The sequence below is a fragment of the Coturnix japonica genome, chromosome 16 (assembly GCF_054131305.1).
Source record: "Coturnix japonica strain WE chromosome 16, WE-NBRP24, whole genome shotgun sequence".
In the NCBI taxonomy this organism is placed as follows: Eukaryota; Metazoa; Chordata; class Aves; order Galliformes; family Phasianidae; genus Coturnix; species Coturnix japonica.
The window spans coordinates 15,124,763-15,268,941 of record NC_140678.1 but is presented as its reverse complement, the minus strand read 5'-3'; the positions used below and the strand labels follow the sequence as shown (position 1 = coordinate 15,268,941).

The 144,179-nt window shown below is 40.6% G+C and overlaps 1 protein-coding gene and 1 long non-coding RNA gene across 2 annotated transcripts; one reads left to right on the top strand and one right to left on the bottom strand.

Moving 5' to 3' along the window:
- Nucleotides 1-52,538: 52,538 nt before the first annotated feature.
- LOC146758286 (cytosolic carboxypeptidase 4-like) lies at nt 52,539-132,603 on the top strand. The gene is made up of 6 exons (XM_085517303.1): nt 52,539-52,741; nt 86,127-86,256; nt 90,615-90,746; nt 94,574-94,750; nt 130,808-130,974; nt 132,528-132,603. Exons 1-6 carry the CDS (start codon nt 52,539-52,541, stop codon nt 132,601-132,603), a joined length of 885 nt encoding a protein of 294 aa, XP_085373429.1.
- On the bottom strand, nt 126,685-130,697 carry LOC146758287 (uncharacterized). The gene is made up of 3 exons (XR_014934961.1): nt 129,649-130,697; nt 129,387-129,478; nt 126,685-128,236 (listed from the first exon to the last, which is right to left on the bottom strand). It is a non-coding gene; the product is annotated as an uncharacterized LOC146758287 (long non-coding RNA).
- Nucleotides 132,604-144,179: the final 11,576 nt, after the last annotated feature.

The window sequence follows — 144,179 nt, the reverse complement described above, 5'->3', positions numbered from 1 at the left end:
AGGACTCTGTGCATTGAGGATTCTAAGCATTGAGGATTCTAAGCATTGAGGATTCTAAGCAGTGAGGATTCTAAGCATTGAGGTTTCTAAGGTAAGCATTGAGGATTCTAAGCATTGAGGATTCTAAGCATTGTGGTTTCTAAGCTAAGCATTGAGGATGCGAAGCATTGAGAATTCTAACTATTGAGGATGCGAAGCACTGAGGATTCTAACTATTGAGGATTCTAAGCAATGCATGGAGGATGCTAAGCATTGAAGATTCTAAGCATTGAGGATTCTAAGCATTGAGGATTCTAAGCCAAGCATTGAGTTTTCTAATCTTTGAGGTTTCTAAGCATTAAGGCCTCTATGCATTGAGGTTTATAAGCATTTGGGATGCTAAGCAATGAGGTTTCAAACAATAAAATTTCTCAGCATTGAGGTTTGTAAGCATTGAGGATTCTAAGCATTGAGGATTCTAAGCTAAGCATAGGGCATACTAAGGATTGAGGATGCTAAGCATTGAGGTTCCTAAGCATTGAGGATTCTAAGCATTGAGGATTCTAAGCTTTGAGGATTCTAAGCATTGAGGATTCTAAGCATTGAGGATTCTAATCTAGGCATTGAGGATTCTAAGCATCGAGGATTCTAAGCATTGAGGATTCTAAGCATTGAGGTTTCTAAGCTAAGCATGGAGGATTCTAAGCATTGAGGATGCTAAGTATTGAGGATGCTAAGCATTGAGGATGCTAAGCATTGAGGATGCTAAGCATTGAGTATTCTAAGCATTGAGGATTCTAAGCATTGAGGATTCTAAGCATTGAGGATTCTAAGCTAGGCATTGAGGATTCTAAGCATTGAGGATTCTAAGCATTGAGGTTTCTAAGCAAAGCATTGAGGTTTCTAAGCATTGAGGATGCTAAGCATTGAGTATGCTAAGCAATGAGGATGCAAAGCATTGAGGATTCTAAGCATTGAGGATTCTAGGCATTGAGGATGCTAAGCATTGAGGATGCTAAGCATTGAGGATTCTAAGCCAAGCATTGAGTTTTGTAATCTTTGTTGTTTCTAAACATTAAGGCCTCTATGCAATGAGGTTTGTAAGCATTAGGTTTGCTAAGCATTGAGGTTTCAGAGCAATAAAATTTCTAAGCAATGAGGATTCTGCGCATTGAGGTTTCTAAGCAATGCATGGAGGATGCTAAGCATTGAGGTTCCTAAGCAGTGAGGATTCTGAGCTTTGAGGATTCTAAGCTAAGCAATGAGGATGCTAAGCAATGAGGATGCTAAGCATTGAGGATTCTAAGCATTGAGGATTCTAAACATTGAGGATTCTAAGCATTGAGGATTCTAAGCAGTGAGGATTCTAAGCATTGAGGTTTCTAAGGTAAGCATTGAGGATTCTAAGCATTGAGGATTCTAAGCATTGAGGTTTCTAAGCTAAGCATTGAGGATGCGAAGCATTAAGGATTCTAACTATTGAGGATTCTAAGCAATGCATGGAGGATGCTAAGCATTGAGGATTCTAAGCATTGAGGATTCTAAGCTATGCATTGAGGATTCTAAGCATTGAGGATTCTAAGCATTGAGGATTCTAAGTATTGAGGATTCTAATCTAGGCATTGAGGATTCTAAGCACTGAGGATTCTAAGCATTGAGGATTCTAAGCATTGAGGATTCTCAGCATTGAGGTTTCTAAGCTAAGCATGGAGGATTCTAAACATTGAGGATGCTAAGCATTGAGGATGCTAAGCATTGAGGATGCTAAGCATTGAGGATTCTAAGCATTGAGGATTCTAAGCATTGAGGATTCTAAGCTAGGCATTGAGGATTCTAAGCATTGAGGATTCTAAGCATTGAGGTTTCTAAGCAAAGCATTGAGGTTTCTAAGCATTGAGGATGCTAAGCATTGAGGATGCTAAGCATTGAGGATTCTAAGCATTGAGGATGCTAAGCATTGAGGATGGTAAGCATTGAGGATTCTAAGCTTTGAGGACGCTAAGCATTGAGGATGCTAAGCATTGAGGATGCTAAGCATTGAGGATTCTAAGCATTGAGGATTTTAAGCTATGTAATGAGGATGCTAAGCATTGAGGATTCTAAGTATTCAGGTTTCTATGCTAAGCATTGAGGATGGTAAGCATTGAGGATTCTAACTATTGAGGATTCTAAGCAATGCATGGAGGATTCTAAGCATTGAGGATTCTAAGCATTGACGATTCTAAGCAATGAGGATTCTATGCATTGAGGATGCTAAGGATTGAGGATGCTAAGCATTGAGGATGCTAAGCATTGAGGATGGTAAGCATTGAGGATTCTAAGTATTGAGGTTTCTAAGCATAGAGCATACTAAGCATTGAGGATGCTAAGCATTGGGGATGCTAAGCATTGAGGATTCTAAGATTTGAGGATGCTAAGCATTGAGGATTCTAAGCATTGAGGATGCTAAGCATTGAGGATTCTAAGTATTGAGGTTTCTATGCTAAGCATTGAGGATGCTAAGCATTGAGGATTCTAAGTATTGAGGTTTCTATGCTAAGCATTGAGGATGCGAAGCATTGAGGATTCTAACTATTGAGGATTCTAAGCAATGCAAGGAGGATTCTAAGCATTGAGGATTCTAAGCATTGAGGATTCTAAGCATTGAGGATTCTAAGCTATGCATTGAGGATTCTAAACATTGAGGATTTTAAGCACTGAGAATTCTAAGCATTGAGGTTTCTAAGCTAAGCATTGAAGATTCTAAGCATTGAAGGATTCTAAGCATTCAGGTTTCTAAGCAGTGAGGATTCTAAGCTAAGCACTTAGGATGCTAAGTATTGAGGTTTCTAAGCATTAAGGATTCTGTGCATTGAGGTTTCTAAGCATTGAGGATTCTAAGCATTGAGTTTTCTAAGCTAAGCATTGAGGATTCTAAGCATTGAGGATTCTAAGCATTGAGGATTCTAAGCATTGAGGATTCTAAACATTGAGGATTCTAATCTAGGCATTGATGATTCTAAGCATTGAGGATTCAAAGCATTGAGGATTCTAAGCATTGAGGATGCTAAGCATTGAGCATGCTAAGCATTGAGGATTCTAAGCATTGAGGATTCTAAGCCAAGCATTGAGTTTTCTAATCTTTGTTTTTTCTAAACATTAAGGCCTCTATGCAATGAGGTTTCTAAGCATTAGGGTTGCTAAGCATTGAGGTTTCCGAGCAATAAAATTTCTAAGCAATGAGGATTCTGCGCATTGAGGTTTCTAAGCAATGCATGGAGGATGCTAAGCATTGAGGTTCCTAAGCAGTGAGGATTCTAAGCTTTGAGGATTCTAAGCTAAGCAATGAGGATGCTAAGCAATGAGGATGCTAAGCATTGAGGATGCTAAGCATTGAGGATTCTAAGCATTGAGGTTTCTAAGCTAAGCATTGAGGATGCGAAGCATTGAGGATTCTAACTATTGAGGATTCTAAGAAATGCATGGAGATTGCTAAGCATTGAGGATTCTAAGCATTGAGGATTCTAAGCATTGAGGATTCTAAGCTATGCATGGAGGATTCTAAGCATTGAGGATTATAAGCATTGAGGATTTTAAGCCAAGCACTGAGTTTTCTAATCTTTGAGGTTTCTAAGCATTGAGGCCTCTATGCATTGAGGTTTGTAATCATTTGGGATGCTAAGCAATGAGGTTTCAAACAATAAAATTTCTCAGCATTGAGGTTTGTAAGCATTGAGGTTTCTAAGCAGTGAGGATTCTAAGCTAAGCACTGAGGATGCTAAGTATTGAGGTTTCTAAGCATTAAGGACTCTGTGCATTGAGGTTTCTAAGCATTGGGGATCTGTAGCTTTGAGGATTCTAAGCTAAGCATTGAGGATTCTAAGCATTGAGGATTCTAAGCATTGAGGATTCTAAACATTGAGGATTCTAAGCATTGAGGATTCTAAGTATTGAGGTTTCTAAACATTCAGGGTTCAAAGCATTGAGGATGCCAAGCATTGAGGATGCCAAGCATTGAGGATGCTAAGCATTGAGGATGCTAAGCATTGAGGATTCTAAGCATTGAGGATTCTAAGCATTGAGGTTTCTAAGCTTAGCACTGAGGATTCTAATCATTGAGGATTCTAAGCTTTGAGGTTTCTAAGCAGTGAGGATTCTAAGCTAAGCACTGAGGATGCTAAGTATTGAGGTTTCTAAGCATTAAGGACTCTGTGCATTGAGGATTCTAAGCATTGAGGATTCTAAGCAGTGAGGATTCTAAGCATTGAGGTTTCTAAGGTAAGCATTTAGGATTCTAAGCATTGAGGATTCTAAGCATTGAGGTTTCTAAGCTAAGCATTGATGTTGAGAAGCATTGAGGATTCTATTGAGGATTCTAATCAATGTATGGAGGATGCTAAGCATTGAAGATTCTAAGCATTGAGGATTCTAAGCATTGAGGAATCTAAGCATTGAGGATTCTAAGCATTGAGGTTTCTAAGCATTGAGGATTCTAAGCCAAGCATGGAGTTTTCTAATCTTTGAGTTTTCTAAGCATTAAGGCTTCTATGCATTGAGGTTTGTAAGCATTTGGGATGCTAAGCAATGAGGTTTCAAACAATAAAATTTCTCAGCATTGAGGTTTGTAAGCATTGAGGATTCTAAGCATTGAGGATTCTAACCTAAGCATAGAGCATACTAAGGATTGAGGATGCTAAGCATTGAGGTTTCTAAGCATTGGGGATTCTACGCGTTGAGGATGCTAAGCACTGAGGATTCTAAGTATTGAGGTTTCTAAGCATTAAGGACTCTGTGCATTGAGGTTTCTAAGCATTGAGGATCCTGAGCTTTGAGGATTCTAAGCTATGCATTGAGGATGCTAAGCTTTGAGGATGCTAAGCATTGAGGATTCTAAGCATTGAGGATTTTAAGCATTGAGGAAGTTATGCATTGAGGATTCCAAGCATTGAGGTTTCTAAGCTAAGCATTGAGGATTCTAAGCATCGAGGAATCTAAGCATTGAGGATTCTAAGCATTCAGGTTTCTAAGCAGTGAGGATTCTACGCCATGCACTGAGGATGCTAAGTATTGAGGTTTCTAATCATTAAGGACTCTGTGCATGAGGTTTCTAAGCATTGAGGATTCTAAGCATTGAGGATTCTAAGCATTGTGGATTCTAAGCTAGGCATTGAGGATTCTAAGCTAGGCATTGACGATTCTAAGCATTGAGGATTCTAAGCATTGAGGATTCTAAGCATTGAGGATGCTAAGCATTGAGGATTCTAAGCATTGAGGATTCTACGCCAAGCATTGAGTTTTCTAATCTTTGAGGTTTCTAAACATTAAGGCCTCTATGAAATGAGGTTTGTAAGCATTAGGGATGCTAAGAATTGAGGTTTCAGAGCAATAAAATTTCTAACCAATGAGGATTCTACGCATTTAGGTTTCTAAACAATGCATGGAGGATGCTAAGCATTGAGGTTCCTAAGCAGTGAGGATTCTGAGCTTTGAGGATTCGAAGCTCAGCAATGAGGATGCTAAGCAATGAGGATGCTAAGCAATGAGGACTCTAAGCATTGAGGATTCTAAGCTATGCATGGAGGATGCTAAGCATTGAGGATTCTAAGCATTGAGGATGCTAAGCATTGAGGATTCTAAGCAGTGAGGATTCTATGCTAAGCACTGAGAATGCTAAGTATTGAGGTTTCTAAGCATTAAGGACTCTGTGCATTGAGGTTTCTAAGCATTGAGGATCCTGAGCTTTGGGGATTCTAAGCTATGCATTGAGGATGCTAAGCATTGAGGATTCTAAGCATTGAGGATTCTAAGCAGTGAGGATTCTAAGCATTGAGGATGTTAAGCATTGAGGATTCTAAGCATTGAGGTTTCTAAGCTAAGCATTGAGGATTCTAAGCATCGAGGAATCTCAGCATTGAGGATTCTAAGCATTCAGGTTTCTAAGCAGTGAGGATTCTACGCTAAGCACTGAGGTTGCTAAGTATTGTGGTTTCTAAGCATTAAGGACTCTGTGCATTGAGGTTTCTAAGCATTGAGGATTCTAAGCATTGATGATTCTCAGCATTGAGGATTCTAAGCTAGGCATTGTGGATTCTAAGCATTGAGGTTTCTAAGCATTGAGGATGCTAAGCATTGAGGATTCTAAGCATTGAGGATTCTAAGCATTGAGAATTCTAAGCATAGAGGATTCTAAGCATTGAGGTTTCTAAGCATTGAGGATTCTAAGCATTGAGGATGCTAAGCATTGAGGATTCTAACTATTGAGGATTCTAAGCAATGCATGGAGGATGCTAAGCATTGAGGATTCTAAGCATTGGGGATTCTAAGCATTGAGGATTCTAAGCCAAGCTTTGATTTTTCTAATCTTTGAGGTTTCTAAGCATTAAGACATCTATGCATTTAGGTTTGTTAGCATTTGGGATGCTACGCAATGAGGTTTCAAATAATAAAATTTCTCAGCATTGAGGTTTGTATGCATTGAGGATTCTAAGCATTGAGGATTCTAAGCTAAGCATAGAGCATACTAAGGATTGAGGATGCTAAACATTGAGGTTTCTAAGCATTGGTCATTCTACGCGTTGAGGATGCTAAGCACTGAGGATTCTAAGCATTGAGGTTTCTAAGCAAAGGATTCTAAGCTAAGCAATGAGGATGCTAAGTATTGAGGTTTCTAAGCATTAAGGACTCTGTGCATTGAGGTTTCTAAGCATTGAGGATCCTGAGCTTTGAGGATTCTAAGCTATGCATTGAGGATGCTAAGGATTGAGGTTTCTGAGCTTAGCATTGAGGATTCTAATCATTGAGGATTCTAATCACTGAGGATGCTAAGCATTGAGGATTCTAAGCATTGAGGATTCTAAGCATTGAGGATGCCAAGCATTGAGGATGCTAATCACTGAGGATGCTAAGCATTGAGGATTCTAAGCATTGAGGATTCTAAGCATTGAGGATTCTAAGCATTGAGGATTCTAAGCATTGAGGTTTCTAAGCTAAGCATTGAGGATTCTAGGCATTGAGGATTCTAAGCATTCAGGTTTCTAAGCAGTGAGGATTCTAAGCAAAGCACTGAGGATGCTACGTATTGAGGTTTTTAAGCATTAAGGACTCTGTGCATTGAGGTTTCTAAGCATTGAGGATCCTGAGCTTTGAGGATTCTAAGATATGCATTGAGGATGCTAAGCATTGAGGCTGTTAAGCATTGAGGATTCTAAGTATTGAGTTTTCTAAGCTAAGCATTGATGATGCTAAGCATTGAGGATGCTAAGCATTGAGGATTCTAAGCATTGAGGATGCTAAGCATTGAGGATGCTAATCATTGAGGATTCTAAGCATTGAGGATTCTAAGCATTGAGGATTCTAAGCATTGAGGATTCTAAGCATAGAGGATTCTAAGCATTGAGGTTTCTAAGCATTGAGGATTCTAAGCATTGAGGATGCTAAGCATTGAGGATTTTAAGCATTGAGGTTTCTAAGCAAAGCATTGAGGATTCTAAGCATTGAGGATTCTACGCATTGAGGATGCTAAGCATTGAGGATTCTAAGCATTGAGGATGCTAAGCATTGAGGATGCTAAGCATTGAGGATGCTAAGCATTGAGGATTCTAAGCCAAGCATTGAGTTTTCTAATCTTTGTTGTTTCTAAACATTAAGCCCTCTATGCAATGAGGTTTGTAAGCATTAGGGTTGCTAAGCATTGAGGTTTCAGAGCAATAAAATTTCTAAGCAATGAGGATTCTGCGCATTGAGGTTTCTAAGCAATGCATGGAGGATGCTAAGCATTGAGGTTCCTAAGCAGTGAGGATTCTGAGCTTTGAGGATTCTAAGCTAAGCAATGAGGATGCTAAGCAATGAGGATGCTAAGCATTGAGGATGCTAAGCATTGAGGATGCTAAGCATTGAGGATTCTAAGCATTGAGGTTTCTAAACTAAGCATTGAGGATGCGAAGCATTGAGGATTCTAACTATTGAGGATTCTAAGCAATGCATGGAGGATGCTAAGCATTTAGGATTCTAAGCATTGAGGATTCTAAGCTATACATGGAGGATTCTAAGCATTGAGGATTCTAAGCATTGAGGATTCTAAGCCAAGCATTGAGTTTTCTAATCTTTGAGGTTTCTAAGCATTAAGGCCTCTATGCATTGAGGTTTGTAAGCATTTGGGATGCTAAACTATGAGGTTTCAAACAATAAAATTTCTCAGCAATGAGGTTTGTAAGCATTGAGGATTCTAAGCATTGAGGATTCTATGCTAAGCAAAGAGCATACTAAGGATTGAGGATGCTAAGCATTGAGGATTCTAAGCATTGAGGATTCTAAGCTATGCATTGAGGATTCTAAACATTGAGGATGTTAAGCATTGAGGATTCTAAGCATTGAGTTTTCTAAGCTATGCATTGAAGATGCTATGCATTGAGGATGCTATGCATTGAGGATGCTAAGCATTGAGGATTCTAAGCATTGAGGATTCTAAGCACTAAGGATTCTAAGCATTGAGGATTCTAAGCCTTGAGGATTCTAATCTAGGCATTGAGGATTCTAAGCATTGAGGATTCTAAGCATTGAGGATTCTAAGCATTGAGGTTTCTAAGCTAAGCATGGAGGATTCTAAGCATTGAGGATGCTAAGCATTGAGGATGCTAAGCATTGAGGATTATAAGCATTGAGGATTCTAAGTATTGAGGATTCTAAGCTAGGCATTGAGGATTCTAAGCATTGAGGATTCTAAGCATTGAGGTTTCTAAGCAAAGCATTGAGGATGCTAAGCATTGAGGATGCTAAGCATTGAGGATGCTAAGCATTGAGGATGCTAAGCATTGAGGATGGGAAGCATTAAGGATGCTAAGCATTGAGGATGCTATGCATTAAGGATGCTAAGCATTGAGGATTCTAAGCATTGAGGATTCTAAGCATTGAGGGTGCTAAGCATTGAGGATTCTAAGCATTGAGGATTCTAAGCTATGTAATGAGGATGCTAAGCATTGAGGATTCTAAGTATTCAGGTTTATAAGCTAAGCATTGAGGATGCGAAGCATTGAGTATTCTAACTATTGAGGATTCTAAGCTAGGCATTGAGGATTCTAAACATTGAGGATTCTACGCATTGAGGATGCTAAGCATTGAGGATTCTAAGCCAAGCATTGAGTTTTCTAATCTTTGTTGTTTCTAGACATTAAGCCCGCTATGCACTGAGGTTTGTAAGCATTAGGGTTGCTAAGCATTGAGGTTTCAGAGCAGTAAAATTTCTAAGCAATGAGGATTCTGCGCATTGAGGTTTCTAAGCAATGCATGGAGGATGCTAAGCATTGAGGTTCCTAAGCAGTGAGGATTCTGAGCTTTGAGGATTCTAAGCTAAGCAATGAGGATGCTAAGCAATGAGGATACAAAGCATTGAGGATGCTAAGCATTGAGGATTCTAAGCATTGAGGTTTCTAAGCTAAGCATTGAGGATGCGAAGCATTGAGGATTCTAACTATTGTGGATTCTAAGCAATGCATGGAGGATGCTAAGCATTGAAGATTCTAAGCATTGAGGATTCTAAGCATTGAGGATTCTAAGCCAAGCATTGAGTTTTCTAATCTTTGAGGTTTCTAAGCATTAAGGCCTCTATGCATTGAGGTTTGTAAGCATTTGGGATGCGAAGCAATGAGGTTTCAAACAATAAAATTTCTCAGCATTGAGGTTTGTAAGCATTGAGGATTCTAAGCATTGAGGATTCTAAGCTAAGCATAGAGCATACTAAGGATTGAGGATGCTAAGCATTGAGGTTTCTAAGCATTGGGGATTCTACGCGTTGAGGATGGTAAGCACTGAGGATTCTAATTTTGAGGTTTCTCAGCATTATGGACTCTGTGCATTGAGGTTTCTTAGCATTGAGGATCCTGAGCTTTGAGGATTCTAAGATATGCATTGAGGTTGCTAAGGATTGAGGATGCTAAGCATTGAGGATGCTAAGCATTGAGGTTTCTAAGCGTAGCATTGAGGATTCTAAGCATTCAGGTTTCTAAGCAGTGAGGATTCTAAGCTAAGCACTGAGGATGCTAAGTATTGAGGTTTCTAAGCATTAAGGACTCTGAGCATTGAGCTTTCTAAGCATTGAGGATTCTAAGCATTGAGGATTCTAAGGTAGGCATTGAGGATTCTAAGCATTGAGGATTCTAAGCATTGAGGATTCTAAGCATTGAGGTTTCTAAGCATTGAGGATGCTAAGCATTGAGGTTTCTAAGCATTGAGGATGCTAAGCATTGAGGTTTCTAAGCGTAGCATTGAGGATTCTAAGCATTGAGGATTATAAGCATTCAGGTTTCTAAGCAGTGAGGATTCTAAGCTAAGCACTGAGGATGCTAAGTATTGAGGTTTCTAAGCATTAAGGATTCTGTGCATTGCGCATTCTAAGCATTCAGGATTCTAAGCATTGAGGATTCTAAGCTAGGCATTGAGGATTCTAAGCATTGAGGATGCTAAGCATTGAGGATTCTAAGCATTGAGGATTCTAAGCTATGCATGGAGGATGCTAAGCATTGAGGATTCTACGCGTTGAGGATGCTAAGCGCTGAGGATTCCAAGCATTGAGGTTTCTAAGCAGTGAGGATTCTAAGCTAAGCAATGAGGATGCTAAGTATTGAGGTTTCTAAGGATTAAGAACTCTGTGCATTGAGGTTTCTAAGCATTGAGGATCCTGAGCTTTGAGGATTCTAAGATATGCATTGAGGATGCTAAGCATTGAGGCTGTTAAGCATTGAGGATTCTAAGTATTGAGTTTTCTAAGCTAAGCATTGATGATGCTAAGCATTGAGGATGCTAAGCATTGAGGATTCTAAGCATTGAGGATGCTAAGCATTGAGGATGCTAATCATTGAGGATTCTAAGCATTGAGGATTCTAAGCATTGAGGATTCTAAGCATTGAGGATTCTAAGCATAGAGGATTCTAAGCATTGAGGTTTCTAAGCATTGAGGATTCTAAGCATTGAGGATGCTAAGCATTGAGGATTTTAAGCATTGAGGTTTCTAAGCAAAGCATTGAGGATTCTAAGCATTGAGGATTCTACGCATTGAGGATGCTAAGCATTGAGGATTCTAAGCATTGAGGATGCTAAGCATTGAGGATGCTAAGCATTGAGGATGCTAAGCATTGAGGATTCTAAGCCAAGCATTGAGTTTTCTAATCTTTGTTGTTTCTAAACATTAAGCCCTCTATGCAATGAGGTTTGTAAGCATTAGGGTTGCTAAGCATTGAGGTTTCAGAGCAATAAAATTTCTAAGCAATGAGGATTCTGCGCATTGAGGTTTCTAAGCAATGCATGGAGGATGCTAAGCATTGAGGTTCCTAAGCAGTGAGGATTCTGAGCTTTGAGGATTCTAAGCTAAGCAATGAGGATGCTAAGCAATGAGGATGCTAAGCATTGAGGATGCTAAGCATTGAGGATGCTAAGCATTGAGGATTCTAAGCATTGAGGTTTCTAAACTAAGCATTGAGGATGCGAAGCATTGAGGATTCTAACTATTGAGGATTCTAAGCAATGCATGGAGGATGCTAAGCATTTAGGATTCTAAGCATTGAGGATTCTAAGCTATACATGGAGGATTCTAAGCATTGAGGATTCTAAGCATTGAGGATTCTAAGCCAAGCATTGAGTTTTCTAATCTTTGAGGTTTCTAAGCATTAAGGCCTCTATGCATTGAGGTTTGTAAGCATTTGGGATGCTAAACTATGAGGTTTCAAACAATAAAATTTCTCAGCAATGAGGTTTGTAAGCATTGAGGATTCTAAGCATTGAGGATTCTAAGCTAAGCAAAGAGCATACTAAGGATTGAGGATGCTAAGCATTGAGGATTCTAAGCATTGAGGATTCTAAGCTATGCATTGAGGATTCTAAACATTGAGGATGTTAAGCATTGAGGATTCTAAGCATTGAGTTTTCTAAGCTATGCATTGAAGATGCTATGCATTGAGGATGCTATGCATTGAGGATGCTAAGCATTGAGGATTCTAAGCATTGAGGATTCTAAGCACTAAGGATTCTAAGCATTGAGGATTCTAAGCCTTGAGGATTCTAATCTAGGCATTGAGGATTCTAAGCATTGAGGATTCTAAGCATTGAGGATTCTAAGCATTGAGGTTTCTAAGCTAAGCATGGAGGATTCTAAGCATTGAGGATGCTAAGCATTGAGGATGCTAAGCATTGAGGATTCTAAGCATTGAGGATTCTAAGTATTGAGGATTCTAAGCTAGGCATTGAGGATTCTAAGCATTGAGGATTCTAAGCATTGAGGTTTCTAAGCAAAGTATTGAGGATGCTAAGCATTGAGGATGCTAAGCATTGAGGATGCTAAGCATTGAGGATGCTAAGCATTGAGGATGGGAAGCATTGAGGATGCTAAGCATTGAGGATGCTATGCATTAAGGATGCTAAGCATTGAGGATTCTAAGCATTGAGGATTCTAAGCCTTGAGGGTGCTAAGCATTGAGGATTCTAAGCATTGAGGATTCTAAGCTATGTAATGAGGATGCTAAGCATTGAGGATTCTAAGTATTCAGGTTTATAAGCTAAGCATTGAGGATGCGAAGCATTGAGTATTCTAACTATTGAGGATTCTAAGCTAGGCATTGAGGATTCTAAACATTGAGGATTCTACGCATTGAGGATGCTAAGCATTGAGGATTCTAAGCCAAGCATTGAGTTTTCTAATCTTTGTTGTTTCTAGACATTAAGCCCGCTATGCACTGAGGTTTGTAAGCATTAGGGTTGCTAAGCATTGAGGTTTCAGAGCAGTAAAATTTCTAAGCAATGAGGATTCTGCGCATTGAGGTTTCTAAGCAATGCATGGAGGATGCTAAGCATTGAGGTTCCTAAGCAGTGAGGATTCTGAGCTTTGAGGATTCTAAGCTAAGCAATGAGGATGCTAAGCAATGAGGATACAAAGCATTGAGGATGCTAAGCATTGAGGATTCTAAGCATTGAGGTTTCTAAGCTAAGCATTGAGGATGCGAAGCATTGAGGATTCTAACTATTGTGGATTCTAAGCAATGCATGGAGGATGCTAAGCATTGAAGATTCTAAGCATTGAGGATTCTAAGCATTGAGGATTCTAAGCCAAGCATTGAGTTTTCTAATCTTTGAGGTTTCTAAGCATTAAGGCCTCTATGCATTGAGGTTTGTAAGCATTTGGGATGCTAAGCAATGAGGTTTCAAACAATAAAATTTCTCAGCATTGAGGTTTGTAAGCATTGAGGATTCTAAGCATTGAGGATTCTAAGCTAAGCATAGAGCATACTAAGGATTGAGGATGCTAAGCATTGAGGTTTCTAAGCATTGGGGATTCTACGCGTTGAGGATGGTAAGCACTGAGGATTCTAATTTTGAGGTTTCTCAGCATTATGGACTCTGTGCATTGAGGTTTCTTAGCATTGAGGATCCTGAGCTTTGAGGATTCTAAGATATGCATTGAGGTTGCTAAGGATTGAGGATGCTAAGCATTGAGGATGCTAAGCATTGAGGTTTCTAAGCGTAGCATTGAGGATTCTAAGCATTCAGGTTTCTAAGCAGTGAGGATTCTAAGCTAAGCACTGAGGATGCTAAGTATTGAGGTTTCTAAGCATTAAGGACTCTGTGCATTGAGCTTTCTAAGCATTGAGGATTCTAAGCATTGAGGATTCTAAGGTAGGCATTGAGGATTCTAAGCATTGAGGATTCTAAGCATTGAGGATTCTAAGCATTGAGGTTTCTAAGCATTGAGGATGCTAAGCATTGAGGTTTCTAAGCATTGAGGATGCTAAGCATTGAGGTTTCTAAGCGTAGCATTGAGGATTCTAAGCATTGAGGATTCTAAGCATTCAGGTTTCTAAGCAGTGAGGATTCTAAGCTAAGCACTGAGGATGCTAAGTATTGAGGTTTCTAAGCATTAAGGATTCTGTGCATTGCGCATTCTAAGCATTCAGGATTCTAAGCATTGAGGATTCTAAGCTAGGCATTGAGGATTCTAAGCATTGAGGATGCTAAGCATTGAGGATTCTAAGCATTGAGGTTTCTAAGCCAAGCATTGAGGATTCTAAGCATTGAGGATGCTAAGCATTGAGGATGCTAAGCATTGAGGATGCTAAGCTTTGAGGATTCTAAGCATTGAAGATTCTAAGCATTGAGGATTCTAAGCATTGAGGATTCTAAGCATTGAGGATTCTAAGCATTGAGGATTCTAAGCATTGAGGATGCTAAGCATTGAGGATTCTAAGCATTGAGGATTCTAAGCATTGAGGATTCTAAGCCAAGCATTGAGTTTTCTAATCTTTGTTGTTTCTAAACATTAAGGCCTCTATGCAATGAGGTTTGTAAGCATTAGGGTTGCTAAGCATTGAGGTTTCAGAGCAATAAAATTTCTAAGCAATGAGGATTCTGCGCATTGAGGTTTCTAAGCAATGCATGGAGGATGCTAAGCAATGAGGTTACTAAGCAGTAAGGATTCTGAGCTTTGAGGATTCTAAGCTAAGCAATGAGGATGCTAAGCAATGAGGATGCTAAGCAATGAGGTTGCTAAGCATTGAGGATGCTAAGCATTGAGGATTCTAAGCATTGAGGATGCTAAGCATTGAGGATGCTAAGCAATGAGGATTCTAAGCATTGAGGATTCTAAGCCAAGCATTGAGTTTTCTAATCTTTGTTGATTCTAAACATTAAGGCCTCTATGCAATGAGGTTTGTAAGCATTAGGGTTGCTAAGCATTGAGGGTTCAGAGCAATAAAATTTCTAAGCAATGAGGATTCTGCCCATTGAGGTTTCTAAGCGATGCATGGAGGATGCTAAGCATTGAGGTTCCTAAGCAGTGAGGATTCTGAGCTTTGAGGATTCTAAGCTAAGCAATGAGGATGCTAAGCAATGAGGATGCTAAGCAATGAGGATTCTAAGCATTGAGGATTCTAAGCATTGAGGATTCTAAGCATTGAGGATTCTAAGCTATGCATGGAGGATTCTAAGCATTGAGGATTCTAAGCATTGAGGATTCTAAGCCAAGCATTGAGTTTTCTAATCTTTGAGGTTTCTAAGCATTAAGGCCTCTATGCATTGAGGTTTGTAAGCATTTGGGATGCTAAGCAATGAGGTTGCAAACAATAAAATTTCTCAGCATTGAGGTTTGTAAGCATTGAGGATTCTAAGCATTGAGGATTCTAAGCTAAGCATAGAGCATACTAAGGATTGAGGATGCTAAGCATTGAGGTTTCTAAGTATTGGGGATTCTACGCGTTGAGGATGCTAAGCACTGAGGATTCTAAGCATTGAGGTTTCTAAGCAGTGAGGATTCTAAGCTAAGCACTGAGGATGCTAAGTATTGAGGTTTCTAAGCATTAAGGACTCTGTGCATTGAGGTTTCTAAGCATTGAGGATTCTAAGCATTGAGGATTCTAAGCATTGAGGATGTTAAGCATTGAGGATTCTAAGCATTGAGGTTTCTAAGCTAAGCATTGAGGATTCTAAGCATCGAGGAATCTAAGCATTGAGGATTCTAAGCATTCAGGTTTCTAAGCAGTGAGGATTCTACGCATTGAGGAGTCTAAGCTATGCATAGAGGATTCTAAGCATTGAGGATTCTAAGCATTGAGGATTCTAAGCCAAGCATTGACTTTTTTAATCTTTGAGGTTTCTAAGCATTAAGGCCTCTATGCATTGAGGTTTGTAAGCATTTGGGATGCTAAGCAATGAGGTTGCAAACAATAAAATTTCTCAGCATTGAGGTTTGTAAGCATTGAGGATTCTAAGCATTGAGGATTCTAAGCTAAGCATAGAGCATACTAAGGATTGAGGATGCTAAGCATTGAGGATTCTAAGCACTGAGGATTCTAAGCTATGCATTCAGGATTCTAAACATTGAGGATGTTAAGCATTGAGGATTCTAAGCATTGAGTTTTCTAAGCTAAGCATTGAGGATGCTAAGCATTGAGGATTCTAAGCATTGAGGATTCTATGCATTGAGGATGCTAAGTATTGAGGTTTCTAAGCATTAAGGACTCTGTGCATTGAGGTTCCTAAGCATTGAGGATTCTAAGCATTGGGGATTCTAAGCATTGAGGATTCTAAGCTAGGCATTGTGGATGCTAAGCATTGAGGATGCTAAGCATTGAGGATTCTAAGCATTGAGGATTCTAAGCATTGAGGATTCTAAGCTAAGCATAGAGCATACTAAGGATTGAGGTTTCTAAGTATTGGGGATTCTACGTATTCAGGATGCTAAGCATTGAGGATTCTAAGCATTGAGGTTTCTAAGTAGTGAGGATTCTAAGCTAAGCACTAAGGATGCTAAGTATTGAGGTTTCTAAGCATTAAGGACTCTGTGCATTGAGGTTTCTAAGCATTGAGGATTCTCAGCATTGAGGATTCTAAGCTAGGCATTTTGGATTCTAAGCATTGAGGATTCTAAGCGTTGAGGATGCTAAGCGTTGAGGATTCTAAGCATTGAGGATGCTAAGCATTGGGGATGCTAAGTATTGAGGATGCTAAGCATTGAGGATTCTAAGCATTGAGGATTCTAAGCATTGAGGATGCTAAGCGTTGAGGATGCTAAGCGTTGAGGATTCTAAGCATTGAGGATTCTAAGCATTGAGGATGCTAAGCATTGAGGATGCTAAGCATTGAGGATTCTAAGCATTGAGGATTCTAAGCAATGAGGATGCTACGCTAAGCATAGAGCATACTAAGGATTGAGGATGCTAAGCATTGAGGTTTCTAAGCATTGGGGATTCTACGCGTTGAGGATGCTAAGCACTGAGGATTATAAGCATTGAGGTTTCTAAGCAGTGAGGATTCTATGCTAAGCACTGAGAATGCTAAGTATTGAGTTTTCTAAGCATTAAGGACTCTGTGCATTGAGGATTCTAAGCATTGAGGATCCTAAGCATTGAGGATTCTAAGCACTCAGGTTTCTAAGCAATGAGGATTCTAAGCTAAGCACTGAGGATGCTAAGTATTGAGGTTTCTAAGCATTAAGGACTCTGTGCATTGAGGTTTCTAAGCATTGAGGATTCTAAGCATTGAGGATTCTAAGCATTGAGGATGTTAAGCATTGAGGATTCTAAGCATTGAGGTTTCTAAGCTAAGCATTGAGGATTCTAAGCATCGAGGAATCTAAGCATTGAGGATTCTAAGCATTCAGGTTTCTAAGCAGTGAGGATTCTACGCTAAGCACTGAGGATGCTAAGTATTGAGGTTTCTAAGCATTAAGGACTCTGTGCATTGAGGTTTCTAAGCATTGAGGATTCTAAGCATTGAGGATTCTAAGCATTGAGGATTCTCAGCATTGAGGATTCTAAGCTAGGCATTGTGGATTCTAAGCATTGAGGTTTCTAAGCATTGAGGATGCTAAGCATTGAGGATTCTAAGCATTGAGGATTCTAAGCATTGAGGATTCTAAGCATTGAGGATTCTAAGCAATGCATGGAGGATGCTAAGCATTGAGGATTCTAAGCATTGAGGATTCTAAGCATTGGGGATTCTAAGCATTGAGGATTCTAACCCAAGCATTGATTTTTCTAATCTTTGAAGATTCTAAGCATTAAGGCCTCTATGTATTTAGGTTTGTAAGCATTTGGGATGCTAAGGAATGAGGTTTCAAATAATAAAATTTCTCAGCATTGAGGTTTGTAAGCATTGAGGATTCTAAGCACTGAGGATTCTAAGCTAAGCATAGAGCATAGTAAGGATTGAGGATGCTAAACATTGAGGTTTCTAAGCATTGGGCATTCAACGCGTTGAGGATGCTATGCACTGAGGATTCTAAGCATTGAGGTTTCTAAGCAAAGGAGTCTAAGCTAAGCACTGAGGTTGCTAAGTATTGAGGTTTCTAAGCATTAAGGACTCTGTGCATTGAGGTTTCTAAGCATTGAGGATCCTGAGCTTTGAGGATTCTAAGCTATGCATTGAGGATGCTAAGCATTGAGGATTCTAAGCATTGAGGATTCTAAGCATTGAGGATTCTAAGCATTCAGGTTTCTAAGCAGTGAGGATTCTAAGCTAAGCACTGAGGATGCTAAGTATTGAGGTTTCTAAGCATTAAGGATTCTGTGCATTGAGGTTTCTAAGTTTGAGGATTCTAAGCATTGAGGATGCTATGCATTGAGGATTCTAAGCATTGAGGATTCTAAGCATTGAGGATGCTATGCATTGAGGATTCTAAGCTATGTAATGAGGATGCTAAGCATTGAGGATTCTAACTATTGAGGATTCTAAGCAATGCATGGAGGATGCTAAGCATTGAGGATTCTAAGCATTGGGGATTCTAAGCATTGAGGATTCTAACCCAAGCATTGATTTTTGTAATCTTTGAAGATTCTAAGCATTAAGGCCTCTATGCATTTAGGTTTGTAAGCATTTGGGATGCTAAGCAATGAGGTTTCAAATAATAAAATTTCTCAGCATTGAGGTTTGTAAGCATTGAGGATTCTAAGCATTGAGGATTCTAAGCTAAGCATAGAGCATAGTAAGGATTGAGGATGCTAAACATTGAGGTTTCTAAGCATTGGGCATTCAACGCGTTGAGGATGCTATGCACTGAGGATTCTAAGCATTGAGGTTTCTAAGCAAAGGAGTCTAAGCTAAGCACTGAGGATGCTAAGTATTGAGGTTTCTAAGCATTAAGGACTCTGTGCATTGAGGTTTCTAAGCATTGAGGATCCTGAGCTTTGAGGATTCTAAGCTATGCATTGAGGATGCTAAGCATTGAGGATTCTAAGCATTGAGGATTCTAAGCATTGAGGATTCTAAGCATTCAGGTTTCTAAGCAGTGAGGATTCTAAGCTAAGCACTGAGGATGCTAAGTATTGAGGTTTCTAAGCATTAAGGATTCTAAGCATTGAGGATTCTAAGCATTGAGGACTCTGTGCATTGAGGTTTCTAAGCTAAGCATTGAGGATGCTAAGCATTGAGGATTCTAAGCATTAAGGATTCTAAGCATTGAGGATTCTAAGCATTGAGGATTCTAAGCATTGAGGATACAAAGCATTGAGGATGCCAAGCATTGAGGATGCTAAGCATTGAGGATGCTAAGCATTGAGGATTCTAAGCATTGAGGATTCTAAGCATTGAGGATTCTAAGCATTGAGGATTCTAAGCATTGAGGATTCTAAGCTAAGCATTGTGGATTCTAAGCATTGAGGATTCTAAGCATTCAGGTTTCTAAGCATTGAGGATTCTAAGCAATGAGGATGCTACGCTAAGCATAGAGCATACTAAGGATTGAGAATGCTAAGCATTGAGGTTTCTAAGCATTGGGGATTCTACGCGTTGAGGATGCTAAGCACTGAGGATTATAAGCATTGAGGTTTCTAAGCAGTGAGGATTCCATGCTAAGCACTGAGAATGCTAAGTATTGAGTTTTCTAAGCATTAAGGACTCTGTGCATTGAGGTTTCTAAGCATTGAGGATCCTGAGCTTTGGGGATTCTAAGCTATGCATTGAGGATGCTAAGCATTGAGGATTCTAAGCATTGAGGATTCTAAGCATTGAGGATTCTAAGCACTCAGGTTTCTAAGCAGTGAGGATTCTAAGCTAAGCACTGAGGATGCTAAGTATTGAGGTTTCTAAGCATTAAGGACTCTGTGCATTGAGGTTTCTAAGCATTGAGGATTCTAAGCATTGAGGATGCTAAGCATTGAGGATGTTAAGCATTGAGGATTCTAAGCATTGAGTATTCTAAGCATTGAGGTTTCTAAGCTAAGCATTGAGGATTCTAAGCATCGAGGAATCTAAGCATTGAGGATTCTAAGCATTCAGGTTTCTAAGCAGTGAGGATTCTACGCTAAGCACTGAGGATGCTAAGTATTGAGGTTTCTAAGCATTAAGGCCTCTATGCATTGAGGTTTGTAAGCATTTGGGATGCTAAGCAATGAGGTTGCTAATAATAAAGTTTCTCAGCCTTTAGGTTTGTAAGCATTGAGGATTCTAAGCACTGAGGATTCTAAGCTAAGCATAGAGCATAGTAAGGATTGAGGATGCTAAACATTGAGGTTTCTAAGCATTGGGCATTCAACGCGTTGAGGATGCTATGCACTGAGGATTCTAAGCATTGAGGTTTCTAAGCAAAGGAGTCTAAGCTAAGCACTGAGGATGCTAGGTATTGAGGTTTCTAAGCATTAAGGACTCTGTGCATTGAGGTTTCTAAGCATTGAGGATCCTGAGCTTCGAGGATTCTAAGCTATGCATTGAGGATGCTAAGCATTGAGGATTCTAAGCATTGAGGATTCTAAGCATTGAGGATTCTAAGCATTCAGGTTTCTAAGCAGTGAGGATTCTAAGCTAAGCACTGAGGATTCTAAGTATTGAGGTTTCTAAGCATTAAGGACTCTATGCATTGAGGTTTCTAAGCATTAAGGACTCTGTGCACTGAGGTTTCTAAGCTAAGCATTGAGGATTCTAAGCATTAAGGATTCTAAGCACTGAGGATTCTAAGCATTGAGGATTCTAAGCATTGAGGATTCTAAGCATTGAGGATTCTAAGCTAAGCATTGTGGATTCTAAGCATTGAGGATTCTAAGCATTCAGGTTTCTAAGCAGTGAGGATTCTACGCTAAGCACTGAGGATGCTAAGTATTGAGGTTTCTAAGCATTAAGGACTCAGTGCATTGAGGTTTCTAAGCATTGAGGATTCTAAGCATTGAGTATTCTAAGCATTGAGGATTCTAAGCATTGAGGATTCTCAGCATTGAGGATTCTAAGCTAGGCATTGTGGATTCTAAGCATTGAGGTTTCTAAGCATTGAGGATGCTAAGCATTGAGGATTCTAAGCATTGAGGATTCTAAGCATTGAGGATTCTAAGCATTGAGGTTTCTAAGCATTGAGGATTCTAAGCATTGAGGATGCTATGCATTGAGGATTCTAAGCTATGTAATGAGGATGCTAAGCATTGAGGATTCTAACTATTGAGGATTCTAAGCAATGCATGGAGGATGCTAAGCATTGAGGATTCTAAGCATTGGGGATTCTAAGCATTGAGGATTCTAACCCAAGCATTGATTTTTCTAATCTTTGAAGATTCTAAGCATTAAGGCCTCTATGCATTTAGGTTTGTATGCATTTGGGATGCTAAGCAATGAGGTTTCAAATAATAAATTTCTCAGCATTGAGGTTTGTAAGCATTGAGGATTCTAAGCATTGAGGATTCTAAGCTAAGCATAGAGCATAGTAAGGATTGAGGATGCTAAACATTGAGGTTTCTAAGCATTGGGCGTTCAACGCGTTGAGGATGCTATGCACTGAGGATTCTAAGCATTGAGGTTTCTAAGCAAAGGAGTCTAAGCTAAGCACTGAGGATGCTAAGTATTGAGGTTTCTAAGCATTAAGGACTCTGTGCATTGAGGTTTCTAAGCATTGAGGATCCTGAGCTTTGAGGATTCTAAGCTATGCATTGAGGATGCTAAGCATTGAGGATTCTAAGCATTGAGGATTCTAAGCATTGAGGATTCTAAGCATTCAGGTTCCTAAGCAGTGAGGATTCTAAGCTAAGCACTGAGGATGCTAAGTATTGAGGTTTCTAAGCATTAAGGACTCTATGCATTGAGGTTTCTAAGCATTAAGGACTCTGTGCATTGAGGTTTCTAAGCTAAGCATTGAGGATGCTAAGCATTGAGGATTCTAAGCATTAAGGATTCTAAGCATTGAGGATTCTAAGCATTGAGGATTCTAAGCATTGAGGATACAAAGCATTGAGGATGCCAAGCATTGAGGATGCTAAGCATTGAGGATGCTAAGCATTGAGGATTCTAAGCATTGAGGATTCTAAGCATTCAGGTTTCTAAGCATTGAGGATTCTAAGCAATGAGGATGCTACGCTAAGCATAGAGCATACTAAGGATTGAGGATGCTAAGCATTGAGGTTTCTAAGCATTGGGGATTCTACGCGTTGAGGATGCTAAGCACTGAGGATTATAAGCATTGAGGTTTCTAAGCAGTGAGGATTCTATGCTAAGCACTGAGAATGCTAAGTATTGAGTTTTCTAAGCATTAAGGACTCTGTGCATTGAGGTTTCTAAGCATTGAGGATCCTGAGCTTTGGGGATTCTAAGCTATGCATTGAGGATGCTAAGCATTGAGGATTCTAAGCATTGAGGATTCTAAGCATTGAGGATTCTAAGCACTCAGGTTTCTAAGCAGTGAGGATTCTAAGCTAAGTACTGAGGATGCTAAGTATTGAGGTTTCTAAGCATTAAGGACTCTGTGCATTGAGGTTTCTAAGCATTGAGGATTCTAAGCATTGAGGATTCTAAGCATTGAGGATGTTAAGCATTGAGGATTCTAAGCATTGAGGTTTCTAAGCTAAGCATTTAGGATTCTAAGCATCGAGGAATCTAAGCATTGAGGATTCTAAGCATTCAGGTTTCTAAGCAGTGAGGATTCTACGCAAAGCACTGAGGATGCTAAGTATTGAGGTTTCTAAGCATTAAGGCCTCTATGCATTGAGGTTTGTAAGCATTTGGGATGCTAAGCAATGAGGTTGCAAACAATAAAATTTCTCAGCATTGAGGTTTGTAAGCATTGAGGATTCTAAGCATTGAGGATTCTAAGCTAAGCATAGAGCATACTAAGGATTGAGGATGCTAAGCATTGAGGTTTCTAAGTATTGGGGATTCTACGCGTTGGGGATGCTAAGCACTGAGGATTCTAAGTATAGAGGTTTCTAAGCATTAGGGACTCTGTGCATTGAGGTTTCTAAGCATTGAGGATCCTGAGCTTTGAGGATTCTAAGATATGCATTGAGGATGCTAAGGATTGAGGATTCTAAGCATTGAGGATGCTAAGCATTGACGTTTCTAAGCTTAGCATTGAGGATTCTAAGCATTGAGGATTCTAAGCATTCAGGTTTCTAAGCAGTGAGGATTCTAAGCTAAGCACTTAAAATGCTAAGTATTGAGGTTTCTAAGCATTAAGGACTCTGTGCATTGAGCATTCTAAGCATTGAGGATTCTAAGCATTGAGGATTCTAAGCATTGAGGATTCTAAGCATTGAAGATTCTAAGCATTGAGGATGCTAAGCATTGAGGATGCTAAGCATTGAGGATTCTAAGCATTGAGGATTCTAAGCCAAGCATTGAGTTTTCTAATCTTTGTTTTTTCTAAACATTAAGGCCTCTATGCAATGAGGTTTGTAAGCATTAGGGTTGCTAAGCATTGAGTTTTCAGAGCAATAAAATTTCTAAGCAATGAGGATTCTGCGCATTGAGGTTTCTAAGCAATGCATGGAGGATGCTAAGCATTGATGTTCCTAAGCAGTGAGGATTCTGAGCTTTGAGGATGCTAAGCATTGGGGATGCTAAGTATTGAGGATGCTAAGCATTGAGGATTCTATGCATTGAGGATTCTAAGCAGTGAGGATTCTAAGCATTGAGGTTTCTAAGCTAAGCATTGAGGATTCTAAGCATCGAGGAATCTAAGCATTGAGGATTCTAAGCATTGAGGATTCTAAGCCAAGCATTGAGTTTTCTAATCTTTGAGGATTCTAAGCATTGAGGATTCTAAGCATTGAGGTTTGTAAGCATTTGGGATGCTAAGCAATGATGTTTCAAACAATAAAATTTCTCAGCATTGTGGTTTGTTAGCATTGAGGTTTTTAAGCATTGAGGATTCTAAACTAAGCATAGAGCATACTAAGGATTGAGGATGCTAATCATTGAGGTTTCTAAGTATTGGGGATTCTACGCGTTGAGGATGCTAAGCACTGAGGATTCTAAGCATTGAGGTTTCTAAGCAGTGAGGATTCTAAGCTAAGCACTGAGGATGCTAAGTATTGAGGTTTCTAAGCATTAAGGACTCTGTGCATTGAGGTTTCTAAGCATTGAGGATTCTAAGCATTGAGGATTCTAAGCATTGAGGATTCTAAGCATTGAGGATGCTAAGCATTGAGGATGCTAAGCATTGAGGATTCTAAGCATTGAGGATTCTAAGCATTGAGGATTCTAAGCATTGAGGATTCTAAGCCAAGCATTGAGTTTTCTTATCTTTGAGGTTTCTAAACATTAAGGCCTCTATGCACTGAGGTTTGTAAGCATTAGGGATGCTTAGCATTGAGGTTACAGAGCAATAAAATTTCTAAGCAATGAGGATTCTACGCATTGAGGTTTCTAAGCAATGCATTGAGGATGCTAAGCATTGAGGTTCCTAAGCAGTGAGGATTCTGAGCTTTGAGGATTCGAAGCTAAGCAATGAGGATGCTAAGCAATGAGGATGCTAAGCATTGAGGATTCTAAGCATTGAAGATGCTAAGGTAAGCATAGAGCATACTAAGGATTGAGGATGCTAAGCATTGAGGTTTCTAAGCATTGGGGATTCTACGCATTGAGGATGCTAAGCACTGAGGATTATAAGCATTGAGGTTTCTAAGCAGTGAGGATTCTAAGCATTGAAGATTCTAAGCAGTGAGGATTCTAAGCTAAGCACTGAGGATGCTAAGTATTGAGGTTTCTAAGCATTAAGGACTCTGTGCATTGAGGTTTCTAAGCATTGAGGATTCTAAGCATTGAGGATTCTAAGCATTGAGGATTCTAAGCATTGAGGATTCTCAGCATTGAGGATTCTAAGCTAGGCATTGTGGATTCTAAGCATTGAGGTTTCTAAGCATTGAGGATGCTAAGCATTGAGGATTCTAAGCATTGAGGATTCTAAGCATTGAGGTTTCTAAGCATTGAGGATTCTAAGCATTGAGGATGCTATGCATTGAGGATTCTAAGCTATGTAATGAGGATGCTAAGCATTGAGGATTCTAACTATTGAGGATTCTAAGCAATGCATGGAGGATGCTAAGCATTGACGATTCTAAGCATTGAGGATTCTAAGAATTGAGGATTCTAACCCAAGCATTGATTTTTCTAATCTTTGAAGATTCTAAGCATTAAGGCCTCTATGTATTTAGGTTTGTAAGCATTTGGGATGCTAAGCAATGAGGTTTCTAAGCATTGGGGATTCTATGCATTGAGGATGCTAAGCACTGAGGATTCTAAGCATTGATGTTTCTAAGCAGTGAGGATTCTAAGCTAAGCACTGAGGATGCTAAGTATTGAGGTTTCTAATCATTAAGGACTCTGTGCATTGACGTTTCTAAACGTTGAGGATGTTAAGCATTGAGCATTCTAAGCACTGAGGATTTTAAGCATTAAGGATTCTAAGACAAGCATTGAGTTTTCTAATCTTTGTTGTTTCTAAACATTAAGGCCTCTATACAATGAGGTTTGTAAGCATTAGGGTTGCTAAGCATAGAGGTTTCAGAGCAATAAAATTTCTAAGCAATGAGGATTCTGCGCATTGAGGTTTCTAAGCAATGCATGGAGGATGCTAAGCATTGATGTTCCTAAGCAGTGAGGATTCTGAGCTTTGAGGATTCTAAGCTAAGCAATGAGGATGCTAAGCAATGAGGATGCAAAGCATTGAGGATGCTAAGCATTGAGGATGCTAAGCATTGAGGTTTCAAAGCTAAGCATTGAGGATGCGAAGCATTGAGGATTCTAACTATTGAGGATTCTAAGCAATGCATGGAGGATGCTAAGCATTGAGGATTCTAAGCATTGAGGATTCTAAGCATGGAGGATTCTAAGCATGGAGGATTCTAAGCATTGAGGATTCTAAGCCAAGCACTGAGTTTTCTAATTTTGAGTTTTCTAAGTATTAAGGCCTCTATGCATTGAGGTTTGTAAGCATTTGGGATGCTAAGCAATGAGGTTTCAAACAATAAAATTTCTCAGCATTGAGGTTTGTAAGCATTGAGGATTCTAAGCATTGAGGATTCTAAGCTAAGCAGAGAGCATACTAAGGATTGAGGATGCTAACCATTGAGGTTTCGAAGCATTGGGGATTCTACACGTTGAGGATGCTAAGCACTGAGGATTATAAGCATTGAGGTTTCTAAGCAGTGAGGATTCTAAGATAAGCACTGAGGATGCTAAGTATTGATGTTTCTAAGCATTAAGGACTCTGTGCATTGAGGTTTCTAAGCAATTTGGATGCTAAGCATTGAGGATGCTAAGCATTGAGTTTTCTAAGCTAAGCATTGAGGATTCTAAGCATTGAGGATTCTAAGCATTGAGGATTCTAAGCATTGAGGATTCTAAGCATTGTGCATTCTAAGCATTGAGGATTCTAAGCATTGAGGTTTCTAAGCTAAGCATTGAGGATTCTAGGCATTGATGATGGTAAGCATTGAGGATGCTAAGCATTGAGGATTCTAAGCATTGAGGATTCTAAGCATTGAGGATTCTAAGCTAAGCATTGAGGATGCTAAGTATTGAGGTTTCTAAGCATTAAGGACTCTGTGCATTGAGGTTTCTAAGCATTGAGGATTCTAAGCTAAGCATTGAGGATTCTAAGCATTCAGGTTTCTAAGCAGTGAGGATTCTAAGCTAAGCATTGAGGATGCTAAGTATTGAGGTTTCTAAGCATTAAGGACTCATTGCATTGAGGTTTCTAAGCATTGAGGATTCTAAGCATTGAGTTTTCTAAGCTAAGCATTGAGGATGCTAAGCATTGAGGATTCTAAGCATTGAGGATTCTAAGCATTGAGGATTCTAAGCATTGAGGATTCTAAGCATTGAGGATTCTAATCTAGGCATTGAGGATTCTAAGCATTGAGGATTCTAAGCACTGAGGATGCTAAGCATTGAGGATGCTAAGCATTGAGGATTCTAAGCATTGAGGATTCTAAGCATTGAGGTTTCTAAGCAAAGCATTGAGGTTTCTAAGCATTGAGGATGCTAAGCATTGAGGATTCTAAGCATTGAGGATGCTAAGCATTGAGGATGCTAAGCATTGAGGATGCTAAGCTTTGAGGATGCTAAGCATTGAGGATTCTAAGCATTGAGGATGCTAAGCATTGAGGATTCTAAGCATTGAGGATGCTAAGCATTGAGGATGCTAAGCATTGAGGATTCTAAGCATTGAAGATTCTAAGCTATGTAATGAGGATGCTAAGCACTGAGGATTCTAAGTATTGAGGTTTCTAAGCTAAGCATTGAGGACGCGAAGCATTGAGGATTCTAACTATTGAGGATTCTAAGCAATGCATGGAGGATTCTAAGCATTGAGGATTCTAAGCGTTGAGGATTCTAAGCATTGAGGATTCTAAGCATTGAGGATGCTAAGAATTGGGGATGCTAAGCATTGAGGATTCTATGATTTGAGGATGCTAAGCATTGAGGATTCTAAGCATTGAGGATTCTAAGCATTGAGGTTGCTAAGCATTGAGGATTCTAAGCATTGAGGATGCTAAGCTTTGAGGATTCTAAGAATTAAGGATTCTAAGCATTGAGGATTCTAAGCATTGAGGATTCTAAGCCAAGCATTGAGTTTTCTAATCTTTGTTGTTTCTAACTATTAAGGCCTCTATGCAATGAGGTTTGTAAGCATTAGGGTTGCTAAGCATTGAGGATTCAGAGCAATAAATTTTCTAAGCAATGAGGATTCTAAGCATTGAGGTATCTAAGCAATGCATGGAGGATGCTAAGCATTGATGTTCCTAAGCAGTGAGGATTCTGAGCTTTGAGGATTCTAAGCTAAGTAATGAGGATGCTAAGCAATGAGTATGCTAAGCATTGAGGATGCTAAGCATTGAGGATTCTAATCATTGAGGATTCTAAGCATTGAGGTTTCTAAGCAAAGCATTGAGGATGCTATGCATTGAGGATGCTAAGCATTGAGGATGCTAAGCATTGAGGATGCTAAGCATTGAGGATGCTAAGCATTGAGGATTCTAAGCATTGAGTATGCTAAGCATTGAGGATTCTAAGCATTGAGGATTCTAAGCATTGAGGATGGTAAGAATTTAGGATTCTAAGCATTGAGGATTCTAAGCTATGTAATGAGGATGCTAAGCATTGAGGATTCTAAGTATTGAGGTTTCTAAGCAAAGCATTGAGGACACGAAGCATTGAGGATTCTAACTATTGAGGATTCTAAGCAATGCATGGAGGATTCTAAGCATTGAGGATTCTAAGCGTTGAGGATTCTAAGCATTGAGGTTTCTAAACAAAGCATTGAGGATTCTAAGCATTGTGGATTCTAAGCATTGAGGATGCTAAGCATTGAGGATGCAAAGAATTGAGGATTCTAAGATTTGAGGATGCTAAGCATTGAGGATTCTAAGCATTGAGGATGCTAACCATTGAGGATGCTAAGCATTGAGGATGCTAAGCATTGAGGATTCTAAGCATTGAGGATTCTAAGCATTGAGGATTGTAAGCATTGAGGATTCTAAGCATTGAGGTTTCTAAGCTTAGCATTGAGGATTCTAATCATTGAGGATTCTAAGCATTCAGGTTTCTAAGCAGTGAGGATTCTAAGCTAAGCACTGAGGATGCTATGTGTTGAGGTTTCTAAGCATTAAGGACTCTGTGCTTTGAGGATTCTAAGCACTGATGATTCTAAGCATTGAGGATTCTAAGCTATGCATTGAGGATTCTAAACATTGAGGATGTTAAGCATTGAGAATTCTAAGCATTGAGGATTCTAAGCTAAGCATTGATGATTCTAAGCATTTAGGATTCTAAGAATTCAGGTTTCTAAGCAGTGAGGATTCTAAGCTAAGCACTTAGGATGCTAAGTATCGAGGTTTCTAAGCATTAAGGATTCTGTGCATTGAGGTTTCTAAGCATTGAGGATTCTAAGCATTGAGTTTTCTAAGCTAAGCATTGAGGATGCTAAGCATTGAGGATTCTAAGCATTGAGGATTCTAAGCATTGAGGATTCTAAGCATTGAGGATTCTAAAAATTGAGGATTCTAATCTAGGCATTGAGGATTCTAAGCATTGAGGATTCTAAGCATTGAGGATTCTAAGCATTGAGGTTTCTAAGCTAAGCATTGAGGATGCTAAGCTTTGAGGATGCTAAGCATTGAGGATGCTAAGCATTGAGGATTCTAAGCATTGAGGATGCTAAGCATTGAGGATGCTAAGCATAGAGGATGCTAAGCATTGAGGATGCTAAGCTTTGAAAATGCTAAGCATTGAGGATGCTAAGCATTGAGGATTCTAAGCATTGAGGATTCAAAGCTATGTAATGGGGATGCTACGCATTGAGGATTCTAAGTATTGCGGTTTCTAAGCTAAGCATTGAGGATGCGAAGCATTGAGGATTCTAACTATTGAGGATTCTAAGCAATGCATAGAGGATTCTAAGCATTGAGGATTCTAAGCATTGAGGATTCTAAGCAATGAGGTTTCTAAGCTTAGCTTTGAGGATTCTAATCATTGAGGATTCTAAGCATTCAGGTTTCTAAGCAGTGAGGATTCTAAGCTAAGCACTGAGGATGCTAAGTATTGAGGTTTCTAAGCATTGAAAACTCTGTGCATTGAGGATTTTAAGCATTGAGGATTCTAAGCATTGAGGATTCTAAGCAGTGAGGATTCTAAGCATTGAGGTTTCTAAGGTAAGCATTGAGGATTCTAAGCATTGAGGATTCTAAGCATTGAGGTTTCTAAGCAAGGCATTGAGGATGCGAAGCATTGAGGATTCTAACTATTGAGGATTCTAAGCGATGCATGGAGGATGCTAAGCAATGAAGATTCTAAGCATTGAGGATTCTAAGCATTGAGGATTCTAAGCCAAGCATTGAGTTTTCTAATCTTTGTGGTTTCTAAGCATTAAGGCCTCTATGCATTGAGGTTTGTAAGCATTCGGGATGCTAAGCAATGAGGTTTCAAACAATAAAATTTCTCAGCATTGAGGTTTGTAAGCATTGAGGATTCTAAGCATGGAGGATTCTAACCTAAGCATAGAGCATACTAAGGATTGAGGATGCTAAGCATTGAGGTTTCTAAGCATTGGGGATTCTACGCGTTGAGGATGCTAAGCACTGAGGATTCTAAGTATTGAGGTTTCTAAGCATTAAGGACTCTGTGCATTGAGGTTTCTAAGCATTGAGGATCCTGAGCTTTGAGGATTCTAAGATATGCATTGAGGATGCTAAGTATTGAGGATGCTAAGCACTGAGGATGCTAAGCATTGAGGTTTCTAAGCGTAGCATTGAGGATTCTATGCATACAGGTTTCTAAGCAGTGAGGATTCTAAGCTAAGCACTGAGGATGCTAAGTATTGAGGTTTCTAAGCATTAAGGACTCTGTGCATTGAGCTTTCTAAGCATTGAGGATTCTAAGCTAGGCATTGAGGATTCTAAGCATTGAGGATTCTAAGCATTGAGGATTCTAAGCATTGAGGTTTCTAAGCTAAGCATTGAGGATTCTAAGCATTGAGGATGCTAAGCATTGAGGATGCTAAGCGTTGAGGATGCTAAGCTTTGAGGATTCTAAGCATTGAGGATTCTAAGCATTGAGGATTCTAAGCATTGAGGATGCTAAGCATTGAGGATTCTAAGCATTGAGGATTCTAAGCATTGAGGATTCTAAGCCAAGCATTGAGTTTTCTAATCTTTGTTGTTTCTAAAAATTAAGGCCTCTATGCAGTGAGGTTTGTAAGACTTAGGGTTGCTAAGCATTGAGGTTTCAGAGCAATAAAATTTCTAAGCAATGAGGATTCTGCGCATTGAGGTTTCTAAGCAATGCATGGAGGATGCTAAGCATTGAGGTTCCTAAGCAGTGAGGATTCTGAGCTTTGAGGATTCTAAGCTAAGCAATGAGGATGCTAAGCAATGAGGATGCTAAGCAATGAGGATGCTAAGCATTGAGGATGCTAAGCATTGAGGATGCTAAGCATTGAGGATTCTAAGCATTGAGGTTTCTAAGCTAAGCATTGAGGATGCGAAGCATTGAGGATTCTAACTATTGAGGATTCTAAGCAATGTATGGAGGATGCTAAGCATTGAGGATTCTAAGCATTGAGGATTCTAAGCATTGAGGATTCTAAGCATTGAGGATTCTAAGCTATGCATGGAGGATTCTAAGCACTGAGGATTCTAAGCATTGAGAATTCTAAGCCAAGCATTGAGTTTTCTAATCTTTGAGGTTTCTAAGCATTAGGGCCTCTATGCATTGAGGTTTGTAAGCATTTGGGATGCTAAGCAATGAGGTTGCAAACAATAAAATTTCTCAGCATTGAGGTTTGTAAGCATTGAGGATTCTAAGCATTGAGGATTCTAAGCATTGAGGATTCTAAGCATTGAGGATTCTAAGCTAAGCATAGAGCATACTAAGGATTGAGGATGCTAAGCATTGAGGTTTCTAAGTATTGGGGATTCTACGCGTTGAGGATGCTAAGCACTGAGGATTCTAAGCATTGAGGTTTCTAAGCAGTGAGGATTCTAATCTAAGCACTGAGGATGCTAAGTATTGAGGTTTCTAAGCATTATGGACTCTGTGCATTGAGGTTTCTAAGCATTGAGGATTCTAAGCATTGAGGATTCTAAGCATTGAGGATGCTAAGCATTGAGGATGCTAAGCATTGAGTATTCTAAGCATTGAGGATTCTAAGCACTGAGGATTCTAAGCCAAGCATTGAGTTTTCTTATCTTTGAGGTTCCTAAACATTAAGGCCTCTATGCACTGAGGTTTGTAAGCATTCGGGATGCTAAGCATTGAGGTTACAGAGCAATAAAATTTCTAAGCAATGAGGATTCTACGCATTGAGGTTTCTAAGCAATGCACTGAGGATGCTAAGCATTGAGGTTCCTAAGCAGTGAGGATTCTGAGCTTTGAGGATTCGAAGCTAAGGAATGAGGATGCTAAGCAATGAGGATGCTAAGCATTGAGGATTCTAAGCTATGTAATGGGGATGCTAAGCATTGAGGATGCTAAGCATTGAGGATTCTAAGCATTGAGGATTCTAAGCTAAGCATAGAGCATACTAAGGATTGAGGATGCTAAGCATTGAGGTTTCTAAGCATTGGGGATTCTACGCATTGAGGATGCTAAGCACTGAGGATTATAAGCATTGAGGTTTCTAAGCAGTGAGGATTCTAAGCATTGAAGTTTCTAAGCAGTGAGGATTCTAAGCTAAGCACTGAGGATGCTAAGTATTGAGGTTTCTAAGCATTAAGGACTCTGTGCATTGAGGTTCCTAAGCATTGAGGATTCTAAGCATTGAGGATTCTAAGCATTGAGGGTGCTAAGCATTGAGGATTCTAAGCATTGAGGATTCTAAGCTAGGCATTGTGGATGCTAAGCATTGAGGATGCTAAGCATTGAGGATGCTAAGCATTGAGGATTCTAAGCATTGAGGATTCTAAGCTAAGCATAGAGCATACTAAGGATTGAGGTTTCTAAGTATTGGGGATTCTACGCATTGAGGATGCTAAGCATTTTGGATTCTAAGCATTGAGGTTTCTAAGTAGTGAGAATTCTAACCTAAGCACTGAAGATGCTAAGTATTGAGTTTTCTAAGCATTAAGGACTCTGTGCATTGAGGATTCTAAGCATTGAGGATTCTAAGCATTGCGCATTCTATGCATTGAGGATGTTAAGCATTGAGGATTCTAAGCATTGAGGTTTCTAAGCTAAGCATTGAGGATTCTAAGCATCGAGGAATCTAAGCATTGAGGATTCTAAGTATTCAGGTTTCTAAGCAGTGAGGATTCTACGCTAAGCACTGAGGATGCTAAGTATTGAGGTTTCTAAGCATTAAGGACTCTGTGCATTGAGGTTTCTAAGCATTGAGGATTCTAAGCATTGAGGATTCTCAGCATTGAGTATTCTAAGCTAGGCATTGTGGATTCTAAGCATTGAGGATTCTAAGCGTTGAGGATGATAAGCGTTGAGGATTCTAAGCATTGAGGATGCTAAGCATTGGGGATGCTAAGTATTGAGGATGCTAAGCATTGAGGATTCTAAGCATTGAGGATTCTAAGCATTGAGGATGCTAAGCGTTGAGGATGCTAAGCGTTGAGGATTCTAAGCATTGAGGATTCTAAGCATTGAGGATGCTAAGCATTGAGGATGCTAAGTATTGAGGATTCTAAGCATTGAGGATTCTAAGCAATGAGGATGATAAGCTAAGCATAGAGCATACTAAGGATTGAGGATGCTAAGCACTGAGGTTTCTAAGCATTGGGGATTCTACGCGTTGAGGATGCTAAGCACTGAGGATTATAAGCATTGAGGTTTCTAAGCAGTGAGGATTCTATGCTAAGCACTGAGAATGCTAAGTATTGAGTTTTCTAAGCATTAAGGACTCTGTGCATTGAGGTTTCTAAGCATTGAGGATCCTGAGCTTTGGGGATTCTAAGCTATGCATTGAGGATGGTAAGCATTGAGGATTCTAAGCATTGAGGATTCTAAGCATTGAGGATTCTAAGCACTCAGGTTTCTAAGCAGTGAGGATTCTAAGCTAAGCACTGAGGATGCTAAGTATTGAGTTTTCTAAGCATTAAGGACTCTGTGCATTGAGGATTCTAAGCATTGAGGATTCTAAGCATTGAGGATTCTAAGCAATGTAATGAGGATGCTAACCATTGAGGATGCTAAGTATTGAGGTTTCTAAGCATTAAGGACTCTGTGCATTGAGGATTCTAAGCATTGAGGATTCTAAGCATTGAGCATTCTATGCATTGAGGATGTTAAGCACTGAGGATTCTAAGCATTGAGTTTTCTAAGCTAAGCATTGAGGATTCTAAGCATCGAGGAATCTAAGCATTGAGGATTCTAAGAATTCAGGTTTCTAAGAAGTGAGGATTCTACGCTAAGCACTGAGGATGCTAAGTATTGAGGTTTCTAAGCATTAAGGACTCTGTGCATTGAGGTTTCTAAGCATTGAGGATTCTAAGCATTGAGGATTCTCAGCATTGAGGATTCTAAGCTAGGCATTGTGGATTCTAAGCATTGAGGATTCTAAGCGTTGAGGATGCTAAGCGTTGAGGATTCTAAGCATTGAGGATGCTAAGCATTGGGGATGCTAAGTATTGAGGATGCTAAGCATTGAGGATTCTAAGCATTGAGGATTCTAAGCATTGAGGATGCTAAGCGTTGAGGATGCTAAGCGTTGAGGATTCTAAGCATTGAGGATTCTAAGCATTGAGGATGCTAAGCATTGAGGATGCTAAGTATTGAGGATTCTAAGCATTGAGGATTCTAAGCAATGAGGATGATAAGCTAAGCATAGAGCATACTAAGGATTGAGGATGCTAAGCACTGAGGTTTCTAAGCATTGGGGATTCTATGCGTTGAGGATGCTAAGCACTGAGGATTATAAGCATTGAGGTTTCTAAGCAGTGAGGATTCTATGCTAAGCACTGAGAATGCTAAGTATTGAGTTTTCTAAGCATTAAGGACTCTGTGCATTGAGGTTTCTAAGCATTGAGGATCCTGAGCTTTGGGGATTCTAAGCTATGCATTGAGGATGCTAAGCATTGAGGATTCTAAGCATTGAGGATTCTAAGCACTCAGGTTTCTAAGCAGTGAGGATTCTAAGCTAAGCACTGAGGATGCTAAGTATTGAGGTTTCTAAGCATTAAGGACTCTGTGCATTGAGGTTTCTAAGCATTGAGGATTCTAAGCATTGAGGATTCTAAGCATTGAGGATTCTAAGCATTGAGGATGTTAAGCATTGAGGATTCTAAGCATTGAGGTTTCTAAGCTAAGCACTGAGGATTCTAAGCATCGAGGAATCTAAGCATTGAGGATTCTAAGCATTCAGGTTTCTAAGCTGTGAGGATTCTACGCTAAGCACTGAGGATGCTAAGTATTGAGGTTTCTAAGCATTAAGGACTCTGTGCATTTAGGTTTCTAAGCATTGAGGATTCTAAGCATTGAGGATTCTAAGCATTGAGGATTCTAAGCATTGAGGATTCTCAGCATTGAGGATTCTAAGCTAGGCATTGTGGATTCTAAGCATTGAGGTTTCTAAGCATTGAGGATGCTAAGCATTGAGGATTCTAAGCATTGAGGATTCTAAGCATTGAGTTTTCTAAGCATTGAGGATTCTAAGCATTGAGGTTTCTAAGCATTGAGGATTCTAAGCATTGAGGATGCTAAGCATTGAGGATTCTAAGCTATGTAATGAGGATGCTAAGCATTGAGGATTCTAACTATTGAGGATTCTAAGCAATGCATGGAGGATGCTAAGCATTGAGGATGCTAAGCATTGAGGATTCTAAGCATTGAGGACTCTAAGCATTGAGGATTCTAATCTAGGCATTGAGGATTCTAAGCATTGAGGATTCTAAGCATTGAGGATTCTAAGCATTGAGGTTTCTAAGCTAAGCATTGAGGATTCTAAGCATTGAGGATGCTAAACATTGAGGATGCTAAGCATTGAGGATGCTAAGCATTGAGGATTCTAAGCATTGAGGATTCTAAGCATTGAGGTTTCTAAGCAAAGCATTGAGGTTTCTAAGCATTGAGGATGCTAAGCATTGAGGATGCTAAGCATTGAGGATGCTAAGCATTGAGGATGCTAAGCATTGAGGTTGCTAAGCATTGAGGATGCTAAGCATTGAGGATTCTAAGCATTGAGGATTCTAAGCTATGTAATGAGGATGCTAAGCATTGAGGATTCTAAGTATTGAGGTTTCTAAGCTAAGCATTGAGGACGCGAAGCATTGAGGATTCTAACTATTGAGGATTCTAAGCAATGCATGGAGGATTCTAAGCATTGAGGATTCTAAGCGTAGAGGATTCTAAGCATTGAGGTTTCTAAGCAAAGCATTGAGGTTTCTAAGCATTGAGGATTCTAAGCATTGAGGATGCTAAGCATTGAGGATTCTAGGCATTGAGGATGCTAAGCATTGAGGATGCTAAGCATTGATGATGCTAAGCCAAGCATTGAGTTTTCTAATCTTTGTTGTTTCTGAACATTAAGCCCTCTATGCAATGAGGTTTGTAAGCATTAGGGTTGCTAAGCATTGAGGTTTCAGAGCAATAAAATTTCTAAGCAATGAGGATTCTGCGCATTGAGGTTTCTAAGCAATGCATGGAGGATGCTAAGCATTGAGGTTCCTAAGCAGTGAGGATTCTGAGCTTTGAGGATTCTAAGCTAAGCAATGAGGATGCTAAGCAATGAGGATGCTAAGCATTGAGGATGCTAAGCGTTGAGGATGCTAAGCATTGAGGATTCTAAGCATTGAGGATGCTAAGCATTGGGGATGCTAAGTATTGAGGATGCTAAGTATTGAGGATTCTAAGCATTGAGGATTCTAAGCATTGAGGATGCTAAGCGTTGAGGATGCTAAGCGTTGAGGATTCTAAGCATTGAGGATTCTAAGCATTGAGGATGCTAAGCATTGAGGATGCTAAGTATTGAGGATTCTAGGCATTGAGGATTCTAAGCAATGAGGATGATAAGCTAAGCATAGAGCATACTAAGGATTGAGGATGCTAAGCACTGAGGTTTCTAAGCATTGGGGATTCTACGCGTTGAGGATGCTAAGCACTGAGGATTATAAGCATTGAGGTTTCTAAGCAGTGAGGATTCTATGCTAAGCACTGAGAATGCTAAGTATTGAGTTTTCTAAGCATTAAGGACTCTGTGCATTGAGGTTTCTAAGCATTGAGGATCCTGAGCTTTGGGGATTCTAAGCTATGCATTGAGGATGCTAAGCATTGAGGATTCTAAGCATTGAGGATTCTAAGCATTGAGGATTCTAAGCACTCAGGTTTCTAAGCAGTGAGGATTCTAAGCTAAGCACTGAGGATGCTAAGTATTGAGGCTTCTAAGCATTAAGGACTCTGTGCATTGAGGTTTCTAAGCATTGAGGATTCTAAGCATTGAGGATTCTAAGCATTGAGGATTCTAAGCATTGAGGATTCTAAGCATTGAGGATTTTAAGCATTGAGGATTCTAAGCATTGAGGTTTCTAAGCTAAGCACTGAGGATTCTAAGCATCGAGGAATCTAAGCATTGAGGATTCTAAGCATTCAGGTTTCTAAGCAGTGAGGATTCTACGCTAAGCACTGAGGATGCTAAGTATTGAGGTTTCTAAGCATTAAGGACTCTGTGCATTGAGGTTTCTAAGCATTGAGGATTCTAAGCATTGAGGATTCTAAGCATTGAGGATTCTAAGCATTGAGGATTCTCAGCATTGAGGATTCTAAGCTAGGCATTGTGGATTCTAAGCATTGAGGTTTCTAAGCATTGAGGATGCTAAGCATTGAGGATTCTAAGCATTGAGGATTCTAAGCATTGAGTTTTCTAAGCATTGAGGATTCTAAGCATTGAGGTTTCTAAGCATTGAGGATTCTAAGCATTGAGGTTTCTAAGCTAAGCATTGAGGATTCTAAGCATTGAGGATGCTAAACATTGAGGATGCTAAGCATTGAGGATGCTAAGCATTGAGGATTCTAAGCATTGAGGATTCTAAGCATTGAGGTTTCTAAGCAAAGCATTGAGGTTTCTAAGCATTGAGGATGCTAAGCATTGAGGATGCTAAGCATTGAGGATGCTAAGCATTGAGGTTGCTAAGCATTGAGGATGCTAAGCATTGAGGATTCTAAGCATTGAGGATTCTAAGCTATGTAATGAGGATGCTAAGCATTGAGGATTCTAAGTATTGAGGTTTCTAAGCTAAGCATTGAGGACGCGAAGCATTGAGGATTCTAACTATTGAGGATTCTAAGCAATGCATGGAGGATTCTAAGCATTGAGGATTCTAAGCGTTGAGGATTCTAAGCATTGAGGTTTCTAAGCAAAGCATTGAGGATTCTAAGCATTGAGGATTCTAAGCATTGAGGATGCTAAGCATTGAGGATTCTAGGCATTGAGGATGCTAAGCATTGAGGATGGTAAGCATTGATGATGCTAAGCCAAGCATTGAGTTTTCTAATCTTTGTTGTTTCTGAACATTAAGCCCTCTATGCAAAGAGGTTTGTAAGCATTAGGGTTGCTAAGCATTGAGGTTTCAGAGCAATAAAATTTCTAAGCAATGAGGATTCTGCGCATTGAGGTTTCTAAGCAATGCATGGAGGATGCTAAGCATTGAGGTTCCTAAGCAGTGAGGATTCTGAGCTTTGAGGATTCTAAGCTAAGCAATGAGGATGCTAAGCAATGAGGATGCTAAGCATTGAGGATGCTAAGCATTGAGGATTCTAAGCATTGAGGTTTCTAAGCTAAGCATTGAGGATGCGAAGCATTGAGGATTCTAACTATTGAGGATTCTAAGCAATGCATGGAGGATGCTAAGCATTGAGGATTCTAAGCATTGAGGATTCTAAGCATTGAGGATTCTAAGCCAAGCATTGAGTTTTCTAATCTTTGAGGTTTCTAAACATTAAGGCCTCTATGCATTGAGGTTTGTAAGCATTTGGGATGCTAAACAATGAGGTTTCAAACAATAAAATTTCTCAGCATTGAGGTTTGTAAGCATTGAGGATTCTAAGCATTGAGGATTCTAAGCACTGAGGATTCTAAGCATTGAGGATTCTAAGCATTGAGGATTCTAATCTTGGCATTGAGGATTCTAAGCATTGAGGATGCTAAGCATTGAGGATTCTAAGCATTGAGGATTCTAAGCATTGAGGTTTCTAAGCTAAGCATGGAGGATTCTAAGCATTGAGGATGCTAAGCATTGAGGATGCTAAGCATTGAGGATGCTAAGCATTGAGGATTCTAAGCTAAGCATAGAGCATACTAAGGATTGAGGATGCTAAGCATTGAGGTTTCGAAGCATTGGGGATTCTACGCGTTGAGGATGCTAAGCACTGAGGATTCTAAGCATTGAGGTTTCTAAGCAGTGAGGATTCTAAGATAAGCACTGAGGATGCTAAGTATTGAGGTTTCTAAGCATTAAGGACTCTGTGCATTGAGGTTTCTAAGCAATGAGGATGCTAAGCATTGAGGATGCTAAGCATTGAGGATGCTAAGCATTGAGGCTGTTAAGCATTGAGGATGCTAAGCATTGAGGCTGTTAAGCATTGAGGATGCTAAGCATTGAGTTTTCTAAGCGAAGCATTGAGGATGCTAAGCATTGAGGATTCTAAGCATTGAGGATTCTAAGCATTGAGGATTCTAAGCATTGAGGTTTCTAAGCTAAGCATTGAGGATTCTAGGCATTGAGGATGCTAAGCATTGAGGTTGCTAAGCATTGAGGATTCTAAGCATTGAGGATTCTAAGCATTGAGGATTCTAAGCTATGCATTGAGGATTCTAAACATTGAGGATGTTAAGCATTGAGAATTCTAAGCATTGAGGTTTCTAAGCTAAGCATTGAGGATGCTAAGTATTGAGGTTTCTAAGCATTAAGGACCCTGTGCATTGAGGTTTCTAAGCATTGAGGATTCTAAGCATTGAGTTTTCTAAGCTAAGCATTGAGGATGCTAAGCATTGAGGATTCTAAGCATTGAGGATTCTAAGCATTGAGGTTTCTAAGCATTGAGGATGCTAAGCATTGAGGATGCTAAGCATTGAGGATTCTAAGCAATGAGGATGCTAATCATTGAGGATGCTAAGCATTGAGGTTTCTATGCACCGAGGATTCTGAGCTTTGAGGATTCTAAGCTAAGCAATGAGGATGCTAAGCAATGAGGATGCTAAGCATTGAGGATGCTAAGCATTGAGAATGCTAAGCATTGAGGATTCTAAGCATTGAGGATTCTAAGCTATGTAATGAGGATGCTAACCATTGAGGATTCTAAGTATTGAGGTTTCTAAGCTAAGCATTGAGGATGCGAAGCATTGAGGATTGTAAGCATTGAGGATTCTAAGCCAAGCATTCAGTTTTCTAATCTTTGAGGTTTCTAAGCATTAAGGCCTCTATGCATTGAGGTTTGTAAGCATTGAGGATCCTGAGGTTTGAGGATTCTAAGCAATGCATGGAGGATTCTAAGCATTGAGGATTCTAAGCATTGAGGATTCTAAGCATTGAGGATTCTAAGCATTGAGGTTTCTAAGCAAAGCATTGAGGATTCAAAGCATTGAGGATGCTAAGCATTGAGGATGCTAAGCATTGAGGATGCTAAGCTTTTAGGATGCTAAGCATTGAGGATGCTAAGCATTGAGGATTCTAAGATTTGAGGATGCTAAGCATTGAGGATTCTAAGCATTGAGGATGCAAAGCATTGAGGATTCTAGGCATTGAGGATTCTAAGCTATGTAATGAGGATGCTAAACATTGCGGATTCTAAGTATTGAGGTTTCTAAGGTAAGCATTGAGGATGCGAAGCATTGAGGATTCTAAGCATTGAGGATTCTAAGCCAAGCATTCAGTTTTCTAATCTTTGAGGTTTCTAAGCATTAAGGCCTCTATGCTTTGAGGTTTGTAAGCATTGAGGATCCTGAGCTTTGAGGATTCAAAGCTAAGCATTGAGGATGTTAAGCATTGAGGATTCTAAGCATTGAGGATTCTAAGCATTGAGGATTCTAAGCTATGCACTGAGGATTCTAATCATTGAGGATGTTAAGCATTGAGGATTCTAAGCATTGAGGTTTCTAAGCTAAGCATTGATGATTCTAAGCATTGAGCATTCTAAGCATTCAGGTTTCTATGCAGTGAGGATTCTAAGCTAAGCACTGAGGATGCTAAGTATTGAGGTTTCTAAGCATTAAGGACTCTGTGCATTGAGGTTTCTAAGCATTGAGGATTCTAAGCATTGAGGATGCTAAGCATTGAGGATTCTTAGCTAGGCATTGAGGATTCTAAGCATTGAGGATTCTAAGCCAAGCATTGACTTTTCTAGTCTTTGAGGTTTCTAAACATTAAGGCCTCTATGCACTGAGGTTTGAAAGCATTAGGGATGCTAAGCATTGAGGTTTCAGAGCAATAAAATTTCTAAGCAATGGGGATTCTACGCATTGAGGTTTCTAAGCAATGCATGGAGGATGCTAAGCATTGAGGTTCCTAAGCAGTGAGGATTCTGAGCTTTGAGGATTCTAAGCTAAGCAATGAGGATGCTAATCATTGAGGATGCTAAGCATTGAGGATTCTAAGAGAGGCATGGAGGATGCTAAGCATTGAGGATTCTAAGCATTGAGGATTCTAAGCAAAGCATTCAGGATGCTAAGTATTGAGGATGCTAAGCATTGAGGATGCTAACCATTAAGGATTCTAAGCATTGAGGATGCTAAGCATTGAGGATTCTAAGCATTGAGGATGCTAAGCATTGAGGATGCTAGGCATTGAGGATGCTAAGCATTGAGGATGCTAAGCATTGAGGATTATAAGCATTGAGGATTATAAGCTTTGAGGATGCTAAGCACTGAGGATTCTAAGCATTGAGGATGCTAAGCATTGAGGATGCTAAGCATTGAGGATTCTAAGCATTGAGGATGCTAAGCATTGAGGATGCTAAGCATTGAGGTTTCTAAGCACCGAGGATTCTAAGCTAAGCAATGAGGATGCTAAGCATTGAGGATGCTAAGCATTGAGGATGCTAAGCATTGAGGATTCTAAGCATTGAGGATTCTAACTATTGAGGATTCTAAGCAATGCATGGAGGATTCTAAGCATTGAGGATTCTAAGCATTGAGGATGCTAAGCACTGATGATGCTAAGCATTGAGAATTCTAAGCATTGAGGATGCTAAGCATTGAGGATGCTAAGCATTGAGGTTTCTAAGCACCGAGGATTCTAAGCTAAGCATTGAGGATGCTAAGCATTGAGGATGCTAAGCATTGAGGATGCTAAGCATTGAGGATGCGAAGCGTTGAGGATTCTAAGCTATGTAATGAGGATGCTAAGCATTGAGGATTCTAAGTATTGAAGTTTCTAAGCTAAGCACTGAGGATGCGAAGCGTTGAGGATTCTAAGCTATGTAATGAGGATGCTAAGCATTGAGGATTCTAAGTATTGAGGTTTCTAAGCTAAGCATTGAGGATGCGAAGCATTGAGGATTCTAACTATTGAGGATTCTAAGCAATGCATGGAGGATTCTAAGCATTGAGGATTCTAAGCTATGAGGATTCTAAGCCTAGCATTGAATTTTCTAATCTTTGAGGTTTCTAAGCATTCAGGCCTCTATGCATTGAGGTTTGTAAGCATTGAGGATTCTAAGCAATGAGGTTTCAAACAATAAAATTTCTCAGCATTGAGGTTTGTAAGCATTGAGGATTCTAAGCATTGAGGATTCTAAGCTAAGCATAGAGCATACTAAGGATTGAGGATGCTAAGCAGTGAGGTTTCTAAGCATTGAGGATTCTACGCGTTGAGGATGCTAAGCACTGAGGATTCTAAGCACTGAGGTTTCTAAGCAGTGAGGATTCTAAGCTAAGCACTGAGGATGCTAAGTATTGAGGTTTCTAAGCATTAAGGACTCTGTGCATTGAGGTTTCTAAGTATCGAGGATTCTAAGCATTGAAAATTCTAAGCAGTGAGGATTCTGAGCTTTGAGGATTCTAAGCTAAGCAATGAGGATGCTAAGCAATGAGGATGCTAAGCATTGAGGATTCTAAGAGAGGCATGGAGGATGCTAAGCATTGAGGATTCTAAGCATTGAGGATTCTAAGCAAAGCATTCAGGATGCTAAGTATTGAGGATGCTAAGCATTGAGGATGCTAACCATTAAGGATTCTAAGCATTGAGGATGCTAAGCATTGAGGATTCTAAGCATTGAGGATGCTAAGCATTGAGGATGCTAGGCATTGAGGATGCTAAGCATTGAGGATGCTAAGCATTGAGGATTATAAGCATTGAGGATTATAAGCTTTGAGGATGCTAAGCACTGAGGATTCTAAGCATTGAGGATGCTAAGCATTGAGGATGCTAAGCATTGAGGATTCTAAGCATTGAGGATGCTAAGCATTGAGGATGCTAAGCATTGAGGTTTCTAAGCACCTAGGATTCTAAGCTAAGCAATGAGGATGCTAAGCATTGAGGATGCTAGGCATTGAGGATGCTAAGCATTGAGGATTCTAAGCATTGAGGATTCTAACTATTGAGGATTCTAAGCAATGCATGGAGGATTCTAAGCATTGAGGATTCTATGCATTGAGGATGCTAAGCACTGATGATGCTAAGCATTGAGAATTCTAAGCAGTGAGGATGCTAAGCATTGAGGATGCTAAGCATTGAGGTTTCTAAGCACCGAGGATTCTAAGCTAAGCATTGAGGATGCTAAGCATTGAGGATGCTAAGCATTGAGGATGCTAAGCATTGAGGATTCTAAGCATTGAGGATTCTAAGCTATGTAATGAGGATGCTAAGCATTGAGGATTCTAAGTATTGAGGTTTCTAAGCTATGCACTGAGGATGCGAAGCGTTGAGGATTCTAAGCTATGTAATGAGGATGCTAAGCATTGAGGATTCTAAGTATTGAGGTTTCTAAGCTAAGCATTGAGGATGCGAAGCATTGAGGATTCTAACTATTGAGGATTCTAAGCAATGCATGGAGGATTCTAAGCATTGAGGATTCTAAGCTATGAGGATTCTAAGCCAAGCATTGAATTTTCTAATCATTGAGGTTTCTAAGCATTTAGGCCTCTATGCATTGAGGTTTGTAAGCATTTGGGATGCTAAGCAATGAGGTTTCAAATAATAAAATTTCTCAGCATTGAGGTTTGTAACCATTGAGGATTCTAAGCATTGAGGATTCTAAGCTAAGCATAGAGCATACCAAGGATTGAGGATGCTAAGCATTGAGGTTTCTAAGCATTGGGGATTCTACGCGTTGAGGATGCTAATCACTGAGGATTCTAAGCACTGAGGTTTCTAAGCAGTGAGGATTCTATGCTAAGCACTGAGGATGCTAAGTATTGAGGTTTCTAAGCATTAAGGACTCGGTGCATTGAGGTTTCTAAGCATTGAGGATCCTGAGCTTTGAGGATTCTAAGCTAAGCATTGAGGATGCTAAGCATTGAGGATTCTAAGCATTGAGGATTCTAAGCACTGAGGATTCTAAGCATTGAGGATTCTAAGCATCGAGGATTCTAAGCATCGAGGATTCTAAGCTAGGCATTGAGGATTCTAAGCATTGAGGATTCTAAGCATTGAGGATTCTAAGCAATGAGGATTCTAAGCATTGAGGATTCTAAGCATCGAGGATTCTAAGCTAGGCATTGAGGATTCTAAGCAATGAGGATTCTAAGCATTGAGGATTCTAAGCATTGAGGATTCTAAGCATTGAGGATTCTAAGCATTCAGGTTTCTAAGCAGTGAGGATTCTAAGCATTGAGGATTCTAAGCATTGAGGATTCTAAGCATTGAGGATTCTAAGCATTGAGGATTCTATGCATTGAGGATGCTAAGCATTGAGGATGCTAAGCATTGAGGATGCTAAGCTATGTAATGAGGATTCTAAGCATTGAGGATTCTAAGCATTGAGGATTCTAAGCATTGAGGATTCTAAGCCAAGCATTGAGTTTTCTAATCTTTGAGGTTTCTAAGCATTAAGGCCTCTATGCATTGAGGTTTGTAAGCATTTGGGATGCTAAGCAATGAGGTTTCAAACAATAAAATTTCTCAGCATTGATGTTTGTAAGCATTGAGGATTCTAAGCATTGAGGATTCTAAGCTAAGCATAGAGCATGCTAAGGATTGAGGATGCTAAGCATTGAGGTTTCTAAGCATTGGGGATTCTACGCGTTGAGGATGCTAAGCACTGAAGATTACAAGCGTTGAGGTTTCTAATCAGTGAGGATTCTAAGCTAAGCACTGAGGATTCTAAGTATTGAGGTTTCTAAGCATTAAGGACTCTGTGCATTGAGGTTTCTAAGCATTGAGGATCCTGAGCTTTTAGGATTCTAAGCTAAGCATTGAGGATTCTAAGCATTGATGATTCTAAGCATTGATGATTCTAAGCTGAGCGTTGAGGATTCTAAGCATTTAGGTTTCTAAGCCAAGCACTGAGTTTTCTAATCTTTGAGGTTTCTAAGCATTAAGGCCTCTATGCATTGAGGTTTGTAAGCATTTGGGATGCTAAGCATTGAGGTTTCAAAGCAATGAAATTTCTCAGCGTTGAGGATTCTAAGGAATGAGGATTCTAGGCATTGAGGGTTCTAAGAAATGCATGGATGATGCTAAGCATTGTGGATTCTAAGCATTGAGGATTCTAAGCTAAGCATAGAGCATATTAAGGATTGTGGATGCTAATCATTGAGGTTTCTAAGCATTGGGGATTCTACGCGTTGAGGATGCTATGCACTGAGGATTCTAAGCATTGAGGTTTCTAAGCATTGAGGATTCTAAGCTAAGCACTGAGGATGCTAAGTATTGAGGTTTCTAAGCATTAAGGACTCTGTGCATTGAGGTTTCTAAGCATTGTGGTTTCTAAGCATTGAGGATTCTAAGCATTGAGGATTCTAAGCTATGCATTGAGGATTCTAAGCATTTAGGACTTTAAGCATTGAAGTTTCTATGCAATAAGGTTTCTCAGCATTGAGGATTCTAAGAAATGACCATTCTACACATTGAAGATTTTACGCGTTGAGGCATCTAAGCTAAGCATTGAGGATGTGAAGCATTGAGGATTCTAACTATTGAGGATTCTATTTTAAGCATTGAGGATTCTATGCATTGAGGATTCTAAGCATTGAGGAGTCTTAGCATTGAGGATTCTAAGGTATGCATTGAGGATTCTTAGCATTTAGTACTTTAAGCATTGAGGTTTCTAAGCAATAAGGTTTCTCAGCATTGAGGATTCTAAGAAATGAGCATTCTACACATTGAAGATTTTACGCGTTTAGGTTTCTGAGCATTGAGGATTCTAAGGTATGCATTGAGGATGCTAAGCAATGAGGATGCTAAGCATTGTGGATTCTATGTATTGAGGATTCTATGCATTAAGGACTCTAAGCATTGAGGTTTCTAAGCTTTAAGGTCTCTATGCATTGAGGTTTCTAAGCATTGAGGATTCTAAGCCAAGCATTGAGTTTTCTAATCTTTGAGGTTTCTAAGCATTAAGGCCTCTATGCATTGAGGTTTCTAAGCATTAGGGATGCTAAGTATTGAGGTTTCCAAGCAATAAAATTTCTCAGCGTTGAGGATTCTAAGCTATGAGGATTCTAGGCATTGAGGTTTCTAAGCAGTGCATGGAGGATGCTAAGCATTGAGGATTCTAAGCATTGAGGATTCTAAGCTAAGCATAGAGCATACTAAGGATTGAGGATGCTAAGCATTGAGGTTTCTAAGCATTGGGGATTCTACGCATTGAGGATGCTAAGCACTGAGGATTATAAGCGTTGAGGTTTCTAAGCAGTGAGGATTCTAAGCTAAGCTCTGAGGATGCTTAGTATTGAGGTTTCTAAGCATTAAGGACTCTGTGCATTGAGGTTTTTAAGCATTGAGGATCCTGAGCTTTGAGGATTCTAAGCTAAGCATTGAGGATGCTAAGCGTTGAGGATGCTAAGCATTCAGGATTCTAAGCTATGCATTGAGGATTCTATGCAATGAGGATTCTAAGTATTGACGATTCTAAGCTCTGATGTGAGGATGCAACACGTTGAGGTTTCTAAGCATTTAGGGCTCTTATCATTGAGGATTCTAAGCATTGAAGATTCTACGTTGAGCATTTAGGTTTCTAAGCAATGAGGTTTCTAAGCATCGAGGATTCCAAGCATTGAGGTTTCTAAGCTTGGCATTGAGTATTCTAAGTATTGAGGTTTCTCAGTATTGAGGATTCTAAGCAATGAGGATTGTATGCATTGAGGATTTTATGCATTTAGGGTTATAAACTAAGCACTGAGGATTCTGAGCATTGAGGGTGCAAAGCGTTGAGGTTTGTAAGCATTGAGGTTACTAAAAATTAAGGTCTCTAAGCTATAAAGTTTCTAATCATTGAGGATACTAAGCATTGAGGTTACTAAAAATTAAGGACTCTATGCATTGAGTTTTTTATGCATTGTGGATGCTAAGCATTGAGGATTCTAAGCTTTGAGTATTATAAGCATTGTGGATTCTAAGCATCGAGGAATCTAAGCTAAGCATTGAGGATGCTAAGGATTGAGGTTTCTAAGCATTGAGTGTTCTAAGGTTTGAGGATTTCAAGCTAAGCATTGCGGTTGGTAAGCATTGAGGTTTCTAGGCATTGAGGATTCTTAGCATTGAGGATGCTAAGCATTGAGGATTCTAAGCATTGAGGATTCTAAGCATTGAGGATTCTAAGCTAGGCATTGAGGATTCTAAGCATTGAGGATGCTAATCATTGAGGATTCCCAGCATTGAGGATTCTAAGCTAAGCATGTAGGATTCTAAGTATTGAGGTTTCTCAGTGTTGAGGATTCTAAGCAATGAGGATTCTATGCATTGAGGATTTTATGCATTGAGGGTTCTAAACTAAGCACTGAGGATGTTGAGCATTGAGAGTGCAAAGCACTGAGGTTTCTAAGCATTTAGGTTACTAAAAATTAAGGTCTCTAAGCTATGAGGTTTCTAATCATTGTGGATACTAAGCATTGGGGTTTCTACGCATTAAGGACTCCATGCATTGAGTATTTTATGCATTGAGGATGCTAAGGATTGAGGTTTCTAAGCATTGAGTGTTCTAAGCTTTGAGGACTTTAAGCTAAGCATTGCGGTTGGTAAGCATTGAGGTTTCTAGGCATTGAGGATTCTATGCTTTGAGGATTCTTAGCATTGAGGATGCTATGCATTGAGGTTTCTGAGTATTTCAGATTCTGAGCATTGAGGATTCTAAGCTAAGCATTGAGGGTGCTAAGCAATGAGGATTCTCAGCATTGAGGATGCTAAGCACTGAGGATTCTCATCATTGAGGATTCTCAGCATTGAGGTTTCTAAGCATTAAGAACTTTAAGCATTGAGGATTCTAAGCATTGATCATTCTAAGCATTAAGGACTCTATGCATTGAGGTTTCTAAGCTTTAAGGGTGCTAAGCATTGAGGTTTCAAAGCAATAAGGTTTCTCAGCATTGAGGATTCTAAGCAATGAGGATTCTAAGCATTGAGGATTCTGCGCATTGAGGTTTCTAAGCTAAACATTGAGGATGCTGAGCATTGAGGATGCAAAGCATTGAGGATTCTAAGCATTGAAGTTTCTAAGCACTGAGGACTCTATGCTTTGAGGTTTCTAAGCATCGAGGTTTCTAAGCATTGAGGATTCTAAGCATTAAGGACTCTATGCACTGAGGTTTCTAAGCACTAAGGACTCTATGCTTTGAGGTTTCTAAGCATTTAGGTTTCTAAGCATTGAGGATTCTAATCATTGAGGATGCTAAGCTAAGCATTGAGGATGCTAAGCATTGAGGATTCTAGGCACTGAGGATTCTAAGCATTGGGGATACGAAGCTACGCAGTGAGGGTGATAAGCATTGAGGTTTCTAAGCATTAAGGACTCTATGCATTGAGATTTTTAAGCATTGATGATGCTAAGCATTGAGGATTTTATGCTTTGAGAATGCAAAGCAATGAGCTCTCTAAGCATTGAGGATTCTAAGCATTGACGATTCTAAGCACTGAGGATTCTAAGCATTGAAGATTCTAAACTAAGCATTGAGGTTTCTAAGCAATGAGAATTCTAAGCAATGAGAATTCTAAGCTAAGCATTGAGGTTGCTTAACATTGAGTAAGCTAAGCATTGGGGTGTCTAAGCATTAAGGACTCTATGCATAGAGTTTTCTAAGCATTGAGGATTCTAAGCTGTGCATTGAGGATGCTAAGCATTGATGTTTCTAACCATTGAGGTTTCTAAGCATTGAGGTTTCTAAGCATTGAGGATTCTCTGTTAAGCATTGGAATTCTAAGCATTGAGGATTCTATGCATTGATTGTTCTAAGCCATTGAGGGATCTAAACATTGAGTGTTCTAAGCATTGAGGATTCTAAGTAAAGCATTGAGGCTTCTCATCATTGAGGATTCTTTGCAGACTTGTTTCCCTATCCTTCGCTATAGGTATGCTTTTGTTTCATCAGGTATTAGTTCACTTGGTTGTTTTTTAGTTGCATCATATGGAATATTAGTCAAATGTGTGTAGAATTTCCATCTGCCTTCAGAATTTGGGATTTTGGGATCTGCCCCAAAATGATTTATAGAACCTGACATTCTAATTTCTTGGAGTTAAGGGGCTGGGGGAATAACCCAGAAAAAGAATAACGAGAATATCCATCTTTAGTAGGATGTTAAACTGTACTATGTCTGGATGCTTTGTACATGTATTGGTCTCTGCAGTCATTTCTAATCATTCTGATTCATTGGTGAGTGAATTCATAAAACTCATCCACTAAGGGATGTTTCCAAGCAACTTGGAGCCTGGAATACCTTCACCCAGCTTTGATGGTAGAAAGCAGTTAACCAAGGTGATTTGTAACATTCACTTCTTTGCCATGAGGACCATTGATAACGCATATCGTGTAAGTGTATTTAAGGGAGGGTTATCTCTCTGATAATTCTGGAAAACAGCAGTGGGCCCTGTCAGACTAGGTAAGCTGCCTCTGCATTAAGATGTGTCTCTTTGAGTAGGATTTTGCCAAATGCAGGGTCAGGAAATAAGGAGGAGGTGGGGTAAATGGAGGAGCATAGTATTACATCGTGGAGTAACTGAAAATGTGACAACTTGGGGAAAGATTTTGGGTGGGGAGCGGAGGAAAGTGACCAACACAGGTTCTGCCTCAGAGCAGTCTCAAGTTTTCTGTGATCTCAGTATTTGAAGTTGTTTTTTTTTTTCCTTCTCCTTGAATATATTTGATGTACATCACACCATATCCTGTCTTTGTCAGACTTTGTTTAACTAGGCAGCCTTGGGCAGTTCAGATGTATCCAAGGCAGGATGCAGCCGTGATACACGCAGCAGAACTGCGTTTGATGCTCTTTTTTACACATCATTTGACTCTCAGAATATGCTGTAGAGGTCACACATAATGAAGTTGGGTGGGAATGTTGGCTTTCTTTGTTTATCTCTTATGTCCAGGGGGTAAACTTGAACCTTTGATCTGTGCAGCTCTCATGATAAAGTCATGTTGTATTTAGGAATAAGGGGGAGTGGAGGGAAGGCCTATGTTTTGTGGGCTCTGGCTTGGGGCTGATAGGATGAGAGGTATGCAGAGGCACAGCCAGAATCATTCCAGTCAAGACCTGGATCTAGGTTGAATTTGTCACACGCTCTTTATGATTCCCTTTGACTCCTAATGAAATCCCAGTCTTGTGTCATTTCAAAACCTTGTTCCCTTTCAAACGCTGTGGCCCAAATAGCAGCTTGACAATGCATAGAATTTTAACCCATGTCAGGGCATCTGGAAGTGCACTTCATTTCCCTTCTGTGCCTCTTTTTATGAGGCGAGACATTGATTTGTTAACGGGGTTTCATTCTTTTATTTCAGATTGATCTTTCCCCAACTGATGTCATGATTTCTAACTTCCAAATCAGATAAAATCAAGAGGAAGATCCCTGCAATAGGCAGGAGATTAAGCAACAAGTTAGCAGTACTGTAGGAACAAAGCTCTTATTTTCATGCATATATCCACAGTTAAAATGAATAAAGAGAAGGGAAGGTGGGAGGTGGTTGATACGTTAGATTTATTACTCAAAGGGTTTTTGCTCCATGTTTTGCAAGAGGCATCAGTGCCTTTAATCTCTCATCTCTGGTTTTGTTAGTGGCACGTTATATCCTGGCCATGTCAGAATGTAGCACAGAGTAATGAGACAAGATCTGTTGGATGGGGCTTTATGTAGCACGAAAAGGTTCCTCTGCTCACTCTTTTTATTATTTACATTCCCAGTGAAGGTTACGTGTCATGTGGGCTTTGCAGAGATAAATGGGTAACCTGAGCTTTCTGGCAGCTTCCCCAGGACTTGGGGAGGATTCAGTGTAAGGACTGACTTGGGGATTTTGAAGCATCAAACTCAGTTCTGGGCCCTGAAGGAAACATAGAAGAACATGTGTCTCGGTGTCCTGAGGAGGTGCAGTGTAGCACAAGGTGGTATCAAGGGGCTCTGGACCAAAATTACACTTCAGAACAGTAGGTGTGTCCCAGAGCAGATCAGCAGCACTGGGGTGGCTTCATCAGCACTGCTGTTATGGGGCATAGTGAATCAAGAATGAAGTGTAGCAGCTCAGCTAAGTGCAGAAATCTTGACTATTGCCGGCCAGTTGGTGCCCGGAGATGTGATTTTGGCATTGCAAATATACCTGTCAGGAGGGGAGTGAAGCTTAGAAAGGGAGTTTTAAGTGGAATAGAGATGTTTCCCCACCTGGATCCTATGGATCCACTATTTCCTGGGGTTTAAAATCAGGACTCTCTAGAAGCTTTTGTCACGTTGAATGTTAGACAGAGGTTTATCAGTCTTGAGGAGAGCAGAATTCACATCTCTGCCAGTCTCACAGTATCCTCAATTAGCTGAATTGTGGCAAACCTTCCATTTCTGAGATGTGAAGACCCTTTCTTGTGGTTTCGTTTTCTCATAGAGTAACTGAAGAAAGAATCGCTCAATTAACATGCTGCATGCTTTCCCAATGTATAGAAGAGACAGGAGTTAAAGCCGTTTTCATCAGTTGCAAGGGAGCATGTTTTATTTTGCTTTGTGCTATTTACAGCTGTTGTCCATTAGGAGTCCTCAAGAGCCTCATTCTCAACTACAACAACACAGTCCCATAAGTTTAGCTCAGCAATGAGCCTGCAAAACAGCACTAAATCATGATGATGGGAGAAAGAAGAAAATGTTTGGAAATAGCAAAATGCAACTGATGCCTTTGTGAAAAGTAGTTTTTGCTTGTTGCTGTTTTAAAGCATTACTAAGGTAGACTGTAATGCACAGCATCTAGCTGGAGCTGAATAGAGGTTGTTTTCTAATATATATATGTTTTTGTAATAAAAAGTAAGCAGAACTCCTAGTATGTCTCTATTGGCTGAAGGGATCTTTTACAGTCCATTAGCGCCTTGGGCACTAATGTATACACAGCAGTGAAAATATACTAATCTCAGGGTAAGGTGCAAGAATGATAAAGGAAAAATAAAGATTAGTACACGGCTATTGAATAGCAGAGTTCTGGTTGCTTTACTGGACCACAGTATGATTGCTCTGTATGAATTCGAGTGGAGACTCTGGTCATGCCCATCAAATGCCTATGAACGGGAAGGGGTGAATGTGGGATTGTTTCCAGACCTGTCTACATCCTTGCAGAGGAGTTGGACCAAGTGACCTTTAAGGATCCTTTCCAACTCAAAAGGTTCTGTGATTCCACCTCTGTGTTTCACATTAATTGAGTAATGATTTGTAAAGCTGTTAGAAAACTGAAGGACTTTAGTACAGCTTTGGGAGCTGAGGACATAGAAGCATAACTTGCTAAATCAGCGTTTGCTTACAAGGATGCTCAGATGATACCTTTGATTGTTTTCTGTCCCTTTACTAGAGAGCCTGTGCTCTGACAGAGCTGCAAAAAACATCATGGCATCGTTGTGATTCCCTGTCAGATAGTGGCTTCCGCTAAAGCAAATGTGTCAGGTTGATTTGTGACAGCAGCCTGAGATTGTGAACATTCACAGAAGGATAATTTTAAGACACATCATTGCTTTGTCCTTTTCTTTTATTCTCTATGCTTGGCAGGTGTCTACCTCTGTCTTCTTCCCTTGGCCCATCTGTGGATTTTGCTCAACACAGATGGGATTTTCAAACAATCTGCTGTCAAATTTGGTCTCTTCTGAGCATGTGTATACAGAGAGCTTTTGGAGACGTGTAACTAGGCCAAATGAGGGTGCTTTTTCATGGGAATGGCAAATAACGTATCTGATAGCAAGACAATTTTCTCTGCCAAATTGCTAGTCTGCTTTGCAACAGGGGTTCATTAGGCTCTGTCCATGAACTGTTTAGTAAGATTCTCTCTTAAAAAAAAAAGTTGGCATCGTATCTCTGCAGCTTCTGTGCATAACATCTCCATGCCTTTGCTTTGTTTTACAGACAGTCGTCCTTATGTCTTTCTGATGGCCCGTGTTCATCCTGGTGAAAGCAACGCCAGCTGGGTGATGAAGGGGACCCTGGAGTTCCTTGTGAGCAGTGATCCCATTGCTGATCTCCTGAGGAAATGTTTCATTTTCAAGATTGTCCCCATGCTCAACCCTGATGGAGTCATCAATGGCAAGTGCGTTGTAGTAACATACTTATTGTGAATTTTCACTGGGTTTACCTGCAGGCTTTACTGCTGTATACTTAGCAGGCCTAGTCTTCAGTGTTTTGGGCCAGAATTCCTGTTGCCTTTTGCCTTGTGTTTTATTCATCCTGTGATCAGTCCTGTAAGGAGAATGTAAGTCCTGGATACAGCCCAGTGTGCTGTCTTGTGTGCATCAGATATTCATGGTTCTGTACTGTGTGGGGCCGTAAGGTGTCCCAACTGACTGGGTGAAGTATTAGCGATAGCAGACAAACTGAATCTTACTTGCTGAATGGAAAGTTATCTATTCTGCCAAATCAGCAGGGCAAACTTTATCTGCAAGCTGATATATCTGGGAATAACTGGCTTTAATTAATGCTTTATATAACCTGAATGGGGGAAAGATGTAAGGATCTATTAAATGCTCGTATCTTTATGGAAATGTTTCCGTATAATGAAACTCCCTCCTTCTCCTATCTCCTTTACTCTGTTTCCTCCCACATGCTTCTGAAGAGATTCCAAGTCTTTCTGAGCTTATGAATATACCAGTTTCTTTTTGCATTCTTCAGAGCTGCCTTTACATTGCTCCTACCCACATCATCACTACAACCATTCATCTGGTTTCAGGTCAGGTTGTGCTGATCCGGTGCTGAAGAAACAGGGTAAAGACCTTAAGCAAATCTTGAGCTTATTTGGTCCTAATCTAATTCCTTTCTGTTGTGGTCTGGGCTTCAGCAGAGGGCAGCTTGGAGTGTTCTTAGCCTCTGGTCTGCGACTATGAGCATAGTTTTTTGTGTTCCTGTTCTCCCCAGGACATGAGTGTGTTGTAGTTTAGGCTGTTCAGGGGAGCTGGATGCTGCCCCCGAGTATTGGAAGCTTCTGCTGGCACCAAATGTTTCCTTGATTCTTCCAGACAGCAGAAGCAAAAATGAAAGATTGTGGCTTTCTGTTTTTCCTTTCACTCTGCTTAATTAAAGTTTCCAGCAGATGGAGGGCTGGAGGGAATGTCTGACCTTTTTTCTCCAGCTGTCAGGAGTGAGCATAGCAGAGGAAGGGTCCTCAGGAGGGACAGTGTGGCTTTTGGTGACACCTGGAATGAAGGGTACTGTCTGAGCTCATATCACACAGGAACGTGTGGAGCTTCCACTGTAGTTCAACCTGGTGATGAGTAGGAAAGTTTGGTGTGGGATAGGAGCAGAGGTCCAAGGACTTGGCTATGGCTCTGTAGCTAAGCATGAAGCCTGGGGAAGGGAGAGAACCATTCCATCATGCTCCAATTTAAATGCTGTGCTGTGGGGCCTCCCATGGCTCTGTTGCTCTTGCTTCTTCCCATGTGCTTTTTCAGTGGACTGAGGTGTTCCTGCACAGAAAGAAAAGCTTCTTTTCTTGGCCTAGAGTTTATTGGCAGCTTTTTGGAGATGACTTTTAGTCCCTTGCTGCATGTGGAAGCACATGCAGGTTTCTTTGTCCATTAATGTTCTACTTCATCTAGGTTTAAGTGCTGTATTAAACTCTGTTGTCATTCAAATCACTGCCACAAAGGGAAGCTCTTTTTCCAGGAAAAGGGTCTGTAGGCCATTATTGACTGAGTAGCTGTAAACAGGTCCATACTACTTACTTTTAGGTCTCTGTAGCACATTTCAGGAAGCCACTTATTTGCCTTAAGATTTACAATCACGACTGAATGTGTCAAATCCACTGTTTATTTTGAATCATCACTCATTTCGAATCTTCATGCTTTGAAAGTGCATCTTCTGTACTACCCATCCATCCTTCTGTTATCTGGTATTAATCCTGCTCTAGTCTCGTTACCTCGGTATCTTTATATTTAAAAAAGGGTTGAATTCTTTTCTGTTGGCAGTTCTTTTGAAGCTCCTCACTCTCTCCCTCCTCCCCAGTCCTGTGTGCTGGGGTGTGCATAATGCTTCCCTGCCCGTCACAAAGATGAATGCCATCGCACGGTTACAAAGGATTTCTTCCAGCAGCCCAGCTGTGCCCCTTCCCCAGCTGACTCCCTGCTGCAGGCACAGCTCAGTGGAAGAGTGCTCATCCCAGCAGGATACCGTGCAATCACACTTCGAGAGCCTTGTGCAGCAACAAGACGATCAGGGCCTTGGTATTTGCTTTGGTTAATGTGATCTGAAAGTTGCATGCAGAGAATGTTCCTCTGTCACAGATATGATGGCAGTAATGTGATTATGCTCTGACTGTGTGTGGCTGAGCTAGGAAACAGCCTTCCCTTTCACTCCCTTTCACATCAGTCAGTACTATGAGGATTTATTCCTGTCTGTCAGTGATGGAGAGAGTTGAGTCCTGTTGCTGATGCTAAATGAAGGTAGTGGTGATGCAAGCATGTCTGTATGAGTAAGGCTGTCATCACATAAAAATAAAAATCACTACCCAATATCACATATAATTTGAGTTTGTTCAATCCAGAGAGTACTGATGAGCAGTTGTGTTCTGTGCGACTGTTCTCATGGAATCATTAAGGTTGGAAAAGAAGTCTGTCATCTGGTCCAACCGTCCGCCTACAACCAGTATTGCCCAGTAAACCGTGTCCTGAAGTACCACATCTCCATGTTTCTTTAAGGTCTCCAATGGATGGTGACTCCACCTCCCTGGGCAGCCTTTGCTCTGTCCTGAATAGCAGTCAGATGTAGGGTTTGTCAAATAAATTTCAGCTGATCTGGTAGTGGCTATATATTTTAATGTTAGACACTACTTTTTATTAAGTGCATCCTGTGTGTTGTCACACAGTAGTGTTTGACCACTGCTGGAAATGGGATGCTGCCTCTGATAGATGTATGGTCTGACCTGATATAGTTATTTGTGTGTTTTTTTTCTTCTTTACAAGTAAAAGTAGTCTTAATCTCCAAGAACGGTGCTATAAGATGGTCCAAAGTGACAGGCATTAAATTACTAAAGGGAAAGTGTCCTTGTAGGCTGATTATCTTGCGAAGGCTGTTCTGTGAAAACCCAAGGTATTGGTTGGCGTTCAGCTGACTGTTTTCTCTCATCCCTTTATCGTCTTTTTAAATTAAATCACGGATTAACAGGAAAGCTAGAGAAGGAATTCCATTCTACACAGCGGTGGAGAATCCATGAAGGAGCACAGCACTTTGATTAGGAAACTGCTGAGTTATACTGGGTGAGTGAGAGACCCGTGCTTTGTTCCTGGCTCTGCTGTTGATGAAGTATGTGACCTTGAGCATTTCCCCCTCCTTTTTTTTTCTTTCCCCTGAGTTTTCTTCCTGGGAGGATGAAATAATGACACACCACAACCTTCACACAGCTTGAAATGAGTGAAATATGTGTACCAGGAGCATTTTCTCTTCAATCTAGTTCTTCTGATTCATCCACTAAAACCAGGGTCAGGAAAGGAACTTGTAAAAGCTTATGACAGCACAAACAGTTCTGTTACAAAGAAATACCCAGCACTGTTGGCTGTTCACACTGTTCCACATAAGCTCATTACCACACAGTGGAGCAACAAGTTGCCTGTGCACCAACACTTCTCCATGCAGTTGTGTACCATCTTGTGACCTGCTTTTAGGCTGTCTTCTCTGTGCACATGCTACATACCCTTCTGTCAACAGCTTGTGTATGCAGCCATTCCTCAGTGTCTGCTCACACCTGCATATCTTCTGCACCCACGTACCTGGTGCTCCCATGTGTATGTTAGCAGTCACGACGTGGTAGTCAGCATTTTGTGGGGATTTTTTTGGCTGGACTTCTTCAGAGTCTGCAGTTTCATATAAATATTGCTATTTATTACCCCTGAATTTAGGGTTATTAATTATATCAGTATAACCTAATTTATATCACCATAAACAGCAATAATAAATAGTGCCAAATGCTAACGCGCAGTGCTTGCCAACCGTGCCCGTGTTTAATGAGTGCTTCCCCCCCACTTCCCAGAAGTATTAAATTAAAAATGATTCGGCCTTGCGATATGATTGATCAAACAAGAGGTGGAACTCCTAGATAAGTGCTTTTGTTTTAAAGAATATTTCATCTTCAGACTGCCCATGCACTGTCTATTATGAGCATCCACAGGTCTTGAACTGCCCAATCTCTCTCTTCCAAGTTCATGTCTCTCTCCTCCATTGCCACCTTCTTCCTTTTTCTTTACTCCCTTTCATGTTTCCTCTTTCTTCCCTTCTGTCTGCCCTTTTCTCGCTTTCCTTTCCCTACTGTTGAATCAAAGAAGCTTTTCAATGAGAGGAACTTGATGTGTTTTTGTAAATGAATTGAACCAATCAGTGGAGATGGGAGCCGGTGAGTCTATTTTGGTAAAGGAAGATTAATTTTTTTGGAAGCAGTGTGACTTCTTCGAAGGCATGGGGTAACCATAGTAGCTGTTAGGAAGAGGAAATCCTGATTTGCATTTTGGATTATAGCCATGGACTATTCTTTATCTGGTTTAAAAACACCCTGTTCCCTTCTGCACCTGCCTTCCCACAACACAGGCTGAGTAAGCTTTGCTGCTGCTTATAGGTAAGGCAGGTGAGCTGGGCTTTTTGTTTGTTTCTCTTTATTGATATTCACTCTCACTTTAGTCAGGCTGTTTGTTCCATCCTGTTTTACTTACAGGGCTTTGTTTATTGCGCCCTGGAATCCAGCAGAGAAAAGCTTTAACTCTGACAATTACAGAAATGGAGAGATAGAAACGTCCTCTGAAAGCCCTTTCAGAACACATTTCTATTGCATGCTCTCAGAAGGGAAACTATTAACTATTAATGTTTCCCACTTACTTTTTGAAACAAAAAAGTTTTTTTGAAGGATACTTGTAGGAAGAACAGAAGCAAGCTAGTTCTTCTACCCAAAAGCATTATCTGTGTATATAACTTCTATTTCCTCCTATATTATTGTGCACTCTCCTGCACTGAGACATTTTGTTCTCCACGTAGTCAGAGGCAGAGCTGGACATAGACAGCAAACAAGCTAAGGGCCGCACTTGAGGACTCACTTGATGACCCAGAACTGCATCCTTGAGGATTAAATCTTGAAGTAGAGGCACACAAAGCCATGTGGCTGTAGACATCCCTCCTACTCTCCCTTCCCTTCTCTTGTTTGCTTCTCTCTGATCAGAGGGTTAAAGAGGAGTTGAATTCTCAGAATCTAGTCTTGCATATCTAAATGGATGCCATGCACTTTGCAAGCACAATTTAAGGGGTCTCTCCAGACTAGCTGATGTGTGATGCGTGCATTTCTTTAAGGATAGTGCCAACGGTAGTTGGGTAGATGCGTGTGGAAGAACATTTTTGCATAAGATTCAGTCCTTACTCATTTAGAATGGCTGTGCTCTGAGCTCTGTGTTATAAGGTGGTCTATTTGCAAGCGCTGACTCGGGACCTCAGAGCAGATGAAAATGCCATGTCTGAGGAATGCTTGTACTGCATCTGGAATGTGGCTCAGGGAAGTGCTATGAACTGTGGGTGAACTTTCTTTGAGTGCAGTAGATGGTTCTTATCTAAGTGCTGCTCTCTTGCCTCTGGTGTTGCCTCAGCTGTCCCCATAAAGAGGACAGTGATCTTGCACTGGTGGTGAGGCATAACTGGTGAAAATGTGCTTCTTGTTGGCCATCACGGTCTTCTCAGCAGGCCGTCCTGAGAATTTTGGGTGCTTGTTCTTTAGTTCTAGTGAAGAGGGTCTAAGACCACTTATACTTCTTCAAGGCAAGCAGCCTTATTGTTCCTGATAGTCTCAGCAGATTCCCTATAGCAGAAGCCCATGATTTGGAAGGTTAGATCTATAGGATGTGAGGTAATGGCCTCAATTTGCACCAGGGTAGGTTCAGGTTGGATATTAGGCAAAATTTCTTTTTAGAAGGAATGGTGGTGTGTTGGAACAGCTGCCCAGGGAGGTGGTGGAGTCACTGTCCCTTGAGGTGTGCAGGAACCGTGGAGATGTGGCGCTGAGGGATGTCACTGGGCATGGTGGGGATGGGCTGATAGCTTGGCTAAATGGTCTTTCCAACCTTAATGAGTCTATGATGCTATGAAATCTGGCTAGTACATGAACAACATAAGATAAAATATGGGTATGTGATTCTTTAAGTCTTTGCAGCTTCTCCCTTGGTGGACCCAGAACCAGAGTCTGATCCTCCACCAAACTCTTCTCAGTACATCAGTATGCTGTGGGAGATGACCCTATTTCAGACAAAGCCTTTGCCCTGTGCTAACATGGCAGTCCATCCTTGGCTCTCCTATGGTAAACCTCTGTTGGCACGCAGCTACACCCCAGGACTCCTGACAGCACTTCTAATGCAGTATTGTTTATTCCTTCCTTTATCAGCTGGAGCTGTTGGGCTCCCCTGAGTTATTAGATCTATTCGCTCATTGTCAGTGTTTCCTCCTTTGTAAATATGTCCCCATATGTCTCTGCTCCTGAGGAATATGCTTTCTTTTCTATTTACTGCTTTTCCCAGGCACCCACCTCCTCATTGCTCTATCCACCCAGTGGCCCAATAACAGCCACAGAGATAAATAAACAACATAACTCTTCCTAGCTATTGTTGTTATTGTTGTTGTTGCCGCCCTGCATAGTAATACATATAATAACAAGGAAACAAATCTTATTACTAAAGTAATTACAATAAATAAAAAGCTGAGAAGGGAGATGAAGGAAGGGTCTGTCAGGGGAGTGATTGCAGTAGGGGTTTTTAAAATTTAATTTACTCGAGATGTTCTTTGCTGCTTTATTGATACCCTGCTGAGGGGGCTGCGACTAATTAGCAACCAGCTGTTGTTCTAACACACCCTCACCTAATTTATTGTTTCGTCAAGTCTCTAAAATAGGAGTCTGTCTGCTATCGTTGTCTGTGGGACTCGGCACCAGTCTCATGTCAGCAGTTGGTTTTATTGCTTGGTGCTTCTGTTTTCTGAAAGCTGAGTAGCTGAGACTTTGGGTGCTTTGCTGCCTTTCCTTTTATTTTCCAGCACTTTCCATGCGCTTTCAGGAGGTCGGGCAGGAGAATACGCTCAGTCTCTTGAATTATAAGAGCTTGTCCCAGAGTCCAGAGGCCTGTTATTATAACAGGCCAACACAATGCTAGATTCTGGTAAATTGCCCAGAGGGCTGTGCCACTGTTTGTATGCCTTGGTAGAGACCAAAAAAGACCTCACAGAGGAGGTCTGGCATAGATAGGGCCAAGGGTTTCTTAATATGTAATGTCTATGATCTTGTTCTCTTGCTTGTCAATATCCTATGGAAGTGCTGTACTATTGTTTGCCTTTGGAGAAAACAGTATCATGTCTAAACATCCACAAAAACGAATTAGTTAATGGTCATTTTAAGAACAGGGGGGACCAAATGCATTGTCTCTTGTTTCTTTGGTCTTCCAGTCCCAAAAGCACGCACAGTGTTTGCTCTGAAACAGTAAAGGTTCCCCCCATGAGGTGCCTGCAGCTCCCTCGATGCTTTCATACCCAATCTGTTCAGATTAGTCAAGGTCACTTGGGAATTTCACTGCACTTGAAGATTACTTGATATGAGCTCAGTGATATTAATGTCTTGGACTACTAAACAATTCAGCTTTAAGCCTCAGAAATTATTCCATTTTATATGGCTACTACCTTGTATTTTCAAGGTAGCATGAATATTAGATATGAACACGATGTTCCGTGGGCTCAGAAAGGAATTATTTTTGTTCAGCATTCATGTCTAGTCTCCTGACTGACAACGGGAGTTCATAATCAGATGTCTGCGCTCCTTTGACAGTTCTAAGAGCCAGGAGGCTGATGTACAAAGCTAGCTTTTAGTAAAGTTAATGAGTTGATTGAATTATATTCTTATTTGCATTAGTTTGAGTGTGTATGATTATCTTTTGTTTGTTATTATGCTCATTTAAGTCCATTTGGTAATATATTATTCCCATAGCAATTGTGCCTGTGCTAGGCTCTGTGCAGACAGGCAAGGACCAGCTTGTCTCTTGTTAGGAGCTGATCCAATACTGGCACAGCGTGCTTTAGAATTGGCAAGAACAAAGAGGATACTGGGGTGCTGGCTAATGGATCTGTTGTGAAGGCTAATCCATTTTCTCATGATGTACTTTATGGAGGTGGAAGCTTTTGTAGTTACTGCTTTCCTTCACTGTTTCTTCTTAGGATGGGGGGGAGAATCTCACTGCCGTGACTTCTTCAGCCACCCAGGGAAGATTTGTGAGGTTCAGTATCATCAGTGAAGGGACTGGAGAACGCTGTAAGATGAGGGATTTCTTTATGCTTTTTTGAAATTGTCAGGATGCACCTGCAAACCCTGAACCCAGTTCACCCCATAGTTAAACACTACAATGAGATGTCACACAGATACTAACGAACTTGGATTTTGCATCTGATTCCTGGTTGTGGTAGGCATGGAGTACCGACATAAATGCTGAATGTTCTGGGTAGAAGCTCATGTCATGAGTGCAAGGGCTAGTTTTGATCACTTATCTCAAGACCAACTCATCTTACCCAAGTTAATGCCTTTTGGAAGCTACAGATTCAGACTTGGAGTTGTTATTCATGGGATGGGAAAAAAGTCCACAAAATGAAATTGTAAAAACTTCACTTTTATAGATGCAATGAAGAATGTCCAATACTTTACTGCAATATCCACACTACCTGGAAAGCTGAAATTGCCTGGGAATGAAGATTATTGTCTCTCATAATATACCTTCATATATTACTGTGTAATAAATCGAGCAGTATTTCTTTCACCCTGCAAACTGGACATCCCTGGAGTTCCAAGTGACATTTCAAATTTTATACGACCATTCAGTCCCTTTTAAGTATTAAAACACATCATTTTTTGTGATATATGCACAGAAGTTCTTTCTAAAAGCATATGAATAAAAAAACTTGGAGCTTAGTTATGCAAAGGTAGAGCTGCCTTACTGCGTGTTGGCTTTTAAATGTCTCTGTTTAGTTAGCTCGGTATTTTAGCTACTACTGTTCTTTAACATCTCTGTTTCTGTGTTTCTTTTCCGCTCTTCCCTGCCCTCTGTTTCATTTGAATAACAGATTCAATTGAATAACAGCTGGCAAAGTACAGTGGTAGGAGAGCAGATATGTGACTGCCTTGGGTTGGAGAAATGGGCTGGCAATTGGAAAATGGTGTTTTAAAAAATGGGACAAAGAGGCATAACAACAAAAATAAGCTTCATCTGGAAGCCTGTATTTTCAAAATTGCTTGTTCAAAAATGCACCCACAGAGGACCAGCTGAGGTTGAATAGTTCACCTGTGTACATGGTTCATATGATTGCACATGCAATTAGGGTAATTACACGGGCAAATTTTACCCCAGTAGTTTGAGCAAATTGTCACCTTAATTTCTGAAACCAGCTGCATGTCCCAGGGAAGCAGCAAGAGAATGAAAAACAGAAAATTAAGTTGATGCTGGAATGACAAAGAGTGGGAAATCAAAACCTCTCCTGTGACCTGAAAGACAGCACTGCTGGGAGTCAGGGAAAAAAAAGTCAGCCACACTTCTAATGCTGTAAAGCGTTGGAGTCTTAAAGGGATAGAAAAATGAAGAGCTTTTTGAAGTCATCTGGCCCAGAATTTGAGCTGGAGGAAACAATATGAAACAAAAAGAAGAGGGTGAGATGGGCAGCAAAGGGGGCTTCAGTAATGATGACCTTGTGTCTGTATGCACTGTAGAACTACGAAGTTGGTATTTGAACACACCCCAGCTTGGTGATGTTGTGATCCTGTTAGGAACCTTCAGATTAGCACGGTGATACTTCATTGCATGGGAATAGTGATTATTTTGGCATTAAGTTGCTGTAGAGATCTTGCTGTGTTCAGAGCTCAGCCACTCTTCCTTGTACTGTTAGAACTGGCTTGTAAATTCCACAGGTGGATGTGTCCCTGTACGAGGTGCTTAAATATTCCATTACATTCGATAGAGCCTCTTCTGCGTTGTTTGCTTGAGGAAGTAGAGCACAGTGAGGAAGTGGTAGTGGACAATACAGTCTAGATCCTAAACCACCTTTTGGGTCGCTTTGATTTGTCTCCAAAAATGATAAGTACTTAAGGTATAGTTATTATAGTTGAAGAAGTCCTATTACTCCTACTCCTGTAAAGTTATTATGCAGTGACAACGTTCTGGGTGAGTACAGGGGTTCTTTCTATGTATATCACATGGCATCTCAGATGGTAATGTTTCTTTATCTCCCATATCTCTAATTTTTCTCCCCTACATGTTCAGAAGCTCAGCTTTTGATTAAAAAAAATCTATCCTCCATTTAAGGGGCACCTGATCCCACTGAGCACCATCTAAAGCAAAACTTGCTTCCCAGGTCTATCTCTGGTCTGTGACGTTTCTACCAGTAGATAACAATGATAACAGTAATGTAAACTTTGAGGAACATTTTGCATATTCATTGTCTGGTAGTTTAAAGGCTTTTGTATTTTTTTTTAATGTAATTTAAAATATACATTAAAATTTTAAATTATATTAAAAAAAAAAAAAAAAAAGATTTAAAAAAAAGTGTCTATTTTTCTGTCATCCCCCAAATGGTTATGACACATAAGAGGATGTAAAGTGCAGAGCAGCTGAACAATCATAAACTATTTTAATACCACTTAAAAATGAGAAGAAGCAGGAAAAGAGGTTTGGGTATTAATGAAGTTTATTGCACTCGTCTGTCACTTCTACAGAGCATGATTGGGGTTTTAAATCCTTGCTCCAGTGACGTGGAAAAAAACGTGGTGGTCTTTCATCCAAGTCCCTTATAGATGTTATTCTGTCACAGAAATCTCTAGTACCACATTTGAGCTCACGGTGAATTCTATGCTCCAGTGGATGTAATGTTAAGCAAAGCAGTTCTGGATTATATTTGTGGTAGCAGAGCTGTAAAGCAGAGCCTGAAAGTGAAGTCAAGAGTTATAGGAGATTATGGCTGTTACATTTTATTTGAACTTTTTTAGGTGATTCAAGGTAAGCTCCTTGGATTTAGGCTGAGATATCTGGGGAGTCAAGGCTGGAAAGACAGGCCATACTCTGTGGGTTAAACCATTTGCAAGGAATACCCAAACCTCTTTCTAGTTGACCTGTTTAGTGTCTCACTATAAACATATATTAACATTCAGTGTAGAAAGCTCACTGCTGAAGGCAGCAGAGGGGTGACTGTTCCCCACCCCCTCCAAAACATGTCAGGGAAGAAAGCTTGCTTTGGAAGACCTCCATGCCTGGGTGATGCATTGCATGTTTTTGTGTGTGTGCTAGTTTTCAAGTGAAGAGCACCAAAGAACTGCACTAACTGAATTAGCTGTAATTTGTCTCTTTCTGTGATGTGCAGGTGAGGGCACCCTTGAACTGTTCTAGTTCTCTGTCTATCTTTAGACTGATTCGAGCAGCACAGGATCTCATCAAGCATGTAGTCTGTTCAGAGGCAGTGGCTTTGAGCCTCCCAACTCATAATACTAATACAACTGGGAATCTAAATAAAAAGGAGAATGTTAAGAAAAAGTCTCTGTTGCTGTAAGCAGAAATAATCAGAATCAAGTCTATCTTTCCATTATGTGGTTTCTTACAGAAACAAAAGCCCAGCTGGGGGCTGTTACTTATAATGAACTGGTTTGGCCAGTGTTCGTGCCTTTCCCTTTTTTTTGTTGCCATGTGTCAATTCTGACTGTGTGTACTGCTATGACAGCAATTTATTTCTTATATCTTTTGTCCCAAAGGGTGTCAAAGAGCCATAACAAAACTGTATGTACTTTAATGTCAGGCATTGCTTAGTGTGCTACCTTTGGGCTGCTACAGAGTAGTTCTTTATAACCTCTGAACCTGTTGCCTATGAATACAGGACGTTGCTGGATTTAAGCCATCGGGCAAAAGTCACAGCAACTGGGTGTGCAGCAGTTATTGTGAGCTACAGAGTGACTGAAAGAAATCCCTTAGATGCAATCAGACAGTGTCCGTATTCTGTTTTTGTTTTCCCCCAGCATTTTATCCATCTTTGAGAAACACCTGGCAGCTCTGAAACCACAATTGTACTTGCATGATCTCAAGTGGAATGGCTGGTCCCTAAACAGCATGTGTCTACCAAGCACTATGTCTCCACAAACTACCTGCAGGGCATGGTTTCTTCCTTAAGCCTGATGTGAGCTTAAATAAGGAGTTTGCTTTGAGGTTTGCCAAGAAGCGTTCTTTGTGTGTAAATGTGTATGCAGCCATAGAGTAATGGAGACCATTTTGACACAGGCTATCAGGATTGAAAGGCTGCAGTTTTGCTTGGAGGTTACGTATACGTTTTTATATGCAATTAGTTAAGTTGGGGTTTAGGCATTTAAATGGCCATTTGTGCTCTCACTTTTGAATATTATGCTCATCCTTTGGGAATGAGCTTGTGCAAATTAGGCATGAAAATAAGCATACGTTTTGTGTGCTGTACTGTCAGCATTTTGCTGTATTTGGTAATAAACTCGTATTGATTTAACAGGTTTTTTTTCCCCTCTCTTGATATTTCTGCTGTAATCTGAAGAATGTGAGCTGGTGGCTACAAAGCAGCAGTACAGCAGTGTTTTCCTTTTCCTAGTGACTGACTCCTTTAATTGTTCCTGTAGCATAAGCTCGTATTTCCATCTAACTCTTATTTAGGATACTCTCATGGTGAGTTGGAATTTATCCCTGCTTTGCCTTGTGGTTGAGTAGTGACCAAGACTTGCCCCTAGCTGATTTATCCTTCTTTTATCTTCTTTCCCTTCATACCCACACAAAAAAAGTCTGTCTGTGTACCGAACTGTGAAATACATGGGAATACAGAATTGATATTGTTGGTTCAGAGCTCCATCCTGGAAGCTTCAGAGAAAAAACTGCTTACAGGGGGATGAAGGCCTTTGAAGGGCTTATTAGTGACTTGGCCTATGGGCTTCCTGGGGGCTTGCTAGACTCTGCTGTATCACAACTTTAATGTCTCCACATAAAGTTATCTACTGTGAATACTTAATAAGGGGGATGAAAAGATCAGATCAGTTGATGAAAAGAACAGTTCGAGCTGATGCTAAGTTGCTGCCCCAAAACCTTGAGGATACTGAAATTTGCAATGAAATTTGGAACCTTTGAGTCAGCTGACTTATGATCCATTGTAGCATAATAATATACACTGTTGTTTAATATACCTTCCATGATTCTACTGTTAGAGTAGGCATCAAGACATGAGAGCAGCATTGTGAGTGCCACAAAGGGTAAGAATTTTGTCAGTTAATGTTCATTGAGGAAGAAATTAATCTTTGGTTCTTTCACATTAATAATCCTATTAAGGGTTGGCTTAATGAAGTTTTACTGACTAATTTTCGAGCTGTAATTTGCCTGTGATTCTTTTGAAAATTTTTTAATGAAATGGAAATTTACATAGACTGCACAACAATAACCTAATGAAGTGGCAAATCATATTTTAAAATCACTTGTGATTCCAAATGGCATCTTAATTCTTGGAATTGAAGACCATTCACACTGAGAGGTTCTGAATCATTGAAAGTAAGATGGAGCTTTTTCTAACCCAGGAAATGCTAACGAGTACAAAATGAGTCTGTGAAATGGTTCATGCAAGCTTGGACCAGTTCTGTGTGTTGCTGAAAGAAAATGAAATAGAGAAGATCTGAAAGGAAGCCCTCATCTTCTTGAATGAATGCTATGGAGAGTCTGTGCTTGGGTAGCACAAACATGATACTGTCAGTGAATGCAGCCAGTACCGAGATGGGGCTGCATTCCTACAGACTAATGGCAAAAGAGCCTGGATGGATCATGGTCTGATTGTCATCTCTTAACACTTGAGAGGGAGCGCAAAGAGTGATGAATGTATGTGAGTGTTACAGAGAGCAGAGCTGAGGCCCCAGCAGTGGCTCCAGTCTCCTCTTATGTTTTCACAAATCACCTGGGAACTGACTCAGTGAAATTTTTCATTATAGAGTGATTTCTGATTACTGTAGGTAGCCCAAAACAGGGCCTACTGGGTAATCTCTAGAGGCTTTCCTGGGTGTTTTAACTCCATTCCTTGCCCTTGAAGAGCTGAGATATGCCTCCATTAAGCAGCCGAGTTCAGGAGCTTATCTGCATTGCTTTAAGCTTTCTAGTTTCGCATCAGCCCATTAGAGAACCTCTTTCCTGGGTTGGAAAGGAGAAGGAATTCTTTAGATCTGCCAGTATTTTTCTAATACCTGATGCTCATAGGCTGCTCTTTTTACACTTTAAAATGTCACATTGGATTCCTGATGGAACTGGAGATTTTTATCTTCCTCTTTTCTGCCAGACCTGACATTTTTCTGGTTTTCTTCTACACTGAAGGCTTAATTTCTCACATGTGTGAGACAGAGTGAAAATTAAACAAACAAGCTGGCAGATAGATAGAATGGTTCTTCATGTCTGGAAAGCTGCAATGAGCTGTGACTTAGGAATTACAATGCTTCATATTCAAACTTTTCTTTTTGATGCATTGGGGTGGCACAAGAGCTGACAGTGACATATGGAGAAGGCCCTGTTAGGAGGATTGAGGCTGTTATGTGATAAATGACACAGTATGTCAAAGGACTTCTATTATCCATCATGCTGGCTTCCTCTGAACACGGTCTCATTGAAAAGAGAAGTAGCTGCACGTACAACTGGGGGATGCTGTAATAGGGTCAGTGGTATGCTCCAGAGAAAATAAGAAAGCTGGCAAGTACATGTTTGCGTGGGAATTGATGACTCTGGAGCTTTGAGTTCAGAATTTTCAAGTCAAATTTAATTCAAATATCTGAGGTATCCCCACTGTACATTTGTGTCAAGGATGAGCCCTACCTTCAAAAGAAGCTTTCTCAAAGCTCGCTCACGTATTCAGAAGGCTTCAAAAACCCACCAAGTTTTCAGTGTTGAGAAGCTAAGCTTTCTTAGGAAAAAAAAAGAAAGCTATTTATTATCAAGTTCTGGACTGATGGCATGATTCTGGCTGCTAATAAATCCCCAGAGTTCTCTTATTGCGTTTTTTTAACCTCTGTTGACTGCTTTGACTCTGAAATGCAGTGGAGTAAAAGTTGTGATCTGCGCTTTCCTATATGCAGGAGACATGTAAGTACTGTTGCCCTTATAAATACAAGGGATAAAAAGTACTGCTGACGGAACAAGACTTTGTCTCTCGTGACCTGATACAGAAATATCCTCTGTAAGGCGCCTTCCACCCTTCTTGACCATACAAGTTAAGAATCAGAGCAGGCTTTCACAGCTCTGTGCCTCACACTGGTGGAGAGTCTGTCAACATTTTCCTCTCTCTCATCACCCTTAACCCAACAGTGCCTCCTTGTTTGTATAATCTATGTCAGAATGACGCACGAACTGGGGGCTGTTCAAGAGAAGCGAGGAATGTATGGCACGGCACAGGCACTCATCCTTTTCAACCTCCTTTAGACCATCTCTTTTTGCAGTACCCATAATAGCTGTTTTTTTCCCTGCTTGATTAATGGACCCTCAATAGCTATGTAGTCTATAAACCCAGACAAGACAAGTAGCCTGTCTCTTTTGATCCCTGCACCCTAATAGCCTGATTTTGACTCCGCTTAAGTGGTGTTTATGTGCCCACATGAGCGGTAGTAATTGGTGCAGAATATCAAATGTCACTATTTGACATTTCATTCGTAACAGTAGTATTTAAAGTAAAGGCTTTAACTTGATGATTCATCAGTAGCCAGTGTCAAATGATCTGGGACGGTCGGTATTTTAAAAGTGTCAATCAACAGATGGATCACTCTGGAGATAATTTAATCAGAGCCCATCAGTGAACTGGCCTTAAAAAACAATCCTTCAGGATTATTGTCACAGCCGTATTGTTTAGAAGATGAGAGCGGTGCTTCCTTGGGAGCAGGCTTGGTAGCAGAGTGGCTCCTTCCATAGCTCCTCTAACAAGCCTGTTTCCTGAGAGGATGGAGTTGCAACTTCCTCAGTTGACTCTGCCCTGTAGTTAAATACAGGACTTCAGGCTCTGTTGCTGTTGAGCTGAAAGCTCTGCTTCTTCAGAACAAAATCTGCAAAACACAAACCAGCCTAAATATATAGATAACTTCACCCCCTCCAACTCCTAGCACTGCTGTGCTCTGTTTTATTTGACAGTACAGCTTTTTCTTCACCAACTCTTCATGTGATGAGACGCTTATTTCAGCTGTTGACCCCTATCAGTGACCCCTCACTGGGAGATCAGGTGTAGAGAACCGGGCTATTATCTACCTTCCACTCCTGTGTTTCTAATCAAAGCAGCCGATTTTGCTAATGCATACAGCTGAAGTCACAGTGAGGAAGACCTGGCTGAGTACAGAGAAAAGAAGTGCTTGGAACGGTAGAGCAAGGGGTAAGAAATCCTAAGAGTAAGAAAAATCAAGCTGGGAGAAAAGATGAACAAGCAAAGCAGGGAGAAATGTTAAATTCAGTTTCATATAGAATGTACAGCCATGGCAATCAGTTCGTGGAGTGAGGCAGAGCATCACCCTCCATGCACCTGTCCATCCATGTTCCTTTAGCTTTCATACTCACTGAGGTGTCAGCAGCACGCAAGCGTTGTATTAGATTTTCAGTTTATATATTTAAGATAAAGCAGGTTAAAAAAATGAAATCCAGAGCGGATCTGAGAGGGTTTAGTCCAGGTGAAACACATACTGTGCTCTTCTGACCCAGGCATTGAATTCTTTGACATCTCAGATGCACAGAGTTCTGAGCCCCAATGCATTGGGTTCACAGAAGAGGAGATGGCAGGACTGTCACTTAGCATCTTCTGTTTCAGAACTTATGGTCCGTGCTACTACTGGCAATCACTGTTTACGGTTATTACCTGTAACCAGGTAAACCTTGTTAGAAAGGGCAGTGATGCTTGATAATGTATCAGGCATTGCTGCTGTTCCCTTCCTTGCAGTATTAGCATTGGTTCAATCATTTGAAACTCAGTTCCTTTTCACCATGATGTAGAGCTGTTACTGTTGTCACGTTTGAATGTTTTAACTGCACTTCAGTAATAGGCGAGTGATCCCAGTATCTTATAACCTGGCAGAGCAGGTTGTCAAAGGTTTACAATCAGAAATGATTGGCTGGCAGCCCAGGCTGGAAACTGACACTGCCTTTATCTGCCATGGTCTTTGATTTTCATTTTTTTTTTTCTGGTTTAAAGGTCCTGTAGTCTGTAATTGCTTTTTTTGGGCTGATAAGGTTGTATTGTTAGCCATGAATTTGAGACCAGCTGTTGTCTTCAGTAGTTGGATGTTTCACTGCCTGAGTTATAATTATAGTCCATAAATTGTGTTAGAATACTTGGTAGCAAGGAGCATACTGAAAATGAGATTCTTTTCAATATTTGTGTCACTTTGCAGAAGACAGAGAAAGAAGTATTGTCAAAGGACAAGTGTGTGCTGTTTTTCTTATCTTTCTGGGGCTTTGAGGTGAACGAGAGTTTGTCTGGCATTTTCTCTTGGATTGTACTCGGATAAGCATGTGGCACTACTTGGATTTACAGCATGAACTTTAAGCCAGAACCACCATGCTGCAGAAACTTCACAGCCATAGGAGTGCAGTGTGAATATCTTTTCCACTGAAAGACCCGATTCCTTGTTTGTAACCCTGCAGTGAAGCTGATGGAAGAAGCTCTAAGCAAAGTGCTGGCTCTCTATGTGTAAACAAAACAGCACTGAGAAATCCCCCAAGGTCCAAGCTGTTGGTTTTTCTTATGATTTATACCTTCTCAGTTATGTGAATAGAAACATAAATATTTACCCTATCTTTGATTGTTTTCTTCACTATCTCAGCATACATTTTCTTTCCTTGAGGTGCCCCCAAAGGGAGTGAAATCCCAATTTCTTTGCAGTTCAGAGTCTCTTTTATTTTTGTCTTTTATTTCTTAGCAGAAGTCTTTCTTTCTGTTTGCACTTCAGCTTCTGCCCTTTGTGTGCTGCTTTCCTGCTCTTCCTTTTTTACTCATTTTTTGTTTTGCTAATCCACTGAGATTATTGAAGCATCGCATGTCGTTACTGGTAGGTACTGTCCAGAACTCTTTCCAACCCTTTACTTTGTTCTTTGCCAAATATAGCTCGATATTGGCCTATGGTCACAGTTTTATCTCTATGGAATCCATCCATGCTGTCAACTATAGAATCTCTGTCCTAGTAGTTCTTTAATATTTGGAAAATAATTCATCTTCATTCCTATTCAATGCAATGGACTGTATCGTATTTCTTGAGTAGCTTTGTTCCCCATTGGCCTATTCTGTTACAATATTTTCCCTATTACTTATGTAGGACTGTTTTATATTAAATAATAGAGAGCGTTAAGTGGTTTTGTTATTAGTGTTCAGAAATCGTTAGTGTAGCTTATGCTCTCCTCAGACCCGAGTTTAGAAGATATAATCTGTAGTTTTCATTGCTGTGGCAGTTTCCCTTCATCAGCAAGGAAAAAACAAGTGGTGCTTGTAAATTCTCTGTCTAATAATTCAGTGATTACGATATTAGTAACATGTTGTGCAAAACAGGTGGTGGTGGGAGGAAGAACTAGAAGAGAAGAGAAACTGTCAGTCTTGAAAACGGCAGTAGATTTCTTTGTTTCTCCTCCTTGAAACTCATTTGGTTAAGTGAAGTGGGATTGGGTTTGATCGCTTGTTTGAAAAATCACGTTAAATAATCCATTTATCTGCGGGATGTGTGGAAAGGCCTCTGGATTCCATGACTTACTGTAAAGAGCTGTGGGGTTTCACTCTTGGCAACTGCATTTGATGCCACTCATCCCAAATAGGTAAAACGTACCTCAGTGGGGTAGGAAAAGATCTTGATATCATTTAAAAGCCACACTGTGGGGTTTATTTAGATAAAATTAACCAGTATATGCCTTTTTTTTTTCCCCTCTTTCTTTCTATTTTTTCTTCCAGTCGTGCGATATGAATAAAACATTTGCCTGTGTGGAGCTGATTGTAACGCAGTGTTCCTATTGCTTCCAGTAGGGATTTGAGAAGGAAGTTGCTTTTCATATACAGTCCTATCTGGTGGTTTAAAAGATAAACGTCTGGTAGGGAAGATGAATTGTTTCCATATATTTTTCGGTTATATTTCTTAATGGGGCACATTTAAGAAAGAGATGATTGTGTTTATGTAGAATGATGTGTGTCCTATCTGTGGTACATCCAGGTGTTTGAAGGTCATTGATGGATCAACCCCCTAAATGTGAGGCTTCTCTTTGAGCAATACTTTTCACAGTCCATAAGCATTTCTTCACTGTGGCTTTGAAGTGTACTGAAGATGGTTATTGTTGTTGGAAAGAAGGCATCTTTTCTTTAAAAACGTACAATGTAATGGAAGTTGAAAGGAAGGTAGAAAAGCACAGTGAGGAATTGACAGGCAGCTCTATCTATCACATGACAGTTGTACTCTAACAGGACAAAAGTTGACATTTGCTACAGTCATATTCAATAGGCGACACTGAGTGTCAATATGGAGCTCTGGGCAGTCGTTATAATGGCTATGAGTGGTAAGGGAGAATGACATTTTTGATCTGTTTACTGAGATCATCTTATATCCAGAAACTGAAGGAATAAGAATCTCTACGACTTGGCTCTAAGTAATTTATTTTCATTTGCTCCTCTTATTAATAGAAATCACTTCTTTTAACATGCACCATAATGCACTGAATGACAACAGTGATATCTTTGGCAGATTCTGACCCTACAAATGTACTGGAAATGCGTGTTCTGCTGGAAAATCAGACAAAATAGGAAGATACTGAGTTGGTGAACTTTCTTGTTTGCGTTGTTACAGGAAATGATTAAGGAAAACCAACTGATGGCCTTTTGAGTCGCATTCTGTGAAGCATCTCTAGTGCCATCAGCATGATGGGGAAATTGGTCAATAAAGGGGCAGTGGCTTATGGTTGCATTCTGCTTCCCCTGCATTCTGCTGTAGATCTACCATTGCTCTGCTGTAGTAAGTGAAATTAGTTTGCAGGCTGGTAGCGTTACTGGTAGTGTAACCCAATTGTGGTGTGTAAATTCCCCCATTTCCTTTTTTATCTTCCTTAAGAAACTGTAAACTTTATTTGTCAACCAGTCAGAATCTCTCAGTGAAACATCTGGCTGAAACAACTGCTAGCAGATAAAACAAAAACTTCATCACTGCTAAAAACAAGTAGCAAATGTTGTGTATGTGAGGATAGTGATGATAAGGGACCATTTCCTTTGGGAACAACAGAAATGAGGGATGTACCGATGCTTTCTTGCCATTCCAACTTTTGCTAGGACCTGATGTGTACACAAGTGTGCTCTGTTAGAGGATATTAGAGGATATATATTTGCTGTTCAGGAAACCTTCTCTGATAATCTGGCTTAGCCCAAGCCTGGGGTGAGTTTCCCTGCTCCATTTTTTGTTTGTGCTGATGCTTTTTTGACTCAGGGTAAATGGCAGATGAACTGACCCTTCCACTCTATGGCACTATGGTTTTGGTTGTGCATGAGTCATCTACTGGTATTCAGTACTTGGTGGGATGTGACCAGAGTCCTTCCTTACAGTGCTAGCTGATTTTTAGCCCAGGTTAAGTATCCATTAAAATGTAGCCCATGATCTCATGCATAAATGCAAGGCACATCTTCTCCAAATGTAGTGTGGATATTTTCTGTGTGGACATTCTGAGTGTAGTTTGAAACATAGATAAGTGATCAGGTTAATGGAGCAGCAAAGGGATATTTGCAGTTGCAAGCAGAGAGCTAGATAATAATAATAAATCAGTAAGAAACTAAAATTCAAACATCTCTCTTCTTTGATTGCCATTAAGGGATTGTGGCCATTCAATCAGTGGATATACTTTGCATTTGATGAAATCCTGGGATGTGCGTGTAAATAATACTTTGAAAACGTAGTTGACTAAACTACAACTTAAAAGACACATGATTTGACTGTACTGATTTCTATTATTCCTTTGTTCAAATGGCATCTCCCATATTACTGCTGCAGCAAAGCTCTCTCTTCAGAGAGCTTGTCAGTGGTATCATTGCTTCGAGTGCCTCAAGGGTTCTTCTCCTTGCTCTTCCCTTTGCCAACTTTCAGTCACATCTATGACCTCAGCAGGAATGTTATTTGAAGCAATGGCAGTGCTTCAGTTCTTCTAACAACCCTCTGCTAAATCATTTCCCTGAACTCAAAATGGCAATGCATCTGAACCACCGATGGACTTAGTGAAGGGAAAGTATGGGAGAGTTGGGAAGGGCTCAGCCAGATGCCACAGTGAAGCAAAGCTATTGAATATGTGATCATGCAAAAGTATCTTAGCTTCTTCCACCTTTGCCAGCATCTTCAGATGGAATTATCTTAGACGTAAGCTAGATGAAGGAGGTGCATGCACCCTAAAGGGTATATTCAGAAGTATTTCTCATCAAGTATGACATAATATTGAGGAAGAAGACATAAGTCTGTACTTTTGCATGTAACTGTCAGGCTGTTAATTTGTCCCTAGTATCTGTGAACCATCCAACACAGCTACTCTTTTAGACAGCAATCAGTACCCAATGCCACATAGACAGGAAAACCCTAACAGATAAACAAGAGAAAAAGGCACCTGCTTGTTCTGTAATCATTGGAAACTTGCTCAAAGTTGGAGTCATGAGGATTTCCTCTGAGATGTGTCTACTCTGAAATTCAGCTATTATCTTTCTGTTTGAAACCATTATGCTTAGGAGGTCACCTCATCACCTCTTCCAGTGGCGTAAAACCACGTTCTTGTGATATCTTCCAAGCAAGTCCTATTCACCTGACTGAGCTGGGAAGCGCTAGAATGAAATAATGCTCAGCAATTTTGAACCATTCCAACACCCACAAAATTTGTGTTTTCCTAACGTTTGCACACAATTGCAGTTACTGCCTTTTTTGCGAGGCAGCAGCTGGGGGCTGAGAGCAGGCAGCTGCAGCCTGCCACAGCCACCGCTGGAGTGCCTGCACATATAAAAATGATGGAACATCCAGCCCCGCAGTTCCTTAATTGCAGCTGGGATTTTGCAGCTGTGGAGTCATACCATGAGAAATACATTCAGTGCTGCCATTCAATGAGCATAATTTTGGGGCCAACAGATTTGCTGTGTGAGAAACGAGCTCTATAAGGCCTAGTTCTTCCTCTTTCTTTTTACCTTGTTGCTATCTCTGTTAGCTTTCTGTTCCTGGTATTTTGCAGCACTCAGGGCTAGAGATAAGCGTCTATCACGCTATCCACCACTAAGGAACTGCTGCTCAGACTGTGAGGAGGTTAAAAAAGTGTTACACCTTAAGAAGAATTAAAGATATTTAGCATTTCACAGCACTATATAGCACTATTAATTATATATATTTGGAATTAAGTTGTTCAAGAAAGGTGGAAGGCTGAAGTTTTTTTCTAGGTCTTCTGCTTCAGGCAATCAATGACTTTGCTTACAAATACACTATAAAGATAAGAAGCTGAGAAAGCACTAATTTACCTAAATTCAAACAGTAACAGCTGAACTACGTTGTTTATATATATAGGAGAAAGATAACTTAGATCTTAAGGTCTTTCCTTTGTTGGTGTTTATTCCTCAGTGTTTTTACAGCCATGGTCAAAATAATTTGCAACATTTATTCCAGTTGATCAGAATGGCCTACTTGAATTTGCACATTGATTTTTGTAGAGGATATTTCTATGAGCTTATCGGTATTGAATAAATGTTATGCAGCTGAGTCTTTAATCTCTCCTGGGTCTGAGAGGGGCGGGATAGCTCAAAGTACAAGGAGTCCTGGAGAAATTCAGAAAAGAAAAACACTATCAGATAACATCAGAAATATTCCAGAGCCTCGTTAGCCTTCCTGCCTCTATTTATGATTCTAAGCACATGGTGTGTTTCTGTTTCAAATCCATCTTCAAACAGAGAATTTTATTCCCCTGTACTTCCCTTCCATGTCATTCTGTGGATAGAAATGCTATGGATGCCCTCCACTGAAAAATATGGTTGGAAGTTGCGTCTAAGGTTGTTTCTTTGCAGTGATGAAATATTGGTCTTTAGAAGGCAGTTTTGAAGCTCTTTTGGTTTAAAGTTGGTGCTTAGCACAATTTCTCCTTCGTGGCATAAGTAGTATTGCCCTGTATGATGCACTTAGCAATAAATCAGTACTGTTATTCACCTGTTAGGTCTGGAAGGTCCATCAAGAATTAAAACATAGAATCATGGGCAAACCCTGCTTTACCCATGAGGTGATGAAAACTGTTTCTCGTATTAGAGAGAAGAAAACTGTAGTGCTCGGTCGTTAACTTAAGTAAAGGTAGACAGTATGGTCCTACTCCTTGTTTAGTGACTGAGCATGTAGAGCAGCCAGCAGACACATGTTTTTTAGTGGCACTGTATCAGCTTTTAAACATGGACCTTTGAAGTAGAAGAGCTATAATGATTCAGTGGTCCTATTAGTGTTCTTATCTTGTACCCTTTTCTCCATGTCTAAATGAGAGAGCTTACTGTGCTGCCCTTTGCTATGTCGTGAGTTATTTCAGCTTTTGATCAGAACCTGAGGTTTTGACTCACTGACGCAGGACAGTGCTTCTAATCTGAAAGTTTTTTAAGTGCTTTATTACCAGAATTGGATGCCGATCATTGATTTTCTTCATAAGTGTCTTCAAACCCATTGATGCCCAAATATCCTTAATTCATTACCCTTCAAGAGATTTTTCCTCTACTTCAATACATTAAAAACAAGGGAAGGGAAGGAAGAGCTATGCAGAAACTCACCAAAATACTTGGAAAAGTTCTGTGTCCTCCATTCTAGAATATTGCTGATATATTCTGATACGTAAAGCTTCCTGATTCAATTGAAGAACAGAGATAAAAACGAATAGTAAGGACCATAAATTAGTTGCCCTGATCCAATATGTTTTAGGAAGCTAGTTAAGAATTTCCTGACTTTGGAAGATGCTGAGTGCTTGCAATTCTATTGAACTTCAATAGGCAGTGATGAGTAGCTCCATATTTTGAAAAATCAGGTCATTTATTTCAGAATTCAAGTAACTTCACTTTACAAATCTGTTTCAAGAGGGATTTTTTTTTGATCGTACGAGCCCCCAATTAAAATTTGCCAATTGCTATGGAAAAAAAAAAAACAGCTTAGATTTCTGCTCACATAAGTATATAAGAACCGCTTACATTTGTTCCTATCTACTGTCCTAGTTTTTCTTTGACTTTTGTTTTTTTCCACTAGAATCTTCCAGCAAAACTGCTGCACTTAATGTGTTTGCCCTGGTTTCTAAGGCAGATCTCCCCTCAAATTCAAATCCTTTTTCTTAGGAGTCTTCATTTTTCTCTATGCGCCCTCACTTTTCTGTGCCAGCTTTACTTACCACTTGCGTGGCATCTCTTAAACACTTGGCCCAATCTCACCATTATGTGAGTTTCCCTGGAGAATTGGGTCTGTTTTGTTTTGTTTTATAGCGATTTTATCAGTTACTGCATTTTATATGGATATTTTAATTTATTTTTTTTTTTCCTGAATGTTTTGCAGACATTTACAAGCCCATCAGGTTTCTCCAGTGAATACTTTATTTTAATAAGTGGGTATTGAATGCTTCGTTTAACTTTACTATTGTGCAGTGCCCAGAGACACTGTGCTTGGATGAGCAGTTACGTAAGTGCAATTTGTTTTAGTGCATCTTTTCGTATCAGAATTAGCATTCAGTTGAGCTTTGAAGTCATGTAGTGCATAAGCATAGGGGGAAAGTAAATAAAACAACTTAGTGCATCTGCAGATATAACCCCAAACTGATTTACTTATCTGTGCCTGCTCACTCTGCTCAGTGACAGATCAGTCCCTCAGATGCTTTTCTAGTGATGGTAGAGCAGCGGTTGCCTGATCTCTGAGGATGCATGGAATGCGTGTCTAGTTCAATAGAAGACATGCATTTCCCTTCAGAGTCAGGTGGAATGCATAACTTGAAAATAAGTCTTTTGTTGTTTTTTCAGTGTTTTGCTCTGGCTTTTTTTCCTACTTTGACATGGAAACTGTATTGCAAACAGACCTGATCTGTAACTATTGCTTATCTCTACAGAAAGGAACACTTATTGCAAAGAAATCAAATTGTTTCATAGGAATTCGTGACTGTTCAGTGGACTAGGCAGGCAGAGCTGGAAATTCTGTGTTCAGAAAGGGGAAAAGCTTGCATTCATGTATATGATTGCTGAGTAACCTGTGAGGAATTATTACTTCATTGCGGGGAGATTGTATTTGTCATGCAAGTAGCCTGTGAAGTTAGTAGGCATCGTCACACAACAGTGTATATATCCTGTTATAGCGGGCATTTCCAGTGGAGCTGTAGGCATCAGTAGCAATATGATCACAATCATATTGGTTTTAAGGCGTGACTGTAAAAAGAAAGGGAGAAAAGTAGGAAGAAAGAAGGGAAAGCTCCTCCAATGTGAGTGATTAGCAAAGTCTAGTGTTACTTTCTTTAACTGTGCCTGCCATGGAGAGGGTGGTTGACAAACTGTGTTCTTGGGTTTGTGTTATTTCATAAGCTACCGCTCAGCATATTTCTGGTAATGGTGCTTTGTCAGTACTCTAATTTACTGACGGAGGAAGTATAGTATGTCTTCATATATGTCAACCTGCAGTCAGTTCCAGCATAAATCACATCACAGTCTCATGTACTGAGATCTCTGCTCGTGCTGCTGTCAGTTTGCTGAAACAAGTCTGATACACAGATCTTTGCAGGCCCCAAACTGAAAAGGGACTCTAGGTTTCCAAAATTGGTTTGTCTTCTGAGGTAGGCGCACAATGTCCTGATCAATGACTAGCAGGAAGCGGGATGTTACAAGCTGGACAAAACCTTTTAGATGATGCTGAACATGATTAGACCAGGATGATGTTAGTGATGGTCCAGAAGGGAACTGTATCATAATATCTTGGACCACAGTCCTTGTGCAGTGTTTGTTTCATTGCTCTCATTACTAAAACAAAAGTGCAACGGTTCTTCAGCACTCACTGACAATGTTTTTGGATTACTCCAATTATTCTATAACTTATTAGCAGAATATTTCTGATTCGTAGCATCTGTTCTGAGGTCTTTTCCTCCCATTCTAATTAACATCTTCAGTTCGCTCTTGCCTGTAGGAATGAGTGCTACCTACTGGACTATGGGGCTGCATAAGGATCCTAGGAAAATTGAACAGATCTGAAGGTATCTCTGCACATTCTATTTATTTTTTATTCTTGGCCTCTACGCAAGGCTCTGCTTGTAGTTCTTATTATTGATCTATGATGCCACACTTTGCTCTTATGTGTCACTTAGTTGGGTTTAAATTTTAGAACAGTCATCTGGAAAATGTATTTCTTAGTGTTCATTTGTATATGGAGATTGCACTGATATAACTACCCGATATTTAAATCAACTCAATTAATGCAATCCATATGTGAGCAATTAGCTTAAGTCAGTTAAGAACCTTTCTTCAGGTATATGAATGTAAACCATATTTAAATTAAGAAAGTGAACAATGCAAGACTTAGAAGCAGGCTGAAGGACATTACTTCAAAAGTAAAATGTTAGTTATTCAGTCCTTTGTCTTGAAACCTCTGGTTCTGGTCTTAATTTTTCACTGATTTGCTACCTTGTTGCATGAGTGTCTTCACTTTTCAATATTTGTGCCTGCAAAATTAGGATCTGCTGAAAGAGTTTGTAGGAGGATGAGGCTGTCTTAAAGAACTGTTTTCTCCCCATGGTAAACTTAAGCTTTTCAATGAGTAATAGTCAAAATTGGAGCCAAATCTTCCCATTTAAAAACATCATTTCCATTTGGAAATGTCATTGCAGTGCCATTTGGGAGTTGCTTAGCTGTCCCGTTGTCCTGGCTTCACCTGCCTCCCCTGCTGCATCTTAATTTGTGCATCTTACTGAATTAGTGTTGTCAGCGCTTTAAGTTGTGTTGTAGGACACGTGGCCCAGACAAAGAGGCGCTTTGGCAGAGAAGAATGAGTACCTTAGAATCCTTAAGTGCACATATTCTGCCATATGCTGAGGGCATCTCTTAAACAGTTTAACATTCTGAACTGGCCAATTTGAAGTTTTGATGGAAAACTCCAAGTTTTGAAGAGAATGAGCTGAGGAAAAGCTATGATTTCCAGCAGGAAGCAGGTACTTGTTAAAAGAAAAATCTTGAGTTGAAAATTACTTTTTCCAGTCAGAACTAGTGACTAAAAATTCTGTTTTGGGCTTTCTTACCAGTGAGAAAGTATTTGAAGTTGTTGCAAAAAGGGTCTAAAGATGACTCAATCTCATGGTAGGTGTCAAGAAACTTTCAGTTTTTAGGTGCTTCCTGAATCCTTATTTACTCCTCCACAAAACAGTACAGATCATCATAACTTGCATTTTCCTCATAAATGACAGTGCAAAGTGTCACCAACTGCAGGTGAATTTGTTCTCATATTTGATAGTTACTGTTGTTGCAGCTAAAATAGTAGAAATCTGATGAGCGTCCTTTCATGTGGAACTGAGGAGGTAGTTTAGCTGTGATAAGGCTGTTAACTCACCTTTTCAGTAGGTCATGTGAACTTCTTGTCTCATTTGATTATGACATTGACAGTGTTAGCTGGGAATGATGCAGATCTCATTCTGTGTCTAACTGGTTTGTGACAAAGTGCGGCTTAATGAAATGTGTCCGCTGAGAGAAAAGGAACTCTCCTATCAGAACAAGGACAGAGACACAGTTACACGGACCAAAAGGAGAAAGCACAGACTAAATCATTTATCTTGGGAAGGAAGAATTGTCCACTGTAAAAAAAATCAGTCAGATGTAGAAGGTGAAACTCTGAAGGCTCGTTATGCTAATTAGCATCAATGCTCTGATGTGGGTAGGCAAGAAGAAGCTGATGGAGTGGTGCTTTAGAACACCATTTGCTCAAGAGGAAGTACAACGCATCATGGATTCATTAATCTGTGCTGAAATGGAAAAGTCTTTGAGCAGCAGTGGTCTAAAGTGGTCAGGATCTTTCCAGTGGCCTTGTTCAGTTGGTTGGCAGCCAGATAGTACGAGTGTCATCTAAGAGATAAGCTATGATCAGTAGTGAATTGTTAGCTGCAGTAATGTGGATGGAAACTGCTTTGGTCATTGGTGCCTGTATATATGCCTTGCAGATATTCACCTATATTTCACTGTGAACAAATGAAAATCTGGTAACTTCAATCCCTGAACAAAGAAAGAACATTGCCCCCTTTGTTTCTTGAAGTAAATGGGGAAGGGATCACATTTCTTCAGTGAAACCCCGTGGCTTGCCAAGATGCCCAAGTGAGGTATCCCAGAGGGAACTTTAAGCAGCTCACTTAAATGATGGGAAAGAAGTTTCACTATGAAATTAATGATGCAGCCCAGAGCACAGTAGGAAAACACCTTGCCCTCTTTTCCCCCATCTTTGATTCCAGCTGTAGAGTCCTGTAGTGCTTATCTGTATATTTATCTGCTATAAAATGAAATGGATTATATGAAGAGCTCTACGAAGCAGTACTCAGTACTTCAACATTTCTCTAATGCAATTAAGGCAGATATTTCAGAAAATGGAAGACTGTTAGTTGCCATAAGCTGGTGTTTCATTGGATTGCACACAGTTTAAAGCCTCCAATATTGCTGTTGTTGTGGGGGCTTCCTGTTTCTAGAATGACCATAGACATCGCAGGGCAATGCTGTAATGCAACGACTAGATGGCATTGGATGAGCATCTCCATGGAATAAATGTATGGTGAATGTAGTCAGTTCCAGCGCATGGACTTCAGGCTGTAAAAAAATAATTCTATTTCTGTCACATCTTCCTTTTAATTATGAGGGAGGGCTTTACTGGTTCTGCTGCTTTCCAACATCACTGCCTTGTTCTCTGAAAAGGTTAACAATCAAGAAAATTCACGATTCCACCTGCCCTCTCCACATGTACTCACATCTCAGGTTGATCTGAGCTTTCTTAATTGCAAGACCAAAACACCTTAATGCAAATATTCCTCTTGCTTCCATCCTGGGTAAGCAGTAGTTATTTATAAGTCCAGCATGCTGTGTCTGTCTGAGGCTGCCACACGCTGTTCAACGGCATCCTGATGTTTACTTGTGCCTACTTTCCTTTATAGATATTCTTATCCTGTGCTGGTACTGCTGTCTGCTTTTAAGATGCACAGTGAATGGTGATGTTGCTCTCTACATATCAAACACAATGCATCCCTTTAGATTTCATAGTTCACTGTGCCCCAGGTGCTGTTATTATCAGTCCTGACATCATTCATTTGATATGATGGGCCCTGTCTTTCCATTTATCTGTAATGGACAGGAGATTTTGAATCATTTTATCTTCCAAGCACAGCAACATCTTTTCTTTAAAAAGTGACTTTCCTCTCTTTCCACTTCTCGCTTTCTTCCTGGTCTAATATCTTGTGCATTACATTTATCCCCCCCATGTCTTTATTTCATATTTCCTTTTCCCTTTTGTTTTAGTGTTTTTTTTTTGTTTTGGTTTGTTTTGTTTTTTGGTGTTTGTTTTCTTTTTTCCCCTCTCCTCCCCATGTGTTCCCTTCTCTCTTTTTCCCCTCTCATTTTTCTTTCCATGCAGGGCATCGAACCAGTCTTACAGCAGCCAACTGAAGGGTTCTGTTGACAATATCAGCCTTGGGTTAGGACTAGTTCATGTCTCCCAGTCCAAAGACATTTCAGAATTCAGTACAGTTGGAAGCTGAGGCGCTCAGGGATCTTTTGCTTTGCTCTTAAACCAAGCAGACCTAAGGGTGAGAGAAAAAAAGAGGATGAATCTTCATTAAAACTTGATGTCAGACTTCGAGGTACAAGATTAAAAGCAAGGTCTTAAAATTGCAAACAGACTTAAAATATCATTCTGTTTTTAACTGAATAGGTCCGTGCTTTAGCAACTTAACCTCTTTCTCATTAACTCTCTGTGAGGTGTCCCTGCCTTCAGAGCAAGGTCTAATGCTTCTCTTAGAAGTGCATTTACTGCCTGTGTATTCAGAAGAGAAAACTCAACCTCATCTTTATGACTGTGGTGTATCAATTTGAGATGTTAAGGATCTGGCTTTTTTAGAGTAGTTCTCCCATTTGCAGTTCAGAATGACTACCTGCCTTTATACATCTTTAGAGGTGCGGCTTGCAGAGGTGCAGGAGTATTACTGATGATGTGTACTGATATTTGAAACCAACAGTCATCAACAAATTCACCTGTGGTTGAGTTTTCTTTGCTCACAGCCAGTCACAGGAGAGCTGAGCGTGTTCCATCAAATCTTTGCTTCAGGGTGTGGGCTTGACTACTTTCTGTTCATTTTCCAGGGCTGCATGGCACTAGTATATCTGAAAGGCAGACAACCCAAGCGTTTCTTTCCTCAGACAGTTGTGAGTGCTGGGTGCTTTGCTGTGGATCACTGTGGCAGTGTTTTCTGGCTACGTACGTTTTTAGAACACCTTAGTTATGCTTTGAGGGTCCCATCTTCTACCAGCTCTGTGGCTTTTCCTGAGTTATTCTAGAACTACTTACAGAAACGTTACAGCCCCAGAGTCTGCTTGGAGGAGAAGGTCAAAAGTGTTTGGTCTTGATTGGTGGGAGAGATGTGTGATATTTGCACAAACTACTTCAAATTGTGGAACTGATCCTTTCTACAGTAGCACTAATGGATCGTGTATCTCAAAGGTTGTGGCCGAACGTTTAATGGAGCCACTTCAGTTCTTATGTAGAACAAAGGAGCAAATAGTTTCCTTTTTTCTGTGCTCTGGTAGTCAAGCAGTACCCCAGGAGGCAGCTAACAGCTGTCCCACATGCTGACCCCCGTCAAAGAACTGTTTAAAGGTAGAAAAGGAGGTAGAGCTATAACAGAAGTTCAATCCAAAGCATCAGACTTGTGAGCAAGAGAAATACAATTTAATTACGGGTAATCTGTTTAGAGGTAGAGGTGGGGTTTCCTTTACTCTATTGGAATTCCTTGTGGCAAACATTTTCATCACTTGGTTTGAGCTGCTGGGAGTCCCATCCAGGCTGTCACGTAGTCTCACTAATGCTGCAAAGGAGAGAAGACATAAAGCACTTAAAGCAAATACAGTAGCTTGGAACTACGTTGTGAGAAATGCCTTTGGTTTGAGAAGTGAATTTCATTAAATCTTGCCAAATGTAGAAAGCCAGTCTCAGCTTTCCAGTCTCTTTATTTGCTATCAGCACTTGAGATCAGCTTAATATTTTACCTTCACCCTTGGATGCAGAGCATAACGGACAAAACCATTATCTGCGAATGTCATCGCTATTAGGAGAGGAAGAGAAGGAGGAAAGGAGCAAGGGAACAGAGCTGGTGGGGATCTCCAAAAATAAACAGCCTATAACAGTATGGTCAGAGGGAGTGAGCGAGGTTGGAAAAATCAGTGTCTCATAATTTAATTAAAGTTCTGCATCTCCTTCAGAGCTATGGCTACAGGCTGCCAGGCAGAGGGCTAATATCTAAAGGTCATTCGAATGAGCGAAGATACTAATCACTGGAGGACAAAACTGAACTCTGCCTCCCAGTTCTTGCCTTCTTGGTGAGATTTTACCTTCCTTCCATTATAAATTAGCCTGTGAATGTCATGGGGCAATTGAACTGTCATAGAGTCTCCTCTAGGAAGAACCTCCTTTTGTATCAGAATGATGGAATTGGTAAATTGCAACATGGGCAGAGTAAAGACTGAAGAGTGAGGGTACTGTGACCTATGAACATGTCAGCATGCTGTGTACAAGATGTGCTTGTGAACCAGCCCTACATTCCAGACCACAGTCCATAGCAGAATCTAATGCTGCAATGAGAAACACTGCAATGCAACAGGATCGATTAGTTTTTCTTGCCTCCTTTTCTAAGAGAACATCTAATTTCTTCTTGTGTTCAGAAAGAAGAATAATTTATATATATATTTACAAACTGGCTTTTTGTTTAGTGACTTTTAGAATGGAGTTACGCCTGCTGGAAGGAAACTGTGTATGCACACAAGTTCTTGGCAGAAATACACTTGTAAATCTCAGCTGAGCATCTGTTCTCTTGCAGGTCAGGAAAGGTGAGCCTGCAGGTAACTTTGCCTGAAGGGCTATTAAGAAACATAACAGAAACGGTCATGTTTTTACATAGAATATTTGGTAGAAGCATTCAGTGACTTCTCATGCTTTTGTTACTGGCAATATTTTTCAGCTTTCAGAATGAGCAATGTAGCAGCTGTGGGTTATGAGGAAAAAAGGGAATTCAGGTAACACTGAAACTAGAGTAAAGTCAGAATGAGTCTTGTGATGTTGCCAGAAACCCCAAGATGGCATCAGAGACCTTGTTTTTCTCCATTAGAAACGTATGACATTTTTAGTGGATTTTATTGTTTCTTTGTTTTCCTTTCTTAACCAGTTCTCCATTGTATCTAGTATTTTTTGAAGTATTCCAGCCTTAAGACCTTTTTTCTGCAAGCATTATTTGCAAGGCTCACTGATAACGCTGGATGCAATGCACCCCAGTTGCAATGCGAGATTCTATCTTCAGACCGCCAGATTGTGTCCCCAGGAATACATCTGTACTTATTCTGTGACTAGGAGGCTGGAACAGCAAAGCTGGATGTAACTCTGTAGCTAGAAATTTGTCCAGTACTTACAATAATTAGGCTCTGCAGTGCACACAATCACTAATGAGGGAAATTAGTCAGATTCTGCAAAATTGTACAATGATGTGCTGCTCCTTACAATCAAATATCCTGCAGATTTTTTCACTGATCACTGAGTCAGGAGCAGAATATTTTCAATCCAACTAATGAAAACACTTTCTCAGTGCAAATCTAGGATCCTTATTTAGCTTTTTATCCAGTCTTTGCAGTGAATCTAGGTAATTGTTCCACATAATGATGTAGCATGCATCAAGATCTTCTTGATGTGCTTCAGATAGCTACATTTCTCATGAGCGGAGGAGCTTAAATGAGATATCCAGCTCATCTCATTTAAGTGCATACATATTTCAGGCTGGTCGAAGAGATTCAAGCACCTGTCTTCAATTAGAATGAGTAGGAGTTGGATGTACTTATTTGCTGTGGAGGTTTTGAGAAGCCTTTGCTGTGCACGTAAGCTGGGTGAGTTTTGTAGATAGCGCAGAATTTAGAGCGTTTCCGAAGGTAATTTTGTTTGTAAGTGGTCCTGATTGTGTATGTACTTAAGTAAAGGAAAATCTGCATTTATTTTCAGGGCTGTAACTGTCTGAATTCTGGAAGGAAAGGGGATGATAAAATCTGCATGGTGGTACGCACCTCTGAAATGTACCGACTGTTGATTCATTCCAACCCAGTGTTAAAAGTCTTTAATCTGTGTTTTAATTGGCATTCCCCATCTTTGTGCCAGGTCTTGCCAGAATCAGGAACTCTTTGGAATCAACTTTTGTTTGTGATGTGTTGCTTTGTGATTTCAGCCACCGTTGTTCCTTGAGTGGAGATGATCTGAACAGGCAGTGGCTGACTCCCAGTTCTCAGCTCCATCCAACAATTTACCACACCAAAGGTCTTCTGTATTATCTGCGCAGCATCAACCGGGCCCCTGTGGTGAGTAACTCCCTGTATCTTCTATGGGTTATTGCACGCAGATGGATTATTGCAGTTGTGTCAACAGCCCTGTTTTATGGTTAGAGATGTGGAAAGCATACTATACCGCTATACTTTCATCATTGTGGGGTGTTTTTGAAAGTCTTGGGTTATCTACTGAATCTTCTAACGAACTCCAAACTTCAGAGTCTTCGTGCACCTGCAGAGTGAATACAAATTCCTTACAGCTCTTTAGTATCCTCAAAGTACTTCAGCTAAACTAGATATTGTTAGTAAGTTATTGTTATCTTTCTGGCAATGACAGGAGAAATTCTGTGAAGACATAGTCTGGATGGATCATGCAAAAGCCCAAACTGGAGCAATCTGTGCAATCAGAGAAACACAAGTTAGCTTTCAAAATGGTTGAACTTTTCTGCTGCTTCAGTGAGAAGAAAATGACTTTTTGGGGGAACTACCGGAAGTTCATGAGGGGTGATACTACTGGCATATGTCTGGGATCTGTCCCCATCTGTTCGGTCTTGATGCCCAACAGAATGAATAGTTCTGAGACCTCAGGATAAAAAAAAAACACTGATGGTTTCAAATGTTGATGAACAGAATGGAAGTGGATGGAACAGCAAGTTGGCTTCTTATAGCCCCAGTTAGGCAGGAAATGTCCTAAGATGCACTGTTCACTCTGGTCTTGATGAGAAAATCCTCAGACAAGGTGAAAATGTCTGTGAGTTTCTTTAAGTGAATATTTGTGGAAATATGCTATTTTTGGCCTAAATGACAGCCCTGACATCGAGCTCTGCACTCCAAGGAATCTACTGGAAGTTCAGCTTGTATCTGAGAGTTTATTCCACCTACATTTTCTTTGGGTTTTGAGCTACATCTGATCAGTTTTGTTTTATTGTGCTAATCGTATTGGGCCTTTTTAATTTAAATTTATCATAACCATCCCTGTCACATCCAGATGCATGAAGTTGAACATGCGCCCAGTGGAAGTTTTCATCTTGCTGAGTGAAGTAAGACTATTGATCGTATCATGTCTCTCACTCACAGGCAGTATGTCAGACGTGGTAAACTGATTTTTTCTTTGCCTTTGAAGAGTACATTGATTTTGGTTTATACATGCTCGCAAATGTCTTTTCCCAACTCCAGAAGAAGCTGGATTTCTTCTGCCCTGCACTCACTGCCAAGATGCCATGAAGGCAATTTCACTGATAGCCAAATGATTTCTGTGGAGTGAATTAGTTTAATTTATCTTGGGGATGCGCAAGCAGTTTCTTCAAAGGAAAGGAAAGCTTCTTGAAAGTGAAAAGGAAATAACTTTAAAGTTAGCGGCCTTTCAAACCAAACCCATTTTAATTGGTAACTTCAGCCATAGAAAACAGCCATCTAAGTGCTTTATTTGTTTATTTATTTTTGCTTCTCTTGTTTGTTTTGGAAACCCTAGTAAAAGAAGGGGCTGGATACGCTGTAGTATTGCAACTCTCCACTGAGGGTGGTTTCTTTTCAACTGAGAGCAGCGGGAGTATCAGAGAGCTAAGCTTGGGAGCAGCTAGGACTGAAGGGGAAAGAGATGTTGCTTTTTCCCCTTGAGCATTCGTGGTGAGGAAATGTGCAGTTTGTGAATTACAGTTGACAGTGCACTTGCAGGATGCAACAGGAAAAGTGTAGCTCTTACAGAGGGATCAAGCTGCAGCAAAGAGCAAGTTACTTTTGGAGGGGACAGGAAGATGCTGTTAGGGACCAGGAGACACAAAGCGGTGTTTGCTTTTTGGGATATTCTATCAAGGTTGGAAACAGAATCTGACTGCAAGTACATAGCTTTTTGTGAGCAAAGCATCCTAAACGTGTCTACCTCAGCAGTCTGAGATTGGGTCCTCTCACGAAGCTACTAAGGAAAAAAAAGAGTATTTGCATCCATTTTCTGTCTTGCTTTTCCTTTGTTTTAAAAGCTTCCTGATTCTGTGAGTCATGAGGGGGATTGTTTTTGAGTTTGAAAGCAGTCCTTACCTTTGTGGTGCTCAGTGCTGGCACATTACTTTAAATAGATAAAAATTTGCATGTGTGTCTTGAGTCATACCCCAGTGAACACCAGACTTGGAATTTGACTGTGTGTTGGTGTCACAGCTGTACAAGAAGGATAGAGAGAAAAAAGGGGTGGGTAGGTCTCAAGTTTACCTTGTGGTTGCCCAGGCTTAACCCAAGGAAAGTTCTTCATTGGGTGCTGCAACTATAAAATACAGTTTTGTCTTGGCTGAGTGGTGAGGCTTGAGCTACTCTGTAGAATAAAAATAGAGCAGAAGAATGCATTGTAAAAACAAAAACAAAACGATTTGTCATAAACATTGAGAATAACTGCAGTGCTCAGTAAAATTAATTAAAATGTAGGTATATATGATACACAAATGGAATGGAAACATTTCCAGTAGTGTTGACTTCTCTGCTGTGGAGGTGGGTGGCAGTCATGGATTCATCCCATGGCATGAAATAGTGGTGTTACAGAGCCTGGCTTTTACAATGCTTTACTAATATGGAAGGCTTGTTCCAGACTTGTCACTTAAGGATTCACTCTTGAGATGCAGAATTATGGACCTCCTGCTTATCAGGCAGCACAGCTATCTGAGCAGCTGATCATCCCTGTGTGGTTTCTGATAAGTAATCTTTTAGGTAATAATATATGCATCTTGCATGTTAGTAATTCTGTAAATTGGCAGGTAATTGATACCTGGTTGAGCTGGGATCTCTGCCTCAAAATAGAACCACAGCTATAAAACCTTCTTTGATATTCATAGGAGTAAATTCTAGTTGGTACCTGTGGTTAAACTAATCTATGACTGTATTGCTGGAAGCATAGATGGAACGCTAACTGGAAAAATGCCTGTCATTAAAAGAACCAATAAATGCAGCTGTTTAGAAGGGGGCTTTATGGGATAATTCCCTGTTTTTCAGGCAGTTGCTTGAAGTGTAGGACTGCATAAGCCCCATGTGTTGGACTGGGTGATCCTTTTACAGGTCCTGTCCAACTCAGGATGTTCTGTGGCTATAGCAGTCCTGTTAACTAGGACTTGTGGGATGAATCTGCGTGTGAGTGTCTTAGCATCTCCAATCAACGTGCAGCTTGTCAGAGCAGCTGGAGGAATTTAAATGCTCAGTTCCTTAGGTAATTAAACTTCCTGACTGGCTGCAGCTAAACTGAGTTACTGTATAACTACTAAACAAGCATACTAGGGTAAAACTTGCCTTAACAGTTGGTGGAAGAAGTTGATCTATTCCATCTGTTTCTCTCCTCCTGTCTATGTTTATATAAGAATATGTATCTTTCTTCCTCATCTTTTTAATTGATCCACAGTGCTTCCCTACCTTATGACACCTGTCCCTTTGTCTCTGATAGATGCCTCAGAAAACTATTTAAATGATATCACGATGTTCCTTTCTAATCGGCAATGAATATTGCCTTAAAACAAACCAATTTCTTCTCTTTAGAAATCCTTGTCTTTTCACTACTGGATTTCTGAATGTTTCTGATAAAGACATGGAGAATATATGTAACAGCAGTGTCTATATTGACTTCATATTCCGGAGGGCAATGAGATTGATTATTATTTAACACTTGGGTCAATATTTTCCTCTTGGGTCATTAAATCGTGATTTTCATTTTTATCAAAGTTGATATGTGCCTATGAAGGCAATCAAAACTTCCATTAAAACCTGGAATGTACCTTGTACCTAGTTTATATGATAGCTGACATGAGAGATGGATTAAATAGATACATTACGTTGTGTGGAATCAGATTATTTGTCTGACAAAGATAATGTCCCGTGCTTTATGTCCAGGAATTCATGTAAGTATCTGACCACATACAATACATTTTTACACAACTGCACAATTACATTTTCCTAAACATTGTGTAGCACAGTTTTTGTGTTTAAAGAAGCCAAGGTGATTAATTGCTGGCAAAAGGTGCAGTTTTAAAATCTCCTGAGGCTAATGCTAGAGTTGAGAAGTCAGAGGAGCCCAACAAATTGCTCCGTTGTATCATAAGTTACCATGAACTCTCAGGTTCCTCGGTTGGCATGGAATCTTGCACAGATGTCATGTTTATTTCTGCTGTGGACAGAAATGCACCGGTGTTGACACTGGATTCATGAGATCATGTCAGTTCCAATAGGTAAAACGAGGTACGGCTGACTAACAAAGTTTGACACTGATTATAGGCTTGGCCCAGAGCTCTGCTCTGAGTTTGTCTGAAGAGCACTGACAAAGGTGTAATTCCTCACATACAATCCTCTAGTATTTATAGTGTCTGTTGTGAAGAACCACAAAGCTTACTTCAGTATTACAGATTTTGCCTTTCTTTCCTCCCTAGGTGTTCTGTGACTACCATGGACACTCCCAGAAAAAGAATGTGTTCCTCTATGGTTGCAGTATCAAAGAGACCTTGTGGCAAGCAGGTTGCGTGGTCGACACAGCAGTTATCACAGAAGATGTTGGCTACAGGGTATCACAGAATCACAGAATTACAGAATTACCCGGGTTGGAAGGGACCTCAAGGATCATGTAGTTCCAACCCCCCTGCCTAGCAGGGCCACCAAACATACACATTTACTAGATCAGGTTGCCCAGGGCCCTGTCCAACCTGGTCTTGAACACCTCCAAGGACGGGGCATCCACAACCTCACTGGGCAGCCTGTTCCAGGACCTAACCACCCTTCTAGTAAAGAACTTTCCCCTAACATCCAACCTAAATCTTCCCTCCTTCAACTTAAAACCATTTCCCCTAGTCCTGCTATTATCAGCCCTTTCGAAGAGTTTACTCCCCTCCTGGGAGTAAGTTCCCTTCAGGTATTGAAAGGCTGCAATGAGGTCACCTCGCAACCTTCTCTTCTCCAGGCTGAACAAACCCAACTCCCTCAGCCTATCCTCATAGGGGAGGTGCTCCAGCCCCCTGATCATCTTTGTGGCCCTCCTCTGGACCCTTTCCAAAATCTCCATATCTTTTTTATACTGAGGGCTCCACACCTGGACACAGTACTCCAGATGGGGCCTCACAAGAGCAGAGTAGAGAGGGACAATCACCTCCCTATCCCTGCTGACCACCCCTCTCCTGATGGAGCCCAGGATCCCGTTTGCTTTCCGGGCTGCCAGAGCGCACTGCTGGCTCATGTTAAGTTTCTCTTAGTAGGGTAGGTCTGCTTTGTTCCTTTCTACAGTTGTTGGCATATATGTGCACCTACATCCCTCTTTAAGATGAGGTCAGATCACAAGTTCTGTTGGTAGGTGCAAACTTGTCTTGCAGCAGAGGAGTAGAGATCCAGAAAAGTTTAAATGATTCCTACTATCTTCATGCACCAGATATCTGCGAGAATATTGTCAATAGGTGGATCTCTAATTCATTTCATTAAGATGCTGTTTTGTTGTCACTGCCGCTGACTAATAGAAATGTTGTATTTTTGTGTTTTATAAGTTCCAAGTATACATGTGCTTCTCTCACCCTCAACTCACGAGAAGTCCCCGTGGAAACACTTGTTTCACAAGGAAAAGCAGGAAGGGTGCTTACAGTCAGAACATCGCTTGTTGTATTTGAAATCAGTGGGCTTGAAAAGGCTGAGGATAGTTCACTGTTACACAAACAGAATTCAAATGCTGCTTTCAGCATCTGGTGCCTGTCTTGAATCTGCAATGAAGAAACCAAGAGCAAGCCTCCAAGGGTGTCTAAGAATCTGCAGTGGCCTAGATGAAAGGCTTTGTGATTGCAAAATATGGGAAGTTTCTCTCCTTCCTCCCATGAGTAATTGGGGACGATCCTGCTCTCCATGTATTTACTTCCCAAAAACATGAGCAAAATACCTCAAGAAAATTGTGATTTTTGAACAGCCTTTGCTGTAGCCCTTGATTCGTGGGAGAAAGAGGCATTGTTACTTCCTAATACTTGGCCTCAGATGACATGCGTAGCATTGACATTGGAAAACCCAACTTCAGGATTTCTCCTTTTAATCACCATTCCAGGCCCCTTTGACAGTAATCTCTGAAGGGACCTCAGTAAAGAATCCTAATTCCATTCTGACCAAATGGGAACGGAGGTTTATGGACATGGGCAGCACCCCCGTTTTTGTGCATGCTAAATCCAGCTGTATGAGAGACAGGGAGCATGGTTAAAGTAATGTGTTGTCATAAAAGAATCCTTTGAAAAGATGCGTTTTCACCCTCCCAGAAATACAATTGAAAGGTAATTAATGAGAAAAGCAGAGGGGAAAGAACTATTAGTGTGAAATCCAGTGAAAGCTGGTAAAATGAAAGGAATATTAAATTCAGATTTGAAAATGCTTCTAAATGAGTCCTGACTACAGAGACATTACTGTTACCTGCCAGCGTTTTTATTTAATCAAATATAGAAGACTGATTATGCATATAATTTCAATTGTTTTAAAAACTAAACTGGATTAGAGATCTGATTATGGTACTTCATAGCATATATTTACAAAAATCTGTGTGCTGTTTCAGATAAGGACAGAATGAAAACTATCTGAACCTTCACACGCAGTTTAGCTGGATCTCATGATTGTGTTCAGGATTATAATTGTTTGGGTGACTGTGCTTTATTTTTAACCCAGCTCCAGGAAAACCTGGATGTGTTGCTCGGAATCATAATATTTTGCAGCAAATTGTACTTTGAGGGCAATTCAGAAGCAGTGGATGTTTAGTTCAGAGCAAGTAATCAATTTTAAAGATTCCTCTGTTCGGTATTCTCCCAGGAAAAGGAATGCTGTAGTTCTTAATAGCACACTGTAGATCTTGACTTAAGAGTTAGGCTCATGCTGGTCTCAGGTTTGAAATGTAATCTCTCACTTTGTTCCAGTTATCTGTTCACAAGGTTTTTTTCTGCTGATGAATGGACCTTATAGATCTTTATGTCTGTACCTTACAGAACTGGTAGGGTCCATTCATAGCTATAGATTGGATATGCTGAAAATAACATTTACTTTCTTATTACAGAGGTATGTATGATTATGATGTTTGCAGTGGATATTGCAGAACAGTTTAGGCCAAAGATTTTATCTTCTGCGTCAGTCATCCTTTAAGAGAAGACCAGCTATTAAATGTTATTTTCTCAATTTTGATGAAACCAAGCAGTCCTGTACAGAACTGTGATGTAAAGCTCAACAGAGTGGAACTAGAATTGCTTAGAATCAATCAGTTTCACTGATTGTTATTGGAAAGTGAAATTAGCTGGTTGGCTTTCACTGCCCAAACTGAATGAAATTTGAGGGTCAATGCCATTAGCAATGAGCAGAAACTCCTTCTGTATGATTCCATTCCATTCAGAAGTTTAAGAAAGCTGTCATCAAAGAAATAATGAACGTTCTTATTTTACAAGCTCTTCACTGGATGGTCTTTGGGCATGTACTGGGATGCAAGCACAAAGGTTTATATGCACATATGTGCTTTTGTATGTAAATGCCCAATTTCTACACCAAGTACACCTAGTGTTAAGGTATCTAGTATATACTTTTACAGTTAGCATGAAGAAGTGTTGCATCCACACTGATAGAAATATTTGATAGCGCTGTGTATTAGCAGTGTTTATAGGCTGCTGTTGAGAAAAATGATTTCTAGAATAAGAAAATCACTCAGAGCTAAGAGGTAATTTTACTGAATTTTCATATTTACTCTTTATTGCCGCTTTCTATACAGAGTGCATTCAATGTACCATTTGATCCCAGATGAGAATAGTTTGGTTTATTTCACAATGCAAGATAGTTAAATGCTAAGCTCTATTTTCCTATAATTATCTGTGACCTTCAGTGGGATTATGCATTCCCCTTCTTTGCTGTGTGCTGTGTTCAAACAAAATTCCTCCTATAGCTGAATCCCTTGTCAAATTGTGAGGAGGAGCTGGAAAGGAAAGAATGGAAACATTGTGTGCTGAGCTATGACTGCAGCCCTCTAGGCAGAACAGGAAAATGTAGTTAATGTTGAAGCAGCTTAAAAAATAAAGCTTCATAAGTGACTTCAGCAGTCCAAAACTATAGGATGTGCAAAGACATCATTTTAGATGGGATGTACCAAATGTACTTACAGCATTTTTGTCTGTGACTGGGGACAAAAAAACAAACAAGCACAACAAAACATTAGAATATGAAGATTTCACTTGGGATGAAGATGAGACCAGTTTGGCACTAACTGGAACTATCACAGTGACAGTTTCTACAGGTAGCTTTGGTGATACGCGCTTTAAACAGCATAGGCCTCTTGTAGATGTATTTGTGATATAAATGCATGTACATCTGTTTGATTCATTTTCTCATTGCTGATACTTTCTTATAGACTCTTCCTAAAATCCTGGACAAAGTGGCCCCTGCATTTGTCATGAACAGCTGCAGCTTCCTTGTAGAAAAGTCCCGCGAGTCAACAGCCCGGGTGGTGGTATGGCAAGAAATGGGTGTGCTGAGGAGCTACACCATGGAGAGCACGTACTGCGGCTGCAGCCATGGTCTCTACAAAGTAAGTACCTCTTCCAAAGAACTACATGGCACACTCCTTCTAATGTGTGTCTAATGAGCTTGGGAGAATAGAGAGTGCTGTTTTTATGCTGTTTGGTATTGCCAGCTTCCTTCTATAATATAAGTGTAGCCATTCTACTGAGTTTCTTCTCAGTTAAATCCTTCCACGATCCTTCACTTTTAATCTTCCATGCCAGGGAAGTAGGTTCCTTGCTACGAGGTTTCATTTGACAGTGAAATAAAAAGAAATTCCAGTCTAATGCCAAAAATATTGAGCTGAATGAAGGAGTGTTTTTGAGATGATACAGACTGTGTCTTTATAATGGTATTCACAGTAGATCTGAGGTAATTAACATGAATATTAGGAGTCGTACACTTCCTGTTGCAGTCTATCTGGGCATTTGCTTGGCTAAACTTAAGAGCCTGCACTGAGAATTCTGCACTTGGAGTTTGTTACTGACAGCCAAAGGTAGCTCATTTATGAGCTGAAGCCACAGCTTTAACTGTGAACTAAATGGAGCTAAATTTCTTACCAAATGATGTTCCAGATACTGTGGGAAGGGCTGTACTTGTGCTGAGTGCATCAGAGACAGGAGCCTCTTGGCACTTTTTAAGTACATGGTTTGAGCTCTGGTAATTGTATTTAGCTGTACATAATTCTCCACTTGCTCAGTTGGTGAATTCTTTTTGTTCCTTTCCCAAACCTGTTGCTTTCCATGGAAGGGATTCTGTGCTCCACCTTATTTCTCCCACTAGGGAGCAATCCTTATCTATACAGCATTAATATGTGGTTAAGGATCCGAAAAGACCCTTAAGGAAAAAGCCATTGTTACAAATAACAATTAATAAGACGTTCAAATTATTCTTTGCAAGTTCTATGTTAATCCTTTTACATTCCATAGAATGTGGCTAGCAAGTACTCAGCTACTGTTTTAACAGTGCTCTACTATACTCACATCATTTCTTAGATAGAAAAGGCAGAAGAAATATCTGAAGATGGTTTAAAGAAAGAGAATATAACTGCCCTGAGCATTACACCTAGTGCTCCCTACTCTGAGAAGTGCTGATGGGGTGCAATAGGTACCACAGGTTGTGGTGGGGTTTTAAATTTCCTTCAGACAGTGGGGAGAAATTCTACCTTGACTAATGTCAGTGGCAAAACTCCTAGTGATCTCCATGGAGAATTTAACTCATTTCCTAGATAATCTGAGTAACATCTAAAAGCAGTTGGACATCAGGTTATGTCAGTGTCTAATGATTTGTTCTCTACTTCCTTCAGTATTTTCAACCCAAGTTTGCATAAGTTGTGCCAGCAGATCTAAAATGTTTTATGCAACGTTCTCCCAAGTGCACCACCACTCAGTAAGCTGGTGGTCAGGCTTCTAATGGTGTTGGTAGCAGTTCTGGATCCTGATCTTTGACTTTCTTCCTTCTTGAAAATGGTGAAAATAATGGTGAATGTAGCTGCTTTGCTGACTGTAAACTGAGATACAAACTTCTTGTGCTTGAAGTTGCACATATCTGATAGGGAGTTTGCAAAAGATTTAGGAAAAAACAGAGGAAGGCTTTGTAGAGACTGTAAGAAGCTTAAATATTAAATACACAGGGCTGTCAGGTAAGCCCCCTCTCACCACAGAGCAATGTTGTAGGAGGGCTGAGGTAACCTGTCTGATAGAGAGGCCCAGAAAAGAAGTTCCTAAAGTTTTTCGATTGCACGGTGTGTGGCATATCATGTATAGAAATGTGACTTTCATTTCTAAAGCAGTTTAGTGAGTGAAAAATAAGGCATGAATTTGTTACTAGTGATATGTAAATGAGAAACAGTTGTGACCCCAGCCTCGATTAAAAGTCATTTGATTTCAAATGGGTATGGGGGGAGGGCAGAAATGAGAGCAAAAGAAAAGATGACTTGTCTCTGTTGAATCTCCCTGTCTGTGTGATCAATGGAAATGCAATAAGCCATCTACCCTTAAGGAAGAGAAACATAAAACTAAAGAAACTATTGATCTTATCTAAGGTTTTATTCAACATAAAGAAGAAGAAAAGAAGGGGAAAAAAAATCCAGACTCTCTTTGATTTTGTCTGGATTGTCCAATTGAGTCTTAGAACAGCAGTGTCTCCATTTGAAAGCTGCCTAAAACAAAGCAGTCCATTTCAACAAGGAATTCTCCTTCCTACTTCTACCAGTTTACAATCTCACAATCAAAAAGTAATCAGAAACTGCCTATCATTTCTCTCCCAGTGTGAATGCAGTCTGTATTAACTCCCTCACTGGACCTATTGCCCTCCAGGTTTGTATTACTGTCCTCCTTTTGCAGGATTTTGTTGAGCCATCTTGTCTTATTTGGTTTGCAGAATACTGAATATAAGGCTGTGCCATAGAAAGCTCTATTCAGTACAATCGGGAGCAAATATTGGCCCAAAAGAATCAAATCTGCACTGACGCATATGGATATTCTCCTAAGTTTCTTCAGTGTGATTCATTTTTAAACTGGCATAGCTCTTTGTTTTACCATATCCTATTGTACTACACTTTATTCTTCTTGATTCTTGGCTGACTAGTTAAGACGCCTGTAGTAACGTACTGCACTGGGATGTTCAGATTACTAACTGTATTCACCATCCTACGAGTTTGATGTATTTTGAGCCATGTGTGCATTTGCGTTCCAAAACAGATATAGTAGAAACATGGCAAATCTCAAAACTCAGCTCCGTGCTTTCTCAGTACATGTGGTGTTGGAAAGGCATTTTCCTTGACATGTTGTGCCTGGTAGAGGAGATGAAGTACTGATGTAAATAGACTTCAGCTTCTTGCTTCAAAGGGATACATGCAACAAGGAGTAACAAATGAGTTTTTAAATTATTCCAGATATTTTGACAGTACCCTTTGAAGGAGATTTTACTGGTGACGTGGATCCCTTTTTGAAGAAAGTCTTTGGGAGAGTCAAGAGAAAAAATTAATTCTGTCCAGTCTAATGCTTCTGAATGAGGGGAATTGAATGCCCCAACTTTTATTATCCGACTTGATGAGAGGGAAAAGCCATCCATTTGCAGAGATGATGGAATCAGGGAGAGCAGCACCGAGCAGAGTGGCCATACGTTCATAAGAAATTGTTGATAGTTGTTCAAAACACCTTTGAAAGGAGGATTTGGGGAATTTCAGGAACGCTCTTCCATAGAACCCATCTTCATGTTGGAAAAGTTTTTCTTCTTTTGAGTCCAACTACTCAATTCACTGAACTGGTAAAGCAAGCTAGAGGTGAGGAAAAACTGATGTTGTTTTGTTGGTTGGTTGGTTGGTTTGATTTGATTTTGCTTGCATTCTCTCCAGTCATTTACAGTAGGAGAAATTAGAGGTAAAATTGTGCCTGATGTAACGGCAGCAATTGGCAGGTGGAGCCTGGCCAGAGTAACTGTCAAAAGTCATGGCCTGTCTAACAATTAGAAGCCCCCATCTCTACAAAACTCACCCCAGATAAATTGTGAGAGTGAATGTCCCTGAAGGTTCTGTGAGCCATCTTCGTGTGAGCGAGGATGTGACATTAGTCATGTAACGTGTGTTCCACAAATCATGTGCCATCTTGCTGAAGTCTGTCTCGTTCTGTTTAGAAGGTTAATAAATTGCATCTTTTTGTTTTTCCTATGCTATACTGGCATAAAACCAAGATAACTTTCTTGTTAGATAAGAGCCAATAGTTTGTATTTCGGAGATGGAAGTACTTAAATGCTGAGGGATAAAAGGACGGAGCTGCTGATAAACGGGTAGCAGAACTGGATGAAAAGCTCTGCATCCTGGCCCCTTATACAGTAACTGCAGAGATGAGAGTCTAATAAATGGGAAGAGCTGCCATTATCCATCCCCTGTAACCTGGCTAGCATTTACTGAATTATTTTATACAAGTAATGAACCAGTGAATTGCCGTGAAAGTGTGGCAGAAATAAAGCAGTATGCCAAGATGAAAGCCTTTCCTCTTGCTACTCTTTCAGAGGTGGACTGCTCTGGTTTGACCCATTTCTGTCCAAAATAATCAAATTGTTACTAATACATCATTTGTCCCTGAAATTGCAGTTCTGTTTCTTTATAGTTATCTATAGGCAATGAAAGATTTTCTTTATCTTCCTTATTATTGCGTATCACATATTATATTTCTGTGGAATTTTTATGTATGCCTTATTCATAAGCAGTTTATTACAGTCGATAGTCAGAAATTGGGTTGTTTTGAGGGAGTTTGCAGTCTCATAACGTTGTCTTACTGGCATACAGAAGCAATGATATTCTTGTATATCATTCTTGTAATTGGATGCCTAGTGCACAAACTTGCAAATAATTTTAATTTGGACTCATGCCAGTATTCAGGCACCAACAGAAATGGTTGCAGCAATGTTCTTGCCACAGAGCGTATTTGATAAGTACTTGCAGAAGGGAAATGAAAAGAGATGGAGTTTATTCTGGGCTTTCTGATGAGCATTCCAGTAAATTGTTTACATCATCTTTGAAATCTGAGGCTTTTCCTATTTCTGGTTTCCATTGTCTCCCACGTTTTACACTTTTCCTAAGTATGAGTAAGTTTCACAAGCATCCAGAAGTTTCTATCCAAAAAATCATCTCTAAAACGTGCATCTAGTGAACCCTCTGAGGCCTGGGCACGTCATTCAAAAGCAGATGCTAAGAAATATAGAAGAATGTTTTTTTGTTTTTTTTTTTCTAAATAGTTCTGCTTCCAGTTCTGGTCCAAAGTGATTCAAATTGGAAGCAGCTGTAATTGTAAGAGAAGTATAAGAGAAAAACAAATAGTTATCTTGTAGTAATCTAAGGAGTGAAGGATTAAATTAAGGTTTTCTGCTCATTGTGTTTTCTTTAGTTGTTGCCCATTGCAAATGTTTGCATCCTGTTTTCCGTATTTTCATGCTCCTTTTGTGCCCACCAATCCTTTTCAGTAAATTGTGATTCAGTTTTCAAGATATTCTAATGGTACCTTTTAGTCTTGACGATTTCACTTAATGCAACGATATAAAGGTTAATGGCATTTAGGAAATGAGCAAAGGCACATGGGAAAGAGCAAACCAACCAGGAGACGGTGAGCATTCATCTTCCTTGGATGGCCAGAGCAACATAATGATTAGTCTGCAAGCACAGCACCAGGGCTTGTGGCTTGCAGCCACAAACCTGTATTTTCTGGTCCTCTTAGGCTGGATTGAGTCAGATGAGCAGTCTTGGATGAGAACTCTCCACGGACTTGGCAGAAAAAATGAGTGTTATATCCTAACTCGGATTTTGTTGATATAAACAAAAGGAGAAATGTATATGGCCTTGAACTACAGAGAAATGAAAAATCAGCTGACTTCTCAGCCTTTTGGAACCAATTTCAAAGCTGATCAAATAGGATCTCGACTTCTCCAACTCCTAAATAAACAGAGTAGCACAATCTGAGCCCTTTGGAAGTAATAGCATCTTAAATCAGTTCCTTTGTCTCTGTTGTTGATAGATTATCGAGGGCTGTCTGTCAGTGTAACTGGAGAACAGGTTCCCTCCCTTGTTGTGGTTTGTAATTGCTTTGTGTTTTGTTGTTAGTGGTGTTTTTTAGGTTTTGTTTTTTTTTTTTTCTTCAGCACAACAGAAAGTAATGATGGGATGAGGTCATTGTAGATCTGACTTTGCAGAGTTGGAAGCATCTAGTTCTGTGGAGGTACACTAGACATGGATGTATTTGGAACAGCAAAGCAGAGCCATCATGTGCTCCCCTCTTTCTCTCAACTCTTTTCCACTACTGTATATAATCGATCAGTTGCTGTAGCTCTGATGTTTACCACTTCTGTTTGGGGCTTAGTCTTAAAGGGCTTGTTCCAACAAATCCCTGCGTTTCTTTCCTTTTACTTGCAAATGATGTGAGCATCTCCTAGTTAGCAGCTGGTTTATTTGTTAAACCAAGGAACACAGCAGATTCTGTGGGACCCAGAAAAGGAAAACAGATGTTACCTTGATTCTGTACATTTCTGAATGCTGATATTTCTCTTTTTTCCCCTTCCAATATACCATAAACAGCTGATACCTGTTTTGTTTGTTTGTTTTCTCCCTCAACTACTTCTAAACCTTTCTAGATGCTTGGTTGCAGCCCAGTCTTCCCATACTCTTGGGAAGAAAGGTGGTAGTAGGTACAGATTGGAAAGAGTTATCGAGCTGCTTCCCTAGAAGCTTTTTTTTTTATTTCCCTAGGAAATAAAAAGCCAGACTACATGGAATCAGAAATGCAAGTATTCAGTCATACCCATTTTCTGGGAGTTGTGGATGGGATTAGATCGAAGATTCCCAGGTGCTGACATTGCAAACCCAGACAACTTAGATGTTAGAATCAAAAAATTCATTTGCAATTAATTAATTTATGGTTGCATGGAAAAGATGCTGCACTTTGGATGAAATGTTACTCTTTCTGAAGCCCACTGAACAGTTCTGAACGGTGCAGCCTTGAATATAAGTGGGATTTAAGTCTGCTAATGAAAAGAACTCTTGGGAAGGATGTGAGACAGAAAAGCAAAATTCCTAATGAAAACTAGCTGTAGTATTCTGGCAGTGTCTCTTTAAAAGTCTAAATATCATTGCACATCATCCTTTCAAGTTTTCAGTGGAATTACAGCAGCTAGGTTTTTGATTTCTGATGTCTCTCTTGCTTGTTAATCTGGTCCCATGTGGATTTATTGTACAAATCTATTTGGCAGCTGAAAATTGCCCTTTGATGAAGCTCATAGTCTAATCATGAACTCCTCAGGCATGGCAAATAAGAATGGGAGGTTGCAAAAGCACAGGCTAGAGGAGCCACGTTTGTCTTTTACTCTGCATGGATTTTAGAAGCATCTAAATTTCAAAGTCTTTTATACACAGGATTTTCTGCGAAGATTGATTTTTACCCCTCTTAGCATCATAACATTTGCCATGCTGGATCAGACCATTGGTCCATATGATCAGGTATCCTGTCTCATACAGTGTTTGGTTCCTCGTGGCTCCTAAGAGAACAAAACCAGGCTGTAGTGCAACTGATTCAATTACACTAAGACATGGAAAAGAAGAAATAATCCTACCGGCCCACCTGACCTGCCTCCTTTCTGCTTCATATGCTGCAGCATGAGGCCTGATTATTTCGAGGGTGTGGTAATGATAATGAGCAACTTTCTCTGTTGATAATTATGGCACTTTTCTGTCCCCTTTCGTAATATTTTCCCACACGGGATTTCCTGCAGCAGTGAACTCCACTAGTTCATACTAGTGATATTAGTGGTATTGGATATGCTGTCCAATATTGAATGTAAACTATATATTGAAATTTAATCTCACTTCCTCCTCCATTCTGTCCCTCCACTGATTTCTGCACTGTACTTCTCACAGCTGCTGTAGCTCCCAGGTTCTTTAATCTGCTGTTCTCTGCCACATCCACTGTTGTCTTTATTCATGGATGATCCAATCGTAGGTCCCTTGGTCTTGTCAAAAAGAAATCAAACTAACTCTATTCATTCTTGCCAACTTTGAAATCTGTAGGTGCATCCTTTCTTCTTCTTTTTTTTTCTCATCCAGTTCTTGTCTCTTTGGTCTTTCCTTTTTTATGTTCCCAATTGAGATTTATATTTTTTTTTCATATGTGCTAAGCTCCTGTACTGATAGCATTGTCTTTCCTCTTTCCCTTCTTCCACAACACTTATTTCAGCTTATGGTCCCAGAAAGAACCATCAGCTCTTCTGGTTTTGACCTCCTATACTACATAGGCAGCTTTGTACCAAACCCTCGTGTTTGTGTAAGATTTTTCATAGAAGAAAGAATTCAGACTGGATTTGAGAGCATCACATGATTGGAAATCCATCTGGTCCCCTGATATTTTGTTCCAGGGATCAGAAAGTGCTAAATATTATTTCCTTGTACGAATTTGAATTCGTCTGCCTGCTATTTTCAGATGTACTCTAGTTTTTTCTCTGTTGGTTTAAAGAGAGATTTAGTAACTTGCAGGTTCTTCTCTTAAAAATACTTACAATGCAACCAAGTTACCTTTCTGTTTTGATAATTAATTAAAACAGGCTGAATTCTATAATAGTTTGTATGAGAATGTGCAGGTAAGTACCTCTGAATTAGCTAAAGGAGCAAGTGGAAAGTCCTGTGCTAAACCACATTAAGCCACATGTCAACACTCTGAAGCAGAATTAAGGTGGCCTTAATTAAATTTGGCTTAACTCATTTCCAAAGTAAATTAAACCAAACTGAATTGCAAACACTTTAATTCTGAATAACGGAGGAGAAATATGTGTTTCTGAATGTGATAAACTTACAGATGAAAGAGGTTGCTTGTGCTGGGTAATCTATGAGGCAGAGAAGGCAATATGTTTAGACATGATATTTCTGGAGCTTCATGGCTTATCTTTAGGTAAGAGGCTCTGTTGTATACCACATATGGATGACAAAGAGAAACCTGCTATATTCTAATTTTTGTCCAAGGAAGAAATTTTTGATGCATGTGATGCCAGATGGTGGCTATCTGCAAGTGAAGATGCATGGTCAGAAAAGAGAAATTACAGCACACAGCCTATGGAAATGCAGACATTAGGGACAATTAAAAAGTGATTCACATACATACTATAAGTGGGGACAGATGAGAGGTGAACGAGCTGAAGACAGTAGAGATCAAAGAAGTTGTTGGCTACTCATAGTTGTGAGAGAAGGAGAATTTGGAGACATCCAAGTGCTGATGTTTTGCAGTATTTCTTTTACTCTCAGACATTCAAGACAGGCAGCTTCTGGAGTATAGAATATTAATCTTTGATGAATAGCTGCTGAAGTGAGACAAGGAATCGTTAAAATATTTTCAACCAAGTAATTATCATAAGCGAGTTCCACTTAGAAAAATGGACAAAGGAATAAACAAGTGTAAGTGTGATTTGGTGTCACACTTTCTTCTTAAAGCAAACAAATATGATACCAAGAGGAGCTTAGATGATGCATGTGGAAATGAGTGCAGTTGTGTGTCATGGGATACGTACGGTTCTTGGTGAAAAGGAAAGATGTATTATTGTTATTATCTAACAACTTTTTAGAGCTGAAATTGAGAGAAGGAAGAAAAGATGGAAAGGTAATGGTTGTGTAAATGATGGATAAACCGAACTGCTTTCCAGTGGTCATAGAGGAGAGTGGTCATAGAGACTTCTGTCTAGGTGTTATGTACCTGAGATTTTGTGTAGGCAGCAGTAAATTCTATTACAGATTCCGAACATTACAGATGATTATTTTCTAGTACAAAAGATGTTGTATCCAATATAGCTCTATTCTGGACCACAATATGATAGGAAAGGGTGAAATAATCTTCGGTGTGAGAGTTGGTGGTTACCTAGACACCAGTGATCATGACCCAATTACGTTTAATAAGGGCAGAGCGCATCATTTCTATTAACATGTGTTCATGTATGTTTTTCCCTTAATATGGTGTCACGGGTTACTTAGATTTACCTATGCCCGTGACAGGGGAAGCCACCCCACGCCCCCCCCCCCGGGGCCTGGAAAGGAGGGGGAAAAGGGGAGTGGGATAAAACAGCGACAATCTAAGGAGGAAAAACTTATTTTACTAAATATGATATCGAAATACAAGATAACACAATATAATATAATTAAGGCTAACAAAATCGAACGAAACAGAGAGAGAGAGTCTCCGAAAACCGAGAGGCCTACTGTGAACTCTAGGCGACACGACTGGAACGCTTCCCATTCTCCGAGAAGTTCGAGAGAAGAAGGAGGGCACTCCAGCCTGGGAACGAGATTATATAGAGTCCTGGTCCCGTGACTTATTGTTAATCCTGTTGTTCTCTGGGATATGTAGTCTTCTTCTGTGGACTGCACATTCAACAGAAGTATCCATACTTGACATGATGTTATGATGTGGAATACTGATAGCAAAATTACAAAATTACAAAACCATGACATTCCACCCCTTATTCTACATTATTACATCATGGTTAATATATACATATATATACATATATATACACATATGTAATATTGTGATAGCTAAATAGTAGAATTGCATGTAACATAACTAAATGTACAACTATAATAACTAAAATATACTACACATGCAAACATATATATATATAGATACATAAAATTATTGACTGCACTCCCCCAGCATCAAATTCCCTTGTGGCACACATTGAACATCCCCATCCTTCTGCATTACCCACCAAGTGCACCCAGGTCCCTGGGCAAAGACAGTTCCACGGATAGGTTTGCCCTTTCCAGAAGCTGGAAGGACCCAAACAGCTTTTCCCAACATGTTCTTTACATGCATAACAGGGACCTTATCTCCTTCTACAGTGTGTAGGGGGCTAGATTGACTAGGACCATCACGATTGACAGATCCTCTAGTATTGACCAGCCAAGTGGCTTCTGCCAGATTCTTCTCCCAGTGCTTAAATGTTCCACCACCCATTGCTTTCAACATAGTTTTCAACAACCCATTATATCGTTCAATTTTACCAGAAGCTGGTGCATGGTAGGGAATATGATAAATCCACTCAATGCCATGATCTTTGGCCCAAGTATTTATAAGAGAATTTTTGAAATGTGTCCCATTATCAGATTCAATTCTTTCTGGGGTGCCATGTCGCCACAGGACTTGTTTCTCAAGACCTAATATGGTGTTTCGAGCAGTTGCATGGGGTACTGCGTATGTTTCGAGCCACCCAGTGGTTGCCTCTACCATAGTGAGTACATAACACTTACCACTGCGAGATCGTGGCAAGGTGATATAATCAACCTGCCACGCCTCCCCATATTTATACTTTTGCCATCGCCCTTCCTCCCAGAGAGGTTTCATCCTTCTGGCTTGTTTAATTATGGCACATGTTTCACAATCATGAATAACCTGCGCAATAGCGTCCATGGTTAAGTCCACCCCTCGGTCTCTGGCCCACTTATATGTTGCGTCTCTTCCTTGATGGCCTGAGGTCTCATGAGCCCATCGAGCTAGAAATAATTCGCCCTTATTCTGCCAATCCAAGTCGATTTGAGCCACCTCAATTCTAGCAGCTTTATCTACCTGATGGTTGTTTTGTTGTTCTTCAGTAGCCCGACTTTTGGGCACATGTGCATCCACATGACGCACCTTTACAACCATATTCTTTGTTCGGGAAGCAATGTCCTTCCATAGTTCAGCGGCCCAAACAGATTTTCCCCTCCGTTGCCAGTTATTTTGTTCCCACCGCTGTAACCACCCCCATAAGGCATTTGCCACCATCCATGAGTCGGTATAAAGATACAGCATTGGCCACCTCTCCCGTTCAGCAACATCTAAGGCCAGCTGGACAGCTTTTACCTCTGCAAACTGACTTGATTCTCCCTTACCTTCAGTGGCCTCTGCAACCTGTCGTGTGGGGCTCCACACAGCAGCTTTCCATTTGCGATGCTTCCCTACAATGCGACATGATCCGTCAGTGAATAGGGCATATTTCTTTTCATTTTCTGGTAATTCGTTGTATGGTGGGGCCTCTTTAGCACGTGATACCTCTTCTGCTGGTGATGTTCCAAACTTTTTATCTTCAGGCCAGTCCATGATTACCTCTAGGATTCCTGGACGATTGAGGTTTCCCATTCGCGCTCACTGTGTAATCAGCGTAATCCACTTGCTCCAGGTGACATCGGTAGCATGATGGGTGGAGGGAACTTGTCCTTTGAACATCCAGTTCAGCACTGGCAGTCGAGGTGCCAAAAGGAGCTGTGTTTCAGTCCCGACTACTTCGGAAGCAGCCCGAACCCCCTCATACGCGGCTAAGATCTCCTTCTCAGTTGGAGTGTAGCACTCTTCAGACCCCTTATATGATCGACTCCAGAATCCCAGGGGTCGGCCTCGGGTCTCTCCTGAGGCTCTTTGCCACAAACTCCAAGTGGGGCCTTTCTCTCCAGCAGCAGTGTAGAGGATGTTCTTTACATCCTGTCCAGTCCGTACTGGCCCCAGGGCTACAGCACGGGCTATCTCTTGTTTAATCTGTTCAAAAGCCTGCTGCTGCTCAGGGCCCCATGCAAAATCATTCTTCTTCCGCGTTACCTGATAAAGGGGGCTTACAATGAGGCTGTAGTTTGGAATGTGCATCCTCCAAAAGCCTACTGCACCCAGGAAAGATTGTGTCTCTTTCTTGCTAGTTGGTGGAGACATGGCAGTGATTTTGTCGATCACATCCGCTGGGATGTGACGACGTCCATCCTGCCACTTTATACCTAAGAACTGAATTTCCTGGGCAGGTCCTTTTACTTTGCTTCGCTTAATAGCAAAGCCAGCTTGTAGAAGAATCCGGATTATCTGCTCTCCTTTTGTGAAAACTTCTGCTGCTGTATCGCCCCACACAACAATGTCATCAATGTACTGCAGGTGTTCAGGAGCACCACCCTGTTCCAGTACAGTTTGGACCAACCCATGGCAAATGGTTGGGCTGTGTTTCCACCCCTGGGGCAAACGGTTCCAAGTATACTGAATGCCCCTCCAGGTGAAGGCAAACTGTGGCTTGCATTCTGCGGCCAAAGGAATAGAAAAGAAGGCATTGGCAATGTCAATGGTGGCATACCATTTGGCTGCTTTTGACTCCAGCTCGTACTGGAGTTCCAACATGTCCGGCACAGCAGCGCTCAATGGGGGTGTGACCTCATTCAGGCCACGGTAGTCTACTGTCAGCCTCCATTCTCCACTGGCTTTACGCACTGGCCATATGGGACTGTTAAAAGGTGAGTGAGTTTTACTGATCACTCCCTGATTCTCCAACTGGCGAATCAAATCATGAATGGGGAGCAAGGAATCCCTGTTGGTGCGATACTGCCGTCTGTGCACTGTCTTTGTAGCAACCGGTACCTGCTGCTCTTTTACTTGTAGCAGCCCCACAACAGACGGGTCCTCTGACAGGCCAGGCAAAACAGACAGCTGCTTAATGTTGTCCATGTCTACAGCAGCTATCCCAAAGGCCCATCGATACCCCTTAGGATCCTTGAAATGCCCCCTTCTGAGGTAATCAATACCCAGTATACATGGAGCCCCTGGGCCAGTCACAATAGGATGTTTTTGCCAGTCTTTGCCAGTGAGGCTTATTTCAGCCTCCAGCACAGTCAATTCTTGAGAGCCCCCAGTCACTCCAGAAATATGGATTGATTCTGTCCCTTCATGACTGGAGGGCATTAGGGTGCACTGTGCACCGGTATCCACCAGTGCCTTATACTCCTGTGGTTCTGATGTGCCAGGCCATCGAATCCACACAGTCCAATAAACTCTATTATCCCTTTCCCTCCCCTGACTGAGGGCAGGGCCCCTCTATTGGTTACCTGTGATGACTGGAGCAACTCCACTGGTGGTTGGTATGTCTAGCAGTTCTTTCACCCGTGCTCGTAGTGTAGAAGTAGGCTGATCATGCCACTTCCTCATGTCTTCTCCACGGTCACGTAGGTAGCGCCACATGGAAACACGCGGTGCAATCGTACTGTTGTTCTTTGCTCGAGCTGGGAAGCGTGTGCGTTTAACAGCTGAGACTTTTGATGATGCAGGTGGGGAGTAGGACTGGACTAGTTTGATCAGATCCTTCATTAGACCTGGTGGCCCGTACGAGGATTGACCTTCATCAGTTGTTTCTGATACTATTACAGGATCATTACAATTAGTTGATGGAAACAATTTCTTGCACATTTCATCTACTCGGTTTTCTAGCCGTGAGATGGCAGAAACTGCGGCATGCAGTTGGGGGAGCTGCTGATCGATGGTTTAAAGCATTATAATCAGCTCAACAACTCGGGGCCATCTGTCCACGAATCCTTTAGATCCTGATACCAATGACTGTGCAATTCTCTCTGGTACTGTACTTGTGATTTTCTGCCACATGTCAGGATCGGCCCTCACTCTCTCAGGGTCAAGTTCGCTTGGATCAGGGCTGTACAACATTTTCGCCATGGCCAATTCCCTCAGGCGCTGAATACCTTTTTGGACGGTATTCCAACTATCAAATTTAGGCTTCAAAGCATCCTTATAGGGGTACCTTTCTCTCACGGCTTCTAACAGCCGCAACCAGAGAGTGGCAGCTCCATCCGAACATCTGCTAATCCCTCTGTCGATACCTGCATCTTGGGCAATGCTTCCTAGTTGGCGAGCTTCATTACCATCTAGAGACAAGCTGTTGGCCCCGTTGTCCCAGCAGCGAAGCAACCAAGCAAGGATACCTTCATCTTGACGCCGTGTGAACTCCTTTCTTGAGCCTTGGATTTCAGTCAGCTTCAGAGGTCGACAATAGGTGATTTCCTCCTCATCATCAGTCTCTTCTTCATGCCTCTTGGTTTTTGCCTTTGCTTTTTTCAGTACTGCTCCATGCCCGGCACCTGGGTCTTCTGCTGCCCCCCCCTGTGCTTCTCCTTCTTTTCGTTCTAGACGCATGGACACCCGTTTCCATTTCTTGCCTTCCACAGGGGCAACTGATATTGCTACTGATGCCTCCTGTGACTGATCAGAATTAACTTGGGCTTGAATCTCAGATCGGAAACTCTCTCTCTCCAGAATAGTATGATACAAAGCACGGTATGCATAAGCCAAACCCCACATAAGGTTTACCTCCTTAGATCTCTGACCCAAATACTCACTTAATTTCTTAGGTCCCTTAGGTGTTCAAGAGTGAAATACCATGACACTGCGGGTCCCCATGCTTCTAAGACTTTTCCTAAACCTTTCCATATTCCCTGCCAGTCATCATTCTCTGGTTCCGGAGGAGACTTCCGCATAGAACGAATGCATAGGAACATATATGCATGCATTGATAGTGATAACATGAATGCAAGTATGAACCCTATCTCAGTTATTGAAAAGCGTGTGGAAATCTGAGAGTACAACCTAAATAAAAAGGGTTTTTTTAGCCTGTACAATGAATTAAACATGGTGGTGTTTGTAAAATTGCCTGTTCCATCTGGGATGGAAGTATTTGTAAAATTGCCTGTTCCATCTGGGATGCAAGTGTTTGTAAGATTCGCAATTCCATCTGGGATGCAAGTGTTTGTAAGATTCACAATTCCATCTGAGGTGTAGATGCCAAAATTCTGACCATACCACATCTCGTAAAAGTACCAGGCAGGTGTCTCCATCAGTATCCACCTTATTAGGCTATATATCTGCACAATTCCACAACACCAAATTATGGTGTTAATAGTTGACCAATACTTTAAGAAGATCATAATTGCTTTCAATCCCTTAAACAGAGCAACTGGGATGAAGAGTGGATTCATAGCTGGCAGGCTCTGTAAAAGTCAGAGCTAGCTAGCTTTGCTCTAAGGGAGAAAGAAATCCCTTTGTTTTCTACACAAAAGTTAGATAGCAGTGCTGAGAATGTGCAGCAGCCCTTAATGTTGACAATTTGTCTGGTATTTCAAGGTCACGTTCTCCGTGAGCAGCTACGGAAAGATAACACTCCCAACACTCCTGTAACTAAGCTCTTTAAGAGCAAAGAGAGAGTTGTTCTAAAAGCTAAAAAGCTCTATGCCCGCATTCTCCACCAAAAATCTGTCACGGGTTACTTAGATTTACCTATGCCCGTGACAGGGGAAGCCACCCCACGCCCCCCCCCCCGGGGCCTGGAAAGGAGGGGGAAAAGGGGAGTGGGATAAAACAGCGACAATCTAAGGAGGAAAAACTTATTTTACTAAATATGATATCGAAATACAAGATAACACAATATAATATAATTAAGGCTAACAAAATCGAACGAAACAGAGAGAGAGAGTCTCCGAAAACCGAGAGGCCTACTGTGAACTCTAGGCGACACGGCTGGAACGCTTCCCACTCTCCGAGAAGTTCGAGAGAAGAAGGAGGGCACTCCAGCCTGGGAACGAGATTATATAGAGTCCTGGTCCCGTGACTTATTGTTACTCCTGTTGTTCTCTGGGATATGTAGTCTTCTTCTGTGGACTGCACATTCAACAGAAGTATCCATACTTGACATGATGTTATGATGTGGAATACTGATAGCAAAATTACAAAATTACAAAACCATGACATATGGGATAATAGTCCAGGACTGAGGATGTATTATAAATAAAGCAGACCACAAGAGGAAGAAAAAAAAGATTACGGAGGTATTATAAATTTTAAAACCAATGTTTTTAAAATAGATTCTGTTACATATCCCAAAAAAAGCTTAATCAAGAATTGAGAACACATTTAGTTAAAACCCATCTTGGTATAATAGTAAAGAGAAGGTGATAATTAGAGCATAGAGGGCAGTGAATCATAACACTGATGAAGAATCTATGTAATAGATGGATTGTCAAGAGGTGGATTTCACTTCTTTTAGTCTGTTTCCTTTTTGCCAGTACTAATTGTTTACTAGAGATTCTGACAGATACGAGTAAACAGTGGTAGAGGCCATTTACCTAATCATGATCAAGATATTCTGAGGTGAAAAATGCATAGGTTAATTCTCTGTGAACAAAAGAAAAAGGGGAAAAAGGGTATCAGCCAAAGTAATGTAGGAATTAGATGTGGGAAGCTAAGAAAGTAACTGAAAATTCATGGCAATTGCTACTAAAGACAGTAAAAAAGAATTCAATGCAATGACTGGAAAAGAAAAAGCTATTCTTCTTATGACGTCTGATCAGAAATGTAACCTAAAACCCAAGGAGTTCTTTCTGAGAAGAGCCGCCTGAAGCCTGGTGTACTTCACAATTAAGTTCTGCCTTGGATTAAATAAGTTTTTCCCAAAGTATTCCTAACCAAATCTCTTACTGCGTGCCACCTCTTCTTGGCTATTGCGAAAAGTTTCCTTTGGTGGTGCTGGAAGTAGCAGGTGAACTTACACAAGAATATTGAATCAGAGATTCACTCAGAAACAAAATGAGAAAGGCGATTTTCAATGAGTTTGAAAACGATATTGCAAATGAGTCTGTGAGAGGAGTACAGCTACATACAATGGGAATAAAAAGCCCTGAAACACTGTCCATTTTGCAGTAGCTTATTCCTGGTAGAGATGACTTCTTTTACTAAGTAGGGTTTTAAGTATGTGTATGTTTTTGCCACATGATCAGAAGGACGGTTAGCATCTCAGTGGGAAGTATTCCTTTAAAAGCTGATGGCCAGCAGGCTACAAGTGGAAAGACTTGTTCTGACTTGGAGATAAATATAAAATGCTGTTAGCTTGTGAGGGAGCTGAGAATTGAATTAAGTAGTTTATTTGATTTGAAATGCTAATTCTGTGTGAAAACAATGGAGGACCAGCACTTGTTAAGATATTTCCTCTGCCGCTTTCTTTTTCTGTTATATTATGCCTTCAATTCCATTGTATTATTGTCTGTCTTGTGTTCTTTTTCCCAGCATTGAGAAGTAATAGAGTTGGATCTGACTTGTCATCTGGGTTGGGGAGAATGGGCTGTACAGCCATGTTGTGATGGCCCAGGGCATGCATGCATGCATCGCCAATTGGCAGTGATGGGAAAAAGGGAGACAGCTCTGTAACGCAGCATAAACACGCTTGAGCAACACAATACCTTGCTCACAACCTTCAGATGTCCTGCACCTGGGTGAACAGGCACCTAAAGTCAGCACCGTGGCCAATACTACTGCTTTCCACCAAAGATGAAAGCACTGGATGAGCTATGTGATGGGCTTTATGTTCCCTGCAGTCTGATGGCGCATAGGAAGTTTGCAGCAGGCATCTGGACACCATTTTCCCAGTGACCTTTTGCGAGCAGCCCTCTTGTCTTTTCTAGTGAGGGAGAATGAAGTAAATGGAGTCTGAAAACAGCTCAGACTGGCTCTGAAATAGTGACCGAAAGGTCGCTTTTCTGATCAAGCCATTGTCTTTGGTGATTGGAAGGGCTTCCAGAGGTCAAAGTGCTGAAGTTTTTCTAAATCAGGAATGCTTTCATGAGCCCCCGTGTGCACTGAAATGGCTGGAATTTCTGCTGGTTCATCAGTTGTAGGTAAATGTATTACATAGGCTGAATATCTGCAGCAAGCTACAGCACTGGTTCTGTGGTTTCATGTATTTGATCATCCCTCGCTCACATCAAATCCTTTAATTTGTGAAGCCTGATGTATGATTATGCTGGGGAGTGATATTAAATGTCAGCTTTGAAAATGGGCCTTGTCACGACTAATACGAAATTCACTCCTGTTGTTAATTTAATGAGATAGAGTGACATGCATCATACATTTATTAAATGACCATAATTATATTTATATTAATGCCAATCTCTGCCCAGGAGAGATTCAGGCCTGGCGTAATGGGACGTGTTCATAATGCAGAAGATCTCTGAATATAGATACAGTGAGAAACTCAGGACTGTAAAACCAAGGCCATGTTGTAGGCTGAGACCGAGTAGCTCTGAGATGCTTGGACAGCATTTTGGGTGGGTGAGGCTGTGAGCTTTGATGGAGGTACATGATTAGAGCTCGTGTCAGACCAACAGCTTTTTGGTTATTCCACATGCTGCAGGATTGGTTGAAATTCATTGAGGTATTGACTTGCTCTTAAATGTAATGCATTTGTATGTTCATTCCCTTTAAAAGGTCAACGAAGCAACTTGACAATTTTTAAAGGTAGCCTGCTGTGTCTGAAGTATATTTAGTTTCATGCTGTCTTCTCTGCAGGATATGATATCGAGTTGTTCTGGTGTTATACCGAGCATGTTGTGCATCGTTATGTAGACAAGATCATTGCTCAGACCTAGGAAACAAATAAGAATTGAATTTTTTTTCCGAATCTTTTTTTTTGTACAATTATGTTGTTTTAGGAAAATGGCCCTCGGTTATTGCTCTGGTTTCTTCTATCTGGTTGCATCAATTTCCTGGGAATAAACCAGATTTCTGGGACAGCGGCAGCTCTGCTTGTTGCAGGAGGCAAGAGCAGCCACTACTGAATTCAGTAGCTCCTGTCTGTTGCTTATGCTGATAGTGTCCACTTCTCCTACGCTGCATACTGATGTGTCCCCTGTCTTCACTCTTCTTGTCTGTCACTATAAACAGAGGGGAACAAAGCTGACAGTGTTGGATTGAAGGGCTGTAAGTGGTTATTGATTCCCAGCCTTCTCGCATGCATAGAGGTAGGGTATGTGTTAGAATACAGACACGAGCACACAAGTGGCAATGGCATGTTACTGCCACTGAGTTATGGGATGTGCATAATTGTTCTTTTCAATGCAGTAGCTAGGGGAACATCTGTATGCACACTAGAGGATGTGTTTGTGTGCTGCACTTGGAAGAAGTTGTGCCCAAAGATGTTTGTATGCATGCATTTATTTCTGGTTTTAGGCAGAACACAAAAGGTGTGCAACTGACATGCATATTTATTGCTTTAAATACATGTCTGTATTTTGTGCATCTATGCATAGCACATGTGGCTACCTTAAGGTCTATATTTTCTACGTACAGCTAGAATTATGTTGTGCTGTGTGTCATTCCTCTGTCGTATGACACTGTTTCATGGCTGTCAGTGGAAAGAGAAAAAGGAAGGGATGCATAACTCACCCTTTTGGCCAAACCATTCTTGCAAAGCACTTGTGGGAGCCTGGATTATCTCGTGAAGGGGAAAGGAAGTTCATTTCTAAATGAAAACTGAAAAGAAAAGGTACACAGCAATGATGAAGTTCAGGTTTCATTAGCTTTTGATGTCTGTTCACAGGAAAAAAATCATGTTTCCTTGGTGACCTTTTAATAAATGCAAAGCTAGGTGGGAAATCTGTCCTTCAGTTCCTTTGCATTTGTAACTAATTAAAGGTGTGGAGTGTGGTGTATAGGATTGCAATGAAGCCTGATGTCAGGCAGCACACTCGCAGTGCTGGGGTCTATGGATGTGTGCCTTGCTGTCCTGTGGGCTTCCACGTGCAGAGGAGATGGATGTCTTCTAAGGCTGTTTCGCATCTCCTCTTCTAGCTGAGATTGGAGCAGAAGGGTAAGGTGGGCTCCTCACACTGCGCAGCTCAGTTCTTATATGTATTGACACAAAGGGTGCTAAGGTGGTGGAAAGCAAAACAAAGCAGGCAATTGCTGTCAGTACAGGCTGTCTAAGCTGGTGTGACCTACTGCATCGTAAAGTGAGGGGAAGTGCCTTATTCCTTGTAAAGTATTTTCACTTCTGTTCATCCAGTGTTCATCAAGGTGTTGGAAGGAACGCAGCACATGTTCCTTGACTCTTCTACAGCTTTTTAGTAATATCTTTCTCAGCGTAGGTGTTGCAGAAATTAAACCAATCTGGTTACGTTTTGTGGCATAGGAAGACAGGATAAGCAAGGTTTGCCACAGCAGTGGGTGTTAGAGAAGCTGCTGACAGAAAGCAGAAAAGATAACAGACAGAAGTCAAGTCAGCTTCCATTTAAATACCTTCAACCTCTTGATTCAGAGATACAGTGTGTAAATGGTGAATTGTTTGTCATGTTTTTGATACTCACTGCTTCTGGACAGACATTTGATCTCAGGGTATTCAGGTAACGTTTTAGTGTCTGCCCTTAGTTGGTGTAGCATGAATGATGTCTTCTGTGAATTCATTGGTAGAGAGGAGGAGGAATATTAGCAGAATTTTCTGTGTCTTTTTGGAATAATCTTTAGTGATGCTCTCTGGGAGAGAAAACCTTAGATTTCTGAGTCTGTGTGAAAACATTCAGAGATGAGGGACAGCCCAAAGAGGTGTTGGTTTCATACTGATAAGATCTGGTGTGTTACATGCTGACATGCATCATAAGAATGAGTAGCACCTGACACTTCTGGGCTCACTCCAGATATATAAATGCAGTCCACTTAAGGCCAGGTTGCCTTTGCTTGAGATTCTGACTGGTTGGAATAAATGGGAGTGAAATTTTGTTTATTTCATGTACATTTAATAACACACATTTCAATCCCCAAGGTGCTTCATCAAGTACCCTACTCTTCTCAGTCAGTTCCCCTGATTTCACATGAGGATGTACAGCTGTGATTAGCTGAACTGAATGTGAGGTCTCATAACTCTACAATTTAAACAGTAAGAAGCTTCCAGAAAGGCCAAATCAGTCACTGAAGACCTTCTTTTTAAGACAACCAGAGCAGTCCCAATACAAATCATGTTTTACCCATATTATTTCTGTGTCCGTGTTACAGAGACTTGGCACAAGCCCCAAATACATCTCATTTATATATACACGCTTGACATTAACTGGAAGGGGGAGACTGTGGAAGTGGAGAAAAGACTCATAAAACCTTTAATTCTTGCAATGGCACGTTGGCACTTTTGTGTGCCACAGCTCAGCTACTTGTTGTATAGAGAGAACTCAGCCTATAGGACTGTGTAGGATTTGCATCCTGTTTAGAGGGGAAAGCCAGCAGCAGAGTGCATGGAGAGTACATGCCTATGGTTTTTGAATTACACATTAAATGAGTGTTTGTTCCGCTGGGCTGGGTTTGTGCAGTTAGTATTCGTGGGTGCAAACTACAGACTGTGGAAGACTACAATATAAACATGAATGTGGATACACGTGGGTGTGGAAGACAGTCCAATGCATGTTCAAGTGTGCACCAGTGTGTCTGATGAACGTGTAACTTTAATCGTGTCTTTATGGATGGTTGTTGTTTGTTGTAATGCTAGAGTCTTAGAAATGTGTCCCTGTACATCTGTGATCATGTAAATGTGTGTGTATGCACAGATCTATATAAATGCCTGATGAGAAGTGCTCAGGGTTTCCAAGTAGGAGATAACACAGTGTACCAAAATCAGCGGGAAACTCCAGTGCATTCACATTCAGCCATCATTTTGTTCTAAGAAAATGGGGATTTTCCTTCATGAAAGAAGAGGCACAAGTGCAAAAGGGCTTTTGTGGCACTGACTGTGCAGCTGATTGTCAATCTGAGACGGAGGACTTTCCATACGTGCCTTTTTCTTTCACTTACCCTCACAGATGTGACCTCTGGAAAGAAAAGCTAATAAAGCCTTTTTCCCCCCACAGAGAAACACACATAAGAGCTTGGCAGAAACTGCCATTTCTTCAAAGTCATGTCTAACAATTTTTCCACCAGCACCAGCTCTTCCTTTTAGTCTCTGAAAAGAAGGCTTGCCAGTAAAAGTCCAGAAATAACTTCTCTCACTAGAACCCGTGTTTGCCAACAATAGCTAAGGAAAGGGAATCTATTTTTGTATCTGGATTGTAGTGTGAGATAGTTCTGGTGGCCTAATCTAATTGTGGTTTAGGATGTTGTAATCTCTGTATTGAGGTATATGGGAGAAAAATAGTATGTGTGCCTCTTCTGAGAAAAGAATTAGGGTCAGTGCTAGCAGTAGGAGAAATTGAGATAATACCAGATAGTCTCTGTTTGGCAGCCAAGGCCAAGTCTCACTGTCTCCAAGCAAGGTAAGCAGACCAGGCTTCTGAAGAGTACTTGGATTCAGCCACGAGTCCACATTATTAGGCAAGTCCATGGTAGTGTAGCAGATCCAAAGTGAAAACACACGTTAGTAATTCAGGGTGATGTTTGTGGGATCAAACAGCTCAGAAACCACTTGGCAGGTCCACAGTGACAAGGTGATGCTGGGAAGTCAGTTCTGTGAGTCAGAGTCTCACCATAGGGTACACCATATACACACCATAGGGTGTGCTCAGGTAAAAGCATGTAAGCGTTGCTACAGGAGCTACAGACCTGCAGTTTTACAGCAGAGCCCTAAGCTGAAGTGGGGCTCTTAGAATAGGTAGAGGGTATGGGTAAAGGCCCCAGGCGGGTCTGGCTGAGGACCTTTATGGCCTGTTAGTGCTTTCAGAGCTCTGAAAGAATGATTCATTTCACCATCAGAGTATCATGTCTGGGTTGTCTCTGTTCTGTATCAGAACTGTGGAACAGCTGCTAAAAATAAACCTTAGAAAATCTATTCCAGACTTTATACGAGACCCTGTCTGTGTTGAGCAGGAGATCTGGGGTTCATTCAGACAAGTATCTGAAAACCTCACAACCAGCTGGGTGTACTCAACATGTGTGTTAGCTGTTCTGAGTTTTGTAACTTAAGCTATTAATTTAAGGCTTCTGTTCACTCTGACTAGCTAAGATCCTGACAGGGACTTTAATTCACAGGCATAAAGCTCTGACAGTCTCTGCTTCTAACTGCCATAATGGACAAACTTGATGGGCAAATGCGTTTGTTATTTTTCTTAGGAGACAAAAACTGATTCAGGTATTCAGTTGCTGTGATAATAGCTATTCTAATAGAAGCAGACGTCTCCTAGTGTTGTTTCTATCTCTTGCCAATCTTGAGCTTCACCACTCTCCTGAATGTGTAGCTTTTTAGTCCTTCTATTTACTGAAGGTCTGTAGTTGTACACTGCCTTTCTGAGAGAGCTCAGATTCCACTTGTCTGTCCCTAGTGGGCAGGATAGAAGGTACTCCCCTCCCATATGTTCAGGGGCACAACTGCATCTGCAGAGCTTTGAGGTTCTTTGTCAGAGAGTAGTGCTTGCTAGTTACTCTAGAAGCTGCAGGTGACCCAAAACACTGAGCAAGGGACTCCACACTCTCTACGAGTGTGGGATTGGCAGCACATCTGCCTGATAGAAGGTCTTTATCTCACAAGAAAAGAGAGAAGAGGGAAGCAACTGCTGCCGTGATCTCTGCAGCTGCCTGTCATCCTGCCTGAGTGAGTTTGATGTGGTGCTGTTGCTTCTTTACAGAAAAAGACGCAAGTTATTTTAAGACACTCTTATTATTTTTCTTATTTTTTGGAAATCTTAATCTTTTAAAATATGGCAGGATCTCGAATTAGATGCTTCAAACAATTTTGCTTCCAGTAGTGAGGGGTGAAGTGTAGGAGGTAAAGAGAACTGTGGGTTACCTCCCCATCTCTGCTGATGTCCTTCACTAGGTGCCCTTCACTAGGTCACTCCTCCTCTGATTCAGCATCCCTGTTGGCAGCTTGCAGTACTGCTCTCCTATCTCCCAGAGGATATCCTGCGATTAATTGAGGGATGTATCTAAATCGCTTTAGCATGCAAGCCAAAAGTCATCGGGGACAAAGCTGTTACTAGGGCAGGAATAAAGGTCAGACCCTTGCTGACATGGTTGTCTTGATTAATTACTACACTAATCTCTATAACTCCTCTTCAGCAATATAATTTGGCCTCATCCCTTGCTTGTTTGTTGATTGTTGTGGTTTTTTTTCCTTCCATTTTCTGCAACTTAGTGGTGAGAGAATTACTGAATAAACCCACATGGAAAATGCTACTTCTCTCTTTCCCACCTCTTGGCCAAACCTATGCCTCATTCCCCCTTAGTGTCCTGGGGGAATGTGTCTTAGTGTCCTGGGCAGCCTTAGCTGGTGGGGGCAACCAGCCCATGGCAGACAGTTGGAACTCTGTGATCTTTAAGGACCCTTCCAACCTAAGCTAAGAATCTATAATTCCACGATTCTTAGGGATTTGAGGAGTGATAGACAATTACTTGAATTACTAGGAACATGATGCATGGAACTGGCAAAATCAGTTCATTTGATACTATTTTCCTGCAGCTTTTTTTATGTAGGAAAGTACGAGGTCGGTGCAAGAAATCCTTAGCGTCCCTGTTCTCTGGGTGAAGTGTATTGAAGGGCTGAGCAGCCAACCATGGCTGAGGGCAGGAGGTGCTGGTAGTTTGGATTCTGCGACTAATACAGCTCTGGGGCTCATTGTTTTGGGACAAACACTTTTGAACACAGAGACTGTGCAGAGTCCATTAAGGATCACCAGCAGCATCAGAAGAAGATACAGAGGGGCTTGGAGAGGAGCAGAAGGCAGACTGAGTGAACGTGTGTAGTGAAGGGTAGTGAACCGAACCTGCTTTGGATGAACAAGAGGGAAGATTCCCTCCAGGTTACTGCCCAGTGGGAAATCAAAGAAATGAAGAAAATCACTCCGTGTTTCCTATTCAGCTCCTCATTCGGATCTGTTGTATTTTCCACTCCTCTGTGATTACGTCCGTGTCTCAGTCAGGTATTGTTTTCTGCTTGAGTTGGGAATGTTCCCTAAAGCTGTTCCGAGTGCGCAATACTCTCTCATTCTCTTTCCCAGGCCAATTTTGGAGTGAATTTTGGCAGATTACACAAGTGCAGAGTGTTTACTGTCCTGTCTTACATCATCATTTTCCCGTATCGTTTATTTTTCCTTTGACAGATTTTTAACACTGCCAGTCTAATATGCATCAGAGATTGTCGAGTATTACCATAATGCAGTGTATTGTGGGTAATCCCATGCAAATTGTTCTGTGGAAAGTCATGCTAAATTATCTTCTTGGGGGGAGAAAGAAAAAGGCTTTTGCTTTCATTTATTTTAACCGTTTGTTCTTTGGATTTCAGAGCAGCTGCCAGTGGCAATGATTTAGAACAGTTGTTTGACACTCGGCACCATGTGAGGCGATGCTCCTCCTCAAAAGACATGGTGCTAAATGCATGGCGTTGGGTACTGTGCTAGGTTTATTGTATACGTGTCTCCAGTGTTCACATTTAAAACGTTGGTAGGTTGTCTAAGGAAAAATCTGAGTGTATGTTGGGTTGGCACAGTGAAGGTAGGCATTGCCAATTTTTCCAGCTCCATTGTATGAACATATTGAGGAAATACCAGTTCTTGTGAGCCTGAAGTGCATCAGATGTCTCTTGGAAGAGGCAGATCTGATCATACACGCTCTTGTTTTCTTTTTTTCTTTATTATCAAGGTCATTTGCTTGTAAACTGGCTGCTTTGTTCTTTCTGAGGTCCATATTACTTCCCCAAACCGAGACAGTAATCCTCCTTCTGGATGGAACACTTGATTGTAGTAGAAATGATTGCAGTGTCACAAACAGAGGATTATCGTTTTAAGTGGAAATCATAAAAACAGGTTGAAAAAGACTTCTAAGAAAGAGGCAGCTTGTTCTTATGCAAATTTTCTCAGGTAGTACAGCTGCAAGATAAGAAGTCTTGAAAGCCTATAATCTGGAGTCAGCATCTTCTCTGTTAATACAGGTTTGCCTGCGTCACACTGTGAACGGTCAGTAGGTCTCCAAAGACTCAGAGAAACTTAGTTTATTCTTCTGAGGCCTACATGTCTTTCTCTTTTTGCATGATGCTCTGGAGGTTGAGGCATTACTCAGCTGCTGTGCATTTGCTTCTGGCTGGTCTCCTCTGAAAAAGACAAAGTGGAAATATTCATTGCAGAACAAGAGGAAATATAAGCTGCTTTTGTGTGAGTCACATCAGTTATCCCACTTGATAGAGATAGTTGCCTCCCCCTCACCCTACTTCTGTCTCTCTGATCTTGTTTCCCTTTCTTCAGTCTGTTCCTTACAGCCTTCAAACACCTGATTTCTTTTTCTCTTTCTTTCCAAAAGCACAGTAAGTGGAGAAGTTAAAGTAAGCCTTTGCTGGTGGGATTATAAGAGCAGTAAAGGCTTATAGGTGGTTTGAAGAAGTTTGTGTCTAATTGACACTCATCCTTGGTAAACAAGTCCAAACGTCTGAGCTCATGCTGCTGGTAGGTTCCTTGTGGGCAAGCAACAGGGGCTCATATCTGCTGTAATAATGTAGAATATTCAGTTTTGATCTCTGTTGTTTTTGTTTGCTGGTTCCTTTCTTTTGATACTAATCGTATTCTCAGCCAAAAGAGTGGTTTAAAAAAACCCCATCAGCCATCAGACTACTTGTACCAGCGGACATCTGGGTTGGCAATAAAGTGAGCCTTTGGACTCCGCAGACCTATAAATCCTGGTTAGCAGCTGGTGGCAACTGTTTCACCTGGAGGAACTTATCTTGATGTCTGGCATCTGGTTGTGTGGTCTGTATTCCCAAGACCCTTCACAGGATGTCCCTCCTAACCCAACCTTCTTGTAAAAAGATCATTCTTTCTTCCTGGGCCTTTTGGTAAAATACGTCTGTTAAGGTAACTTTCTGACATATTCAAGCTGCAAGAAGCATCCTGTATCAGAATAATTATGCTAACACCCATTAGAACACAGCCAACAAGCCCCTTCTTTGTACTCCCATCCTTCACCTTCAAAGGGAGCAGTTACCAGGCTGGATTCCTCACCAAACAGTGTGTCTCTTTCCTCTCTGATCTGAACTGGGCACGTATGCCTTTTGTGCTTTCCTGTGTATCCTTGGCTTGGGAAATCAATGGTTCCTTTGTTGCTTTAGAAGTGCTAATACAATGAATTCTGGAATTGTAGTTGCTTACTGTCACTGATCACTTGGAAGTGTGTTAGGTGGGGAAACCAGCTTTGGCAGCTGGCTGAAGATAACCAAAGAGAACTTGTGAAATGAAAAAAGATAGAAAATTGACATGAGGAATCCTTCATAATATAGGGGAAAAGGCGCAGTGTAAGGGGACAGCCATACAATATATGTGAAATTTGAGAAACGAGAAAGGAAGGCTCAGAGCTGCAGATGGCTCTGTGCCCTTACCTCTCACTCATGAGTCTCTTTATGAAGACGTGTTTAAAGTAAATGTTTAAGGAGACCAACAAAGAGAAGGTCTTGGGCTGATCTGTGAATATGTGCATGGCAATTTAACTGCAGGAGCTGGCGTGTGGCGTGGCCCAGGCAAGGGGACTGCCATCGGGTAGAAGTTTTGCTCTGGTGCCAATGGAAGCAGGAGTCAGAGGAAATGAGGGATTTAGTATAGAACAGACTTAGATCTGGAAAAAAGAAGCATGCTCCAAGGCATAATCAAAAGGCTCTGGAAGGAAACAGTGGACCCTCAGGACTGGAATAATAAGGAATTGTGAAGGCTGAGATTTGGATGCATGCTGGAGCTATTTATGCTGTCCTGGGGCCACAGGCATGTTGGCAGAGCTGGTAGGCAGCCAGGACAGGCACAGAGCAGAATGCTGTGGGACCACTCTGGCTGTTTTATGCAGGAAGACAATGTCTGCACGTTATCTGTCGGTGTTATTTTATATTCAACCAAGGCTACAACACACAGAATCAGGTAAACCTCAGGTTTTATTGCTGTAAGAGTTATAAGGGAACAAAGGAACTGAAGATTCAAACTGGTAAAATCATTAATAATGGCCAGTGGTGTAGATAGCAGACATCTCAAACATGCTAAACAATGTGCTCATTCTGATTCCTTATGTTTTAAAATTTACTCCAGAGGTTGAGAACCACCAAAAAAAGAAAAAACCTACGAGAAACACAAGGGCAGGGAAGCACAGTGACTGAGTTAATTGCCTTGATGGCATGAGTGAAGGGAGATGCAGTATACAAAGTTTGTCATTTGTTAAGACTCATATTTAAGTGAGCAGCATTGGTGGACATCCTAGTTAAGTCAGAACTAAGGAGAAGAGAGTTTCCCTCACCCAAAAGAAATCCCAAAGGGATTGGAGTTTTGGGGTGAGGCACAAAAGGGTCATTTGTATAGTGAAAATCTACTTAAAAGTCTGGAAAAATAGGTGGGATGTATTAATCATCACTGGGGTGGGAAGAAATGGATAGTAAGGTGACTCCAGCTACCACTCTGTTTTGGTCTGTATTTCTTTAATGACTGAGAAATGAGGAGAACAGTAAAATGCTAAGATTTACTGTTTGCAGCTGATATGAATTATACAGTAGGAAGGAGGACAGCAAGACTGTGGTTACGGGAATGGAAGATAAAATACAGACGGTGGCGGGGTAAAGCATGTTTGAAGGAATAGTTTAAAGCATTCAAACACATGGTTGGGTTCTGAATTAGCTCTGACTGTTCAGGAAAACATAAGTAGCGATTAGAAAGACAGCTCAATAAAGATATCTGTGCCATGTGCAGCAGCAACAATAAAGAAGAAAGTGAGTAAGATGCTTGTGTATGTGAGAAAATGTAGGCTTGGAAGATGCTATAATATCCCTATAGACGTGAATGGTAGTACCTCCTTTGGACTGCTTTGTCTGTTATGAGTTATTTTCTTTGTAAGGCAAAAGAGATAATGAAAGGGGGGGCTAGAGGAAGCACACAGTGGCCTGGAAGGCAGATTCGATATGGGAGAGTATTAGTGATACTTGAGCTATTGAGAGAGAAAGGGAAAGAGTGCAGAGAGCTCAGCAGTAACACTCAGCACTGTGCTGGGGAGAGGCTTCACAGTGATGTGGATATTTGGTGGCAGCATAGCAGGAAGCAAACTCGCCACCCCATTAAATTCCACTCCATGTAACGTTGCTATCAGGCCAACATGCAGCTTTGCCGGTCTGCTTGTGTCTGTAATGTGCTAGCATGGGAACAGAGCACCAGAGATCCTGTGGGGCAGACAGCTATCAGGCTGGAGCATGCTGTGATGTCTGGGTCATGCTGTGCTGGCTTCTTTCTAAATGCACTCTAGTGCCTAAATCATTATGTTGGTGCAAAAGTGATACCATGATCCATCATGGGGTCTTATTTTGTATGGGGAAGAAAAGCGTACTAGTGTTGCTGTGTCATTTTGGTCAATACATATTTTCATCACCTCTGGGATGGGCAGAATGGCATATGTTTTATCAGAGTAAGAGGGAAAGGCTTCAAAGCTTTCTATATTGCAGATTATAGTATAGTGAATTTCAAAATAAAATCTACTTTGTAATTTCCCAGTAACTATAAATACTTGCTCTGCTTTAAAGCCACACAGAAAAATAACAAGGTGTTGTGTAACATAGAACAATATGGAGGGCATTTCATGAAAAGATACAATTGGTTCTTTATATAACACATAATTAACCAGGAGAACCTGATAGTGAATGACATTATGGAGACAAATACTGTACTAAGAATGTTCAAAACAGGTTAGACGCTTTCTGAATAGCATCTGTATTTACGTTAGCCAGAATAAACATCATAAATCCTTTTGTTGCCAAGCATGTGGTGATCACCAGCCAGGATTAGGAAGTTATTTAACTCTCACGGTGAAATATGGCCAAATGAGTTAAACTCATAGCTGAAAATGCTTGGGTGGGCCTGGAGTCTGCTCAGTTTTCTGTATGCTGAAGTTATTCATACAAGCAGAGAAGTGGAAGTAGAGAGGGAGGAAAAGTGATCCAGGGATTAAACTGCCAATTTAGGACTTGCAAAAATTCAACTTCTTGCTTTCCCAGACTGCTTTTATGAGCTAATTCATTTGACACAGACTCTCAGATGTACTTAGAGCTCCACCTCACATTTAATCTTCAGGCACATCAGGCTATAACCTGGCTGTGACTTGTTCCAGGTTCCATAGAGTTCACACAGCAGAAGGTGTACGAGTGAGAGAAAGCCGTGGGTAGACTACAGATGAATGTTGAAGGCACAGTCAGATGGGGTAACAGCAGTTAACCTGTTGCCAGTACTGGAACCTGCATTAAAGACAGAAATGTTCTTGAACAAAGCACTTGGTTGTCACCAGTGTAAAGTAGTTTTCTTTTCTTACACTGCCCCAGAATCACTGTATGACCTTGAACAGTTTCCCCATTTCTTCTTCTTGTCTGCCAAGTAGGAGAGTTAATTATCTGGAGCACTATTTGTTTTCTTTCAAGAATTAGCACTTATTTTTTCAGTTTATTTTCTGTTTTGTTGTTGTTGTTGTTTTTCCTGACAAACAAACAATGACAACAACAAAAACATACTGACAATTCCCACTACTTTTGTTCTTTGCCCTCTGGACCTTCTTTATGGCTCATCTACGTTGGTTTTGCTTTCTATTTTTGTCCATCTTTTATTCCTGATTCAGCCACTTTTCACAGTTATGCCCCACATAAATGTATGCATTGGTCCCAGTGATACCCAAGAAGTGATCTGGCAAAACTGGACCTTCTGGTACCATGTACTACCTTCCATCTCAGGAAGCAATGCGAAAGAGGTGCACCAGCATCCAGCAAGTATGGAAGCATTCCATACCCAACCACTACTGCTCTGTGTGAGTGTGCAGTCTCTGGGGGAGGGTGATGAGAATATATCCCCATCTTTATGCTTACTTTGGTTGGCTATCTATGCTATCTGAATAAGTAGAACTTGACAACCAGTTTTACCATTTGCTAAATCCTCAGTTCTCTTACAAACAGGCCTTTCAGGCCTCTTTCTGCTCTCTGATCTGCTTTCCTCCATCCCTTGAACAATCTAGCCTGTAGCATCTTTAGCCAGGGAAAGAGTCCGTTTGAATGACAAATCAATAACCCATCTTGTGACGAAACAAAGAAGTTTGCTCAGTCCCAGCTGAATCAGAGCATCAGCTAAATTCAGCAGATTTTCAGGGAGGGTTGACAGCAAGCTGGGCCTTGTTTCCTCACCTAGTAGCCAAAGTACTGAGGAAAGCGAGGATGGGCATTCATAACGAAGCACACCTCTCCAACAGTGAGATGGGGATTGAGGTTTCCATTAGTTTTCCTCTTGTTATCATTCCTCCACATCAGCATCCACTGACCTCAACCACCCCTCCCTCTTTCTCATCCTTTTATCTCTCCAGTCCTTTTATCTTCTGTCTTTAACTCAACCCCTCTCATCTTTCTAGAAATTCAAGCTACCCAATTTTTTTTCTCCATCTTCAGCCTTTTCTGCTTGCTTAATCCCTTTGAAATCTTTTGGCCCAAATTTCTATCCCCTAAACTTTGTCTGTTTAGAATGTCATACCTACTGCTTAGGGATCTCTGGGCCATGAGAAAAACTGGCTTGTTCCCTACTGTCCTCATCTCAATAGCTGGTTCCCCATTGTGCATCAGCATGTTTTCTTTCACAGGGGTTTAAAGGACACTATCTTTTGGGGCTGGCCCAGGCTAAAATTTCATCTGCAGGCACCAAATGTTTCATTCAGCTGTGTGGTTTGTCCTGTGCAGCCTCGAAGTAGTTTCTATTAGTATTCCAATGGAGAGCTCACTGATGGAATTAGTGGGAAACCAGACTGCCAATTTATTTATACCCAGCCTTAGGGCATAACCATTGTGCATGTGTAAAGCTGTTGAGATGCAGAGTATACTCTGCATGTGTGTGTGTATGTGTTGATTGGAAGTAAGTTTGCAGGGAAAAATATTGCCTCAAGGATTGAACAGTGCCCAAAAGTGACCGTACTGTGTGCCAAAGATCCCTTTTCTCTGAACGCAAGAGAAAAATGATGGCTCTGAAATCTGTTGTCTACTTGTGTTTATTAATATCTTTCAACTCCAGTTTAACTGCAGCTCTTGTTACCCTGGTGGAGAGAGAAAATTCTAATTTAACTTCTGGAGTCCTTCCACCTTCAACAATATCTGTGTTATGAAACTATCGCTGCCTTTGGCTTGTGGGGTTGTTTAAAGCATATGAGTAATGAATAACGAAGTTTTCCCATTACATTGTCTCTTAGCCTGTGATGTGTTTTTAGGTAAATTGAGAGACGTTGGAAGCATTTAGTTGTGAATATATAGTTGATGCATCAGTGCTGAATGCGAATGAACTCTTTTTCCGGTATAATTTCATCAACTTTCATTAGGAGAATTTTTATTGCCATTATCTTGGCCAAATGATAAATCACGGAATAGCTTTCTTATTTTTCCCCCTCCTTCCGTGTTTCCTATTACTGTGACACAGTGTCATTTAGGAGATGCAGATGAACACCTCACTGCCCTGTTATGATAAAAACAGTTTGGGCAGAGAACAAATGTACTGGTTTAACTAGACCAAGAGCTAATAGGTTGTGTTCATTTAATTCATCTGATTAGCCATGTTGAGTTCCTCTGGAATGTTTCTTCCCACCAAATCATATATACAGATACATCCAGATATTAGAGCATGGTGATGTCTCTTACCATACTGTCTGCTGTGGTATGAAAAAATGAGAAGAGATTAGCAAATAATGTCTAGTTCCATTATTCTTTATAACAGCCAGGAAACTATAAACCTGTTATCCTTTAACATTATGTCTTCAAAAGACATGCATGAGGGGGCCCAGGGGACCAGTGGGCATATTTGTATTGCGCAGCAATGTGTGTATTGAGCCAATGCTGATCCAGACTGGCACTTTCATGTTATGAAAAGCAGAAACTATGCAAAGATATGAGCTGATCATCAAAGAAGAATACCTTTGTTAGCATATCCATGAGGCTAAACTAATTAAGACTGATGATCTTGTCTGCAGCTTTCTGGTACAGTTTTCTGATTCAGACTTTGCTTAGATTTTGCTGGCTTGGAAGACTGCACTGCACTCCGCTTCTCATACAGATGCCTCCAGAGGAGGATGGAGCCATGTAGGATTGTGATGGGGAAAGATAGGGTCTCTGAGAGTTCAGGACATTGCAGAGGACCTGATGGCAGGTAGAACAGCTTCCTCCTGCATGGTAGTGGCAAACGGGTTATATATTGTCACTGTGAGTAGAAACAATCCAGCTTGACTGCTGTGGAGCTTCTTAACCAAAATCAAAAGTTCACCACTTCTCTTTCTTTATCTCTTGTAGAATTTCAAGAATTTCAAGCAAGGCAGGAGGGGCTGGTTTCTACCCAGAGCACCAGCTCTTGGCACTGCTGGCAGATATCATTAATGCTGTTAGTTTGATGCATCAGTTCTGTCAGCATCTTCACTTTAATGGTAGTCACCAATGCAGCTCCAGCTCCTGCCTCTGCTGAGAGCTGAGGAAGAAGAGGGAGAGCATTGTCTGAGTTGGAAAATAAAAGACTGCCTGTGTTTGAAGTGAATTAAATGTGTTAACTTGTAATGTTCTAGCTGAGGTTTCCAGCTGTTATTCCCGAGCTGACTGTTCTCGAAGCAATATGGGTCCATCATAAAGCAGCTAACTTCAGAGCATGAGCACTTACTGTCTGAGGCTTCTCAGGTGTATTATACTTTTATTATTATTATTTCTCTGTTCATAGTTTCCTAAGGCCTCTTCATATCCTGAATAAAACCCTGGGGAATTGTAAGCCCACAGGCTGAGTTTTAGCACTGTCACTATTCGCATCTCCTGGATTGATAGGTATTTAGTGTGCTGCCTGGATCCTGGAAACAGGACCCTAAGATACACCCCAGGGAAAGCCCCAAGATGTTCCTTGTATTTTTTACCCCTGAGAGAATAATTCCTTTGCTGTGGAAGTGACTTATTTTTGCTCAGAAATGTCACCATTTCCACCTGCCAATTGTAACTGCCACACTAAAATGTCTTCTGAAGTAAAATAATGGAAGTGAGGAATCTATGTAGAGCTGCTAGGCCCTCGTTGTTTTGTATTAATGACCATTGGTTCCTCTAAGCCTCTTCATCTATTTTCTTCCCATTATTAATAATTACTATAGTTCATTGCACCTGGCTCTTACTTAGCAAAGCTTGCAGTGATTAGGATGGGAGAAGAAATGGTGTTAGAGATTTGCTGACTGCTTTAAAGATATTTAAGAGACTTTCTGAGAGCAGAAGTCAGATCTCCAGAGTCCTTTGTCTACGCCTGGCAGGGAGGCTCTGTTTTCTCATATTGTTTGTGTGCTCTTCTAGGCACGTCCTCTGCTTATCTAGCTGTCCAACCACTCAGTATATGTACAAGCTCAAAATAATGCATTATTTGTTCATAATTCATTATTATAATTACCTATTCATATTTATTCATATAGTTTGAGAAAACAAGCAGAATTTCAATGTGGTTACTATAGGAAAATGTGTTTGTTATCAGATAGGGCTGCTTTAATGTTAGATTTTATTTGTACATGCTGGACTTGCTGGAGTTGAAGTGAAGGCATTCGCCTTGTAAGACATTTTGTGGCCTCTAACAAACATGAACCAAAAAAAAGCATTACAAGGGAGCTGTAGATGGTCACTTGGGAAGCCTCTTTTTTCCATCCACCTCCATGCTGTTGGCTCCCAATTTCTCTCAGCTGTGCAGAAGATCCTAGAGAAATTATAAGTGCAACCTTACATAGGAAACATAAACAAATTAAAGAAGGCAAAACAAAACTAACTACTAAGAAACAGGAGACTGGAGCTCAGCCCCCTGTTATCAGTTACTGGTATATTATATATATATAATATATAATATATATAATATATGGGCTCTGTTACCTGTAAGATGTGCAGTAACAAACACCGAGTGAAGGGTCAAGAGCAGGCCATGCTGGTGTGGAGCACACACTGTGCTTGTGGCTGGTGCCAGGGCTGTGAGCACGGACTTATGGCAGTTGCTAAGGAAACAGTCTTGGAAATGGGATTGGAGTTCTTGTCAGAAGGTTGGCTGCAGAAATGGTTTGTGCTTCAAAAGCACACGGGGCTGATACTGACAAAGGCTGCAATTGTTCAGCAATTGATTCAACCCCTGGTGTGATAGCATTAAGGAGTAACACATGATGTGATCACTAAATGCCAAAGATGAGGGATTTTGCAGTTTCTTTGGGTTATTTTCGGTGACTCTTTTGTGGTTTTGGAGGTTTTTTTTGGTCTCTTGCCATCTCACTGCTTGTGAGAAACTACCAGTAATTACACCGGATTACTCCTATGTAGGCCCTTGATGTGTTACTTTTTTGTTGGGTCTTTATTTTTTTAAGTAGTGAAAAAGCATGCACAGACAATTCAAAGTCAGGGCTCTTCCATGTGAGGATCCACAGCTTGAAGGAGTCCTCTTGGAAAGGTGATGTTGATAATCCCAGTCCTGTTTTTGCATTTCTTTGCCTGCACGTCCCTACTAGAGACATAGGCTTTTAATACACTGAGAAATTCCTCAGAGTTATTTGTTATTTTGCAATTACTTTGTAATTGATTTTCTTAAAAAGCAATTCATAACTTGTTAAAGATGTTCCCTCCTTCCCCTCTTCACTGTTTTTTCTCTAATCTCTGCCACTGTCCAGTATTTACAGTCATAAAACCTATTTGTTTCCCATTGCTTAGGGAGATGACGCTTCTAGAGAGAGAAAAAAGATGAGACCTAATGATTTGTAAGAGTGTATTTAGTCAGATCCTCTTGGGGTATGAGTCTAATTTGTACAGTGACAACTTCAGTGTAAGTAACCAGAGCAGTTACACTACTTGCCTCTGTTGCCTCTGTAAAATAGAAGCTATTTTAGAATAGATCCTGTAGAACAAATGCTATCATTGAATTCATGATTGACTGTATGGGAACCTGAATGAGGTGATACTGTAATACTAAGAGCTGTCCTTCTGAAAAACAGTCTCCCAACACCTGCGCTTTGTACACTCAGCAATGAAACTTCCTCCTTTTTTCCACCAGGGCCTGCAGCTGGGAACTCAAGAGCTGGAGGAGATGGGAAGCAAGTTTTGCCTTGCTCTGCTCATTCTGCACCTCAAATCCTTGCCCTGCAGCAAGAAGGTGATGGCTCAGGCAGCGCTACTCCTAGATCTGGAGGAAGAGATAACAATAACAGACCAGGCACAAAGGTCAGTGACAGTTTCCTTACAAATTTCATTTTCCTCTCAAAATATTACTTGAGCATATGGATGGCACTGTCTCAGTGAATTCATCAACAGGAAACTGAAGTTTCAGGTGATACTCTGTCCACCTCAGATCTCCTCTGTGGAGTCAATCTCCTACAGGGAAGATGTTCTCTAGGTGAAGGACTTTGATGGTATGATTTAGAAACAGTATGCCTGATTCTGCAAGGATTCGCACAGTCATTCCTCTTTTCCTCACAGCATTGTATCCTACAGACATATGAAGCATAGGTTTGTGATTTTTGGTGCGTGTGATGAAGTCATTATCCAAACAACCATATGGGAGGTGTTTTTTCCTAATTGCAAAATTCATTTCTTAGCTTCCTGTGTTCAATGGGATGTATGCAAGTGAGGTTGCCTCATATGTGGGGAATTTGGCCTGGGTAAAGGTCAGAATATGGGATGCTTCAGCTGTGATGAAGCAGAAATGTATGTGCTCTTTCTAAACCATGCTATTCCTAGTTCTACATGCAAGCACTTACTCTTGCAATATTGTTTTTCCAAGACAAATGGAGGAAAAAATAACTGAGTGATGTGATATGATTTGAAGTTCCCAGTGGGTTTGTTATCAAAGAGTGCTTCCAGCTTCATCAATGAAAAGCCAATTTTTTCTGTTGCAGAAATGCCCCCATAATTTACAGCAAACTTCCAGTCTTCCCCCTGCAGGAATACTTAACTGACATTCGCACCACCTGTTCCTCATGCCTGAAACCATTCTTACAAGCTTGTTCGTGGTTTTTAATGTTTATGGGGAACAATGAAAAAAAGAGAACTAAAATATAGAGACATTCCTTTTGTATAGCTGTGCTCACTTGTACATATGAACACATAAATGAAGCAATTAACATGTATCCTAAATGGTTTCAGTACTGGGGACAGCCATCCGAGAAATCGTTGGTGTCTCATTAGAGAGAGCTACTGAAGCCTGGCCAGGTGGATGAATTTGAGATATAAATCAGATTTTCCAATTCTGAATTAGAGCTGGAGGAGTTTTTGCATGAAAGTAACTTCAGGGAAGGAAAATATTGAACTCTGACTTGTCCCAGACACTGAAAATAAGTTGGTCATACCAACTCCATGAGCACTTTCTCTCATTTGTGTGGTTTTCCATTACCTTTTTCTTTGGTTGGTTTCATGTTAGTGAGCATTCATTTCATTTTTCCTGATGTTGTGTGGGCGATGAACCTTTACCAATATAGCAGCTCTCTAATGACAAATACTTTTAAAGAAGTTAAGAATTAAAGAAAAATCCCTTACCTTGTACAGCTCCCATGCCATTCCATATCTGTTTGTGGTGGTCAAAAGCAAAGCGCTCTGTCCCTTCAAGGTTCTGTGTCATCTGGGGATGGGATGTCACTGCTGAAGGCAGTGTGATGGTTACTTGTTCATTTTCACTCCAGTGGGTGGAATTGCAGATTTATGGAGTTCTGATGGGTTAGGTGCAATTAGTTGGCATTTGTAGTACAAGTAAACATTACATTGTTTGCTCCTGTCTAAAGATTTGCCATATTACAGGAGCTTTTTGCAAAAGATCAGGAAAAGAGAGATGTGGGGACCAAGGGGCTTGGCTTGTAAGTGTATTCTATTTTATGATAAATAATTCATTGAAAAGGATTGTGCAGCTTATTGATTCTGATTCAGAAAATTAATATTTTGCTTCTGGGTTTCTTTGAGTCTCGCCAAAAGAACTGCATAATTTGATTTTAGAGGGAATAAGAGGCCTAAAGCAACCAAAGGAAGAATGCAGAATAAAGAGAGCACACTGCTATGGGCAGGAGAGCAGCTGTATCCAGGCCTCTCCCCCAGCTCAGACTTTGAAATAAAATAATGCATAGACTATGAAATAAAAAACTGATTATCCATCAGAACTGGAGGTTGCAGTGTGGGGTTCCACTCGGTCTAATCTTACTCTGTAAAGATGAAATCCAGTCTTTCTCCATTTAGGTAGCACAGGGAGCTCAGCAGAGTCTTTCTGCTTACTGGTGGTGTGTCACTACATCAATGGTAATTATAGTCTACTTTTGCCAAGACTAGAGCTGTCTTTCATGGTTTAAGGAGCAGGAAGTGTTTATAGCTTAGAACCAGTGCTGTTGTCTTCTGTAGTTACCACAAAAAACACTTGAACACTTTCTATGCTTTCCTCTTGTGAGGATGGAAATAACCCAAATTATTTTTGTACCTTTGCCAAAGCAGAGTTGAACTCGGGGCCTGCAGGTGCTACACAGGAGCGACCTAAATGGTTACACTGTGGGATGTCTTTCTTGTGTGCTTTACACTGTGAGCAGAGGTGGTTTAAACACCTTGCAGGCAATCCCTTTTCCAGACCTCTGTACTGTGTAATGAATAGTGGGTGTTTAAGTGGGAGCCAATGGGTCTGACTGCAGCTTAAGTTTGTTTTTGGTAGAGCGTGTTGCAGAAGACTGTCTTGACTGACTTTCTCACCTAGAGAAAGATACACATATGGATGTTTCCTATCAGAGCAGGATTAACAGTGTCAGAAGAAAACGATGACTGTCACTCGACCTTGATGAAAATACGATCTTTATTTAGTTGATAAGGTTCTATTTTGCAGAAAACATGCTGAAATTGCTCTGACCACTCCAGCTGTGATCAGTGAGATTAATTGCACAGTGCTTATGTTCAATACATCTATCTAATTTTCTAAATGTGCATTTCTGAGTGCCCGTCTCTATAGTACTCCGGGTGACAGGTCAAGCCATGGAAAGAGAAGTTAATCCAGTACTGGACAGATCTGACTTCCAGGTGATATGTCTCATGGCAAAGGTACATAGATCACAAGCCAGAGGTCTTTTATGTTACGAAACTCCTACGGTTCATGTTCTGCGTTTGTGTCTTTTTTTTTGTCATGGTGTCTGGTGTGCGTGGCATTGACTTGGCATCTCAGCATCTCCCTCCAACAGCGAACATTTTCACCTGTCAACGTTTATAACTGGATGTGTCTTTTAATTTTCCTCTTAGAGCTCTCTCTGCTCAGGGCATTTTGCAGCCTTACTTTTCCGCTACTGCTGTGAGGAGGATGAAGGAGCAGGCTGGACACTGGCTACTTCTCTAGAATAAACTATTTGCTCTGTCAGAGTCAGTGAGCGGTAGATCGAAGCAAGGTAATAGCTACTGGGGAAATGACTGGTCTAATGGAGGCATCTTGTGTGAATGGGGGATTTCTCCCACCTGATTTCATAGTGTTCAGTGTACAGTCTCCAGTGAGCCGAAGAAAGGTGTGCTAAACCTTTAGTGGTCCTAACAAAATGTATTTTGGAACACAGGCAAGAATTCCTTCTTGACCTCAGTCTAGCACATACAGTATATGAAGTCATTCAGGAGCATTAACTGTGTAGTAAGTTCCCAGCAGAGGCAGGGTAACAAAGTAGCTATATCTGAAAATAAGCAAAAAGGGAGTTGAATTTTTGTCTCTGGGGCTACATTACTAATAGAACAGTAGAGTATTTCCCCCAGAACCTGGAAATCCTTGGAGAACATGAAATTCACATAACAACTCTTCATCTCTGGTTCTCTAAGGGCAGCTGTCTTAAAGACCAACAGGTAACTACTGAGATTATTGCCATGAGATGCAGTGAGATCATAGGATTCTGGATTACCTGAAAGTGCTTGACTGTGTGGAAATAGTTTAACTCTGAAATCTCTACAGTACACTGCAAGTTCCTTACTCAGATATTCTCTCTCCACAAAAACCTCCTATTTACTTCCTACTCAATGCTCTACTCAATGCTGTACCTTTCTAAAACTGGGGAAAGTCTAGTAAGGGGACTTTTGTTTTAGCTCTGTTTAAATGGTATGTAAATGATGTGCTAGCAGAGTCCTGGAACCAGTACTCCAAAGGTTGTTGGTACCTAATATATTGCTTCCCATGATTATTAGTTGAAGACAAAATCAAGTGATTCTTTAAATGTTTCCAAAAAGAATATCATCCAGAGAACATCCTGCAAACTTCAGAAGCATAGATGCATCTGGGGATGGAACAAACTCTTGATCATCCTAATACAATTCTCATAACTGCCTGTCTAGTGGTTAAATTGTTCAAGGTATCAGCCAGCTTTTAGTTAGCATCCTGTGCCCCTGGGGCATTTCTCCTTAACTCTCACACTTGTTTAGGTGCCGTCACCCTCATATTGCACAAGACCTACTAAAGAACTTAGTAGTTTGTGGGTTTTTCTTTTCAGAAACTTTTTATAGGTGTTTTTCTGCATCAAAAGGCTATTCCTCTACCAGCAGGCCAGTTTTAAGGACCATTCTGCCAAGTCAAATGTCAAATATGTGGAGGGTTAACTGCATTTTGCAGCCATCTTCTGAAAAACAAGGTAATGTATCAGTTGATTGTAGAGGCATTTTACTCTCTTATCTCACAAAGATACAGTGCTGTAGATGTTGGCTTCACAACTCTGCTTTTGCTCAAGAAGAGCCACTAATTCTTGTATTTCCAGCCATGTCTTGCAGTCAGTTCAGGCATTCGGAAGCTGTCTTCTGGGAAAACAAAATGACAGCATGTACTTCAGACATCATGTTTTTTGATAATAAGTTTCATGCCTCATTTGCTATGAAACAATTGGGTTTTAAGTCAGTGCTGCCCAGGTAACTTCACATTTTTCATGACCACAAAGAGGATGAGAAGTGACTGCTCACTAAGAGCAGGTTTCAGAAAGCATTACCTTGTTAAGGGTGTTTTCCCCTTTTTCCTCATGTTTTGAACGGATGGCACTTCTGTTCATTCTCTTTTTGCATTTGTGCCTTTGAGTGTTTTGCAAACACTGCAGCAGTTGTAGCCCTTTGTTTGGGAGGTGTTTCTTACATACTGAGGCAGACCCTTGCAAAGTCATTAAGTGTTTTCTGCTGACTCAGATATTATTCATCTCTTGTGTTTCTTTATCATTTCTTATGTTTCTTGAACAGAGATAAATTTCTCTCCTCCCCAGATGGTAAATATACCTTACTGTGATATTAATCAGAAGCAGAATGTTTAATCACTACCATGGCCCTTTGTCCAGGTGCAATCTATTCATCTTCCATACAGTGAGCAGTTAAAATGGTCAGTGAGTGGATGGCAAATCCAATAATATACAAGAAGGATTTGTAGATCATTTGGAACTGTGCTTGCTCTTCTCCTATACTTCATTGATGCACCATCACAATCCTAGATAGTATTGAACTGTTGGATTTCCCATCTCTTCTCTGTAATGCATCCTCGCCTGATTATGGCTGTGCAAGCAATTCTGCTCATCTTTTAAGCTATGTGGCCAAAATGCCATTCAGATCAAAATAGAGTGAAGCAGACCCAAAGGTGGGAAGTTCAAAGAGCAAAAGAACAAAGAAGGAACGAGGCGTGTTGGTTTCAATTCATGCATCTTTAACACATATTTAAACAGCAGAATTACGACATGATAGTTCTGTGCAGTGATGGCAAATGGCTCCCTTGCTTCCTGGTTTGTGTCTTCCTCTGCTTACAGGTGAATGTGGGTTTCATTTGTTGTTACAGTTTTTTGTTTGTTCGTTTAAATTATATGAACTGGAACTAATTTTGGCTGAAGTGTTTGAGTGCAAGACAGTGCTTCACCCTCCCAAATGCCCCATCTCCTCATGGTTCCAAATGGCTGAGTACCTGATCCACTGGGGCAGTCTGTACGGTTGGACTCTGGGGAGTCCTCTGACACATGCATGGAGATGAAAGGGCTCTTTCATCATTTTGTGAATCTAATTCCCTGGAAAACATCAGCAGGAATCATCTGGTAGTTTTGATTCAGATTTCTGTTTGATTGAACGTTCATTTTTCTTTAAGTAAAGATTTGGAACATTTTTAACCTTGATCATCTGTAGACATTAAATATCTTGGGGCAGCTTTCAGAAGGAGAGGTTATTTATTGATTCCATTTTTTAGCTTGGTCACAGGTTATGTAGCTGTTAGAGGAATTTGAAGTTTCTACTGCTTTGTGAACATCTATGAATGTGATATTCCTGTGTTTGGATGCCTGAGCAAAAAGGGCATGGTGATGGTGATAGCTTATTAGGTAAATCCAAGTTTCGTGTTTGCCATACTGTGTCATGTTAGTGGTGTAGAACATGGAGCAAAAGGAGCTGCTAATGTATTTCATATAACTCTTCAAGGGCACCGCCTAACTTTTAACAGTAAAGGAGTGTGTCAGCTATGAGAGCAGCTGCAGAGTTCTGGGGTAGACTCACATTACTGTAAGGAGTCAGAATCAGTTTATGACTACCAGGAGGTATTGCTTAAATACATATATACTCTACAGTGCTCTTTCATACAGATGCTGCAAAAGGGGAGTATCTTCTTTCTGTCCAGGGTCTGACGTAAAACCTTGATGTGCCTGCTCATGAGAGGAAACACCTCCAACTTTGGATTTAGATCTATTACTGGATTCAGATTTTACTCTCAGTACATATATATTGATAATTGTGTTTTGTAAATAAGAACATGAACTTTCTTCCATCCCTCCCTCCCTTCATCCTTCTCATCCAGCACTCTTCAGCGTCTCTCCTTTGTTAGTGTGAGAATACAAGCCCAATGAATTCTGTGGAGGTTCAGCCGAGCAATGCAGTCTATAATTAATGTATTTGGTATTCAGAAGGCTTTTATGTAGCTGTGCACAGGTGAGCCACTGTAATTCAGCAACTTTTCATTAACACTTTCTGGAGCTGTCCCTGTTTTCTTCCTATTGATTTTTATTATTATTATGAAATAACCTTGGGAGCCACACAGATCTTGTTGACTGTTACCAAATACCAGTCCAAGCCTATCTCAGGCTGGGAACAATTATTCATGCTTACTTCAGAGGTAATTCATTTATCATTTAATAGCTAATAATAGCAATTTAAACAGCAGTAGGAAGGGATGAGATGAAAAGAGCAAATGGCAGAAAAAGGAATCACAGAAGGACTGCATGCTATCATATCGAAGGTTATTCAAATTACTGTACACGTACAGATCTGACTGGAGTACCGATAATGAACTTGTATATATCCAGCAGAACAAATGGGCTCTGCATTGCCCTTTCTGTGAGGCACATTGCTACTGCCTGGTATTAGACATTTTCGTATTGATTAGGAGCATCTGTATTTCTGTGGTACAGTCCTTTTCCCTTAAAATCGTACTTGAAATGTGGAAGTCATTGGGTCCCTTCACATGCTGGGATAAAAATTTACTTCTAAAGCAATCAACATTAATTTATGAAGTTATGAAATATCTCCCAAAAGACTGGATTATGAGGGATATGCACTTCCGTCTGAGGTGATCTTTATAGGCCAGGATAGTGCTGACACTGGAACGGGATAGAGTCTTTCCTAGAAGTCACAAAGGATAATGAGAGGATTGATATGTTTAGACTTACAGTCATTTTGAATGCAGCCAGATGCGACAATTTTGGGTTGACCATGGATCAGGTGTTTAAGAGGCAGTGTTAGGACACTCCATATAACATTATTGCAGAGCTAGGTGGTGAAGGCTTTACCACACATCAGTCCTGCACAGCATTGATGGCGGCAGGGTTACGTGTGCTGCTACTGTTTAAAACATTAGTGTTTAAAATGGATGTCTTCTGTCGTGGGCAAAATATGATAGAAGGAGCTGCATCCTCAGTGAAACCATCAGTGGGATCCACGTTTTCCTCAGGTCAGAATTTTATATGTATTTAAGTTTCTCAGGCAATAAGAGCAAAGGAAAGCATTGTGGTTCTGATACAGTGATGCTCATCAGCACACTGTGTCCCCATCTCTCTGTTCTTTCTCTGCAGAGGGAACACATGAGATTTGTGCTTTCGAGGCAAACAGCTTATTGCAGGTTTTGGTCTGATGCCCAGCCTGCAAATGAGAGTCTGACCAGGCCACTTGTACTGTGGTGACAGTATACAGCTGCTATCTAGGAGCATATCAAAAATCTTAGCAAGACAAATGAGAGACTGAACAGTTATAGGGATAGAAAAAGACAGATAAATTCATAATTAAAGCTGTCGAGTTGCAGTAAAAGGAACATTTAACTTGGAACGAAAGTGGGTGGGCGAACAAAGTGTCGTATTTGGAGGTGAAAGTTGGCACTTGAACAGCATTTTTAAAGTACTCCAAAGCCACCTCCACTGACATCTCAGCTCTATTGTATATTCTGTCAGAGGCTCTGGCTGTGCAGTGTATTGTGGCTGTGACTCATGCGCAGCCCCTGCTGCTTGCTGCCATATGAGATATTAGAGAGACAGACATGGCAGGAGTATTGTGTGAGACTGAGGTAAATACGTGCAGGTTGGTGTTTTTAGACCCAGCACACACATGTACATGGACATATATGCATAGAGGCATAAACATGTAAGCCAGCTGCTGTAGCCTGTGGCGATTCATTATATCGTCTCAGAAACAGTGGGGGTTTATTAAGATGTATAAGCTAAATGAGATATTAGCAGGAAGAATTTGTGAGAATTTGGCTGGAGCTGGGCCTGCAAAGATGTGATGATAAGATCATGTGATGTTAATACTTCATACGGATCTTCACAGAGGGTTGGAACTTGATGATCCTTGAGGTCCCTTTCAACCTGAGTATGGTTCTGTGAATACTTAACATCTGAAGAACACACACACACAAAAATAAAGCCTAAAATCTCAAATCCAATTCCCATGAATACTGGGGGAGTTCACTCACAAGATGAAGACCTGTGCCATTTTGGCCACGGCCAGTCTGTAGATAACAGTAGTTCAGGCTGAGCAAAGACAACATGCCAAGCACTGGCCACCACCAGAGCAGGAAGGAGAAGCAGGGTCTGTACACTGTAAGAGGATAGAAGAAAAAACAGCTGTTTCCAGCTATTAGAGCGTGTTCTTTCCATGTTTCTCCCCTGATGCAGTCGGAGTCCCTTGCTGAATATGTCTCTCAATCCTGCATCCATTTCTTCTTGGTAAAACTTGTGTTTTTCGGATGGATGTGAAGCTAATTTCTGGAAGGATGAGTTTCATTTTTAAAGTAACAGAAGCAGGCTTTGTGTGGTTACGCTTTCAAGTACATCCTTAACCATTTAAAAGTGCATTACCAGCAGTGTTATTTATGGTATCTTATTACCTGTTAAACTATAATGGCTTCCTATTAAGCATTAACAATTAGTTACTACCTTAAATCCCTCTTTCAAAAAAGAGTTAGAGGAATTGGAGCTTGGAGGGAGAGTAAGCAATGGAAGAAACTAAATTCAAGAAGAGCTATCAGGGCAGTATCATTAGAAATAAGGAATAAAGGGAGGAATAGAAAGCATCTATTCCTGTCTATTCTGTCTATTCCTGTGTAATCTGTTTGTTCTGTCTGGGCTGCTCAACAAGTTTTTACATTACACTGTGTACTTCAGAATTGTTTCTGAAGATGCCATTCTACAGTATCTTCCATAAAGCATCAGCATCTCATTAAAAGATAAAAGTCCAAGGTATTCAAATAGCAAGCAAACTCCCAGTATCAAACAACAAAACAGTGTTTGATCTCCTTTGAACTGCAGGGGGCAGCCAAGAATTTGGGTATTGCTACCTGGATTTGTCTTGTCAGGCTTTCCATCGCATTAATACTTATTTTTCATTGTAACACACAACCTGTATTTTCATCTGTGAAGATGTGAATCATGAGACAGGATCCATTGTACGATGTTCAGCCAGTCAGGAGTCCTTCCTGACAGTGCCCAGCATTAGAGATTTCAGAGAGATGCAAGAAATTGCCATCGTGGACAATTACAAACTATTCCCACCATATGGGGGAATGCCTTTCTATCTTCAGACAGTTATTTATTTATACTTGGAAATGTGAGAAATTATAGCCTTTCCAAGTAATTATAATAACAATAATCCTTTCTAATGAAATGTTCCAATGTTCTTATTTTCTGTACGAGTGGTTAATGCTTTTTGAGTCTATCAGTTGAGTTTCATAGATCAGCTGTGTGTTGCTCAGAAAATGTTTCCTCTCTTCAGCTGCGCTTTCACCTTTGCAAATGCATTTTTGTCCTCTGCTGTAAGAGAGAATAATTGGGAGTGCCCAAATTGCCAGTTATTTTGTAAACAATGATTGTCTCTCTTGTGCATCTGGTCACGAAAGACACTCATATTTTTTAGCCTTCCTATTGCTCTAATGACTTTAATCACCTTCTCTGGAACCGTCCTTATTTATCTACTCAGACATACAATCTGATTTTTGGGTGGTCCAGTATGGACTCAGTAATCTCTATGGGTCCCTTCCAAATTGGGTTGTTCTGTGATTCTATGTGTTATCCTTTAACATGTAGGAAGACAGGAATTCAGGATGGCTTCGATAGAGAAAGCAGAGCATTTCTTAAAATAAGTTTTGTAATATTTTCCATCCTGTTGTCTGTAGGCCTTGCAGTTTATTGTTTTCAGGAAGGATGGAGGTTCCTGGATTAATCAGCCTTATCATCACCTGATTTGATGAATGTGTTGGAGAAACCATTTTATCTTTAAGTAATAATCTTGGAAGATTGCTGGCCACAAAGAGGGGTTGTGAAGGAAACCAGAGTCTCTCAGGTGGGAATGCATGCCCGTAAGAAATGATGTCACTTTTTATATTTAGATCTTTTAGATTTCAGCATTATGTCTGACTTGAAGACGGTTCTCACCTAATTAGTCCAGAAAGGATGAAATGGAAAAGAGAGAGTTGAGTGGATGAGGATGTCATGCTGGCAGCTTGTGGGCAGCACAGGAGCAGTGAATAAGATAGAGGGTCCCCATAAGAAGCTGGGACCTAAGATCCCTCCCTGCTTTCATGGAAGTGAAAAACTGCCTTAATTTCAAGAATTTTCTGTATATACATATATATATATATTATTTTTTCATGGAGATACAAAGAATGGATTAGGCTGAAAAATTAGTTGGGTCCTTTGACAATATGTCTGAGATGTCTTTGCCATTTTCAAGGAGCAGATTGGAGACATAAGATGCAGAAGCAAAGCTTGTGTTCACTTTTCTCTCTCTCTCTCTTTAAAATCATACCCAGGTTCTTTTTGTGCAAATGTACTACTCAGGATCAAAGCCTCTGCTCCAAGTGGAGGAAGTCCCTGGAGAGCAAGGCCTGAAAGCTAAGCCTCTAATACTGCTGCTGCTGGCCATACACCAGGTACTGCTTGGGAAATCTAGTCATGCATGACCCAGCACCTGGAGATAGAGAGAAACTGGGAGCAGTGTACTCAGCATCCCTGCATAACTTCTGATCTTTGTTCTCTTTGCTAGCTCATGTCCTTCTTTTGGTCGTGGTCCATCAGGAGTTTATTCCCAGCAGTGTCAGATATCTGAAAGACTCTTCTGTAATGCAGCATCCACTGATTCCTTAGGCTTCTCAGAAGTGTAGTTTCTGTCATATGGACTGGGGTTTATCAGAAAGTGGATAATGGATAGGCTCACTACAGGTCTCTGCTTATTTTGGTGTATTTTTCCTCATTTCTGGCATTTCCATCTCCTTACTGAGTGGCTCTAAGTTAACGGCTGTTGGGGAAGGATCAATAGAAAGATGCTCTCTGCAACATCTGAGATTATTTCCCCTGCAGGTATGACAGGAACAGCCTTGCAAGCAGGATACTTCTTTGCCTTGTGGTGCTTTCCTGCCTCTCTTGTGAGGTGCTGGGTTTGCATGCTAAGAAAGCCACAGTTAGCACAGCTTAAACAAGATGACTCTCAAGAAGCAGTGTCCTTGATCCCTCATTAAAAATGTCCTTGACACGTTGTGCCATCAGAAGGAAGGTTTGCGATGCTGATCACCGGCAGCGTTTCTTCTCCTATGGATGTTATACAGCCTCAGAACATTTTGTTTAATTCATGGGAGAAGGAAGCTCTTTGGGTTTTGCTTCTCTTTACTTTTCTTTTTCTTTTTTTAATGCTTCCCTGAAGGCTGCATGAGAGCTATGGGGGTAGGAACGCAATTGCGGGAAGGTAACCTTTCCCATCCCTCAGCCTCTCAAGAGATGCATGCAACAGCAAGATACATGTAAATCCATCAGAGCTGATAGTGTGGTTTAATGCTAACAGATGTAAAGCATTAAAGGAAATAAACAGCCTGGCCCTGAATGGGATCCAGAGGTATAAAGCTGCAGCCTTGTGCTCACTCCCCGTGTTATTCCAGGTAGTTATTAGTCGTTTAGCTTAACTAAGAAAATGTCAGCCTTACTGCTGCTTTCTGTCATGTCTGTACGCTGCTAACAGTAATGCAGGTTGATTTTGGTTTGTTGTTCTTTTATTAGTTTAAACAGCAGATTATGTTCGTTTTTCAGCAAAGAGGACTTCATTCTAAGACTTAGATGCTGAAAGAGTAACTTACCTCAGCAGACAGGTAAACAGGCCAAATTTCCTTCTATTTCCCAAGAGTGCTGGAGGCAGAGGTAGACAGAGAAGTCTGTGCATTCTCCAGTTAAGATCTTCTCTTCCACACCAGTAAAATATCTTTGGAAATATATGAGGGAGCCTTGGAACTTCAGGAATAACAAAACCCAGATCCCTGCTATGTTTCCCTCAACAGATTTTATCTTCTTGGTGTTTGGGCTTGGCTATTTATCTGATCCTTTACATCCGAATGACATTCCTATGCAGTGTGTAGCCTTGCTGTTCTTTCCTCTCTGTTAGATGTGTGGTTGATGTAACTGGGCAGAATTTTCAATTAATCGACAGCCTTTATTCCACCTTTTCTTACAGTAGTGGCATGATGTGCCTGCAGAATTTCCCTACTTCCTTCCACCTTACGTTGCTAGAAATCACTTGGCTCAGAAAATAAAAGCATGGAGCCATTTACCCTTGTTTAGTCCCCTACTGATGGGTCAGAAGTGGAGATTAATAGGGTAGGAAGTGTGTTTCTACTCTGCAGTCAGTAAAGGAAATTCACTGGAACTAAATTAATCATGAAACGGACACAAAGAGGAGAATAGATTAGCAGGGAATTAACTCATTAATTAGATTCATGCCGAAGTTCAGAAGAGGCTTTCCTTCAAGATAACAGCCGAGTTCAAAGATCAGCAAGGGCTGATCATGAGAGGCAGGCACACCGTTTTCCTTCTGAACTCTGTCAGGCTTTACCTTAGCCCAACATCTGGCTGGTTATTATAGGATATCAGACATATGGCTGGCAGGAATTCAGCAGCTGGCAAAGCCTAACCACT

What these genes read in the sequence shown, in the direction of transcription:
- LOC146758286 (XM_085517303.1), top strand. Translation starts at nt 52,539, where the DNA reads ATGCCTTTGCTTTGTTTTACAGACAGTCGTCCTTATGTCTTTCTGATG. An exon ending in CAGAAGATGTTGGCTACAGG is followed by an intron (nt 90,747 to 94,573) that starts GTATCACAGAAT and finishes ACTTTCTTATAG; the next exon opens with ACTCTTCCTAAAATCCTGGA. An exon ending in GCAGCCATGGTCTCTACAAA is followed by an intron (nt 94,751 to 130,807) that starts GTAAGTACCTCT and finishes TTTTTCCACCAG; the next exon opens with GGCCTGCAGCTGGGAACTCA.